Below are 144,179 nucleotides of genomic sequence, written 5' to 3' on the forward strand. Positions count from 1 at the left end.
CCCAGCTCTTCAATTGCTGAAATCGTAGTTGCTGAGACACCTTGCATAGGTCACGTGCTTTACCACCAAACCTGGATTACACCTTGTAGACGGCCGCATCACCAGGTGCAGGTGGTCCAGCTTTGGTTGCCATTTATAGAGGGGAGGGTCCTCGAAAGGCAGCGGTAGAAGACGAAGTTTGTTAACCGCAAACTCCAAGTCCGGAAGGCAGCCGGACAACTAGCCATTTCCGGGGATGGACAGAGAGGGCGCCCTGCCACTGACGCGCGAACAGCCCTGACGTGGTGGTGGGACAAGCAGGTAGGAATACTGGGGGGTTACTCACGGCGAAGTCTAGTTCGACTTAAGGACACTGGACAATAAACGAGTGTCGAGGGAGCTGGAAGGGTGGATCGTCTGCGGGAGACTACAGAGCTGATCGCCAGGAAGCAATTGCTGCGGGCTTTAAGTTTCCCTGGAGTCCCTCCCGTCCCGACTCCCCTTCCCGAGTATCTCGTCCTGGGGGCTCCACACCCGGCCCCCCGCTCCACCCCCTCGGTCCCCGCTCGGAGCGAGCTCACCGCCCGGCCGTCCCGCAGCCCTGGCCCGCCCGCCCCGCAGCGCAGGCCCGCGGCGGCGAGAGGGCGCCGGGGGCGGAGGCGTGGCAGGGGCGGGATCTGCCGCCCCCCGCCCCCTCCCGGCCCCGCCGCCGGGGCCAGTGGCAGGAGCGCCGCGCACCGCCAGCCGCGGGGGGCGTGGGATGGGGGAGGCCGGGGAGGGGGGCGCCCGCACCGACTAGCGCCAACCGCACACTTCAAAAGGGTGTCGGGCTGCGCTCCCCTCCCGCGCCCCGGGAACTTCAAAGCGACCCGTGCTGCCCCGGCTGCCTCGCTGCGCTCGGGGGCCTCGCAGCCCCGGCGTGGCCGCCTGGTGGCCATGACCCGGGCGCTCCGCTCCGCGCTCCGCCAGGCTCTCCTGCTGCTCGCCGCGGCCGCCGAGCTCTCGGCAGGTACGGCGGGTGCTTTTCCCCGGCGCCCGCGAGGGTGGGGTTTGGGGGCGGCCTGTGGGTGGGCGCGGGGGCGCTCCGAGCAAACTGACCTTCTGCGGGGCGGAGGGGGAAGCGCCAGTCGGGTTGAGGGGGCGCGGGATAGGGCGCAGCGTGGGCACCTGACGTCTGGCAGCTGTAGGGGTAGACAGGTGTGTTGGGGACGAAGCCACCAGGAGGAGGGGAAAAGCGGCAGGGACGTGGGGGTATAAGTGGTGGGGGTGAGATGGGTGACTAATTTGTGGGCAGTTTGCAGCGGAGGGAGTAGGAGAGCGTTTGTGGGTGCGCGCCCAGCTGGGAGCTGGGTGGCACCGTGAGTTCACCCTGCAAGGACCGGGAGAGCTGCAGGTGCGCTTTGGGGACTCTCTTTGCTGAGCCCCTAAGAGCTGCGCAAGGATGGTGGCATGGTGCTGGTGGGAGGTGGCGATTTAGTCTGAGTTTTAGGAGACGAGGGATACCCCAAAAGCCGCTGGTGCCAAGATATGGAGGCGGGAGTGGGAGCTTAAATCTGTGTGGTTTGCAACACATTGGAAGCACATTGCTTTCGAGGTACGATCTTTACTCAGAGTTCCAGAAGAAAAAAAAATTCTGGCAAGCGCCCCAGCATTTATAACAGGCCTGTGCCTTGATAGGCTAAATAGAGCCCTCGACCTAAGCTGGAAACCAAATGTTTCTTTATGTTTACTAGAAACTGGGGCAAATGCACCTTTGGTAAAATCATAATGTGCTATGACTAAAAACCCTTTAACTCTAAAACTGTTTTCATTACATTGTCCTGGATTATGTAGAGGAGGAGCAGAATCCTTGCTAACTCATTCTTTAAACATTTCAACCAGACATTAAAGACATTTGCATATAAAAACCTGGTGTTTTTCTCTAGAGTTGTACTTTGTCCGAAGCTAATTTTGATGCATTTTTGTTTTCCAAGATGACAATCTGTTTGACATTATTAGCTCTACTCAGGGTGGGTAGTTTTCTTCTTCTTGACATGTGCAGGAGAATGTTTTGAATAGTATGATTGCTGTCATGTACAGATTTCAGTATTTCAGATGGCCTGAATTACTAAATCCATTATTCAAGCAAAAATTTGACTATTGGAAAGGAATAATTGATAAAATCTGAGGATTAAAGCATTCCAGTTATCTTTTAGGAAAGCAGTTACCCCAAGACTGTCAGAAAGATGATGGGATAAAGTGAAATATTTGCATTTAGAGTTAATAAATTCATCAATGGGAAGAAAGCCGACTATGGGAAAGTCTTTATAAAAAATAGTTGAGAATTCTGTTAACTTGGGATACTGAAAGTGCTCTTGACAATTTAACAGAATTTGCCAAAAAAAAAAAAAAAAAGGCTTCCAGATATCACGGTTTTGACTAGGCACCTATGATACTGCCTCTGCAGGCTGTTTGTACAACCCTTTTTATTTGGGGGAGCTTATAAGTTGGCTGAAGACATTTTAACAAACAGACTCAATTATTTTAAAATCTAACTTTGAAAGGTATATTTTGTTATATGACAGAATCTTTAGAAAATTTCAGGGATCCTGAGCGTAGCAACATAAGAAAGCATGCCTCATTATGTCCTTGAAAAGGCATGGAAACTTTTGACATTGAAATGTGCAAAAAAAAAAAAATCATACATTCAAATTTGATTGTTTCCTTAAATTTTGAAGTCTAAGAAAAATGTCTGAGTAATGTGTTGATATAGTAGAGATGTATTGATCCAAGTTTAACTTTTACAACAAACTTTTCTTTGTCAAATGCAAGCATTTTTAAATCTCCTTAAGAAACTTTAACCTCTCTTTGTGTCCCACATACACAATGTCTATTGCTATTTACATTACTTATTCTTAATTTTATGCAAATCTTTGGCTATTTAGTAGAGAGATTCAAGGTAGTTTTGTTTTTCATTTTTTTCATTGGTTTTCTCACGTGGTTACTCAACCATTTTTACAAAGTACATTGTCAATCACATCGGCCATTTATGAGCATGTATTTGCTGTTGTTGGAATGTTGTAAGAAAAGCTGTTCTTGACATGATGACATAGTCAGCAAAATTGCATGGCAGAAAAACACCACCTTCCAATTGGCCTAGGATCTTAAATATCTGAAAACATGATAAACCAATAAATGCTTTTTGCTTTGGTTGATTTTATCCAGCTTCTTTTTTGTCACCTTAGGGATGCCATACACTGACAGTCCAGAAGAGACCCTTGCTCCTTTTGGAGAATCCCAGACGATAACAGCTGGTGGCATCTTAGAAAAACTATTTTTTGGTCGGGACTGGATAAAAAAAAAAAATTAGACAGCTCTGAGTTTCTCTGATTGTCTAGGTTCTGGGTTCCTTGATGTTTAATAAGAAAGACCTAACATGGTCTTACAACAGTCACCATGCGTACTAAACAAATAATTGGCAGAAATTTCCTGGAGTTCTTCACTTGGAAGCTGTGATTTGGATATTATATAGATTTACACATTGTGCATTCTCTTCTAATTTCATGAAACTCCTTTGTCCTCTGGTCCAGAAAGGATTATTGAGAGTCTAGAAAGCTATATGCTTACTCTAAAAAGGGGAAAGAGAAGTGCTTCCTTTAATAACCAGGGTGGGAGTGAGAGCTTCAGGTAGTGTGAATTCCCCCCACCCCCCCAAACAACAGTTAGCAGTTCCCAATAAGAGTTTTCAGCAGTGCTTCTGGAAATGAAAGCAAAAGTCTGGGGCTGACTGAGTCTGTAAGTACAAAAGATTTTTGCCACCTTTGCCCTTCTTGAAGCACAGTCATTTATTTGTTGACTGACATGCCAAGAGGCTCCCTGCTTCCAAGGAAGAGACATCTCTGGCCCAAGAGAAAATGTAGAAGCCCTCAGGGGCTTATTGCTTCTGTGACTACACTGCTTAAACCTGTTAGCTAGTCTCAAACTTACAGAAATATAGAGATTTCCTCTGAATCACTAAACTCATACAAAAAATAAAGGATTTTGAGGAGTGAGATAAAAGTGAGGAGCTAAGGATGACACTACATTTTTTTTATCCAAGCAGTGGAAGAATGGACCCTTAACTTGGGTGGGGCAGGCTGGAGGAGAAACTGGTCTGGGGACAGGAAGGGAATGGTGGCAGATAACAGGAGCTCAGTTTGGGATATGTTGAGTTTAAAATGCCTATTAGACACTGAAAAGGAGATGTCAGTAAGCAATTAGTTTTATGTGTCTGGAGTTCAGGGGATAAGTTTGGGCTGAAGATAAAAAATTGAGAGCCAAGAGCATTTATAGATAATTTTTGAAAGACACATTAAATAGGGCTGCAGACTTAGTAAATAAAGCGCAGAACACCCAGTTAAATTGAATTTCAGATAAACAATATCTTTTTAGTATAAGTGTGTCACAAATATGACATGTGACACACATATATTAAAAATTAATTGCTGTTTAATTTCAATTTAACTGGGTGTTCTGTATTTTCATCTGGCAGACCAACATAAAAGAAATACTATTGTGGGAAGAACTGCTCCTGATGCAGATATTCCTTCATCTTTTATTAAAAAGAGAAGTGAAGACCTATTTTCTAGTCCTTGTCTCCTAAAATTTCTTCTGCTAGCTCTGCTGCTGTCCTCATGTGCATCTCTGAATGGGTCACTCCCAGCTCTGCACAGGATGACCCACTGCTCCCATGAGAACCAAAAGGGGTACCTAGTCTTTCCCAATCTTACATGAGCATCGAGACAAGAAAGTATGTGTGAAAAAGATAATAATTCTCTTGACTCCCTAGCAGTGATTGTTATATAAAACCAATCGGTTTTTCCCAAATTTAGCGTCTTTTGAAAGTGGTTGTTATTTTCAGATACATTTTTAGAGTATTTTTCTCTTGAATAAACTTTCATATGTTTCTTTTTTAGGGGAAATGCTTCCAGGCAGTAGTTGAGATCCAGTTTGTTGTATTTTTCTTGGCAGTATTTGGATCTCTTGCTGTAAATAAGACGGTTAAGAGGAGAGGAGATTGGATAAAGTGAGGGTTAGGGAGGCCATTGAATCATACAGGACCTGTTAATCTGACATAGTTTGAGGTCTTAGAGCTTGCTCCTGAGAGAGTGATGGCAAGTCCTTTGGGAAGGGGGCAAGGATACACAAATACCAGCCAGAGGCTGTTCAGTTCCTGCTCTAGCTTAGTCTTGACCTGCAAGGGTGGCTACCAAATGATTAGTGTTATCTTCATTTTGAGATTTGTAGTGGACAGTGTCCTATAAATGGACAGCTGTAGGTGTGGATCATGAAAAAGCTCAAACAGATACATTCACATGTATGTAAAGAGCTTATTTTAATAACAAAATGAGAGAATTAATTTTTGAATATAAATAGCAAACAGAAAAAATAAAGAAAAATTCTAAGCACAGAGTATACTATGTATCATACCTTATCACTTATATCTGTGAGGTTTCTTCTTGATTTTCCATTGCTTTGGCCTTCTAGTCTTAAATTTTTCATAGTCAATAGTCAAAACCTCAAAGTTTATCCTTACATAGTTTAAGAAATTGAGATAGGTTCTTAAGTGATATAGAAATGAAACTTTTGCTGAAGGAATCTAGGATTACCCAAATACTATCTTGGCTCAGCTGTGCCTTATCTCCAGTCAGTCAAGAGGGGATATCTAGAGAAAGGAGGGAGAAACAAGGCAAAGTAACTTTTTCTTGTTACCTGGGGCTTTCTTCCCAAATTGCATGGCATAAATCTAATATGCTCTTCTTTTCTAAACAACATGTAAGTAGCCTAAGGATAAAGAAAGGGGGCCTGTGATAAACCAGAGTCCTGGATGCTAACACCATGATACCATTGAAAGACCATCCAAAGCCTGGCAAAATGAAGCCAGAGAGGCCATGGAGCAGGGGGCTGCTATTTCCAATACCTCACATTAGTCCAGCTCTCTTGGAAACTCTGGCAAGAGTTCAGGCAATAATTCCAGAGGCAACTGCTAAGTGAGGAAAAGGTGGAGAGTCTGTGGAGAGGGGTGGCTGGATCTCTTCTATGAAGAAGCAGGTCACACCCTTCCCACACTTGCAATGGAAAAGAGGTAAAAGACAGAGCCATGACCTTGAACCCTGTGCCTTTCTTGTTCTTTGAAAACTGGATCCCAAAAGTGTGTGGGCCACTTGGTTCCCTGAAATTTGAACAGTACACATCACTACTGCTCCTACTTAGGGATCCAGTAAAAAATGAAAGGGAGGGGCAGAGATGAGTAGGAATGCGAAACAGACCAGGAAGACCTCATTTCCAGAGTCCAACACTTTGCCACTCCTCAGGCCATGCCCCCAACTGATCACGTGTCCCTTGAATTCACTGCTTTGATTGGCCAGCCAGGCTAAGGAGGTTCTGCTTTGTCCTGATGCTTCACTTTTTCTCCTCTAGAATAACTTTCCCTTTTTGTTGATCTCTTCTGTCTTTTAAGAGAGTAGGCATGTGAAGATACTATTTCTTTGGAACTGTTTTAAATTAATCTTCTCAAGAATTCATGGGTGAATCATTCAGTATGACTCAAGAACTTGATTTATTATTATTTTTTTAAACAATTTAAATTTGCCAAGGACTTAAACATCCCAAATTAGATCAATCTACTTTTTCATTAAACTTTTCACATTAGGAAAATCATTAGGATGCTCAGATTTTGAAAGTGAACAACACATTTTCTCCTAATCCATTTTGTCATTCTTTTCTGATGGTTAGTAAAAGGACAGGGATAGATGCCCCATCTCTGCCTTTATAAATATCTTATAAATTTTTTGTGCAACTCCATAATTGATTGAAATAAAGACTGTGTGGTCAAAAACATTATTAGAAAGAAATCTCATCTGTCAGGATCTGGACATCATCAAGTAGCTAGAAGAGCCGATTTTGAATGTTCTGAACACAAAGAAATGATAAGTGTTTGAGGTGATGGATATGCCAATTACGGTGATTTGATAATTGCACATTGCATACATGTATCAACACATCACATTGTACCCCATAAATATATACAATTATTTTATGTCAATTAAAAATAATAAGTAAAAACAACAAAATGTTTAGTTTTATAAATATGTGCTTATGCAAGAGATGCTAACTCAGAATGTGGTAATCCAGATCAACACAATTTTTAAAAAGCAGATTGTTTTAAAACAGAGCCAAAATATATTAAAAAGTATTAACTTATCACATCTTACAATTTTTTCTGATGACATTTTCCTGGCTTGCTCCCCTAGAAGTGTATATTTCCTTCTCCTCTAGCAGCCCCATTATTTCTCTCCAAGAGTAAAAATTCTACCATGTGAACATTTGCCTATTCTGGTAGTCATAGTGAGATTACATTCTCACTTAAGTTCCACTTACAATCTGTAGTTTGTATTTCTAGGAAATAGACAATACATAAAATTGGAAAGACTGAATAAAGAATAATTATATAATTAGCAGAGGATTCCTTATGGGATAATAAATGTGTAATTGATGAAATTATTTAAAAAAATCTTTCTTTCCTATTGCTGTTCTCTAGCTATATTATATTAAAAGACATTGCTTTTTTCAGAGAGAAGAAAGTTGACTTCATTAAAATGATTGGACTCCTTTAAAAGGCCTGAGAGTTACTGTGCCAAATCAAGTTGAAGATGCTCCTCTAGAATGGTTTTTACTCAGCTCTGAAGTTTTTCATCATATTTCTTTATTATCCTTTTAATATTTATAGGATTTGTAGTGATGTCCCCTTTGATATTTCTGACACTGGGAATTTGAATTTTCTCTCTTTTTACCTTGATCAGTATAGCTGGAGGTTTATCAATTTTATAGATTTCTTTCAAATAAATGGCTTTTGGTTTTACTAACTTTCTCTGTTTTTCAATTATTTTCTGCTCTTATCTTCACTATTTTCTTTCTGTACTTAACTTTGGGTTTAATTTATTATTTTTTATTCTAGCTTCATTAATGTGGTACCTTATATAAAGTGTTAGCAACATTGTCTTAAAGGGTCAGCTGGTATGTATGTTAGGCTTGTGAGCCATACAGCCTCTGTTGCAATTACTTAAGTTTGCATGTGTAGTATGAAAGCAGCTATAGACAATACATAAACAAATAGGCGTTGCTGCATTTTGGCATTTTGGCCCATTTTGGCCCATTTACAAATGGGCCAACCAGTTGGCCACAGTTTGCTGACTCTTTCTTAAATCATTCATTTCAGAGCTTTCTTCTTTTTTAATATAAGTATTTAACCTATAAGTTTCCCTCTTGGCAACTGCTTCAGCTCATCCATAAATTGTGATAGGTTTTCATTTATATTGAGTTCAAAATATTTTCTGGTATTTGCAGTTTTGTGGAGCCCGTGTGTTACTTGGATGTCTGTTGTTTGACTACCAAATATTTTAGTAATTTCCAGATTTTTTAAATTATTGGAAGGCAGCTATGCTCACCACTATACCACCAACGCCGCTCAAGATTTTTTAAATTATTGAATTCTGCTTTAAATCCATTGGGGATGAAATAACCTAATCTATGTGATTTCAGTACTTTGGAATTCATTTGCAGTGGTTTTATAGCCTGGCATGTGTCTGACCTAGTGAATATAGTTCATATGCACTTGAAAATGATATGTATTCCATTTTCAATGAGTAGAGTGTTGTATAAATGTCAATTAGATCAAATTGCTTGACGGTGTTATTGAAGTCTTTTATATCTTTTCTGTCTTCTCATTTTATCAATTATTTTGTCTTCTCATTTTATCAATTATTGAGAAATGATTATTGACATCTCTAATTTACTTGTGTATTTATCTATTTCCCTTTTTAGTTTTCCCAATTTTTGCTTTAAGTATTTGAAAATTTTGTTATTGGGTACATACACATTTAGGATCTTTATGTCCTCTTGTTGCACACTTATTACTGGAAACCTCCTTCTTTATCTGTGGTAATATTTGTTATTATGACATGCTTCTCTTTAACATTGGTAATATTCTTTGCCTTGAGATCTACTCTGTCAATATAACCAGCCCACCTTTCTGAAGCTTAAGACTTATATGTATCTTCATATTTAAATTGGGTTTCTTATAGAGAGTATATATTTGGGTCCTGCTTTTTAACCTGCTTTGTCTTTTAACTAGAACATTTAAAACATATATTTAATGTATTTATCGATATGGTTGTGTATAAATCTATCATCTTGTTATTTCTATATATCTCCTTTCATTTCCCTCTCTTGTCTTCATTTGGTTTAACTGACTAAATGTTAGCATTATATATTATTTTCACTATTAGTTTCTAAGCTTTACTTCTTTGTTTTATTTTTAGTGATTCATCCAAACTGTATAATATTCATCTTTAAGTTATCACCATTTATTTCAGAAACTTACCATCATATGCCTCCATTTACTTCTTTTTGTCCTTTGTGTTATTAATCTTACATGTTTACTTCTAAATATTTTATAAGCCTTGAAATATGTAGTTATTATTTTGGCTTTAAATATTTTTATCTTTAAATTAACTAAAAAATGAATGTAGTATTTTACATTTACCCACCTATTTATCATTTCCTGTGCTCAGTGCTCTTCATTACTTTGTAAAAATCTGAGTTTACTTCTGGTGTCATTTTCTCTCAGCCTGAAAAACTTCCTTCATTATTACTTGTAGTTCAGCCCTGATGGCAATGAATTCTAATTCATTGTTGTTTTCCAAAAGTGTTATTTCACTTTCATTTTTCTACAAAATTTTATTTTTACAATCTTCAAGCATACAAAGAAAGAATTTTAGTTACCACTCATATACCCACCAACTAGATTATAGCATCATGATTTTGTTTGCCTTATGACATATATATCCATTTCTCCATCCTTCTATTAACACACATCATTTATGATGCATTTCTAAATAAATTACAGATAGCAGTATACTTCCTTTTAAATACTTCAGCATGCATATTATTAGAATTCAACATTCTTCTCTTTTGATGAAACATTTATATATTATGACATTCACAAGTCTTACATGTGTATTCAAGGAATTTTGAGAAATGCATTCACTTAGTCTTTTTCAAGCTATTAAATATAAATATCACCATAGTGAGCCTCCTCATGTCCCTACCCAGTCATTCCTCAGTACCTTACTCCCAAAGGCATCTGCTCTTCTTTATTCCAGCATAGATCAGTTTTGGTTATTGGATATGTTGTTTTCCAAATGCCATTTAGGTGAAGTTTATTGTTAGTGTTGTTCTGATCATCTATATGTTTACTGACAGAAATATGCAACTGTACTTGTGAATTTGTCTATTTCTCCCTTTAGTTCTATCAGTTTTTATTTTACACATTTTGAAACTCTCTTATTAGGCATATATACACTTACAGTTGTCATGTCTTCCTGATGTAATGACTATTTTATTAATATAAGATACCCCTCTTTATCTCAGTAATACTCTTTGTATTAAAGTCTGGTCCATCTAGTATTATAGTAATTTAACCATGCCAATTTTCTTATGTTTAGTGTTTGCATGTATGTGTTTCCCACTCTCTTGTTTACAACCTATCTGTGGGTTATATTGGAAGTACATCCTTTGTACACAGCATATAGTTGGTTCTTCATTTTTACCTTTTAACAATATAACAATATCTGCCTTTAATTCAAGTGTTTAGCCCATTAAGATTTAGTGTAATAATTGGAGTGGTTTTAAGCCTACTGTCTTGCGATTTATTTTTCTTTTTATTGTTCCTCTGTTTCCCTGTTTTGTTTTGTTTTTCCCCTCCTTTTTGGCTAGTCACTTTTGTTGAGAATTCCACTTTATTTTCCTTAGTGATTTCTTAACTCTTTCTCTCTCTCTTAATTATTTTTAAGTGGTTGCACTGAGCCCTAATTGCACGCTTTCTCAACTTAACATTCAAGTCAGTGCTGTGCCATTCCATACTTTAGTCTTTACACCTGACTCTTCAATCTTCCTACTTCATACTTCCCTCTTTTTCCCAACACCTCCAACTTTAATGTAAAGACCTTATAGTATATTATTAAGTTTACCAATAGTATATTATTGGTATACTTATGTAACCAAGTTATATTTCCATCAACCAAAAATTATGAGACCCATAAATAATCAAAGGGAAAACCTTACTCTCAATAGACAGGGCACTCAGTAGAACCTGATTAGGTATGATGCATGTGTTAGAACTATCATGCAATTAATTTAAAATATCTATGCTTAAAGGCTGTAGTAGAAAAGGTGGAAAATATGCATGAACAGATGTATCATTTCAGCAGAATGATAGAGAATGTAAGAAAATGTCAAATGGAAATAATAGATGTGAAAAACATGAGATGAAGAATGCCTTTGATTTGCTTATCAGTAGACTTGACACAGCCAAAGAAAGAATCATGAATTTGAAGATGGATCACTAGAAATTATCTTATAATAGTGTAATTATACTATTTTAAAGCCATTACACTAACGGGGGAAGTGTCAGGAGGTAAAGAGGAAAGAGCAAAGAGACCCAAACAGAGCATCCAAGAGGCATGGGACAATATCGATTCCATTTGCACAAATGGAATCCTAGATGACAAAGAGAGAGAATGGGACAGAAGAAACAATTGAAGAGCTCTTGGTTAATAATTTTCCACATATAATGAAAGACATCAAATCACAAATCACAGAAGCTCAGAGAGCCCAAACAGGATAAACACCTCTCCTCCCAAACCCTACACCATTACACCACGTCCATAATATTCTAATTGATGAGATTCAAAAATAAATAGAAAATCTTGAAGGCAGCTTGAATAGAATAGACTTCTTACACAAAGAGGAACAAAGTTAAGAATTGTAGCAGACTTCTTATCATCAGAAACTACGCAAAACAGAAACCATCAAAGTGACAACATTAAAGTGTAGCAAGTAAATAACTATCAAGCCAATATTCCATAGCACGTGAAGTTATCATTTAAAACAAAGGAAAAATAGATTTTTTCCGATGAAAAGATAATTTTTTCTCTAAACAAAAATAAAAAAATTATAGAAAGCTCTGTAAATTTATAGCATTTATAGGTAAAATATATGACAGCCTTAGCACAAAGCATGGGAAGGAGAAATTGGGAGTATATAAGTTTCTTATATTACATGTGAAGTATTATAGTATTATTTGAAGGCTCTTGGTTATACTGTGATTCATTAAATATGTATATTATATACCCAAGGGTAACTTTTAAAAATATTTTTTAAAAAGTATAAATGATAAGCTAATAATGTAAATAAAATACAATAAAAATATTCAGTTAATCCAAAAGTGTGATGATAAAATGTCAAAGGGAGCAAAAACAGATGGAACAAATAGAAAAAAACTAACAATATGGTAGATTTTAATTCCATCAAGTCAATAATTACATAAAATGTAAATGGTTTAAATATAGCAATTAAAAGACTGAGATTGTCAGACTGGGTAAAAAAAGCAAGATCTAACTATATGCTATCATAAGAAATCCACTTGAAATAAAAGGGACCAACAGGTTAGAAGTAAACCTGTGAAAAAAAGTTATACCATGCAAACACTAATCATAAAAAAGCTAGAGTAGCTATATTAATAACAAACAAAGTAAACTTCAGAAAATGAGATATTGCAAGGGATAGTCCATAATGATAAAGGGATCACTTCACCAAGAAGATATAATAATCTGAAATGTGTGTGCCTCTGACCACAGAGCTTCAAAATGGATGAAATAACAATTGACAGAACTGAAAGGGAAATAGACAAATCCATAATTATATTTTGAGTCTTCAAACTCCTCTTGTGTAACTGATAGAATAAATAGACCAAAATTTAGTAAGGATATATAAAATCTGACCTAATTGACATTTATATAACATTCCAACTAACAATAACAGAATACACATAGAATGTTAACCACAATAGACCATATTGTGGGCATAGAACAAACCTAACAAATTTTTAAAAATTTAAAGTATACTGAGTGTGTACTCTGAACATAATGGAAATAAACCAGAAATCAATAACAGGAACTTATCTCAAAAATCCTCAAATATTTGCAAATTAAGCAACAAACTTCTAAATACTCATGGGTCAAAGTGAAAGTCAAAAGAAAAATTTGAAAATATTTTGAATTGAATGAAAATAAAAACACAGATTATCAAAAATTGTGGGATGCACCTAAACTTGTACTTGAAGTGAAATTTATATGAACAGCAAATAAACTCAAATGGAAGGAAGGAAATAATAATGGTAAAAAGAGAAATCAATGAAATTGAAAATAGAAAAACATTAAAGGCAATCAAGAAAGCCAGAAACTGGTTTTTTTTAAAGATCAATCAAATTGATTCACCTTTAGCTAGGTTTACCAAGGAAAATGAGGGAATCCACAAATTACCAATGGCAGCAATGAAAGGGGGGGCATCACTATACACCCTACAGACATAAAGCTAAATATAAGAGAATATTGCAAACATTTTTGTCCAAAATTCAAAAATTTAGGTAAAATGACAAATCCCTTGAAAAGTACAAATTATAAAGACCAATCAAGAAGTAATAGATAACTTGAATAGTCCTATAGAGATTAAAGACATTCATTTTATAACTCAATACTTGAAAACTTCTAACAAAGAAGGCTCCAGTATCAGATGGCTTTACTGGTGAATTGTATCAAAAATTTTAGGAAGAAATTGTGTCTATTTTGCACAAACTCTTCCAGAATGTGCAAGTGAAGGGAACATCTTTCAGCTCAATTTTTAAGACCACCATTACATTGAAACCCAAACTAGGTAAAGACATCACAGTGAAAGAAAACTTCAGGCCAGTGTTTTTTGTAGAGATGCAAAATCCTCAACAAAATGTTATCAAATTGAACAGCAATATAATAACAGGATAATATATCATGTTCATGTAGAGTTTATCCTGGGAATGCAAGGCTGGTTCAACATTCAAAAATCAAATCTTCAGTTTGCCATTTCATTAGGCTAAAGAAGAAAAGCCATTCAACCATATCGATAGATACATAAAAATCAGATGACAGCACTCAACTAGAAAACACAGTTGAAAGAATTTAAAGTAAACCTAAATGAATGGAATCATATAGAATGGGCTTTCCATATCTGCAGGTTCTGCATCTGTAGATTCAACCAACTGCAGATTGAAAATATTTGGGAAAAAAAGCAACAACAAAAATATGACAATAAAAATAATACAAACAAAAAAAAACCAACATAATATAGCAATTGTTTATATTGTATTATGTGTTAGAAGTAATCTAAAGATAATTTAAAGTATAGGGGAGTCAAGATGGCTGACTAGAGACATCAGACACTTGCCCTCCCCAGAAAGAAGAATAAAATTGTGAATAGATACTCATGCCTCAAATAGAATATCCAGGAGAGATCACTGGAGATCAAGAGAGAAGTCACAGGAAACACCTGAAGCACAGAACTAAGCGGCCAGCTCAGGGAGATCAGCTGGGAGCCCCAAGAGCCTCCCTATTGTGGGGTAAGTGAGAGATTCTTAGTAGTCCACATCCCCACAGTTCTGGACTATTACAATCCTAACCATGGGGGAACATCACACAAACCCTGAGACTAGCACGGGTGGTAATCTAGAGACCCTGCAAGACTATTGCCCTAGACAGGGAACTTGTACTGGGTCACACACACCCCTGAGACCTGAGTGGCTGCTGCAGGGTGCCATTGTGAAAGCCCAGCCGTCACTGCCCTATATCCTGCCCTGGGAACCACAGCCCCCATATGTCCACATCCTGGGAACCTCCACTGACATACCCCAGTGTCCCTGTGGAGAAGGACAGTGCACAGTGCTGGCAGGACCCAAAGGTGCAAAGGTGGGGTCCCCAGTACTCTGGCTTGCACAGAGGAGTGCTCTCTGGGGAAAGGATAGTGTGGCACACCAAGGCGGCAGCCTCTGGGACAAAGAAAACCAAAGCATGCACTTTCCAGAGCCTGAGAGCTCCCTATCCGGAGCTGTGAGAAGTGATCCTGCCCCCAGCTGAGGCAAAATTCTGTGCTTGGGCTCACAATTGGAGAGTGGGATTCCTCACCCACACCCAACACACTAGACAAGCTGTTGCTGCCAGTAGGAGCCAAGGTGGGTGAGCCTGAGAGCTGATTGTCTGGAGCTGGGAAAAGCAACCCCATTCCCACCAGTGGAGTGAACCCTGTGCTCAGGCTAGCATGTAGACAGCAGGATCCTCCCCACCCCATGCATACCACTGTGTCTGTAGCTGCTGCCGCTGCTACCAGAGGCTGGAGTAGACAAGCCTGAGGGCTGCCTGTCTGGAGCTGGGAGTGGTGACCAAACCCCCATTGGTGGTATGGCTTTTGTGTTCAGGCTACACGCAGAGGGCAGGATCCTTCCCCAGCCTCTCCACAATGCTGCAATCACTGCTACATCTATGAGCTGAAGCAAGTGCTACCCAGAACGTGAGAGCTGCCTGTTTGGGACTGCAGGTGCCAACCCTGCCCACACCAGGAGCCTATGCTCTAGTGCATGTCCCAAATACAGGCTCCCAAGCACACTGTTGTAACCACTGTTGCTGCCAAAGATGAAATATGCACTCCACAGACCCTGAGGACTGCCTGAAAGGACTGCTGAAAGCAGCCCCACCAACCCCAACAGCAGAAATGCATGAGTCTGGGAAACAGGCTCTCCACACCCGCCACCACAGATCATCCTATCCACTCTACTACAGTATACACTGCTGCACACCACTAGGGGCTGGGGGTCAGACCTCCCACCCTGGTACCAATACCCCAGAGCCTTAGCATGCCACCCAAGAATCTGGGGCTCACTCCACCCATTCCCCATTCTACCACTTCTGCCATCTGTACATTCCCCTGAGGAACTTGAAGACTAGCCCACCCAGCCTGCCACCAATACCACCAACAGCTCACCACCAACATAGGAACCTGGGGACTGACCTGCCCAGCCCATTGCAGCCATCTCCAATACCAACATGCACCACTTGGGACCCAGAGAGTCATCCTGCCACTGCTACTGCCATTGCCCATGCCATGCCAGCTGCCCAGGGGCCAAGGACCCACTGAGCCACCTAGCCTACTGCTGCCATTATGAACATCCAAGAAAGCCACCTCGTGGCCCAAGAATTGGCCCACCTGGACCCACTAACACTGGTGTTAGCATATGGCACCCTGGGGCCCAAGGACAGGCACACTCAGCCCACCACTGCCATGACTGGGGCCTGAAGACTGACCCACCAGGCATCCCTGTTCCCAGCATAACTTCACCAGAGCCTTCATTAATAACTGCACCCTAACCCATTGAGGAAATCACAGGTACCACTGATGCTGTTTACAGCCAAAGAAATCATACAGGGCCTGCAATATTCCATGCATCCAGAATCAAGCCAAAGGGCCTACGCAATCAACACCATAGATACATCTTCAGTAGAAAGTCCTCCCCAATGAAAGCAAATTCAAAAAACAGGAAGAAACACCTGTTACACCATACGTGCAGATATCAACAAAGACACAGGAAACATGGAAAAGTTAGGAAATGCAACACCTTTAAAGAAACACAGTAATTCTCCAGCAACAGATTTGAATGAACAAGAAATTCTCAAAATCCCAGATAAAGAATTCAAATTATTGAGTTTAAAGAAGTTCAGTGAGATACAAGGGAACTCTGAAAAACAATGCAAATAAATAAGAAAAACAATTCAGAGTATGAATGAAAAATTTACCAAAGAGGTAGATATCATAAAAGAGAACCAAACAGGAATTCTGGAACTGAAGAATTCATTGAATGAATTACAAAATACATTCAAAAGCTTCAACAAAAAGCTAGATCAAGTAGAAGAAGAAATCTCAGAACTTGAAGACAGCTCTTTTGAAATAACCTAGTCAGACTAAAATAAAGAAAAAAGAATTAAGAAGAATGAACAAAGACTTTGTGCTATATGGGACACCATAAAGAGACCAAATGTCTGAATTATTGGTATCTCAGAAAGTGAAGAGAGAATGAAAGCATTCAAAAACCTATTCAACAAAATAATAGACGAAAACTTCCCAAGTATATAAAGAGATTTAGACATCCAGATATAGGAGGCAGTGATCCCTAAAGAGATACAATGCAAAAAGGTCTTCTATATGGTACATTATGGTCAAGTTGTCTAAAGTCAAAAACAAAAAGAAAATTCTATAACCAGCAAGATACAAGTATCTAGTCACTAATAAAGGATCCTCCAACAGTCTAACAGTGGACTTCTCAGCCAGGAGAGAATGGGATGATATATTCAAAGTGCTAAAAAAAAAAAAAAAAAAAAAAAAAAAAAACTGCTACCCAAGAATACTATGTCCAGCAAAATTATACTTCATAAATGAATAAGAAACAAAGTCTTTCCTAGATAAGCAAATGCTGAAGGAATTCATCACCACTAGCCTAGCCCTACAAGAAAGGCTCATGGGAGTCCTAATCTGGAAGCAAAAAGAAGAACTGCTACTATCATGAAAACACACAAAAGTATAAAACTCGGTGGTAAAGCAAACACACAAATGAGGAAGAGAAAGGACTCAAATGGTCCCACTACAGAAAACCACCAAATCACAAGGACAAACAAGAAGAGAAAAAGAAAGGAACAAAAATATACAAAGCAATTAGAAAACAATAAACAATATGACAGGAACAAAACCTCATGGATCAATAATAACATTGAATGTAAAAACATTAAATTCTCCACTTAAAAGATATAGGCTGGCTGAATGGATTAAAATAACATGATCCAATCATATGCTGCCTTCCAAGAAATACACTTTACCTGTAAAGACACATCTACACTGAAAGTAAAGGGATTGAAAAAATATGTTACAAAAATAGAAACCAAAAGTGAGCAGGAATAGCTATACTTACATCAGATAAATAGATTTTAAATCAAGTACAGTAAAAAGGGACAAATAAGGTCATTGTATAATGATAAAGGGATCCATCCAGCAAGAAGATATAACAATTCTAAATATATGGGCACCCAACACTGGAGCACCCAGATTCACAAAGCAAATAATTACTAGATCTAAAGAGAGAGCTAGATTACAATACAATAATAGTGGAGAACTTCAACACCTCATTCTCAGCATTATACAGATTATCAATATAAAAAAAATCAATGAACAAACACTGAATTTAAACTGGACTTTAGACCAAATAGATCTAACAGACATTTACAGAGCATTCTATCCAACAACTGCAGAATATACATTTTTTTCATCAGCATATGGAACATTCTCCAGGATAGACCATACGTTAGGTCACAAAACAAGTCTCCAGAAATTTAAAAAAAAAAATGATATCAAATATCTTCTCAGACCACAATGGAATAAAACTATAAATCAATACCAAGAGGGACTTTGGAAACTATACAAATATATGGGAATTAAATTACATGCTCCAGAATGACCATTAAGTCAATGAAGAAATTAAGATGGAAATCAAAAAATGTCTTGAAACAAATGAAAATGAAAATGAAATGTTCCAAAACCTGTGGGGTAAAGCAAAAGCAGTGCTAAGAAAGGTTTATAGCAGTAAACACCTACATAAAAAAAAACACAGAATGATTTCAAATAAACAATCTAGTGAAGCACCACAAGGAACTAGAAAAGAAGAAACCAAAGCCAAAGTAAGCAGAAAGAAAGAAATAATAAAGATCAGAGTAGAACTAAAAAAAAAATAGAGATTAAAAAATCTGAAGAATCAAGAAAATAAAAAGTTGGTTCTTTGAAAAGATAAACAAAATTTATAAACCATGAGCTAGACTAACCAAGGAGAGAGAAGACCACAATAAACAAAATCAGAAATGAAAAGGGAGACATTACAACTAAGACTACAGAAATACAAAAAATCATCAGAGACTGTTATGAACAACTATATACTCACAGGCACATACAGCCTACCAAGATTGAATCAGGAAGAAATAGAAAACATAAACAGTCCAATTACAAGTAATGAGATTGAATCAGTAGTAAAAAGTCTCCCAAAAAAGAAAGGGCTAGGACTGTACGGCTTCACCGTGGAATGCTACCAAAATTTCATAGAAGAATTAACATCAATTCTCCTTAAACTATTCCAGAAAATTAATAAGGAGAGAATTCTCCCCAACTTATTCTACTAGTCCAGCATTACCCTGATACCAAAATCAGACCAGAACACAAGAAAACTAAGGCTAATACTCCTAATGAACAGAAATGAAAAAAAAACTTCAACAAAATACTAATAAACCAAATTCACCAGTACATCAAAAACATAATAAACCATGATCAAGTGGGATTTATCCCATGGATGCAAGGATGGTTCAATATATGCAAACAATAAGTGTGATGTATCACATCAACAGAATGAAGGCCAAAAACCATATGTTCATCTTAATAGACACTGAAAAAGCATTTGATAAAATTTAACATCCCTTCATGATAAAAACTCTTGACAAATTAGGCATAGAAGGAACATACCTCAAAATAAAGGCCATATATGACAGATGCATACCTAACATCCTGAATTGGGAGAAGTTGAAAGCCTTTCCTGTAAGAACTAGAACAAGACAAGGATTCCCATTTTCATCACTCCTATTCAACATAGGACTGGAAGTCCTAGCCAGAACAATCAGGCAAGAGAAAGAAATAAAAGGCATCCAAATTGGAAAGGAGGAAGTCAAATTTTCCCTCTTTACAGATAACATGGAGGTTTAGAAAAACCTAAAGACTCCACAAAAATAGATTAGAATTGAAAAACAAATTCAGTAAAGTTGTAGAATACAAAATCAACATATAAAAATCAGTAGCATTTCTGTACACCAATAATAGCCAAAAAAGTAGTCATGAAGACAACACCATCTGCAATAGCTAGCTACAAAAAAAAAAAAAAAAAAAAAAAAAAAAAAAAAACACCAAACCTAAGAATAAATTTAACCAAGGAGGTGAAAAAATCTCTACAAGAAAAATTACAAAACACTGATGAAAGAAATTGAAGAGGGCATAAACAAATGGAAAGACACCCCATGCTCATGGATTGGAAGAATTAATATCAATAAGATGATCATACTACCTAAAGCAATCTACAGATTCAATGCAGTCTCTATCAAAATACCAATGCCATTTTTCAGATAAATAGAAAAAAAATCCTAAAATTCATATGGCAATAAAAGAGAACCTGAATAGCCAAAGTGATCCTGAGCAAAAAGAACAAAGCTGGAGGCATCACACTAACTGACTTCAAAATATATTATAAGGCTATAGTAACCAAAACAGCATGACATTGGTATAAAAATAGACACATAGACCAATGGGACAGAATAGATAACCCAGAAATAAATCTACTTATTTACAGCCAACTGACCTTTGACAAAGCCACCAAGAATAGATACTGGGGAAATGATGTCCTCTTCAATAAATGGTTTGGGGAAAACTGGCTAACCATATTTCAGAAGACCCCTGTTCCTTAGCACATACAAAAATCAACTCAAGATTTAAATGTAAGACTGGAAACTGTAAAACTACTAGACAAAAACACAGAAAAAACTCTTGAGAACATTGATCTAAATTAGCGGGGCATGATGGCGCATGTCTGTAGTCCCAGCTACTTGGGAGGCTGAGGCAGTAGGATCGCTTAAGCCCAGGAGTTGGAGGTTGCTGTGAGCTAGGCTGACGCCACGGCACTCACTCTAGCCTGGGCAACAGAGTGAGACTCTGTCTCAAAAAAAAAAAAAAAAGAACATTGATCTAGGCAAAGATTTTATGACTATGACCTCAAAAGCAGAGATAACAAAAACAAAAATAGACAAATGGAACTATATTAAACTAAAAAGCTTCTATACACCAAAGTAAACAATCAACAGAGTGAAGAGACAACCTCTTGATGGGAGAAAATATTTATAAACTACTCATCTGACATCAGACTAATATCCAGAATATACAAGGAACTCAAAGTAAAAAAGCCAAATAATCTAATTAAAAATGGGGCAAAGGACTTGAATAGATATATCTTAAAAGAAGACATAGAAATGGGCAACAAGTATATGAAAAAATGCTCAACATCACTAATTATCAAGGAAATGCAAATCAAAACCAAAACAAGATATCATCTCACCCCAGTTAGAATGGCTATTAGTAAAAAGACAAAAAATAACAGTTGCTGGTGAGGATATGGAAAAGGGAACTCATATACACTGTTACTGGGAATGTAAATTAGTACACCCACTGTGGAAAACAGTATAGAGATTTCTGAAAGCTAAAGATAGAACTACCATACAATCTATTATTAGCAATCCCACTACTGGGTATTTATCCAAAGGAAAAGAAATCACTATATCAATGGGATACCTGCACTCACATATTTATCGTAGCGCTATTCACAATAGCAAAGATATGGAATCCATGTAACTTTCCATCAATGGATGAATGGGTAGGAAAATATGATATATACACACAATGGAATCCTATTCAGCCATAAAAAAGAATGATGTCATGTCATTTGCACAAACATGGATGGACCTGGAGGTCATTATATTAAGTGAAATAAGCCAGTCACAGAAAGGCAAATATTACATCTTCTCACTCATATGTGGGAGCTAAAAAGCTTGATCTCCACAGACATAGGGAATAGAGTGATGATACCAGAGACTGGGAAGAGTGGTGGGTGGGAGGGAGGGTGAAGAGAAGTTTGTCAATGGGTACAAACATACAATTAGATAGAACTAAGTTCTAATGCTTGATATCAGACTAGGGTGACAATTCTTAGCAACAATATTTTGTATATTTCAAAGTAACTAGAAAAGAGGACTTGAAATGTTACCAATATATAGAAATGGCAAATACTCAAGGTGATGGACACCCTTAATACCCTGACTTGATCATTACACATTCTATACATGTAACAAACATTCACATGTACCCCACAAATATGTAAAATATTATGTACCAATAAAACATTTAAATAAAAATAAAATGTAGGGGAGGATATGTGTAGGTTATATGGAAATACTATGCCATTTTATGTAAGGAACTAGAGCATCCATGGATTTTGGTATTCTGGAGATCCCAGAACCAACCCCTGTGGATACTGAGGGAGTACTGTACTATATTCACAGAACTGAAGTCTCAGTATTGTTAATATATTAATTGACTCCAACTTGGTCTATAGATTTAATATAATCCTAATCAAATTTTGAGTCAAAATTCCAAGAGGAACTTTTGCGGAATTCACCAAGCTGATTCTAAAATTTATATGGAAAGGCAAAGGAAGTAGAATAACCAAATTGATTTTGAAAAACAAGAGCAAAGTTGGAATACTCTTTTTTCAAAATGTATTATAAATCTACAGTAATTAAGACAGTGTGGAATTGGCCAAAGGAGAGGCACATTGATCAATGGAATAGAATAGAGAACCCAGAAACAGACCCACATATATGTTACTTGATTTTCTGACAAAGGGTTAAAGCCAATTTAATAGAGAAAGGATAGTCTTTTCAAAAAATGATGGTGGATACATTCATTAGCAAAAATAAATGAATAAGAAATAAATAAGAACTTTGAAACGCCTTCCATATCTACATGTATTAACTAGAATGGATCATGCATCTAAGAATAAAATCTAAAACTATAAAAATTTCTAAAAGAAAACATAGAAGGAAATCTTTTGATCTTAGGTTAGGCAACATTTCTTAGATGAGAACACCAAAAACATGATCCATAAAAGAAAAATATTTAATAAATTAGACTTCATCAAAATTAAAAATGTCTGTTCCTTGAAAGATGCTGCTAAGAGAATTAAAAGACAAGACACAGCCTGTCTCATTACTGGTGGTAATGTAAAATGATACAACCACTTTAGAAAACACTTTGGCAACTTTATGTAAAGTTAAATATAGTCTTTCTATACAACATAGTAATCCCACTCCTAGTTATTTAGAAAAGGGAAATAAAACTGATTTCACATAAAAATCAGTATATTAATCTTTATTACAAATTTATTTCTAATCAGTAAACCTGGGGAAAAAACGAAAGTCCTTTACCCAGTGAACACATAGACTGTTGTACATTCATTCAAAAAAATGACTGATGTATGCAACAACATGAATGAATCTCAAATGCCTTAAGCTAAGTGAAAAAAGCCAGACTCAAAAGGCTACATTCGTTTGACATTCTGAAGAAGGCAAAAGTATAGTAACTGAAAACATCACTGCTTGCCGGTAATGGGGTGGGGAGAAGAATTGTCTAAAAGTTAGTCTGAGTTTGTCAGGAGGGATGATGAAATTGCTGTTGTCAACATTCATAAAACTACACTGAAAGGCTTACAATAATAATTACTATATGTAAATTACATATCAATAAACCTGACTTGCCTCCCCAAATCAGAGAGCCTGTATGTAAACTAAGAAGTCATATAAATCAGGAAGTCAGCAGATAATGTTTCAAGTTGGTTAATCAAGAACAGCAGCATATTTTCACAAATTAATGTCCTAACATAATGTCCTAAAGAATAACAACAAAAATAGTTAAAAGTTAGTGCCTCTGGCAAGTGAGACTGGGAAGATATATGTAATCGGACAGATGTTTTTCCTTTTAATTCTTCCTATATTATTTTTTTACCGTGTGCATTTATAACATTAACTAACCAAATAAAAATATTTTTAAAATTACAAATAATTGACTTACTTTTGTTATATAACTTCTTTGTAAGTAAGGAATTTCTGGATATATTAAAATGATTTCTTGTCTGTATCATCTTCATTCTGTAAAATGGCATAAAGCAGATAGAAATGAAATCACATTAGGACAAATTAGGTTATGTTTAATTTGTTAACATGGAATAGTGATTTCTTCTCTTAGCAATGGAAATTGCAACTCAGGGACGTCATCCATACATAGATAAAGCTCATTGTAAATGCAATATTGCTCACCTGCTCTTTTAGGTGAAAGCATTTAGTTGGTCTTGAAAGGTCATTTATCACCTACAAGGGAACACTTATGGTCTACTTGGGCTCCTTGTCTGGGTTTACCATAGAATTAAGCTTGCTTATGGAGAATTTTGCTTACGTCTACGTCTCTACACAGGCTCATTAATGCGTTCACAAACCTCATTTTGCTGAGTCAGATTAGAGGTACCCCTTGTTGAGTACAGTATCATGCACACAGTGGGCAGTCAGCATTTTCTTGATTGTTTTCTTCAGTCAGGGAAAGTCACTATGTCTGTTCTAACCCTTTCTCAACAATTAAAAGGTGAGAGGAAAAGTTATGGAAAGATTAACAGGCTGGGCTAGTTTTAATCCATGTCCCAGAGATCAGGTAAGTTTCCATGGAGAGTGAGAATCATTTTGTGATGATTATGTATCTGAATTTTCAGGGACAGTCCTGCTTTCAAAATGTTAGCCTATTTTTGGACCACAAATTCCAATTTTGGGACTTGAAAACAGAGTTTCTGGAGCTGTGGCATAGCATGGCAGCAGGGCCCGTGGGTGTTCACCTAGACCCCAGTGTTATTTTAGAGGACTTTGCGGAAAAGCTGACTGATGATATCCCTGTGATATTGTCAGCCACTCCCTGTGAACTAAATGCTTTGACAGAACAAGAAACGACTTTAATAAAGTAATGGTCATTCCTCATTATAGCATTAATATGTATTCATTATAGAAAATTAGGAAAAGTGTTGACAAATGTAAAAATCATCTTTAGTCCCATACCTCAGAGATAACCACTATTAATATTTTGATGTATTTCTTTCTAATCTTTATTCCAGTGCATATTATAAAAACTGAGATCATACCCTATGTGTTTTATAATTCTACTTTTCAATTTAATATTTATAACGAGCAAGTTGTACTCTAAGTAAATATTACTAAAAAGGAGGATATTACAAAATCATATTTAATGTCAACATTTATTTAAGTATTTTGATTTGGGAATATTTAGCCTATTTTCATTTTTCACTTTTGTGGAATAGTAACTGTATAATGGAAGTTTTAAAGAAATTTTTGTGATTATTTCATCTAGAGGAAATGGAAGTACAATCATAAATACCACAAATATTTTTAGGACTCTGGAGACAAATATTTTCAGATTATACATTTAAAAGTTTGCACCAATTGATACTCTGCCAACTGTGTATGAAGAATAGAGGTTATTGACTGCTCCCTCACCCACTATTTCTGGGTGTTATAATTTATAAAATGATTTCTAATGTGGCAAATGAAAGTATGGCTTTGTATTAATTTTCTGTTTTGATTATTAATGAGATTAAACCTTTTCATGTTTATTAACAGTTTTTCTTTCTCTTTCATCTACTTTGTTCATTTTTCTATTGAAATATTTGTCAGACCCAAGAAATAACTTAGTGAAAAGGGAAAAATATTAGTATAGTAACTAAGATGAGAGTTAATGTTCCAGATACATACCCTTTGATTATGCTCTGATGCCAATTTTTTTTTTTTATTTAAACAAAAATGTTTATCTTGTTTTGGAGCTGCTGATCCTATCACCTTAGTGTGGCAGTGTCATTACCAAGGAGAAAGTTAACCCAAACCAGGAAGAGTTGTGAGAAACACTTGAAGTTATGTTTGTAGAGTGTGATTTGTGCCTTAAATGTTGAGCTCTGAATAGCTCATAACTTGGGATAGTAGAAGCTTAATTTTCAGATTTCTTTTAACATCTGTGGTAGTCAAATGTGTTATCTAGAATTTCTCTTTTTTAATTTTCATAATACCTCTGTGAGATAGGAATTATTATCCCTGCTTCACCAGTGGGTAGACAGATGTAGAGAAGTGTAGTAACCTCCCAGCTACATGGCTGGGCCTAGGAGTGGCTCAAAACTTTAACTACAGATAAACATTTTCCAAAGCTCAAGATCTTTTTAAACTACACCTTGCTGAATTCCAACAATGTTAAACTCAAATAAACACAGCTACAAAGAAAGGATTTCCTATGTTTCTCTGTTATAGTTTTTGTTTTGCTTTGTTTTATATTGACTTATCACAAGAGAAGCAGCAAAACTCAAGACAACCTACCTTAGACTCCTTTTGTTCTGGCTAATATGAATCCTTTGAGACTTCTTGAAGATCCTATAATTTCTTACTTATATTTCCTCACTTTTATATCTGGAAATATATTTGTGTAGCTGCAAAAAAAGAAAAAGGCAGTTATTCTGTTTAATAATACTTTGATAGACAAAAGGAGCCAGGAGAAGCCAAGTAACTCGCTTTTTAAAGCAACTGGGATAATTCCTACAAGTCTGGGAATTGTATTTTTAAAAAATTATGGATTTAAAAAAATTTGCCTCCCACTCATCAGCTCCTGCTCCCACCCATCTTCTTTGAAGAGAGGGGCAGGAGATGCTGCCCTTTTTATGCATGTGCAATGAGTTCTTCATATTATCCAAGCTAAACTTTCAAGCCTAGGGGTCAATGTTGGAAAGAGGCCCAGTTGGGATCAGCCTTCAGAAAAAAGTTCCTTCCAAATCACCTGCCCTCTTCTTCCCCTTTCAATTCCTCACTTGCCACTCTATTTTTAGCTAGATCATCTTCTTACTTTGGATAGTTTCCTTTTATTTCTAGATTGAGATTTACCATATCTTATAAATGTATAACTGTGGATTGTGACAAAAATTTCTGATAAGTGAGCCCTTGAGAACTCTTGAGGACTCTAACTTTTCAATTTTTTTTGCTACTTTTATTATAAACTTGGAGCAGTCTATCTTTTTCTTCTCTGTATTCTTTTAGCCCTGTAGTTTGATTGCCTATTAATTATTGATTATTTACTTTTTTCTTCACTGGCTATTTTAATTGCTTCCTTTAAATAAGTCAGAGCTTTCTTAGCTTTTAAAACCTTGATATTTCTGTCATTAAGGTTTGTGTATTTTGTGCCATTTTTCTCAAATAGATTGACTATGTCACGTGCTCCTGTTCTTCTTTCATCACTAAACTGTGATCCTCTCCCATTTGGTTTCTGTCTTCTTTACTTCAATGGAAATTAAAACCATAAAACTAGACTTTGTGACTTAACCTCCAAAGTATAAACTATGATTGTTCACTTCAGTCTTTATCAGAGTAAATTATTCTGAATAGTTTTCTTCCTGAACTGTGGTTCTGGGACAGCAACTTCTTGGTTCTCTGGGTAGCAGTCACTCCCAGTTCTTTCTGGTACTGCATGGTGGCCATTGATGCATTCAGCCCTTAGCGCTATAGAACTTTAGAACTAGAAGGGATATCAGCGATCATTTCTTTCCTGGTTGGTAATTATAATGCCCTTTCTTTTTACGTGAGCCCTTTTATTTTTTATTCTTTTAATTACTATTAACTTAATTGACAAGTCATAATTGTATACATTTATGGGGTACAATGTGATGTTTTGATATGTATAGAATGTGGAATGACTTAAGCTAATTAACTTCTTTTGTGAAACGATGGTAATAAAGGGTAATAAAAGCTTCTCCCCCACCCTGCCCCCGCCATGTTCTTCCTTGGCAAAGCAAAAATTTGGTGCAACCCTTGGTTGATACTTTTGAAATTTTACTGGTCAGTGAAATCCCCAAATTTGGTAACCACTATTATCAGGTATGATTTTATGTGAACATAATAAATATACAACAGCTATAGGACCTATAGGACCTAAATGAATATGCAAATTGAAGTACATATTAAGGACTTACCGGTTTTTCATTTCTTCTTATAATTTAGAAAGACTTCACTAGCAATATTTTGGTAGCTGGAATCTCTTGATGCAAACAAGAGATTTCTCATAATAAATACCGGTCTAGCAAATCTCCCAGGCGAGAGTGCTTCAAGGGCGCTAGAGAGTGGAGGGCCACTTTTCCAAATGAAAAAGCGCCATCAAAGCAACACTGCATCGATTTGTTTCTAGACAAGGCATTTTATTCTGAAATTTCAAATAACAGAAAAGCGAGGGTGTTAGATTTTTCTGTTTATTTGAAGGAGACATGGGTTTTAAAAATGCTTGAGAAATGCTAACTCGCAGTGGAGGTCACTCCGTGAAAACAGCCTGCGTCCTGTCTCTGCTGCCGCTAGATGGTAGCCGGGAGCGCCGGGAAACCGTCCCGGGAGTCCGTCCCCCCGCGGGTTGCGCTGCCCGGGGCAGGAGGCGAGGCCCGGCGGGGAGACGTGGGGTCTGGAAATCCCTCCCGCCAAAGCCCGGCGGGAAGCCTGGGCGTCCCGGTGACCCCGGGGAGGGGGGGCCCGCGAACCGATCCAGCGAAGAGGAAGCCCCGGCCGCGGCTCTGGGGGGGCAGGGGGGGCTCCGAGCCCCAGCCTGCAAGTCCCGGCGAGGCGGTCGGACGTTCCCGGCACAGTCCAGGGAGCCCCGGGGGCCGGCCGGGCGCCCCGCTGCCTGGTGCGCGGGGAGCGGGCTGGGGACCCGGCGTTGCAAGCGGGGACTGAGGGTGACAGACCCGTTGCCCAAGTGGGGGCAGGGTAGTACGTCCACACTGCCGGGTGCGGAGGACTGCCCGATCCCCCCGGCTGGATGGTCTGGGAGGACCGCCGGAGGGGGGCGGGACGGCTTCTCTGAGTGGGCAGGGAGGGTGGAGAACAGGTGTGCGCTGCTCTAGCCTCACCTGCGTGAAGCCTGCCCGCCCCGCCCCGCCCTGCCCCGCCGGATTCCGTCGCGCCCGCCTGTGCGTCCCACTCGGCCTGGGGCCCGGTTTACCACACTGTCCTCACGTCCCTTAGCCCACTGGGCCAGGATCCTTTAGTCTCTGCTCTCTCCGCCCTCCTCCTCTCCCTTCCTTACCAACTGTGGTAGGGCATATAGTAATATACTCTTTAAATAACGATTTTAAAAACTTTTTGACATCTCAGTACTTACCATAAAGTAAGTCACTTACCACCTGTTAAAGAGATTATTACCTATGATGTCCATGCTCTATACCCAAATTCCACATAAATTTGAGAGTTAGGTGTATAAAAACAATCAAATCATAAACTGGAAGAAAATATTGACATTTAGAAAATACATGGATGAGAGATTTGCTAAGCTTTAAGGCAAAGGAAGAAATTTCAGAGTAAAAGATTGATACAGTTTACATCTGTCATATTATTAGGATTTTAATGAGCACATCACTATGGATGTCTATATGTAAAACTCCATGGAGGGATATTTGGAGGGGCTGTTAACAGTAGTCATTTTTGGGATATCGGATTAGAAGTAATTTATCTTATTTTATTTCCTTCTTTATATTATGTGTATTACATGAATTTTTTTTGACAAGGGGCAAGTATCATTTTTTTTTCAAAAACAGTGAAGGTAATGTGTTAGGGAAAAGCAAACAAATATGAAAGTGGAAAAAGTTATATGTAACACATATGACAAAGAATTTGTCTTTAATTTATATAAACTTCTTTCAAATTGAGAAAAATTTTAAGATGCATCCTAGAGATAAATAGCATGAACAAAAAAATTTACCCAAAAAGAAATTCAGAACAAATATTTGAAAAAAAAAGTTACAATGCTATTAGTAAGGAAATAGAAATTAAAATACAATACTACTTTTATCTGACATATCCTTAAGATTTTAGTGAGAATAGATAGTGCTGTGAAATGGGTACTTCCATGCAGGGCCTGTGGAAATATTAATTGGTACAACTTTTCTGGAAAGCTATTTGGCAGTGTCTATCAAGAATGTTTGATGTGTAATTCCACATCTAGGACTCTATTATAGGAAATGAAATTTAGATAAAGGTTAACCCATAAATATATTCAATGCAGTGTTAATTGCAAAAATTGGAAACAGCTGAGATGCCTAAGAATAAGGCAATGCTGTATGCTGTCCACTTACATTGATGACAGGCCTATGCATTCCATTAAATGTTTTTAAAGAAGACATTATAAAGCTCATGATATAATGCTGAAAGAATAAAAGAGTAGCACTTAGGATTGTATTTACAGGTTGAATTCAACTATGAAAAACCCACATAGAAAAAAAAAATGGAAGAAAATATGCCACAATAAGAACAGTTGTAGAGTTGTACATCTTTTAGGTGTTTTGTCTATTTTGGATTCTTCAGTACTTTGCAGTCTTCTACAGTTCTTAATTCAATACTTTTTTTTTTCTTTTTGGAGGCAGATTGTCGCTCTGTCTCCCCAGGTAGAGTGCAGTGGCGTGATCATAGCTTGCTGCAACCTCAAACTCCTGGAATTAAGCGATCCTACTACCTCAGCCTCCCAAATAGCTGGGACTGCAGATGTGAGGCACCACACCTGGCTAATTTTTTCTACTTTTTGTAGAGATGCGGTGTTGCTCTTGTTCAGGCTGTTCTTGAACTTCTGACCTCAAGGGATCTTCAAGCCTTGGCCTCCCAGAGTGCTAGGATTACAGCCATGAGCCACTGTGCTCAGCCAAGGGTTTTTGTTTGTTTGTTTGTTTGTTTTAATTTATTGTTTTCTGCTTAGGAGAATAACAATGCTCAATGGATTCTGACTACATTTAGAAGAAAGCAAAATCCCCAGTCATTATTATGACCTGTTCAAGACCAACTTGGGCAATAGCTAGACTATGTCTCTACAAAAAAATAAAAAATTAGCCATGTCATCCCAGCTACTTGGGAGGCTCAGGCAGGAGGATCACTTGAGCCCAGGAGTTGGAGGCTGCAGTGAAAATATGATGATACCACTGTACTCTAGCCTAGGCAACAGAGCGAGACCCTGTCTCAACAAACAAACAAACAAACAACAACAACAACAAAAAAGCCAAGCAAACAAATAAAAAACAAAATAAAAAGAAACCCAAAACTGAGGGAACAGTTTGACGAGGAACCATTTAGGCTGCCAAGTGTAAGAAAATAACTTTTCAAATTAAGTAAGAATTATATGGGAAAGTGGCAGAGGAAATCTGTCCTATGATTAGAAATAACTCTTTTCTTTGACATGATGCTTTCAGATGGGAGACCTCAGATAGGGTCCTTTTCTTCCTTACATGGCTACAAAGTCTAAATTTGACCAGGGCACTCCAGGCAGTCTCTGTCCTCCCTAAGGCAACAAAGATTTAGACTAGGAGATGCTGCACTGTACCCAAAGCAGTTATCACACAACCACCATCCCTGCTAGCCTACTGTTCACTGATACTTTGACTTCCAAAGACAGGAAGGAGAAGGCTGTCATTTTGCTATCTAAGAATTCTTCTGCATTTTCATCCTTTCAAGGGGATATTTTAAGAGAATCCACACAAATAATTTTGCCATCAACCATTTTAGATTAAGTCATATCCCTTTATGGTTGATTTATATTTGTCCCATACTATAGGAGCTTAGGAGCTAAGGTTATCAATAGTATTTTTGGAAAAGACCTTCTTTGAAAAGTGAATCTTTCAGTTAATAAATATGCTGTTAAGCAAAAATGTTAAACTGATAATATTTCTCAGTTAAAATATTTTTGAATTGCAGTAAAAGCTTTATGCCATCATACATATCCTTTCTGTATTTATTCACAATCTTGAAGCTATATGTAAACAAATAACATAATTTTAGCCAGTTTCAAACTCTAATGTTTTGTCAGCCATTTAAACATTAATGGGAAACACTTTCATTTCTACTTAGTAATGAATGGCATTGCTAAAGTATAGAGCTCTTCTGAGTCATTTTTGGTCTTGTGTGCCATTTCTGAGATCCTGTGTCTACTGTGTTTGAGGGATTAGGCAACAGTCTCTGAGTGTCTCATGTAACTCAGAGAGGCTGAGAACATTTTCAGGCTTCCGTCACTTTCCCTCCATTTGCCCCAAATTTCATGCTGATATTGATATTTCATGCTCATATGATAAACATAGGACAAGATAAATGATCTTTAACATTGACTGGAGAAGTTATGCTGGTTTATAAGTCAGTAGGATCCTTTCACCCCCTGAAATATCAGTGTGTGAAACTGGGGGTACAGACATATCCTGTGGGTGCTCATATTTCCAACTCCAGCATTCTTTTTATCTATCATAGATAATCCTTAGATTATTTGTACTGAAAATTGTGATACAAGCTCAGAGCAGCAGAGGGCTATAAAACTGGAGGAGTCCTTAGACATCTTCTGATCTACTTTCTGACCTCATCATTTTTCAGAGGAGGAGTCTAAGATTTGAAGAGATCGAGGAACACATCTAAAAGTCTTAGGTGATTTGTGGTGGAGCTGAGATTTTCAGTTTCAGTCAGTGCTGTCTTTGGACTGAGGAAATTCCCAATGGTTAGTACAGTAATTTAAAATGTGCTGGACTCTTCCTAAATTGATGTCTACAGCTGAAGTTCAAGAGCAGTTTTCCTGGATGGAATTCCTGCTGGTAGGGAGGATCCATTCCTTCTCAGCTGTAAGGATGAGGCCTTCTTGAGCAGAGAATGTAATTGCCACCGCACACAAAGGAACAATTTTCCTTTGTGCTGGGTGTATTCCCATACTTTTGGAGTTCTCAGTTTTCTTGGATACAGCCTGGCAAATAGTATTTCTACAAGTTGAATCTTTCTTGAAAGCTCAATTGTCTGAAAAGCTTGCATTTATATTGCCCATATTTTTATTAATGTTATTTTCTTCCTCTCTTCTATTTTCCTTTACCATTAAGAAGGGCAAATGCTTTGAAATGACCACATGACAAGAAAATGAAATTTTGACAAGGAATAGAAAGGGAAGACAGATCTTTGCCTGGTCGTCTTTGACCCTGTCTGGCTTTCCCTCAGATTCACTAGTGCTCGTTTTCCTGGCTTCTTTCCTGTTGCCATACTTTTCATATTCAGCCCCCTGAAAAGCTTGAATTGTTTTCTTTGTTAACTCAGAAGCCTGCAAATGCTGAAAAGATTACATATTCAGCAGGTCAAATCTGAGACAGTTTTCTGAATTAAGAAAAACTTTTTGTGTTTCATAGCCTGGTCTAAAATTAGAGAAATTGCATAGAGTGAACTAATATCTGAAAAAGAAAAAAGGGCATAGGTCAGATGTTTATGTTAAGCACTGGCCAATTTTAGCATATGGACCCAAAATATGAGAAAGCTAGGTAATATCTAACCAACCTACTGAAAGTAGTATCTAATTCAAAACAACTAATATTTGCCAAAACAAGCAAATATTTGGCTGTTAAATAAGAATAGCACATTAATGCAAATCTGTAAATTTGGTTCTTTTGTTTTTTTGTAGTCTGATGGTTTTTACATTTGTGGACACCAGGGTGTGCTAGCCATCACATGTAGATATGGATAGAAATTTATTTTCTGGTTGGTTAGGAATGTGCACATCCTTTGGTGGATGTAGGTAACAGATGTCTTGTGGGTAACAGATGTCTTGCCTTTTACAGACTAATTGGCAAAGGTGGGGAAAGGGGATAATTAAAGAGGTGGGAGGGGATGGAAGAAAAGTGCAATCTTCTTTGTGTGGAAAAACCTAATAGACCTTCTTATTATGGGTAATTGCCTCCCTCTTCAACCTCATTTGCTGTCCCTTTCCATATGACTCAAGTACATTGTAACGGGGAAGTATAAAATAAAGAAACATAAGGCAGGACTACTGTCTGCTAACAACCAGATTTATCCTGTCATGGAATATTCTAGTATATTCTAGTATAATTGACTCAATTAACATCAGGTTTCTTTTTTAAAACCCAAAATATAAAAGCATAAGTCTAATCACCAATGGCAACTTATATTTTAATTGGCAGCACAAAGGTTCCCTGTTGAGGATGGTTGATATAAATACAGTTTAATTATATGTCAAATGCGATGATATAGTGGACTGGTGGGAAATGAAAAATGAGAGACTGAATATGTCATATGTTACTTATACATCTTAGGTCCTGTTTAGATTGGTGTTTGTTCTCTGTCAGTGCTATAGTACTGCCAGTTGACCTGGAATAAGTGGGCACATTTAGCAGATGTTGCAAGCCATTATCATTAACAAATCCTCAACTTTGTCAGTGTTTTCCATCGTGCAGGATTTAAAATAAGGTGTCATTTTCTATCTTAACTATATCAACGAGATCTATATTTTTCTTCTGATTGGCACCTTTTACTTTAAACTGAAGGAAATTTTTATAGCTTGTTAAACATTAGGTGAGTATCCACATTATTCCTTGATAAGAGCTATTACGTAATCATTTTTATAAGGAGCCAGAGTGCTTCAAAGGCAAAGTATCAGGTTAGGTACTTAGAGGCTTACTTAATACAGAATTTAGATAAGCTGAAAGGGAACACTATTTATTCTAGATGCAAGGCACGTGGTATTGACTTTTATTTGACCACCTGTCTCCTTAGAATATAGGTAGATAGAATTTGTTTAAAAAATAGCAACTGTGTTTTAAAGCTTATTAGGACAATACAGATCTAAATCTCAATTGTTAATTATTAATTTCTTTCTGCTGTATTAGAATTATATTTTATTCACAATTGCTATAAATTAGTGGGGTGGAAGAATGGTTTCTGTACCCATCTTTTTTTTTTTTTTTTTTTAATGGCAGCTTTGGTGGGATAGAAATAATGTTGCATGAGTAGTCCAGAGACTGTTACATTAAATGAATCACTTGATCTTTTTGAGCCTCATTTTGTTATCTATAAAATAAATTTAGTTTCAACTAACTTTTACTGTTGCACTGGGAGTTATATGTGATGATGAATGCACACGAAATTAACATATGTTTGATTGTTGAGTACTTTATGGTTGCCTTCACTCAGTGAATCCGTATTCCTTAGTTGCCTTGATTTCCTGGCTAAGCTTCCCTTGGAAATAGAACATTTGAAGAGATTCTGATGAGAAGTCTAGTGACAAATGGTTTGAGACTTTTTGTCAGGAAAGTTACTCTTCTTCTCACCTTTATCCTCTTAAAATATGCAGGTGAAGAATAGCCACAGTGGGGCAAGTTTTTTATTAAATAATTGTTAAGTGAGTTTTCCATATTTTGTAATTGTAGATATCCGTAAGTCATAAATTCATAGAGTTGTAAAATGTTGGTGGCATATGAGACTAAGATTTCTGGACCCATGACCACTATGCCAGTTCATTTTCCATTTTCAGAGGAAGACAGTGAAGGTCTGTAAGGTTAAATGTCTCCTCTGAAGTCAAGCAGCAAGTTAGTGACAGAGCGAGGGCTGGGATCATCATCTTTCCCTGAATTCTTTGTCTGGACCATTGCCAGACACCACCTGCTATGTGACTGTCTAGGATCTAGCCTGGACCATTAAAATAATGTGGGCATTCAAATCACTCTTGACAGAGCACAAAGAGGTGCATTTCTTTGTTATGTCTTTTAAATGGTTTCTACACTCTAGTTCATTTAGCTATTCCTCTATGGGTTACAAATGTATTTCGATTGTTTGCATAAGGCAACTAGCCTTACCTCCTCCGCTAGTAAGAGAGATATTCCCTAATGTTTATATAGTACTTCCTGTGTGCCAGATATTGGTCTAAGCCCTTACACTCTAAGGGCTTGACATAAATTAACTAGTTAATTCTCCATTACACTATGAGGAGGTATATTATTAATATTCTCACCTTTTATATAAGAAAATGGAGGCACAGAGGGCCCAAGTAGTACTAAGATCAAAACTAGTATAACCAGGATTTAAAGGCTTTGTCAGATGGACTTGGAAAATGCAAGAGAGATTCCATTGTGAGAAGACACTTGGGTGAATGGATGCTTGCTGTATGAGCTCTCTTTTATGCAAAGAAAGTGTCCTAAAACGTTTTCTAAATCCTTAGATTTTATATATCTAGCTCTATGGAATCCCAATCAACTTAGAATATATGGTTCTACTGTAGCACATAATTATTGATGAAAGAGTATGTTTATTTATGTTGATCACCACTGGAATAAATAGGAAGGTGAGCTATAATGTATGTCCAATGTTGATAACAAAATTATATTTTATTTTAGGATTGCATTTCCCTTAGATCAGATTACTGAAATGTTTATAGGAATGGTATTTCACCAGTCAAGAAAAACTATCAAAAGAAGAGAATAATTTCTATCTCACTGATATGTAATTTGTGCTTTCTTACTATCCAGCAATATAGGAATATTACCCATTTTTGATCCTATAATGGTATTTAAATTGAGCAACAATTGCCATTTTTGTAGCAAATACTTTATGGGTATAAAATGAGCCCCAATTTTAGTGATTACCAATTTAAAGACTTTAATTTTAGTAGCAGTGATTGTATGGTAAGATTTGGGACATTCAGATAACTATGGGGGAGCAGTTATGATTTAATGAAAATTTTGTTAAAGTAATAGTACAAAAAGCTTATTTAGTATTGTACTATTTAGAAACAATGTAATTAAATGAAATCTGAATAAATTGCTCACAACCATTGGATTCTTAGTGCTGACAAATATTTCACATCAAAACAGAGAAACACTGCCCTACTTTGAAGATATGAGTTAGTGTGCAGTGTTGTGTGAGTGTGTGTGTGTGTGTTTGTGTGTAGTAAGTGAGGAATGTTGGGGAGATGTTGGAGAGAATAGATTAATTAAGCAAAGTATAATTTTTCAAAGTTTATTGGTATAGATATATTAAATTCTATTATTGGTGTGCTTTGCTTTATGGAATAGATGTGTGCTTTAAAGAAAATTGCCTGAAGGTCATGGTCCATCTTCCAATGGCTCTCATTCTATGTTCCTTAGTGAAGAGGGGGAGGTATAATGGCTCTGGAATGCCTTAAAGGAACTATAACAATAGCAATAATGTTATAATATCACAGAAAATAAAGACTCACAACTATTTTTTTAGAGACATATATACCTATGATTAGTTTTGTGTTTAGCTCATTCACTTAAAAGTTCAGAGGAAGAAGGGTGCACGAACAGAACACACCAGGTTGGTTACACAGCTGCCATAACCTCACTTTAATGTTCTACAAGTGATGTTGGACAGCTCCCCTTGGTTGCTGTGATACTCTTTCCTAGCATTTCATACGAGCTGTTGAATTAGAAATGAGCTAATTGAGCTTAAGAAGGAGGGATTTGGAGTATGGATGAGGGAAATATTTTAAAACATAGGTAGCAACTGAATAAATTTGCAAAAATACTAGCAATAGTAAATGATAATTGTGCAGGCTATTTAGTGAAACACATGACTGAGAGGGAGTAAGAGGATTAGCATATGTTTATCAAGTGCTGATTATTTAAAGCCTTTTCCAATTTTCATTAAGATTGAATGTCTGGTCTCAAGTATTATGAAATAAGTTTGCATGATATCTTTTGTATTTTAAAGCTTTTCGCCTTACTCTTTCCAGGACTGAAGTGTGTATGTCTTTTGTGTGATTCTTCAAACTTTACCTGCCAAACAGAAGGAGCATGTTGGGCATCAGTTATGCTAACCAATGGAAAAGAACAGGTGATCAAATCCTGTGTCTCCCTCCCAGAATTAAATGCTCAAGTCTTCTGTCATAGTTCCAATAATGTTACCAAAACTGAATGCTGTTTCACAGATTTTTGCAACAACATTACACTGCACCTTCCAACAGGTAAGAGGTTTATCTTTGCTCATTCCAAATTTAATTTTACTCTTGGGAAACTATAAGCACAGTAGAAATCAAACTGTCTTATATTTCTTTAAACAAGAAAATCTGTTTTACAGTTCTGTTTTTCATTTTGATGGGTAAAATTCTCTAGAGTGTAGCTGAGGTTGATTTTTTTAAAAAATTGCACAGCACTGTCAAAACATTGACAATAGCACAACAATTTTAAAGAAATTTGTCCATGTGAATTGTATTTTCTGAAGTGATTAATGGACCTAAAGTGAAATGTAAATTTTCATGGATTCTTTTAAAGGAAAGAAAGTAGGATGGATACCAAGAAAAAAAGAGCAAAACAAAAAATAGGAGATTGCCAGCTTTTATGGGGACACAATGTTGTTTTTTTTTTCAGAATCTTTTTTTCGTGGATACCTTCTGCATATCTTCTTCATATACTCACATTCAAGTGAAAGCACTAATCAGAGAGATAGAAGTGGAATGAAATTGGACCCTTCATTATTTTTCAGATATTTTTCTGCCATTAGCTCAATTTTATAGTGCTTTATCCCAATTTATAAGATGCTAAATATCCTAATCTGGCCTTTTATCAGCATTTGGCATCTGAAAGTTTGGGAGACATTCAGGGTCATGTAATTCTGAATTAAAAACTAGTTTATGATATGGAAATTATCCTGCTAGTAAGTTCTATTTAATATTTCTAATACAGTGATAATTTAATGTTTAGTGATACAATCATATTTATATATAGATACATACTCTTCCTTGCAAGTTAACCTTCCTTTTTTTTTTTTTGATAAAACCCTTGTATGTGTATGAAGTTAACCTTTTAAGGCACTGTTATCCAATCTTAGGTATTCATATACCACCATATCAATATGTCACTATAGAACTTTTTTACTTATTATTTTAATAAACTACCTTTTTAACTGAAAAACATTTATTTTATAGAAACAGCATCATTACCACAAATTTAAAAGCAGGTTTACTTGCCATAAATTGAAAATAACGATGTGAACAAACAAAAAAGCAATATTACTGCACTCCAGTTAGGCATTTTGCATTTTCTCTTTGTTTAGAAGAGAAAAAAAGAAGTGTTAAAGACATAGTAGCAGGAAATGAGACTTTTTGATACAAAATCAGAAAAACTAAGAGAATTAGAGAAGGAATCATTATATGATTCAATGTTATGTAGTATCATGTTAGTTTACCACCCCAATTCATCTCAAAAACCCTTCAAATCATTTCATGTACCATGACTAATACTTGTCCTACTCTTTGGAAAACATTATTCTAAGACATTATCTCATATAGCGCAACCTCAAAAGCTATACTTGGCTTATTTCATTCCCTAAAGCTACTTACAGTCTTGATTTTTAGACCACTTAGTCTATCCTAAATTCAATTGCCTTCCTTGCTTTGGTGGTAAACTGGGATCTATTATGGACACCTTTCTTTCCCTACGTTTTCACTCCAAGTTTGTCCGTGCACCAGAGACACTTTAAAGTGAAGGCTCCTTATATTTGATGCTGGTCTTACTTAACCATGGCCAAATACAAAAGATTAATGAGGTGAAGAGGGACATCTCCTCATTGGCTGTAGCAGGGGCCTCTATAATGTATCTTCTCAATAGGGAATTATCTACAAGACCACATTCTTTGACTATAACAAAAGGTCTTGGAGGACAAGATGCTTCATATACAATGGGCAAATTAAAGGTCCTTATTGCAGCTAGAATGCAGGTCCTTCCCGCCCAACTATAAACTCTGCCTAAGTACTGAGAAGCCTATGTTCTATCCTCAAGTTCAATCAGGAACCAATTTTTCTTTTTCAGAAAATTAACTTTATTGAGGCACAATTTAGATATAATAAAATGCACACATTTTATTTTATTTTTATTTATTTATTTTTTACAAGAAACTAGTAGCTTTATTGGGAATAGTTGTGATATGCAGTGGGAGCACAGCTGCTGAAACCCTAGTTAGGAAGACGGAACACAATGCAGGGAGCTGGCATTGGACCTGAGGGACTGAGCTTCTGTCCTGAGCTTCTACAGTAAATTTCCAGGAACACGGGGCTCTTTCATTTCTTCCAGCTCCCCCACTACAGTCTGACTTGGCAGGTTTTCTCTATACCCCATAACGCGCACTGTATACCACAAAGCCTGGAAGACTATGCAGTGGTTTTCAACAGGGGGGGATTTTTTCCCCCCATGGACATTTGGTAATGTCTAAAGACATTTTGTTTTCACACATAATAATTGACACATAATAATAATACATATTTATGGGATACATAGTGATGTTTCGAGACATGCGATGTATAATATTCTGATCAGATTATTTCATTTATTATTTCAAAATGCACACATTGTAAGTATACAGTTTTAATGATGAGTTTCAATACATACATATGCCCACTTAACCACAACCACATTTCTGTTATCTCAAAATGTTTTCAGTCAATCTCCACTTCCCCTAGAGCTAGACAACAGATCTATTTTCTATCACTGTAGATTAGATTTATTTTTGTAGAGTTTCACATAAAAAAGTCATGATGGAGCACATTTTTGGGGAGGTTTGGCTTCCTTAACTCAGCATTCATTCATTCATTCATGTTGTTGGCTATATCAGTAATTTACTCCTTTTTATTGCTGAATGATATCCCATTGTGTAGGTATACTATAATTTTTAAAAATCTATTCATTCCTTGATATGTATTCAGTTTGTTTCCATTTGGAGACTACCCTTCAAAGCTGCTATGAACATTCATGTACATGTCTTTGGATATGTGTTTTTATTTCTTTTGGAAAATACCCATAAGTGGATTTGCAGTGTCATATAAGAAGTGTATGTTTAACTTTATAAATATAATCTCCCAAATTGTTTTCAGATTGCTTGTATCATTTTACATCCCCGGCAGAAATGTATGATAGTTTCAGTTAGTCTGTATTCTTGCTAACTCTTGGTATAATCAGTCCTTTGAAGTTTAGCCATTCAAGTGGTTGTGTAATGGTATTTTATTGTGATTTTCATTTGTCAGTGACTAATGATATTAAATTATTTTTTCAAGTGCTTATTTTATTTGTTTATGTACCTTTGTAAACTGTTTTTTCACGTGTCTATTAAAAATTGGGTTACTTAACTTCTTATGGTTGAATTTTAAGAGTTCTTCATCTATTCTAAATGTAAGTCTGTTATCAGATATAGGTATTATGACTATTTTCCTATTCTGTGCATTGTCATTTCGTTCTCTTTAAGGTGTTTTTCACAGAGCAGGAGCTTAAAAACTTGATTTATGAAATTTTTGTCTGATTTATCTTTTGTTATTATTGTTATTAGGTTTACTAGTTTCATGTCCTGAGAAATTTTTATCTACCCAAAGGTTATCCATATTTTCTTTTATGTTTTCTTCTAGAAGTTTTAACATTTCAGTTTTAACATTTACATCATCTTCAGTTTCAACTTAATTTGTGTTATTATGTGAGGTCAAGATGGAGTTTTATTTTTCCATATAGATATGAAATTGCTTCAACCTCATTTGTTGAAAAGTCTATCCTTTCCCCATTTGAATTACTTTGGTTGAAAATAAAGTGACCATATATATGTGGGTATATTCCTGGCCTCTTTATTCTGTTCACTTGTTCTATATGTCTTATGCCACTATCAGACTATCTTGATTATTGTAGCTTTATAGTAAGTATTGCAAACAGGTCTGTGATCCCTCCAACTTTGTTCCTTTTCAGAATTTATTTACCTATTATAAGTCCTTTGTATTTTCACTGAAGTTTTAGAATCAGCTTGACAATTCCTACAAAAACACATGTTGAGATTTTCATTAGATTGAGTTGAATATATAGAATAATTTGGGGAGAATAGTCATCTTAACGATATTGAACTTTTAATCCATAAACATGGTATGTTTTTCCACTTATTTAGTTATTCTTCAGTTACTCTTACCAGTATTTTGTAGTTATCAGAGAGCAGGTCTTATACATAGTTTGTTGACTTTATCTCTGAGTATTGCATGGTTGTGTATGCTATTGTGAATAGTAATTTCAGTATCTGAATTTTTAAATGTTAATTGCTAGTATGTGAAAATAAAATTAATTTTGTATGTTGACCTTTCATCCTACAAGCTTGTAAAAATAACTTACATTAGTTCTAGTAGCTTTAAAAAAATATTGTTTGGCATTTTCTACATACACAATCATCTTATCTGTGAATACAGAAAATTTTATATCTTCCATGCTGATCTGCATGCATTTTATTTCTTATTCTTGCCTTTTGCACTGTCTGGCACCTCCAATATAATGGTAAATAGGATTGGGGAGAGTGAAGATCCTTGCCTATTTCCTGGTTCTAGGGGGAATGCATTCATTCTTTTACCATTAAGTATGATGTTAACTGTAGATTTTTTTGCAGATGCCTGTGATTAGTTGAGGAAATTTATTTTTATTCCTAGTTTGGTGAAAGTTCTAGTTTTAATCATGAATGAATAATAAATTTTTAAGTACTTTTGTGAATTTATTAAAATTATCATGTAGGTTTTCTTCTTTAGTCTGTTGATAGGATGGATTACATTAATTAGTTTTTAAATATTACCTATGATAAGGAATATATGTGTTGTCTGGCCACTAATTAATATATCTATAAGAAATTCTATGTTGACATTTCATTGAATTCGAACTTCTTTATTTAAACGAAGAATTTCTTTCTTTTAATGACATTGTATAGTAAATGGCCATTAAATTGAATAGGAATGTACATGTAGTCATCTTGTGTGGGGTTGTTCTCTCTGTGAGGCAGCACTAAATGATTATTATCCATATTTGAAAGAGCAGCTGTTTGGAGAAGAGTTGGGGACCTGCAGGCTGAGTGCTGTCACAGCCAGTGCCAAAACCTCCACTGTTTCTCTGTCACCAGTGAGTGTCATTGATATCTCCTGCTCTGCTTATTAGGGATTTGTCAATTTCAAATGTGATCACAAACTATGAAATATATAAAGACACTCTGAAAAGCAGACAGTGCAACCTTTCTACAGTATTTAATAGTCTGCATCATGTTCATGGGCAAAACAGTAGAAGAAGGGTCAGGAGGTGACCAGAAGAGGTTGAACAAAATCTGAGACTTCCCTTCATAGTTCCAGCTGAAAGCCAAGTGGATCTTTGCCTCTCTGGCTCTTTCATCTGTCACCGCAGATGATAGGTCCATTTCTGTATAGCTGATTTGAATTAAGTGCAGTAATTTAGTCTTATCATGTTTTAGCTGGCTGCCTTCTGTCTTCATGTCCTGTTTGTAAAGATTGGGCACTTGCTTTGTTTCTTTGTGACAAAATTTATGTCTTGAATAGAGCTCATGACTCCCCCCTCCAGTAGGTGTGCGCCCTTAAAATGGATCTGTCTGTGGAGCCCTCTAGTCAGTTCCCATCAATTTTTTCATAGTTCCTGAACCGATTTAGTGTAAATGTGACCTTCTGTCTCTATGCAATATGTCTTCTTAAGCTCCCTTTTCTATATTTTCTAATCTTTGAATCTTTGATAATTTCAATATCTGTAGCTACTGTGGGCTTGAGTCTGCTGTTTTTGATTCTGCTGACTCATTATCTTGGTGGCTTCTTTTCTTATGTATTTTGTGAATTTTGATTGTGAGCTCATGTTTTTGGGAACCTATCTGGAGGAAACTTTTGAAGCCTGTATTTAAAAGTCATTCCTCCAAAGATTTACATTAGCTTCTACCAAGTATCTGGGAGGTACTACCAACCCAAACCCATTCATTTGATTAGGTTTTGGGGGGCAACATATACAGTGAATTTTTATTCTAAGCTTGCTTATAAGGGTACACAGTTGTGGTCAGGAACTCTCAGATTTTTTTTCCTTCTTTTCTCTGCTCTAACCAAAGTCAAAGTTGAGACAAATCAGCTATACACCCTGTCTGTCTCTGTGAAACATTTTTTTGTTTTGTTTTGTGTTGTTTTGATTTCACGGTAATGCCATTCATAGTTGCCTCATTTATGCAAAGATCTCTGATCTGACCTTTCACTGGTTTCCCAACCACGTTTCATTTTCTGACCTTGTGTCTGGTAAACTCAGCACTTCGCCACCAAGAATGGCAGATGCCTCCAGGGTCAAAGCAGCCCCAGTGCTCAAGCACCTCTCTGGATATGCACTTTATTTTTGTCTGCTGAACAATTAATTTATTTTCCAATCAGCTTAATCATAAAATAGAAAAATAAGTTTTTCAATTTATATTTTATTCAGCATTTTTATGTGTACTGTACCAGGAAGGGTTTCTGTGGACATCTAAAGTGTAACTTGGCAAAAATGGAAATTCTGGGAGGGTTTATTTTTGAAATGATGCTGGCATAATTATCTATCCATCTGGAAGAAAACAAGGCTGTACCACAGTGTCATATCATATACAAAAATAAATTACAGCTTGATTAAATATCTAATTGTGAAATATAAAACAATTTAAATGTCAGAGGAAAATTTAGAAAAAAAGATTTTTATGACTTTATAGTATGGAAGCTGTTCTTAAATAAGACAGGAAACCCAGCTGCTATAAAAAGAAAAGACAAATATAATTGACTACATGAAATCTAAAATAAAAATGAATGATAAAAGATAACATAAATAAAACCAAAAGAAAAATTAAACACTGGGTAGAAATAATTGTTGCACATATGACTGGAAAAAGGTAACTAAGAGATAAAGAGCTCCTGTGTGTGTGAGTGTGTGTGCATGGCAAGAGAGGGTTTGGGAGAGAGAGAGATTAAAGAAGAGAGAGAGAGCGAGAAGAAAAGCAGAGGTGCTAAATGAAAAATGCGCAAAAGACACACAAATTATACAGAAGAGAAAATCCAAAGTGGTCAAATATTGAAAAGATGTTCAACCTCACTAATACCTAGCATGCCATTTTTTTCCCCCACCCACTGGTGAAAGTTAAAAAGAGTGATGTATCAGTCAGGATGTTTTCAAATAAAAGTATGAGAATCTTCAATAATAATGTCTTAAACAATAAGGCAATTCACTGACTCACACGAAAAGAAATCTGGAAGTAGTCAGGTTCTATTGTTTGCTATTAAAGGAACTCAACAATGTCACCAGTCTACTTCCATATTTCTTGTTTGTGAGTATTGTTTAAGACATTATTATTTAACTTTCTGATAGTTTTTATTGGATACATTTTTCCTCATGTTTGTCTGTTTTTACTAATGAGGCAAATATTGAGTTTTGTTCTTATGGGGCTCAAGTTTCAAGGGAGATAAAAGTCAAGAAACAACAGGTTCCTCAAATTAGGTCCTCTAATAGAAACCCCCATGTTTAACTGAGATACCAAAGATCTCTTTCCTTATTGCAAGTTTAAACCAGATATAAACCCGTGTTCTTCTAACCTCAGATATGAGGTTAGGGCTTATTACCAAGCAGAGCAGGAAAAAAAGAACAAAAAACAATAATAAACAAACAAACAACTGCAACAACTTGTTCCTGAGAAGCTGTGAATGTGACCTAGTTGTCATGCAAGTGTTAGGATTGAGTTTCCGCCTCTTGAGTGGTTCAGGACTCTCCAGATAAAAACTTTCTTTAATGTAAGGTAGTCCCAAACTATTAGTGACCCCAGATGCCTGGCAGAAAAAAGTATAGACTCTCTCTGGAGGAAGGCACTTTAATTTTGGGTCTTAAATAGACACAACAAACACTTTTTGAAGGACATGATAAGTTCATAGTAAGGAATAACCAAGCACACAAAGATGCAAGACAGCATGAATAAGAACAACAGAAAAGAGCACAGGCCAGAAACAGATAGTTTCATATATTAGATTTATCAGACAGAAAAAATAAAAGGTAAGTTTGAAAATATTTTCAGAGAATAGGAAATCATAAAAAAGTGACCTAGCAGATTTGGACAATAACAAAAGAACTTTTTATAATTAAAAATACAATAACTAAATTGAAAAAAGTTAAGGTTTAAGAATAATTGGTATAAAAACAATAGAAGAGAGAATTAAGGATCTTAAATACAGATCAGAAGAAATAATTTTGTATGCAGTACATAGAGAATACAAATGGAAAATATGAAAGAGAGGACAGCAAATAGATAAAAATATAAGAGGTTTTAACACGTACTTTTATATAGTGTTCCAAAAGAGAAAAGAGAAAAAAATCAGGCTAAAGTAGTATCTGCAGAGATAACAACTCAGGATTTTCCAGAATTGAGGAAGGATACCAGTCCACAAATCTAAGAAATTTGATGAATATCAAGAAGACAAATGAAAAAAAGCCAAACCTTGACACATCATCATAAAACTACAGAACACCAAAAACAAAGGGAAATCCTAATAGTTGACAGAGAAAAAAGGTAAATTAAATTCAAAGGAGCTATAGTAGGATTGATGTTGTCTTCTCAAGAGCAAAACAATGAAAAGAGAAAAAGTGGAATTATATCTTCAATATTCTGAATGAAAATAATTGGTAACACAGAATTCTATATCCAGCAAAAAACATCTTTAAAGAATGGGGGTGAAGAAAAGGCATTTTCAAAGTAACAGAAATAGAGTGAGTTTGCCATTAGTGACCACTTGATAGTAGAAATTCTAAAGGATGTACTTTGAGCAGAAAGAAAGTAACACCAATGTTCTGACATGTAAGAAGGAATGAAAAGCAAGGAAAGTGATAAATATGTGACTAATTCTACAGATCATTAATCCACAATAATGACAGTCATCCTGTAGGGCTTTTGACTCAGGTGGGGCAAAGGCAATATATGTAATCTAAACATTTGTACCCCTGTAACATGCTGAAATTTAAAAAATTAAAATAATAATAAAGGCAAAGATGTATTTGAGACATAAAACATTAAAAAAATTAAATTACTTTTGGTGCATTAAAAAAACCAACATCAAATGAGCGTTCAGTGTAAGAATAGTATACTATATATGTAATGAAAGGGGTGAATGAAGTTAAAATGTTCTAAGGGTCTTATTCTGTCTAGGAAAAGGGTAAAGATATTGGTAAGCATTACATTTTAAAATGTGTCTGTTGTCTTTTTTATGTTAGTTCAAAAAGAATGGAAAGTGAGTATATTCTATCTAATCTCCAACAGGGAAACATAGAATAATAAAAACAATCCAAAAGAAGTCAAGAAACAAGAGAAAAGGAAGCCCTCAATAGATTTAACAAAAAGAAAGCATCCAAACATATCAGTAATTATTTAATGTCAATAATTTAATGTAAATAGACTAAGCATTCCAGTTAAAAACAAAGATTATCAAATAGGAGAAAACAAATCTGATTAAATGTTTAAAAACATATCTAAAATGAAAGTTTATAGAATTGTTGAAATTATTGTGAGGGAAAAGATATACCATGACTATATTAAACAAAAGTGTTAGTATACTTAAAATAATAGAAAACAAAATAAAATTTAATCCAAAAATATTACTGGAATTTAAAAAGGTCACTTTATAATGATTGAAGTTTTAATTTACCAGGGATTCTTAATAAATTTAAATTTCTGTGTGCTTCAGAACATGGTCTCAAAAATGAAGAAAATATTTACAGATCTATAAGGATAAATAGAGAAGTCCACATTCTCAGAGGAAGATTTTAATATACCACTGTCTTGGTAATTTATAGAACAGTAGATTAAAAAATTATAATATACAAGATTGAAACAATATGATTTATGAACAACCTAATTTCTAGGAAATTACAGTTTACCAAACCCGAAGAGTCTTGTGGCATTAAAGAACTTGAATCAGTAGTTCTAAAATGGGCAGTAAAAAATACTCCCATAAAGAAAATTTCAAAGCCCAAGTGGTTCTACCAGAAAATTCTGCTAAACTTCCAGGAACAGATAATTCTTACACAAACTCTTCCAAAGGATAGCTAAGGAAGAAACTCATTTTATGAATAACCTTGATATCAAAATCCAAATAAAAGACAGTATAAAAAAGGAAAATGACAAGCCAATCTCAGCCATGAGCATGTATGTAATCATCCCACCTTTGACCTGGAACCATGTAGGAAGTGAGATTCTGGGAATGACAGTTCAAGTTTACCCAAGTTGAGAAAATGATCAAGCATGATGATAAAACTATTTCTTAAAAGGCAAAGAAATGATTATTTCTCAAATCAGCATAATGGTTTCCCTGAGGGAAGGGATAAAATTGTGATCACGTGGGGGTTTCTTAGAGCGGGGGAAAATATTGAGAGGAGCCTTCCTGGATGAGATCAATGCCCTTATTTAAAAAAGCACAAGGAAGCTCATTTGCTCCACCATGTGAGGACATGACAAAAAGGAGCCATGTAGGGACAGGAAAGCAGGCCCTCAGCAGACGTGGCTTCTGCTGGCACCTTAATCTTGGACTTTCTAGACTTCAGAACTGTGAGAAATAAATTTCTGTTGTTTATAAGCTACCCAGTTTGTTTTTTTGTTGTTGTTATGGCAGCCTGAATGGATAAGATAGAATCTCAATATGAAAATCACGATTCCTGCCCTTTCTTGAAAATTCAGAAGATTTAGCATTCCTGAGGTCTCCCTCTTCCTGCCAGTCGGCTGAAGCTGAATAGTGACTGATTCTTCTGTTTTGGGCATAGACTTTTCTTATTCATGTCATTCATTCCATATGGATTGAGCTTGTATCCACTAGCCTAGAGTTCACACTATCCTTACCTCAATATGTTTTCTATTTTAACATAGTTGAGTTCGGTTGAATATGATTTTATATCTTAATTTTCTTCCTTAATATTAAAACATATATTTTTTTCCCATGGGAAGGAATCACATTTTGTTGCTTGGTTCATTCAAGGCTGAGTTGCATTTCAGTTTGTGACAGAAATGATTTCTGGTGACTCTAGGTGACATTAGAGACATGCTCAGAGAAATCACTGTGATTTCAAATAGCATTAGGAGTACTTTAAAATTGTCCATGAAAATTCATCCAGGATAACATCAGGAAATCTGGGCTAGAAAAGTTGGTTATTTATAGGGCTAATTTTGATAAGAATTGCTATTTGGTTCATGCTTGCACTAATTACAACCCTTCATATGGAAATAGACTGTTCAACAAAAAACCTTCAAGTTCCAGGTATCTTTATTCCCATTTTGCTACCAAAACATACAGTTCTTAAAAGAGTAAGTATAGTAAGAATTTATGATTTTTCCTTCCAGATTTCAATATACTATTTTGATAATGCTATTATGTTTTTCACTAATTCAAATAATTAGTTTTAATTAAGAAAATACAGGTGCAACATTAAAATGTGGGTGCTTTATTAACTTTAGTGCAATTTCTGCCTCCTTGTTTGGTTCTCAATTGTGTAAAGAGTAAAAGGGAAATTCATTATTAATACCAGTTGTGGTAGGTATATAATGCATATTGGTTAGGTACACCTCTAAATTAGACTTTAAACCAAACCAAGGTTTGTATATGAAGGAAGATAAACTGCCAAAACATTAGAATCAAATTAATCATTTTAAAACATACTATAATTATAAAAAATATACATTCATGGTGTGAATGTATTCTTTTAGGACTTTAAAAGCCTTGTTATCTTCAGTCCTTTAAAAAAGTCCATTGTTATTTCTTAATTTTCTTGTGGTTTTCCCTCTGAGACATAAATTCATTGCTATCATGAGGACATAAGGTGACATGTACATGCTGAGAAATACTCACGGGTCCTCTTGTGGAATTGTTCTGCCATCACAAGAACAAATCCATTTATAGCTCACTCTCTGAGGATTCAGAGGCCACCTGACAGGTGTGCCAGACAGGCTTTTTTTCCCCCGCATAAAGGGAAAGGTGCTATGATTTTTATTTTTTGCAAAGTGCTATGAAATATAAGCATCTACAAAGTAAGAATTATGCTTTAATAGTTTAATATAGGAAGCATTTCTTGTCTCCAGAAACAAGTACACTAAATTAATTATGAAATTCTGTTCATAAGGATATAATAGCAAATTGAAAGCAAAATTTATAACCAATTTGAAATTGAGGATTCTACATTGTATAAGCTCCACTGTCTCAGTTATGTAAATACTATTACCTTTTTACTCAAATAATTTCTGGATGTAATTATGTGTGGTACATTGAGCTAGGGCAAAATGTGATTGTCCCACATCAGTCTTTTCCAAGTGAAGAGGCTGCTTTGTATGAATATATTAGCTGTGGGAGAGGTTACACTAGCATAGACTTTAGGACAAGGAAGTATTTTTCCCTTCTCATCAATATTTTAAGTTCCTTCTCTGAACAAGACTCTCTGCTATGTGTTAGGGAAACAGAGAGATAAGATTTGGGGGCTGCTTCCAAGAAACTTTCATTTTTTACCATGTAAAGAGTTAACTTAGGAAAAAAGTCCTAAAATATTCCTTGAATAATTACTATCTAATTTCTTTACAAACATGTATCATTTGAAAATATGTGTTTTGGTGACAGAGATTAAGAGATTATCATTTTTGCTGGGTACATGTCCTGAAATTAAGGAAAAATAATTGTGGAACCCATTTAAGTTCTCCTTCCTACATTTTATTAATCTCACTTCTGCTTAAGTGAAAGTTCTTCATGCCCTTTATGTGCATGATTATATTCTTGAATCCAAGATTCCTATTTTCTTGAAGCATAAAAAATGTTATTATTCTTAAATTCAAATGCTAATGGATAAAAGATTTGCAGTCTTTTGATGTTCCTCACATACTCCCAGAAAACCAGCAGCACAAGAACCATCCAGAAATTATTTTGTGTGTGCTTGCTGTTTGCTATAAAATCATGAAGTTTGGCCAGATGAAGATAGTGTATGCAAATAGCCATTTATAGATTAAGCACCAAACAATGGAATGGCCAGTCAATGGCTTGTCTGATTTCGTTAAAAGGCAGAAATAATTGTCATGTTATTTCTGCCCCTGTTTACAGCTTGGTTGAATATCTAGATTAGAAATCTTCTCCCTTTGTTCAGTACCCAAGGTTCATCATGATCACAAATAATCCTTTCTGACATGACTGTTGTCACTGTGTGCAGAAGGGAGGCCATTTGCTGCAACCTCTAGTGGAGCATGTTGGAAAGATCTCAGCAAATTAACTTGTAATTGCTTTATTCCTGATGAAACTTATAACGGTCACTGTGAAGAAATAGTAGGCTAGAATAAGCTCCAGGGAGGGGTCAGGGAGCCAGAGGGTGGAGGGGGTATCTGCCTGCAGCCAGTGAGTACAGAGTTCCATGGGAATGCTAAATAAAATAGGTGTTTGTGACTTAGCTCCTTAACCTGTTCTACTTCACATTCCTGCCAAAGTGCACTTACATATTCTTTTATATTGGACTGATTCATCATGAACGGAGTATCTCACAATCTTTTTCTTATCTCCCTCCTGCCCCACTCTTATATAAAGTTTTCTTCATATTTTTACTTATGAAGTTGCTTTGAAATTGTCTTCTAGATGGGTCGAGTATGACTTAGTGGATCTTAAATTCCACAACAATGTGGCCCTGTTCCTCAGGCATCCCTGATAGAGAGCTGTTCTCAGTCAACGCTATGCAAAGCAATCCATTTGGATCTTGTCTTTGAACCAATTTGGTAAAGCAATAAGAAATCAATTAGAAATATGTCTTCGTTACCATCCAGCAAATGTTTGAAACGGTGGTACCCACATTTAAGGATGCTGTGAAGTGGTGGGTTAAGGGAGGTTCATCATGATGATTTGAGAAATTTCTCATTGCTTAGCATGTCACTCTGTTTGACAAAAGAAATCATTCCTATTGAGCTAATTAACAAGCTAGCTTTGAATGTCATAGCGGTAATGTATTCTCTCTTCTGTTTCAGCTATACATATTATTTCCATTTTCCCCCCTCAGAAACCTGTGAACTAAACACAGACCCTTTAATTGAAGTCACAGGCCTATGTCATAGAAGATTTATAGGGTAGGTGGATGGACAGAAGAACATCATCATGTCATTCAATCGACTGTGGTGGCATTTCTCCCAGGTGCCAGTACAGTGACAGACTCATCAGAAAGTATTTTCTCTAGGAATATTGTCTTTTGATTGGTTGATTACCTGAGACCATTTCAAAGACACAAACCAGAGAAAGAAATGTTTTCTTTTTTGTGGGTAAGGTGGGGTGAAAAAGCCATTGAAGACTTGATATTTATACATTCATGAGTTAAACCTTACAAAATGGTATCTTTTCATGTGAAAAAAAAAAACTTAATAAAAGAACAAGGAATGGTTTTAATGCTGAATTAGCTTATGGTTTTTTAGGGGTGTTTGGGGCCCTTTTGAATTTCTGTAGCTACTTGCTACAGTGACTTTGGGAAGGAAGCACTAACCTTGAAAAGTTTCACAAAAATGCACTTTGTCTGGATGAAAACCTCTGTTTTCTTTGCCTGAATTTGTTTCTAAACAATTGTCTAGCCAGTTTTCAGTTTCTGTATATCATTCCATTGTAATGTCTTTGTTTTTAGTCTTTCCCCATATATACTGGGGAAATGTGCCTATAAATCGAATGTAGATATTATACTACAAGATTGTTATGCCAATGGTCAATATGAAGCAATTGATCAAGTACACACCTCTTCTAATAGCATAAGCTAAAGAACGTAAATCAGTTAATTTTAAGGTCATATAAATCTTATAAACATCAATACTTCTTCGTACTTTTGATAAAGAAGGAACAGGGGAGGAAGTGTGGAGACCATGCCCACATTGTCTCATCTTTTTCTTTTCATCTTAAGGGTTTGCCTTCCTAAAGCAAGAAATAGGAAGTGGTGAGGAGGTAATGGGAGTAGTAAAGTGTCCTGGGAGGAGCGATGCATCTAAACTAGTTCTGAACTTAAGTCGGGCAATTGCAACCACCAGTGACTTTCACCATCCTCAATTCCACCCAGATCTCTAGGGAAAGTTGCAAAATTCACAAGGATAAATTAAAATTTTTTCCCCTTCCTTTCTTCCTTCTCTCCTTCCTTCCTCGCCTCCTCCCTTCTTTCCTTCATCCTTTCCTTCTCTATTTTGCTAGTTTTTTCTTTGTGTTTCCTCAGTTTAACATATTGTAGAGCTTATATAGGGGAGATATTTGTGAGCTAGGCTCTCACCCATCTGGGCTAACGCTTTTCTCTCATTTTCCTCATCCTCTTTATTTAATTTGCTAGAGAGTGAAATAACTTAAATTAGCAATGTAGCACTCTCCACACCTCACTTTTGAGATTTAACATATACCCCCATGGAGCTGCTTATTCCGCGGAAAATACATCTCAGTTGGCACTGAAAATCCCCCAAATTGCCCGAATTGCAAATTATCAAATAATAAGAGTTCTCCTGTGATCAAGAATATAAAACCTGATAGAAAAATTAATATGTTCATCAAAGGTAACTATTATTAAGATGTATTCTTAGCTGCAATATTGTCTTCTACCATGATTCATTGGGTACAGACTACAATTTTCTTCATTTATCTTCTAGAGATTACAATCAACATTTGGTTTAAAGCATAGTTTTACAAATGTTTGCTTTCGAAATTGCTCAGTGTTTTAGGGAGTTCTTTCTGAATGGCGTTGCTAGCCTTTTTCTAGCTGAGTAATCTTTTTTTTTCTTACTAACTTGTATTAGTAAATTTGTTCACAAAAGTAGAAACATTGCCCATCTGTAATAAACATCCTGAGAGCAGTAGCCGTCTCTAGCGCAGTGCACTTTTATGGAGATTATTCTATTTTCAGGGTTGCTGACCTTTTGTCTCTTTATTAGTTGCTATAGTGATGATCTCAGCTTTGCTTAATAGAACTTTACTAAAATGAAGACAATAAGCTCTTTAATGCTAATGCTTATATTGATAGTTCCAAATAATACATATCAAAATAAAATTTAGTCCTATAAATATATTCAATAGTGGAATTTTATTTTTTAAAACATGTTTAAGTAGATGTTTACATAAGTTGCAGGAGATTAAATGCATTCTGTGGCTTTTTTAGAAAACCTAGAATACCTTCGTGAGGACATAAAAATAGAGATATAGTTTGAAAGATCATTGTAACATAGATGATAAATTTCTTTTACAACAGCAAACTTTAGAAGTAGCAAGTACTTCATGGTTAATAATTTCTAAAGCAAAGTCAAGTTAGAGAATTATTTTAGCACCTGTCATAAAAACACTCCAGGCCAACCTCTCCTTATATGCACCTATACAACCTTTATGATTTTGGAGGAATCCTGAAACACTCAGGGGAAGGAAGGCTGGGAATTGGTTAAAATTCCTTAGGCAGAGTAATAGAATAGCATGGATTATGTTGGTTTCTGAAGTTCACTTAACAGATTTAAATTTTCTACTTAGTGATAGTATGTAGACTACTATTTTTAGGATTATAGTGGAACTGCTATGAACACATTTTTGAAAAATTTGATTCTTTTCCCTTTGGAATTAAATATTTGTTTTCAAATGATGTTCATGTACTTTTGGCACATTGTAAGTAAAATGCAAGTACATTTAAGTGATTAAATTTTCTACCATCATCAACGCAAAGAAGGAAGTCTGAGGAATGGCGTAATTTACAAGGCTCGTCCATCATTGTCATTTGTTTTGACTCTAACGTGCAGGTATCAGCCTATTGCTTTCCAAGCGTGGTCTCTAACCCTCTCTTTGGCCTATGCTGAGTCAGCCAGTGGTTAGTTTGCTCAGAGTTAAGGGTGAGAAGGTAGCAGCCCACAGCTGGACCTCGGCTTCTCTCTCTCCAGAACCTGATTCTTCTACTTCTTGATGTTTGAGAACCTGTCTCCTCAATTCTATTCCTATATTCTATCAAATACACCTCAAGATTTATTAAAAACAAAAATCAACATCCTGGATGGAAGGACATGGGGATAAAATTGATGCTGAGGCTGTCTTTAGTGAACTTGAAAAGGAAAGGAACAATGTGTCAGCTTCAAGTGTCAAAATACCTTATTTGAAAAACAGGAAAAATCTATCACTTTTTTTCTGAATTAGAAAAAGACTTCTTAAATTTAAGATGAAGTTAAAGTAAAAAATATTGGCTATATGTGATTTTAAAATTAAAATTGCAGAGTTAATTATATCCTTATTTGTTTTAATGATCACATTTATTTCTTTAAACAAAAAGTCTCATCCCTTACTAATTAGGAACAGACCTAGTAGAACTCATAGAGATTCTGCCATTTAAGAGCTATCTACTGATGATCTACTAAGTGTCAGACACCGTTGTAAACAGTGGGGATATGGTTGGGAAAAAACCAGATAAACTACTTTCTCTCATGAAGCTTATGTTCTTTGGAGGGAATCAGACAATAAATAAATGAGTATATGTTGGGTCAGGTGGTGATAAGAGCCAGGAATTAAAATCAAGTGGAACAAGGGTCCAGAGAGTGATGGGGAATAGTAAGGAAGTGCTATTTTAGGTAGGGTTGTCAGCCAACATCATCATCTCCCACCTGGCTTCTTGCATTAGGTTTCTAATTGATCTTCTTGCTTCCCTAGCTACTATTCACACAGCAGCCACTCAGAATAAAAGTCAGATCAAATTTTTCACCTGCCAAAATCCTGCAACAACTTCTACTTAGAATAAAATTCATAGTCCTCTTGGCTTGCAAGACCCCACATGATCTTTCCCTTTTTGCCTCTCTGACCTTATTTTCTTTCTTTCCCACATTTACTGCACTCTAGGCACTTTTCCTGAATATGACATGGAGGCCCCCGCCTCAGGGCATCTTACGCTGGCTTTGCTGTGCCAGATACACGCTTCCCTGCAGTACCTTCAGTTGCTGCTCCCTTGCTGCCTTTGGTCTGCTTCTCACCTCCTGAGAGCGGCCTTCTATGACCATTTTATCTAAATCCCACCCTCACCCTCCCTCTCTTCCCTGCTCCATTTTTCCTCATAGCACTTATTCTCTCTTGTCGTTGTGTTAAAAATTCTGTTTAGTGGATGTATGAGAACATACATGCCCCTAGAGCAGGGCTTTGGGCTCTGTACTCACCATTGTATCTCTAGCACCTAGAATCATGGCAACCTGTTGCAAGAGCCCAACAATTATTTGTGGCGTGAATGAATGAATGCATATGCTCTAAAAATGAACTGCTGAATTAAGGGGTGGGGAATAGTAGACAGAAAAGTGTCAAATGCTTTGGAGGTTTGAAAAATGATCCTATGTGCTAGTGCTTTTCCATGATCCTAATCCTGTCTCCCATGATCACCTGGTAGAACCATTCCCAGCTACAACCTAATCTCAACTCCTTTCCCCCATCTTTGCTTATGCCATAGCTTTTACCAATGAACATAAGTGCATACTGTGTAGCTGAGTATTCTAGATGTGAAATTTTGGTGATTGCATTTCTAATTTCTAAAATATTAATATTTAAAATGGGTTGGTTTATGACCATGTTCTTTCTTTTTTAAACTGCAGCATCACCAAATGCTCCAAAACTTGGACCCATGGAACTGGCTGTTGTTATCACTGTGCCTGTTTGCCTCCTGTCCATAGCTGCCATGCTGACAATATGGGTGTGCCAAGGTCGATGGTGCACCTACAGGAAGAAAAAGAGACCAAATGTGGAGGAGCCACTCTCTGAGTGCAATCTGGTAAACGCTGGAAAAACCCTTAAAGACCTGATTTATGATGTGACTGCCTCTGGTTCTGGCTCTGGTATGTGCCCATAATCCATTTTTCAGTATGAAAATTCTTATTTAAAAGTAAATAGTCTGGGCATGATGGCTCACTCCTGTAATCCCAGCACCTTGGGAGGCTGAGGTGGGAGGATCACTTGAGCCCAGGAGTTTGAGACCAGCCAGGGCAACATAGTGAGACCCCATCTCTAAAAAAAAAAATTAAAATATAGCCAGGTGTGGTGATGCATGCCTGTAGTCCCGGCTACTCAGGAGGCTGAGGCAGGAGGATCATTTGAGCCCAGGAGTGGGAGGATGCTTGAGCTATGATGAAGCCACTGTACTCTAGCCTGGGCAACAGAGTGAGACCCTGTAGCATAAATAAATAAATAATAAATAAATAAAAACATTTTTAACAAAAAAGGGCCCCAAATTATGAATTCCATTGTTTAGAGTGCTTGATAGGGTACATGGTAAGCTCCAGCATAGAAACTTCTTTTAGGATTTGATGCAGAGAAAAAACTGTCATGGCTTAAAGAATTAAGTCTTCTCAATTACCTTTTGTAGCATTAGGTGTTCAAAGCCTAATTTTCACATTCCTTCAGAACTTATTTCTGAAGCAAGAAAGCAGTTTCTCTTCTCTCCTCCCTACCTTCCCCCATTATGGTTAGTAACAATCACTGTTGCTTTCCTGGTAATGTTTTATGGATACAAAGTACTTAGGGTTATTATATTTAAGGTGTTGAGTTCTGGGGGAAAGATGTTAATTACACAAAGAAGTGTTCTTTGAGCACTTTTGCTCATGGTTATGAAGGTCTTCAGAATGCTTGCACCCCCTGGGAAGTCTGTGTGAAGTTAACAGGGGAGCTGACTTGAAATTAAATCAAGAATATGTTCTTAATGCATAGAAATAGAAGAATAAAAGGAGCAGCACAGCCTTCCTGTGCTGGCTTTTGGTGCTTGAGGTTATATAACTCTCTTCCTCTTCAGTGGAACTCCAGAACCCCTGGTGAAGCAATTCAAAGTACCAGGCTGTATTATGGCCCAAATGAGCCTTTCTTATAGCCCAAAGCATTTGAAGGGCTTTTTTTTTTTTTTGAGGGAGGGTGGGTTAGGTGACAGCCAAGTATCCCCCTAAGAACAAATTCCCTAAAATGGTAAGGGATTCCCTGCTTTTTTATATATTTTCAGAAATCTTGCCAGCACTTGGTTTGCAGAAATAGGAGCAAGGGTAAGCCTAGAGGAGCCACCTCAGAAGCCCCTACATCCCTTCCCATTTTGGGAGCATCATTAAGGTTGTAACCCAACACTCTGAAGAACTTCCTTGCTGCTGGCCCTTGGCAGGCATAACTAATGGAGGCAGCAACACAGGGGCGACACCATCTATAGGAGCATCCATATTTAACATGAGGTAGCTTTGGATTCATCAGAAAAGAGAAGCATAATTATGGCATCCAGAGGGCCCAGATATTTTGCTGCTTCTGGGGCAGATCATTTGCCCTCTCACTGACCAAAGTCTAAATGTTTACACCATCACTGTATAAATTAAGTGGCATATTTTTCAGAGGAGGAATGCTGGAAAGAAAATCTCCAAACTGCAAAGTTTATAAAACTGGAATCCAAATTAAATTATTGGCCAGAAGACTGGCATTCTTTCTTTAAAAATAAAACTTGTTAGGATTCACTACTCTTCCCTTCTTTGAATATTACATTTGGAGCCCACTATGTCCTAAGTTCTCCCACACTGGCAACATTCTAGGCACAGAGAGCTCTGATCTGTACCATTTCTTGAAATCTTATATGACTTCCTGATGAGGTTTAAGCAATTAAATAACCATCTACTTAATCCCCTCCAAAACACTTTAGTTCATCTGAAGATGTCAGGCAGAAATATGTATTTTGGAGCTACTCCTTAAATATATCTAAGATGACCAAGGGTTTTCCTTTCAAATAGAATAATAAGTATTTAAAAACTGAAGATTGGATATTTAGTTTAAGAAAGTAGTCATGAGCCAGGACATAAAATCAAAATTTAATGTTAAGTTTTGTGGTGTTTTTGTGCATCTTTAAACCTAAGTCTGGATTTACTGACTCCCGGACTCTCTCCTTTTTCATATTATTCTAAGATCTCTCATAAAAAGAAAGCAGTAAATGTACCTACTCACAGATGATTTCTTTAAAGAACAATTTGAAAGACTTTTAAGAATTTTTTTCCCAAAGTCAGTTGCATATGTTTGTCAGTGACCGCTAGCTATTCACTAGGGAGGGAATCGGGCGGTTCTGCTTCCCTCTGCTTTTCTTAACTGGCCAATGACCTTAAATGTGAAGCACCTTTGTCAGATGTTGAGAAACAAAAATGGTGAAGCTTATTCTTGACCTGGTCAGAGGAAAATTTCAAAGACTTATAATACCTGCAAAAGAGGAAAATGGACTGATGTTTTATTGGACAATCTTGAGAGTGGACTGTGTCTCAGGTGGCTTCCAAGAGACTGGGTAGATTGCTGCTTTCCTCTCCTGGTATAACAATTCTGACCGATAGTGACAATACTGAAAGGTACCTTTTCATAAGACAGGCATCAGCTTCTACAACTCCTGGTAAAAAGATTAAAATGAACCTACAGGGAGAGGCAAAGTCCCTGTATCTTGAAATGAAATCACTTAGGCATGTAACACAAAAACTAAATTCATTTTGGTGGTTGTTTGAAAGGTATTGAAGCAACTTTCGTTGAGTTTTACTTTCAGTTTAATTGCTGTATTGACTAACTTATACGTTGTTGTCTTTCTTTGTCCCTGATCTGTGCCTTTGATCATGTGCTTGATCAATTCGCACTTTGAAAACATTGGCTTATCTAGTTCTCTATCCATTTGTTGTTGTGTTGTTGGTAGTGCCAGTTGATGTTTGTGTGTGTGCACGTGTGTGTATGTGTGTGTGTGTAAGATCGTAGGGTAGCAGGAGAAGGGGAGAGACTGAGATTGAGATTTGGCCTACTAATTGTTAGTATAACATTTAGTTGTAGTCAAATAGTAAAACTGTAGCCTACAAAAACAGTCCTTATAATTTGCTGCTAGAAGTCTTTCCCACAGGGGAGAACTGCAATCATATTCATTGAATGGTGAGAAAGCAAGAGTTTTGACTGAAGACTGGTGTTTTAGTTCTAAGTTTGCCTCTCACCTAGCAGGATAATCCCGGGCAAGTCTTTGATTTCTAAGGGGTCTCACAGTTTTCCCATCTCTAAAAGGATTGAATTGAACCAGAAAATTTGAAAAGAACTTTCTGGCTCTGGGGCTTTGTGATTAATTGTTGAAACCCTTAACAACAAATTTATAGTCTGTGCTTATTTAGCTATAGTGGGTGGTTCTCATGAACATGAGAACATCCAAATAAACACTGGCTTGTTTTAGGAGCAGGGGCCAAAGCCTTCAAGAGCTGTAGGGTTGTTTCTCCGAAGGTTTCCTGGCCATCTGAGTATACTAACAATAACTAAGCATGACTTTCCAGAATAAATTTATGCTGCAACCTCTTTAATTATTTTTCCTCTGATTATAAGAGTAATAAATACTCATTGTGGAAATTAAGAAAATGTAGCAAATTAGGAAGAATATCACAACTCACCCCAATTGCACCAAATAGAAATAGCCATCATGGCATTTAGCATATTTCCTTTTCAGTGGTTTTTTTCTGTGCATATTTTAAATAACTAGGTACACTTATTTATATGGATAAAATATACTATGCTGTTTTCACTTAACAGGATAGCAAAAGTATTTTCCCATGTCATTAAGAAATACCTCTTTATAAGTAGCATTATCATTATTGGCTCTAAATAATCCATTGTAAGATTAAAATGATATTAACCATTATTGAGCATGTAATATGCCAGTTCCTATGCTGGGTGCTTAACATGCCTGGTAATTCTCATATCATCCCTATGAGATAGGTAATATTTATTATGCCCTGTTCTTTAGATGAGGAAGATGAAGCTCAGAGAGTTTAAATAACTGGTTGCCAGGTGGTACAGCTCAAATTTGAACCCAGGTCTTTTTTATTTGTGATCTTAATATCTGTACTATATTTCACAATTTTTCTATTACCCAACACTTTTCCTTATTTTTTTCCTATACATAAAAATAATAATGCATATTAAACATTTTGATTTAATGTATAAACTTTTCTGCATTTTGCATTAAATCTTTAGGACAGAATTCTAGAGGTGGACTTACTGGTTCAAAGAATATAAATATTATACATACACTCAGTATATATTTTCATTGAAATTTTTTTGTTCCACAGAAAATATCCATTCGATATATTCTATGCCTGTATCTTGGTTTTGGTGTAACATCATTACTTCATTTGATCATTGAATTTGATTCTTCACACTTTCCAATTTTAACTTGGTTTTGAAAAAATTCACAAAGGATTCTTTTACTTTCCCAGTTGAACCAGGAACCATACATTTTATTTTAGAGGCTAACAATTTTTTTTTTCTTTTACTCTTATGTCCTTAGTAACTTGACTGGCTTTGATGGGCAAATGAAGGAAATTTGCAGCAATTCTTGGAAATCAGATATCTGCAGCAGCAGGCTCTGTTCAAAAAATTTTTACTTGTGAATATGAAAAGAGAAATTTGTATTCATAATTTGAAGTAGTTTTTGAGCATGCTTTGATATTAAAGTTTGGTATAATGGGGCTTATTTCTTCACAATCAATAAAATTATTTAAGTGCTTAAATGTTTGCTTTCTCATGTGAAAATAGTCATCAGCGTGACAATTCTTTTCTGGCATTTGTTTTTACTCATCAATTCTTTCTCTTCTTTGGTTAGGTCTACCTCTGTTGGTTCAAAGAACAATTGCAAGGACGATCATACTTCAGGAAATAGTAGGCAAAGGTAGATTTGGTGAGGTGTGGCATGGAAGATGGTGTGGGGAAGACGTGGCTGTGAAAATATTCTCCTCCAGAGACGAAAGATCGTGGTTTCGCGAGGCAGAGATTTATCAGACGGTCATGCTGCGACATGAAAACATCCTTGGTTTCATTGCCGCTGACAACAAAGGTATTTTCAACCTACTTGGGTTTGGCAAGTAAAAATGTTGTTTATTGTCAGATGCGAATAAATAAATTCATCTCTTTGTTTTAATAAAATCTACATAAACATCTAATTTCTTTATTGAGGAAAGAAAATTATTTCCTCTTTTCCATAGATAAATGTACATAACCATACCATAAAGCAGGGCAATGAGTGATAGGAAAACATGATGTCCCGATAGCCAGGTCAGGGTTTAAAATGTTTGCTGACTGGTGTGGCTCAGGAATCAACCAATTAGAAGAGAAGTTCTAGCTGGAGCAGAGTCCTGGACAACCTGCTGCCATGCTAGGTCTTAACTCTAGTTGCTTCTGGGTCATAGAAAGATCTGGAAGCACTTGAGGGCAGGGACATTAGGGTGTCTAGGGCAAAGAAGTGCCATTGGGAGTATTGAATAGCAGCTGTTTACCAACCAGGATATACACATTTCAATATTTCCATAACTGGTACAGACATACCAGTGAATGCTAGCTGAATGTTGACCTTTGTTGGGACTGGATTTTTCATATTTATAACAGGCTTTGTCTTCAGGACTCAAGTTTTTTATGAACATTATCTCTTTAGATTGTGTCAGAATGGTGACAAGCAAGACAGCTTTAGTGAAATTTTCTATTAATGTTACTTTGAGCATGATTTATATCTTGGTGTTTAACATTAACAATGCCAAACAGTGTTACTTTTGAGTTACATGGAGGAAGACAGAGCATCTACTTTCTGGTACTTAAAATAAATACTCATAAAATATTGTTATTTATACTTGTGTAATCAGAGGCTGGATATAAAATTTATGGATTGCCTATGTTCTCCTTCTTTTTACAAAGTGTTTATTCACTTAACTGTTATTTATTGCCCCTAAAAAAGAGAAATGAGGAACAAAAGTGAAGAAAACTTGATCCAGTCAATTTTTAAATTTTAACTCTAGTCAGTAATACTTACGAAGAACTTTGGTGGAGTCAAAGTTGTAAACTCTATCTCAAAATAAGTTAAAACAGATTATCTGTGGATGTCAGGGATTCATCACTGCCTGTGAAAATTAAAAATCTATGGTTATTTTGATCTAAATATAAACTTGATCATAAAAGTATTTGTTATTAATTAGATGGAGAAGAGAGGCTTAGCATTTATTGTACATTTTGGCCATAATTGTATTTATTGATGCTTTGTCATTTTGATTTGCTAATGAGAAACTAAGTAAAAGCAAGATGAGCTAAAACAAAGGATCTTTCCAAATTCATAACTACATATACTTTGAGGCATATATCAAAGCTATTGAAAATGAGACATTTCTCATCCAGCTGTTAAGAACATTTTCTTTTCCCTCCTAATCTTGAGGTGAACTACCTACTGGTTAGATTAATTACCAGTGCAGTCAAAGAAGTAATGATTACATGGATCATCTTGATGGGGCTAATTTAATCATGATGTTTATTGGATTATAAAGCAATATACACAAGAGAGATTATCCTTGGTTTTCTCTTCTTCAGTTTGACTGGTCTACCTCTGCCATATCCTTACTTGTCAATGTTTTTTTGCATGATTCCAAATGATCTCTAACGTCACTTTTATCTTCATGAATTTCTTTATCTGTTGCAACGTTTACAGTTTTACTTTTTAGTCCCATTTCTTTGTCAACTATCTGACAAAGACATTGATGTGAGAGGGCAAGGACAGCCACTGGTGTCAGTCAGGAGAGAGGTGGGAGGAAGGTTAGTTTTATATGTGCTCAGTTCATTAATGAACTTTATTATATTATGTTGACTTTTGCATTCCTAGGGAATTTTATCACTACCCGGATTTGGAAATTAAATATTTGGATAACAAAGAGCTCTTGCATATAAGCACCTAGCAGGACATTATAGATCCTTTCCTGGAGTATCAGAACCAGTCAGGACCTCCCAGGGTCATTGTAGACATTTTATTCCAAAAGCTAAAGTTAAACTCTAGGAAGTCTAATACCTAGAGAAGTTTTAGGCTAATATCTCTTCCGCCAGAAGTCTTTTATAAGCCTGGAGTAGCTTTTGGCTGAATTAAGTAAATTATTTGAAAATGTCTAACAGGGGAGACGATCCTGCAGCCTTGGGGCTACATGTGGCTTTCTGGATCCTTGAGTGTGGCCTTTTGACTGAATCCAAATTTTACAGAACAATTCTTTATAATAAAGGGATTTGTTCTGCAAAGTTTGGATTCAGTTGAGGGGATGCACTTGGGGATCTGGAGAGCCACATGTGGCCTTGAGGCCACAGGTTCCCAGTAATTGCGTTTGGCTCTTACTATCAGCTTTTGGGGAAAATCAACTTCATATTTTGAAAGACAAATAACATGAACATATTTTGAACATCAGAGCTTTTATGATAGTAATAATACTTTGTGTAAATGTGTTGTATTTATGATCTTTATTGGTACAATCTTTCTTAAAGGTTCAGAGTAATTTATAACACAACACTGAGCCTAAGTGCATCTCTCAGTAGTTGCTCCTGTAATGTGGTTGCTATTGCCAGAAGGTATTGACATAGAGGGAATAAGAAAGGAGTTGTTCAGTTGTTAGAATCATAGCCTCACAACTTCTTCCTTCTATGGTGGATGTGTATAACAGGTTCGTTCTAACATCTTTAGGAATTCATTGAGACTTTTTCCTTTATTAACTTGACTGTAAGCATTTCCACTGAACTAACTAACTTTGCTTGGTTAGCAATACAGATTAACTTTAAACACTGACATGTGTTAAAAGCTTTTGGCTTCTTTCTCAATATATATTTACAGCAACAAATTTATGTTTTCCTGTCAGATAATGGAACTTGGACTCAACTTTGGCTTGTATCTGAGTATCATGAACAGGGCTCCTTATATGACTATTTGAACAGAAATATAGTGACAGTGGCTGGAATGGTCAAACTGGCACTTTCAATAGCTAGTGGTCTAGCTCACCTTCATATGGAGATTGTTGGTACACAAGGTATGTATATCCTTTTAATATTTTTTCTCTTTGATTAAGAGGATAGAAACACTTAGTTATATTTTAGTGTTTAGTTGTATTTTAGTTTATTACAAATAATTATGAACTGTAAAAAAACACTACAGATACTTTATAAAGCTGAAGTTTTGGCATTATATAGCCAACTCTCATCTATATACTCACCATTTTGTATATTATGCATGTTAAATAACATTTTAAATATTTTATTACCCAGTGGTTCTGTCTTCGCAATTTAGCATATATACTGGGAGATCTTGTTTTGGTGGCAAATGGTCTATATTCAGAGAATACAAATAATTTAAATGTTTACCTTTGATAATTAAAGAATAATTGGAAAGAGTATTGTGATTTTGAAAAAATATTTGTATATAATTTATTTGCAGGCCAGATAATACCCACTGCCTTTTCTATTTATTGTGGTAATAGAGAGTTGGCTCTAGAGTCGTTAGTCTAGACGGGGTGATATTTGTCAAATTTGGACTCATGATCCCTTTGCATTCTTAAAAATTATTGAAGACCCCAAACGTTTTTGTGTATGTGGGTTATATCTATTACTATTTACCATATTAGAAGTTAAAATTGAGAAATTTAAAAAATATTTATTAGTTTACTTAAATGATAATCAATTAAATGTTAATATAAATAACACAGCTTTAAAACATTGCATCTTTTTTTAATACAAAAACCAATCTAGTGAAAATAATGGTTTTGTTTTACATTGTTGCAAATCTCTTCAGTGTCTGGTTTAATGTCTGGATTTTCATACCTGTTCTTTATTCAGTCTGTCCCTCTATGTTGTTTAGGTTGAAATATGTGAAGAAAAAGTGGCATCAGACAGATAAATAGTTGGAAAAGTCTCAAGGACCCCAGGGATTTGGGGGCCATATTTCAGAATTGTGTGTCAGTAGACGTTTTGAGACTTTTTATAAGAGAGTATTTGCCATGTTCTTGTATGGACATAGCAATGCTATTTTTTCCACACCTATTAAAAATATTTATTGGTGGGTACTAAATGTCACCTACTGTTCTAAGCATTAGAGGCATGGTGAGGAACAAGACAGAGTCACTGCCCTCCTTCAGCTTATAGTTTAGTTGGGGAGGCAGGTGATTAAACATACATGAATAAACAAGTTAATTTAGATAGTGACAGAGTTATGAAGAAAGCAAATGAGCTCATTTTGACCTAAGTCTTCAAAATGTTTTCTCTTGGAGAGACTCAGTCTTCAGTAAGGAAGAAAATGAATATGATCTTCTTATGTTTCATAGGCAAACCTGCTATTGCTCATCGAGATATAAAATCAAAGAATATTTTAGTGAAAAAATGTGAAACTTGTGCCATAGCAGATTTGGGGTTGGCTGTGAAGCACGATTCAATACTGAACACTATCGACATACCTCAGAATCCTAAAGTGGGAACCAAGAGGTAAGACGACTGACTTTGGTAGCAAACTAAGACTTAAGTTGGCCCAATAAATATGAATGCCTGGGATGTGGGGGAAGGGGAGCAGTTCTGGACCAAATGGGAAATTATTAGGCATAAGAAAGCAAAATATCTTCTCCGGGTCACTGAGAAGTCAGTGGGCACAATGGTTATAAAGCAAGGAGTGTTGGCATTTTGGGCTATATGGACAGCAGACATTTAGGTGCAGAGTCCAGTGGAGAGGACTGGTGGAAGAGATAGTGATGTCTTACTTTTAGTGCCACATTCTGAGGATGCATTTTCCTACAGATAAGAAAAAACTGTCAGCAGTGTATAGTTCCCCCAAAGCCTTTATATCTCATAAATGAACTGAAACTCAGGGCTAGTTCTACATGTGCAAGTCCTAAACGGCAGATATGGAAACAATATATTAGAATAGATCAGTTAGGATCTCTATATAATAAAGACACGTGCTATTATATTCTCTTAATATTTAAAGATATTATGTAACAATTTATGTATTACCTATAGTTGTACTCATCCTTAAGTCTCCTAAATTGCTATGTATAAAAACAATATGAGTTTGGATACAATTCCCACTTCCAAGGAACAGACTCTCTGACAGTTAAGAACAAGCATGATATAAACAGGGCATACCACACGTTTCAGGGCAGGCCTATTAGTAATGGGATTTCTGGTGTTTTTCATATTGTGGCCAGCCTACTTCTAATTCCTTTTATTTGAGTTTCAGGCCTAATTCCAGGGTTCTTGACCGTGAAATCAGGAACAGACAAAATATTTTCCTGGAGCTATTAAAGGCCCTTGAGGGTAGAGAATTTCTAAGCTGGTAGAGCTAGGCTCCAAGTAGTGTTTGAGATTCCAGGACAGTGTCTGTGAGTCCCTCACTTGGCTCCCTAGGAGACCTTAATGAGGCCCCCAGGAATACTTCAAGGCAGTTTATTCAGACTGGGCAGCCCTAGGGGACTTTTCTTCTATTCCCCATAAAAGAAAACCTTAACTTGCTCATCTGCCCCGCATCCGAAACCCTCAAGGAAGCTTCAGATGCTGGATTCCTTAAGAGGATCTAACACTTTTTAAAAAGCCTGGGAGGACGTTGCATTCTCACTTCAATTCTGGGAAATCTCCAGAATCTCCCTAGAACAGCTGGGCTCAGTCAGGTTCCATGGACTGTAGATTTCTTCCAATTAGTCCGGATCAAAAAAGGCTATAATTTTCTTGGAACCAATGTGCAATATAGTTGTTCATTCAGAGGTGGTATCTGTGGAATGCAGCTAAGCCCTGGAAGAGGCTTGGGCCACCATAGTGAATAAAACACACTCTGCCCTCAAGGAGCTTCCCATGGCAACAAACTACTGGGGGAAACGGAGTTCCATCTCTCTTATTGAGTGCTTTGCTCATTAAATTTCCCTCCATCTTGTACTTTCTAAGTACTGGGGCGGCTCCTGACACGCCTGCTTTAACACTGAGTGAAATGACCTCTAGTTCTACTTCAAGTGTTTGACTCAGTAACTGTATTATTTAATTTTATTCCATTATAGTGCATCAGATCTACCTTTACAATTGATATAAGCTATCTTAATATATTTTACTTCTGGATTTGTTAAGGTTGTGTTTTACTGAGCTGCTATAAAATCATACACAGAATCTGAAATGTGCATGTTTTTGAAGGTATATGGCTCCTGAAATACTTGATGACACAATGAATGTGAATATCTTTGACTCCTTCAAACGAGCTGACATCTATTCTGTTGGTCTGGTTTACTGGGAAATAGCCCGTAGGTGTTCAGTTGGAGGTAAGATTTTGAAAATTTTCTTTGTGCCTGCCTTTCCTTGGTACTCTGAATTCAGGATGTGATTTTCTATCTTTCTTTACTAAGCACCATATTGAATCATTTCCAAATATTTAAGAGAATACCTTTTGGTGTTATCTTTCCAGTGGTAAAAGTGGGACATCCTGCATATAATGGAGATTTTATATTGTGATTATTGCTTAGATGGGGGTGACAGCTCTTCTGGTAATTCTGACTTCCATAATAATATTTTGCAAAACACTTGAAAATTATCTTACTCAAGTTTGTAAGCAGTTAGCCAGTATCCCTACTGTTTAACCCAATGTAGTTAAATGACTTGCCATGGCCAAGGGACTTGAAGTCTTCCATTTCTTAGGCTTTTCTTGTCCATCTTTTCTCCCTTATGATATTAATGTGAGAGAAGAGGGAGGTGGGAGAAGATGAGCAAGACAAACTTCCCACCTCTACTACTCCCAGAAGTTTAGAACTTAAAAATGAGAGGAAGAATTTGGGAGAATGAAACCCTAAAAATACAGTCTAATGAAATTGTCATATCAGTGGAGAAAAAGTCCAGTGCTGTAGAAATTGGTTTAGAGTTTTCACCTTCAAGCAAGGCAGAGTTAGAACTAAGCCTTAGTTTAGCAACTCCTTGAATGTTAGACGTTAGGCAAGTTACTTATTCTCACTTTCCTCAACTGTAAAATGAAGATAATAATAAAACTGACCCCCTGGGCTTTGAGGATTTAATGAATTAATTCATAGGAAGCTTTTAGTACAGAGCCTGTTCATAGTAAACATTCCATTAAAGAGCTGTCATTACTAAACATTAATAATTTTTATTATTAAACATTATATTAAAATATTTTATATTAAAAAATCTTGCATTTTTTGTTGTCATTTTGCATTACATTAATTTTGTTTTTAAAAACACCTTGCAAATTTTATAAAAAGCTTGTAAGGTTAAATTATGTTTGAATGAGAAAATATACTTTTTTATTCAAAGATGATATAGAAAAACTTTCAGGAATCTGAAACTATTCCTAGTAGCAATAGAAGTACAGTGGTGCACTAGAATCCCTGAGCCTAGGTTTGAATTCCAGATCTTCCACTTACTAGCTGTGTGTTCTTGAGCAAATTCAAACCACTCTGTGCTTCAGTTTCCTTGTCTGTAAAATAGAAATAATATGGTACCTTCTTTAGTCAGTGGTTTTGAGGAATAATTACTTAAAACATACAAAGGACTTAGGACAATGCTTAATAAATAGCAAGATTTCAAACGTTCATTATTTTTTGTAAAAATTCCATATTCATATTAAGTTTTTTTGGTCCTTAAATTTTCTTCAACTGTAAAAATAGTAATTTAGTTAACATGATTTATAGTTAGCTTTTTAATATTATGGCGTGTCTTAAATATTTTAAAGGGCTGCAGTTAATAAAAAAATTTTTGCGAGGAATTTCTTGGAATTCAAGTAATATTCTGATAACTAAGGTCATCCTTGTCTTTGTACTTGCGGCTCTTTAAACATTAACCTACATGTTGAACTGTCCATCTTCAACTCCCTTCAGCTGCTTCTCCAGAACATTCTCAGCTGTAGTATTTCTAAAATCTAAATGTAAGAAACCCAACTTTTAAAAAATTGCCTAAATTTTTTCAAAGAGAGAAAGTTGTTTTATTTTGAAAAAATTGTCTGATAGGGAATTATACATACTTTATTTGCAAAGCAATGAGGCTGTGCTGTAAATTTTATACTTAGGAGAAATTAGGCATTACTTTTAAATTGCATAAATGGCATTTTAATCAAATAAAAACATATGTAATTTTCATAATAGAAAAAATATAAATTTTATTTCATGTGGCTATAAAATTATATGAATTTTATATGATATATATTTTAGAATTCATATAATTATATATTACATAAATATCATAACATTTTCATAATATAAATTTTTATAACTTTATATAACTATTCAACTGAGTGCTTTAAACTTATATCCTTGGTTTTATAGGGTTACATCATTTTAATAAAACTGACTTTTCAGCTTTCTGGGGTGTCACTTGTGCCTAGGAGATGTAACTGGCATTATTTTAAAATAGACATCTTTGTTCATTATTTACACAGGGAAATTTATTATGCATATTTCTTATAGGAATTGTTGAGGAGTACCAGTTGCCTTATTATGACATGGTGCCTTCAGATCCCTCAATAGAGGAAATGAGGAAGGTTGTTTGTGACCAGAAGTTCCGACCAAGTATCCCAAACCAGTGGCAAAGCTGTGAAGTAAGGCTATGTTCTTGTATATTTTTTTCTTATTATATTTTTGAGGTGAGTATCGGGGAGGATTTTCAGAGATTATATAGTTTTCTTTCTTAATGTAGGCATCCAATTCATTCTGCATAATTAGGTATATGTCTTTTTATAAGTCTGCAGATGGATTTTTATTCCCTTTAGCAGTATGTATGCACAGTGTTAGGTTATTTGACAGTAATAGATCCTGTAATCTCAGTTACTTTATACAACAAGACTTTATTTCTTGCTTGTCCAAAGTCCTCTACAGGTTAGGCAACTCTCCATGGCATCTGTTCTCACCATGGTGAGTCAGTAATCTGGGTGACTTTGATCCTTGGATGCCACCATCTCAACACATAGTTTCCAGGTGTCTAGGTCAGGAGAAGAGAGAAGACGGAGGATCACACAACTGGCCCTTTAATGCTTTGGCACCATGTGGCACACACTACTTCCACTCATGGCTCATACCAGAACCTGTCATGTTGTCCCTAAACTGCAAGCAGGCTGGGAACTCTGGGGAACACAGGCACACTAAGTGGGTAGTTACTGTCTCTGCCACACTCAATATTACAATTCCCATCATCCTTATATTCAATAAAGTATTCCTAATCTCTAACCTGCAGAAGTTTGAATTTACTCTTCCTCATCAGAAAGCTCCCTCATGGCAGAAACCATTGTTATGTGTCTTGTCAGCCTCAGCAATCCAATATTTTATCCATAACACAGTAGACACACAATAAATGGTTTCTGCAGTGCTTGTTCTACCTTATATGAAGATATATCTTTCTCCAGCTCCCTCAAGGAAAAAGAAGGGAAGGTGGGGGAAAGACTATAAACCATCTAACTAATTCCAGAACTATTCTGATGCTTTAATTGCCCCCATTCCAGTTATTGCCATTTATTTTCTGCCATATTTAAATGTAACAAATCAGGTCTGTTTTAGGTGACATCTTTTATCTTGGCCTTGTTATAGGGATTATTTTATATAATTGTCTTTTTGTCTTATCTTTTCTCCTTCATGTTTCTCAACTCTTTTTCTGTTTAAGGCAAGAGTAGAGTCTTGGTATTTCTGTATTTTGTGTAGATATCTTACCTACATTCTTATTTGAAAGCAGATTTTGAGGAATTTATAACCTAATTGAAATTAAATTAAAATTTTTAATATTGACAATTTTATGCACATGAAAGGCTATAAATCTGTAAAGTTTAAAATATATAATAAAATGAAAAACAGTGAATCCACTACCAAGTTTGAAATATAGAACATTTTCAGTACCTTTGAAGATTCTTCACCCCTCTGAAAGATTACTACTATAACTTTTTTATTATTGCCTTGCTTTTTTTAGAATTTTACTCTATATATGCACATATATAGTCATTAAATATGAAATGTCTGATTACGAATCAAAAGTGTAGTTTATTATATCTCAAACAAGAAGCAGTATGATTAATCAAAGTATGTGGCTAAACTATTGACAACAGTTTTGCCATCTTAACAGTAGCTTGTTTATGCCACCAGCAAAGAAGCCTGGAGAGTAAATGCCGATGAAATTGCAAAAGGCATTTTCCACAGCTTATTGAGAATTGAATATTTTTCTTTGCAAGAAGTGGTCCAAAGCCTGCAAGAAGTGGTAGTCAGTTGGTTAAAGGTCTGGTGAATATCGTGGATGACAGAGAGTTTCCAAGTGGAGCTTCTATAGTTTGAGCAGTGGTTTTTGTGCCACATGTGGTTGAGTGTTGTCTTGCAAGAGGGTTGACCTGTCTCTGTTGACCAATCTCGGCTGCTTAATCGCAAGCATTCTCATCATTTGGTCCACTTGGTTGCAGTAGACATTCCCTGTAATCAATTGATCAGGTTTCATGAAGCTGTAGTGGATAATACCAGCACTAGACCACCAAACAGACACCATTAGCTTTTTTTGATGAATATTCGGTTTTGGCCTGTGTTTTGGCATTTTTATCTAACCATTGTGCTAAACACTTGTGATTGTCAAAAAGAATCCATTTTTCATCACATGTAACAATATGGTGTAGAAATGGTTTGCCTTTATGTCGTGACAGCAAAGAAAGGCAAGCTTCAAGATGATTTCTTTTCTGATGCTTATTTGATTCATGTGGTACCCATCTATCCAGCTTCTTTACCTTGCCCATTTGCTTCAAATGGTCCAATGTTGTTGGAATAGTAATATCAAACCTTGCTGCTAATTCACACATAGGTTGAGATGGATTCACTTCTACTACAGCTTTCAGCTCATCATTATCCACCTTAGTCTCAGGTCACCCATATGGCACACTTTCAAGATTAAAATCACCAGAACAGAACTTCTCAAACCATCAACATACTGTGTGTTCATTAGGCACGTCCTTCTCAAACAGTTCGTTGATATTTCAAGCTGTCTGTGCTGCATTGGTTCCATGGCAGAACTCACATTTGAAAATAACATGAATTTTTTAGTTATCCATGGTTTCACAAAAATTGTTCCAAAAAATATTTAGAAGATAATCACAAGCCAAAATGTACATTTGAGAGACTGAGGCTGTACCTTCTCAATAAAAATCAAACAAGAATTGTCAAAGTTAAATGTCAGAGATATCACTGTCAGACTTAGTACTTAAGGAAATTGGACGTTTCATACTTAATGAACCTCTGTATATTTTAGGATATATACATATATTCTGAAAAAAATGTTTACTTTTGCATATTTGTAAAACTTCTATGATTGAAACTTACTATATAGATATTCTTTTCAACATTTTTTCACTCTTCATTATATATATGGAGCTATAATCTGTCCATTTTCATTACTGTGTAGTATTCCATTGTATGGATATAGCACAATTCCTTTATCCACTCTGTTGCTTATCATATGTGTAATTTTTAGTTAATTTTTTCAAACAATGTTGGTATATTAATATACATATAGAAAAGTTTCTTTAGGGTATAAATCTAGAAATTCTTTTGAGAAGTCCACATAGATAATCATATTTCTAAATGATGAGGGTTCTGAGTGCCTTATCTGTCTTTCTTATTGCACCTTTTAGGACTTCTAGTATAATGCTGCACAAAAGTGGTGATAGTGGGTATCCTTGTTTTGTTCCTTAAAACTTTTTACGTTTTACCTTTGAGTATGATATCTGCTATAGTTTTCTTGTCAAAAACTTAAGTTAAATAAAAACAGACTTTCGTTTTAATAAAAGCTTACTGTCTATAAGGTGATGATATGGCATTTCTGCTCTAGTCTTTTAATGCAATGAATCACATTTATAGATTTTCCACTGTTAAACCAATCATACGTTCCTAGAATCGACTCAGTGTAGTCAGTTTAAATGTGATCAATTTTGTACATTACTGATATAAGCAATTTTTATTCAATACTTTACTTATTTCTTATGTCTTATTTTATAATAATCCCATTTATTAATATTAGATATTGGCCTGATTTTATACCATGATTGTTTATTTATACTTATTCACATGTTTATCAAATTCTTTGGTCAACATTTCTTGCCTCTCAGAGCTTCCTTCTCAGATTATTTTCTGACTTCTTGATTTACATTCTTTAAAAGTATTTTTGCCCTTTTTCTTTTCTTTTTTATTTTAGTGAGGTTGTAAGTTCTTTCAGTTTTAGGGTGTCTGAAAATGTCTTTACTTTGTCCTCAATCTTGAACAGTTTGTCTAAGCACACAAATTTACGTTAACAGTTATTTTCTCTAAACACCATAAAGTTATTATTCCATTGTCATCTGGCCTCAATTATTGATATTGTGAAATCAGGAAGTATTCAAAATTTTGTTTCTTTTTAGTTAATTTAGTTTCTCTTAATGACTACTTTTATGAACTTCTCCATGATTTTAGCATTCTACAGTTTCTCTATGATGTACTTTATGTAGATGCCTCTTGGTTAACCTTGCTTGGAATTTTTTGACTTTATAATTCTAATGGTTTGTGCCTTTCCTCAGTTCTGGAAAATTCTGAAACAGTTTTTCAAATAGTTCCTCCTCCCATTGTCTCTATTACCCATTATTGGAGAGCTCATCAGATGTATTTTAGACCTCTTTTTCTACTTTACTTGTGTTTTGTTCACACATATTTTCTATATTTGTGTCTTAATGCTGTATCTCCCAGATTTATCTTTTAGTTCTTTAATTCTGTCTTCAGATGTGTCTAATCTGCCATCATTTAACTAACCCATTGAGTTCCTTATTTTAACTGTTACATTTCTCATACCAAGACACTTTATTGCTACTTTTTTATTTTAAAATACTTTTTATTCATATTTTGAATTTTAATTTTCTTTTAAAATCATATTTTATATACTTATTTTAAAATAAGTATAAAATATCATTTGATTCTAGCATCTAATGTTTTTAGGGGTCTGATTCTATTGTTTATTGTTTCAATTGACTCTTGCTATGGTACCTTGTTTCCTTAAGTTTTTGTGGATTTTCATTATGAACTCAGATTTACTGCAGTATTTAAAGGAGTGGGCTTGATTTTTTTTCTTTGTCAAGAGCCAACACATAGGAAATTGGTCCCTTATGAGTTTCCTTTCTGGAACAGATTCATCGTTAAATTCAGGGCTTTGCAAGTATCTTGTTCTGACGCTTTGTGCTGTATTTCCTGTTTTTTAAATGTGTCCCATCAATTCTGAAGTTCTAGACCATGAGCTCAAACAGATGCCACCACAGCAGCCACCTGCTTCAGTGATTTTTTATATTTTTCTGGTTTCATGCATTCTCATTGTTTTCTCCTCTGAGTATTTATCTTATTTCTCTGCCAGTTCATTTGTGCTAATTTTTTTAATTCAGAATTTTTGAAATTTATACTTGGATTATTATTTTTATTGTGGTAACTTTACATATGGTAAATGCAGAAGTCTTAGAAAACAGTTTGGTAAAGTTTTTTGCATGTGTATACATGTGTGTACTCATCACCCAGATGAAGATACAGGTAATTTCCAACCCTTCCCATGGCCCTTCATGTCTTTCATGCTCTTTCTTAGAGGATTTTAAAAGGCAGCCATTCTACCATGTTCCCAGAAGCCAATGGATTGAATTTTCAATTGAGTTAGTCTCTATAAGGTTAATATTTGTGTTTTGATAGGATTTCTGAAGGGGTTTGACCCTAATCTCTTTCTCATATTGTTTTAAGTTTACTATTTCTTCATCAAAGCTTAGCATCAATACCAGGCACAGTGGGACGTGCTAAAGTCCCAGCTATTCAGAAGGCTGAGGCAGGAGGATCACTTGAGCCCAGGAGTTGGAGCCTGAAGTATGCTATGATCATGCATATGAATAGCCACTGCACTCCAGCATAGAAAGATCATATATATATATATATTTAATCTTAGTACCAGTTCCTGGGTTTGTGGTTTTGCTTCTTTTTCACTCTGTTTTATGTGAGTAGCTAAAGTCTTTGATATTTTTCTCTCTCTTAAAGGCACTCCGCATCATGGGGCGAGTAATGCGTGAGTGTTGGTATGCCAACGGGGCAGCCCGCCTGACTGCCCTTCGTGTTAAGAAGACTATTTCTCAACTTTGTGTCAAAGAAGACTGCAAAGCCTGATGATGACGATTCTGTTAAAAAGAAATCTCTCACAGTTTTCTCTCCCATTCCCCTCTTTATGTGAATGTTTTGCCGTTTTTTTGTTGTTGTTCTACCTCAAAGATAATGCAGTACAGTATTTAAGTGCCCATAGGCAGCATGAAAAGATAACTCTAAAGTTAAGCATGAGCAGGAGTTGACTTCATCCAGTCTCCATGTTGTGTTTAATTTTATTTTGAAAAGCAACACATTAACTCATCTTTTTATTTAATAAGAAAGAACGATATTATGAAAGTGTAAAATAAGCTGTGTAAAAATAATAAAGTCGCTAAGGTTTTATTTTACTTGAACCAAGAGCACATGAATGAATAAAAAAATGTAAAAACCTTCTTTTTTCTGAGATGAGAACATATTCATGAATGTGAACCAGAGCATGTTATATCAAAACAGAACTTTAGGTCATGCAATCTATGGTTTTCCCTTTTTAAATTAGCAGGACCTTTTTTAAAAAATAAATATTGTTCTGAATTCTAATATATAAAACATGTGAAAGGGGAACTGCTCGGTGGAAGATGGGAGGTCAGAGTCCCACTTGCTTGGTCCCACCTCCCCCTACTGTTCATAATTCACTGCTCCAGCAGTCCCTGAGGCAGATAGTTTGAAAGCCACTAACCTTAACTTCCTCCTATTTACAAAAGAGACACTTGATATGCTGGGACACTGGGAAATGTCCCAAAGTCATACAGCTAATGGCAGAGCCGGTACTAGGTCCAAATCTTAGGATAATCAACACTGTAGAGTTAGCTAGCCTCCTACTTTCCCTTGAATTCCTGTAGTACTTTCTCCTTATGAAGAAACATCTTTTGTTATGATATTTGTAGTTTAGTCATTCAGAAGTCACACTGAGTTATTTTGCAGAATGACAATGGACCTGTATGAGATCTCAGACTCATATCTATTGACATTTTTCTCATAGAAATATCAGTTACTCCACTTGTTAATGAGTGTTAATGTTTTCTAAACACCTCCACAGACATCCATTATCTGAAGATGTCTTTAAGATGTAATTCGAGGTCCCTATTACTTTTGCACATACACATTTAGAAAGAAAAGGACAGAAAAGGAACAGGAAGCAAGGAAATATTTTGAGGAAAATGAAAACTCTTCAATGAACTGTAACACCAAACCCTACAAAGGGTATTAGCAACAGTAAACAGATATTTCTCTACCCTTTCAAAAAGAGCAAGTTGGTGCAGAAGGATGTTCATGATGGTTTTGCCTTCATTCTACTTTCTGTGGAGACAGAGTGATGAATATTTAATGGGACATTAAATATGTCCATCAAATCTATAATACTGCTTTGGTGAAAGAGATTTAACCAAATCTTTTATTGTTCTAAAACATTTTTTCCCAAACTCTGTTCCTTAGAACATTCTCCTGCTGAGATGATCCAAGACCAAAAGTATTCTTTGATAGCTTCTTAGAAAGTAATACTGCACATTAGCTTATAACGTACTTTGAGGAGTAAAGTAAATGTTAAAAGTAAAAAAATGTTACTTGATTTTTTAAAACAGGATTTCTCAAATTATCTGACCATGATGGAACCCTTTTATTAGGAGGAGGGGAAACTTTTTTATTATCCTACATTTAAATGTTCTATAAAGTGCAACTTGAGTAACAGCGTTCTGCAGGATATACCCATGTATTTTCACATAGAGAATAATTTAGTGATTATATTTCAGTTCACTATGGAAATATGTTACTGAATCCATCTTCATTTGACTAAGTTGAAAATAAAGAAGGCAAAAAACTGACAGCTATGGGGTTTTGCATGTACTTCCATTCTCATTCATGCATTCATCCATTTATTAAATAATCACAGGGCACCTCATACTTGCTTGCCACAATATTGGATGCAAGAGGGAATAAAAAAGAGAGAGGTCCTGCCCTCAGGGATTTTAAAGTCTAATTTGGGAGTAGGAACAGGGATGTGAGTGTGTGGGGGAAGAAAGTAAATTGACAGATAAAATACAAAGTGGGATGTCTTGAGTTCTGTGTGACAGTGGGTTTCTAGAATAGGTTGAAAATCACTTTCAACCTGCAACACATTTAGAAAGTATCTTTATTTGGATATTAGAGATAATCTAAATATATCATCAGTTTTAAGAAGTGCCTATTGAAGGGATTTTTTAAAAGAGCTTATTTAAAAAGGGTAACCTTGCTTGTGCTTGCTACCTTGATTTCTCATAGATTGTTTCTGCATATACAAGAATGAAATTATTTATTTAATATTTACTATGGTTGTACTCTAGTCTCAAATAAACAAAAATAATATTTTCTGTTTTATTCCCTTAAATACTTATTCACTTTATACTTACTGAATTTTTCAGAGAGGCATTTTAACATCTCCATTTTCCTTGTCATTATGTTTTATAGTTTACTGGGAGTGTCTAAATATAATTTCACATTTTATCAGTTCAACTTTCACTCTGGAGAAATCTGTATAGTTGTACATTTCGAGGTATTTTTCTTGTTCTTGTGTTGGTTAACTATAACTCCTAACTGAATAGTCTTATATTTCAGTTATAAAATATGTTTTTTAAGAAAGGGGGTAGAGCAACAAAAATGATAAGGAAAATGTTAAAAGCTGTAACTTTTCCCTAAACTCTCAACAGGATTATGCATAGAAGATGCTCACTTATAAAAATAGGATAAAGTTGAGAGCATAAGGCAGATTTACTGTATATACCTATGCTGTTAAGTTTTATATTATTTGTTTTTAATGGAGTCCCATTGTGCAATATTTACTCTTAAATTTTGTTATGAGCAAATAGTATTCTTCTTGGGTTAGCCTCAAAGTATCAGTGTTCTTTGCTCCTTTCAGATATTTTGGTGTTTGGTCATAATGCAAGACTGGGGAAAATGCTATTACGAATTTCCAGTACTGTATGAACTGGTGATGGGGTTTATATGCAGCCTCACTTTCTGAAAACAAGAGAAACATTATTTGTTGTCAATGTCTCAGCATGAACTTGTTGCCTTGTAAGTTATGCGTTTAAGTTTGTAATTGGTACAGATTCTGTTGTATGCTTTCTTCTATGTCTAAAATATTTGGCATGTCACATCTAGAATTCTTAATTTATGTTCTGACTTGAGAGTTAAGTGAAACATGACTGTCGTGCACTATTTTAAGCATAGCACTTGCTTTTCATCTTTATACTTTCAATTAACTTTGCATTTTAAATTTCCATGATTGTATGAAAATAGTAACCTGGTTGCAAGTGTCTGAAAAATTCAAAATCAGCTTTTATTTAAAAACGAAAATCTACAATAGATTCATTAGGTTCAAAGTTCTACAATAACTTATTATTTTAATACTTCTATTGTACAATTACTAAACAAAAGAAAAAAACAAAACTACTCCTACTATCCTACAGTTTTGCTTCCATGTGAGTTACTGGGGCAGAGAAAACTCAGGGCTGTCTTGGAGTCTAAGCAAAAGTACCAGGGAACCTACTTGGCAAATAACCTGAAAGCAGGGACCTGACTTTTGCCATTGTATACAAAGTTTGAGTGAACAACTTAAAATTGCTTGTTAGGGGATAGTTTTTGACTGATTAAAATAAATATGACAATGTGTTTGATTAAATAAATTTATTTAAAAGGTAGAGATTTTATTTTCCATCAGGAAATTAAGTAATAGTAGCAAATGAATAAAAGTTGGCAGTTGATGTCTTCAATAATCATTCCTTTGAATACATTCACAAATACAACATTATAAGCTACTTAGAAATGTTTAGTATTAGTATCTTAAAATGGTGCCATTGTGGTTTTCCAAGATATGCTAAACCTCTTTTCTTTTGGGAAACGTACCACTTCTGTGTTTGGCAATGCTTTGTTCTAGCTCCATATGGTAATGGCTACCTGGACTTTATTCACTATTTTAGTGACAACAGTAATCTTGAGAGCTTCTTGTAAACAACAAAAAAAGTAGGTTGGAGTGTAAAATTTTCATAAAAATTTTAATATTAAGTAGAATTTTTATAATATAAGCGTTTAACAAAAGCGTTTTAATGCAAATATTCAGATATCTGATTTTCTTTTTTCCATCTAGCCTTTCTTTATGTTTCATTGTTTTTCTCACCTTTCTTTTTTATTTTTTAATATTCCCTCACTGTGTCCAAAACTATCATTAGTATCTAATTTTAAAAACTAACTATTACTTAACTTAATCATTCTGGATTGCAGCCTTCTGGTGAAAGGGAACCCCTTCATGGTCTAAATTATTTCCGATGTGTCACAGCCAAAAACGAAAATCAGATTTGGGAATTAGAAAGAACCCAAGACATTTTATAACTTGATTCCAATATTTTATAGATAAAGAAACCAAGGATCATAGATTAAATGGCTACCCTGTATTAACAGAACTGATATGACAACCCAGTGGTGACATCCGGCACTGTGCCCTCCCATATCCCCAACTCTTACTAATTAAAAAATTAATCAGCATGCATCTAAACCTACCTTGAATGTACACTAACATATTGTGTCACATGATGATGACAAAATCCCCTTTCTCTTTGTATTTCTACTAAAATTATTTGCTCACTCAGGGTGAGGTCAGTGAGAAAAATTTAAATAGGCTAAGAGAGAGGTGGAACACAGTTGTCAAACTAGGTCGGCAACCATTGGAGTGCTGATGATGAGTAAACTTTATGAACTGTGCGAGTATAGAATTTCTTGGTGTAAGCAGTGATTAAAGAAGCTTCGTGACAGCCTCCCTTTCTGTAAGAATTGCTCTTTCTCTTTATCCGTTGGAATGGGGAATGAAAGATGATTCGGTAGTTGAACCTGGGACTATGTCTAGTGGCATATTATCTGATTTTTTTTCTTTTCTTAGTTTCTCATTAGTTTATCTTCAGCTTTCATCTTCTTTCACTGAATTAAAAATATATGTTTTTCTGATTTCCTCAATCCCAAATCACTCTATGATTCCTGTCTTTCTTTAGTTATATGCTAGCCCTGTCCAGATTGATTTCCCCACCTATGTATAAGAGGTCTCACCTCATGACATCTCCAGGAATTCTTCACTTGACATCATAAAAAGGATATTTGTAATGGCAGAGATGACTTTCTTTTAAACTTTAAAAAGACTAGCTGTCTAGTTATAGCCTAGCTTTTAGCTAACATAGAAAGAATGTCTACTTTTGCTTTAATGCAAGCTTCCACTTGAGAGACAGTGACTTGGAAAGACAATGTGAAATATATGTCCCATAACGTAATCACTAAATTTATTTTTGCTGTTTCATACCATTGCTTTGTTTTACTTTTGCCTTCTTTTTAAACTAAGCCATTATGCCATACGGTTTGGAATGTAATGTTATATTGAAATTAGGTAATAATCCCCATTTTAAAATTCCTTTATTAAGAACTGTCAGGATATTATTCTATTTCAGTTGTAGATGAATACACCATTTGGGAGAATATGCTCTCCATCTCATCTTAGATTTTAATATTTTCAGATGTGACTGTATTTTCTGATCATTGGTCCATGTTATCTTATAAGAAGTTTTCTCTCCAGACCTAACAATTTTAACTGCAAGATTTTTACTATGGGTTACATAAATCTGAATGTTAATAGGGCCACTATGAATCTGGATGCATTAGGAAATTAACTTCATATCCACTGTCACCACATCCAGTTGGGCATGTTGTGCTCTACACAAATATTCCCAGGGAAGGGCAGGTTGGGGCTAAAATCCAAACTGCAATTGGCTCCTCAACCTGACTTAATTTTATATTTTGCAGAAAAGCACCTTATGTGCTTATATATCTTCCAATGATGGCCATGCTTATATATCATCAGAAAGAAAAAATTCAAAATTCAAAATAGTTTTAGACATCTGCAAATTGAACAGAGAGCTTAGAAGAAAAAAATGTTTTGGCTTTTCATCCTGGCGTTTCCAAAAGGAGAGAGGTTGTATGTTTATCCTGTTGATTTAATTTTTCTAACCCAGACAATCTGCAACAAAGCGCATGGACCCCGACTTTGATATCTCCATAGAGTTTTCATTCCATGCATGCGGCTATTTATTGACTTTGCTTGTGAAGAGAGGAGTACTTGCCTAAATTCTGTCTAACAAATGCAAGAATAGAATGAGATTTACCAATATCTCCATTTCCTCCATAGGCTAAATAACAGTAATGAAGTATTTTTAAAGATCCAGCTCTTTTTTCTCTTTATATAAAGTAAGGGTATTCTAGTTTGTTTTCACAATGACTAGTGTCAAATTCGTGTACTCTTCTGATCCTAGACTGGTGAAGATTATTCAAACTTGATCTGTGTTTCAGGTTTTAAAATGCCCTAAAAACAGAAAATCAGATTCACATCTCAAAAGAGGAATTTTGGATTGACTTTCAAAGTACTAATACTAATTATACTTTTCTTTTGGTAGCGTGACTCTTCTTATACCTAAGAACATATTACAAATGTCAAAACCATTGCATTTTGACATTGCAAAACATGCCTTGAACTCTTGAACTACTGTGAAAAGAATCACTGTTGTAAAGACTTTTGTAAGCTAGCTAATATTCTTAAGTATGTTAAAAAGATATTGCCTTTCAACAGTCAGGCCCAAATGAATGTACATAAGGAATATGAAAAAGTAAATTAGGCTTTAAAATGAGAATTGGACAATAAATTATATCAAAAATATGCAGATGGGGATTTTAGTAGTTGCATTTTAATGGTGGAGGTGAAGAGAATTCCAAATTCCAAAGAGAAATGAATGATATTCAGATGTTTCATTAATTTCTAGTTTGTGAAAATATGCATTTTATAGTAATATATAAAAACTTATTTTATTTAAAAATAATAGTATTTTAGAATTTAGTAAAAACTCAGTGATAGCCTTTATACTGAAATGTTTAACTTTACCAACAGCAAGTCATAAAACTTATTTATTTTAAAGCTTTTTAATATTATTGCATAACTTTCATCTGTCTTCAGATGTAAATATTTATCTGCCTAAATGTTATATTTTTATGTATGCATTTTCTGAAAATGTATTGTTTTGTAAAGTGGCAAAGATAATAAATTAAGCACTTCTTGCACTTGTTTTTTGTGAAGCATATAGAGCTCTATTTTAAATAAAAGAGGATGTGTCATATTTTGGTTTCTATACAATTATGTTCTATTATTTTTAAATCGTGTTTATATTTATATGCAGTGTATGGGGAGGGTGTTGAAACTTAATTCATGGCTCCAATGGGCATGGGAATTTTGCTTCCTTCCTTACTACCAGGGAGTTGTAGAATTCTAAAATTTCAGAGCTGGAAGAAACATTTCTTCAACGGCCATTTCTCTGCATGCTACTTAGGACAATGGTTTTTGTTTTATTTTTCCAGTTAGGCAACTCTTTGTTGCACTTATTTAAGCATTTATTGAAAGACCACTGGATTGACCTGCTCTCAAGCCTAAAATAGCGTATATTTCACTTAAAATAAAATCATAAACACTCACATGGCTATAGCCATTTCAGGATATGGAATCTGACATCTCTCTGCCTTCATTTCTGGTATCCCCAACTTTCATCTCCAGCTGTTCTCCAGACCCTGACTTCTTGCTGTTTCTTGAACTTGCCAAACACATGCCTGTCCCAGGGCCTTTGCCCTGGCTGTTCTCTCTGCCTGGAATGTTAGTCCTTCAGGTATTTATTAATATATAATGTAGTTCTCTGTTAGAAGGCCATCGTACCAAATGAGCCTTTCTTGCCACCATTTCTAAAATAGCACTCTTTGTCATTCACTGCCCACTTAGCCTGTTTTATTTTTCTTTACTCACTTAGCATTAGTTGGCATTACGTATAATAATATATTGTGTCATAATGAGTAAATTGTTGAGCACAGGAATTAGGTGTCATTTCACTTAACATTTAAAGATATAGCTTTAAAACATTAAAAGTAATATGTTGCTTTTGATAGTGAAAAATACTGTATGAAACTCATTACCCACTGCCCCTCCCCCCAATATTTGTAATAAACCTTAAGATTGGGTTTATAACTCAATCAAGAATAGTTTAGCTTAATTCGTTGCTAAACATTACGAGAAGATGAGTTGCTTGGTTAACCCCATACAGTTGATGTTTTCCAGGACTTACCTAAGAGAGGCAGAACATTGCATTGGTTTTACTTTTGGTATAGATTCTTAAGTTCCTTGGCTTCTTTATTATTTTTTTCCATTCACGGGACAGTTTTGTTAATCAGTGCCCTGATTACCCTGTATTAAGTTGGGACTAACCAGATTCACAAGCCGAACATTCTTAATCATTAAGTCAGGTTCTCAAGTGGCTTCATCATTACCTTCTTGGAGTTGAAAGAAAGGCAAAATATTTATTTTACATAAGTGTAGACTGTGAAACCTATGCATGAAATAAAATGAATGTTTTAGTTTCAGCAACAGTAGCATAGCTTTTTCTTTCTTCAGTTGTAATTTTGCAATTTCAGCATTTTAATTTTTAAACACTAATGTGTGCGAATTTTGGTGAATATTCACATTGATGAAATAGTGTACCTAAAGTGTGAACTTAAAATTGGATAGTTAATTTTCTTTCATCAGGATAAATTCTTGGAGATTGGGGAATCACTAAATCCAAGCTGTTTTATGGAGTGTTCTGGAAGTGAGATTTTTCAAGAAATGCTCCATGACTTTTACAGGAAATAGTCATATGTTGAAATTAAGGAGTTATTAAAACTTTGATTTGAATAGTTTTTTTTTTAAGTCTGTTTACTAGAAACATTTTCCTGTGGAGAGTTTTGGGGTCTTCAATGCTATATCTAACAAAATTATAATTACAATCACTTTTATAATTAAAATAGGTTAATATTCTTTTCCCTTCAAATATTAGTTAACAAGTTTTTATCAAGCATTGCTACTAAGTATTAATACATAGTATCACAACAGTCATTGTAAGTGTTAAAACAATAAGTTTCTGGATTAAGAAAATAATCTATTTAGGAAGACAAGGCATGCACATGGAAAGCTATCTGACCTTAGAAGATCGCAATACAAAAGATGCCATAAGGAAGAAAATTATTAAGGCCTAGTGTGGATACAGGTATATGTTAATGTAAGACAATGAAATCAAGTATCAATTAAGTTGGAAGAGTCAAGAAAATTGGTGTGTTGAGGCTTATAGAATGGGAAAGATTTGTATGAGTGAAATATAAGGAAGAGGTTCCTGGTAGGAAAAAAGGTCCAAAGCAAAGGCAGGAATGCTCTTGGCAGTAACCCACAGAGCTGGGCGGGAGGGTTTGTATAAGCATCAGACCACAGCGTTGAAACTTGATCCTGTCATTGAAGGAGACTCTGAAGGTTTTAAAGCAGCAGTGATCCTGTGAAGTTGGTATTTAATACAGGCAATGAAAGAATTACCTTCGTAAGAGATTTATCAAAGTGATCTGAGGATTCCACCATACCTTTCTCCCCTAATTGATAAATATTTAAAGATAGCAGACAGGTGATGAATTTTAAGATGAGCTATACAATTAGTGTGATGTATGTAGATGTCTTTATATGGTGCTTTCCCCCCTACTTTTTAATGTGTCTTAAAAGTAAAGCAAAATGTTGTCACAAGGAATAGAAAAAAAAATGAAAGATTTTATCTTAATAAGTTAATTTTATCACATGTGACCCAGGGGGTTAAAAAAATACACACAGACACAGAAAGAAACAATCATTTATAAAGGTCTACCTTGTAATTCCATCTTTGCACAAAGAAATTTCTAGGTGCCCCTGAATTGTGTGCATTAAATTTCAAATACAATCAAATCAGGTTTAGAAACACTAATGGTGATTTCATAGAAGAACCCTTGCTTCAGCAACTTAGGAAATTACACTTGATTTTCTTTTGAGTGTTACTCAATTGTGCTTGAAATTGTTCATTTGAACCCTTCTAAACAAGAAGCAGGTGGTTAAATGTGGGCACTGTTTAACATTTACACAAAATGTTCCAAGCACAATGCACTTTTGCCCTTTGAATGTCAACTGACTTTCTCTTCTCCCTCATAGCCTGTACTTCCCTAGCTATTTGATTTGACCTTGCTGTGTCCCTGAAAAGAGAATTGGCTCAAATGTAGTTACTTGCTAGGGAGCATTAGACTATTTTTATAGTCTTGCAGCTAAAGCTTTTAATGTGGCAACTGCTGGTTACTGAAGCAGCTTAAGAAAAAGAAACTGCTGAGTTTGCCTTTTATTTTTAAAATGGAGAAACACAAGGTGACACAATCATATAAGATACAAGTGAACCGGAACCGGGAGGAAATACAGCCTAGGTTTTCTGCACAGAGAAAAAGGCAAGAATTTGCAAAACACATTTCAATCCTATACGGCAATCTGAATCTTTGCTTTTATATAACACAGGAACTAGTTCATAAAATGCACTTTTCTTTATGTCTGCTTTTCCTTTGTTAGAAATATATGGGTGATATTATAAACATCTTACTGAGAATCTAATTGTTGTGAGTATATATGAAATACCAAAAATTTACAACCCAGGGAAGATGCCATTCAGAATATATAGACTTTGTAGTTCTTCTTTCTCTTCCAAAGCAAACTTTGGTAGGCGTAGGGTACATTCTCTGTCCCCATCTCCTCTCTGCCCATTCACTCTTCAACCCACTGCAATAGAATGTTTGCTCTCTATTCTTTCTCGAAAACTGCCTTCTCTGTGCTCCCTAATGACTTTATAGTAGTTTAGTGCAAAGAATATTTACCCTTTTCTTCCTTGGTCCCTTTAGGGCCTTTGCAACAGAACGTCCTCTCCCAGAATTGTTTTCCTTTGTTTCTGAAATATCACTTTCTTCTGACTCTCCTCCCACTACCTCTCCTCTTTCTCTGTGTTCCTCATGTATTTTCCTTTCTCTGTGTGTCCCTAAAATGCTAATATTTACCCAGGATCTGGCTTTGGCTCTCCTAAATGCTTCTAATCACTCCTCCTTGGTGATCTCATCTACTCTTATCTTTAACAGGGTTGGTGACTTCCAAACCTGCGTATTTGTTCCAGATTTCTCGATTAATAAAATCCAGGCCCTAATGTCCAGCTGCTTTCTGATATATTCACTTGGATTTAACACAGTTACTTCAGACTCAAATGTCAAGATGTAATTTTTTTGTGTCTGACTTCTTTTGCTTAGCATACTGTTTTTGACATTCAACCATGTTGTTAGAAGTGTGAGCAGCTTGTTCTTTTATATTTCTGGGTACAATTCTATTCTATTAACATACCACAATTTGTTCATCCATTCACTTGTTGAACATTTGGGTGGTTTCCAGTTTGGGGATATTATGAATAAACCTGCTGTGAACATTCATGGATAGGCCTTTTTGTGGATATATGTTTGCATTTCTCTTGGGTAAATAACCTAGGAGTATGACTAGGTAAATACATAGGAGTATAAATGGAAACTACTATCCAAAGTGTTTGTGCCATTTTATACTCACTATCAATGTGTGAAAGTAATAGTTGCTTCAGACTTTTTCATTTTAGCTTTTATAGTGAAATGCAGTAGTGTCTCGTAATTTTAAATTGCACTTCTGTGATCACATGATACGTAGCTTCTTTTCCTTCAAATATTGACTTTGTATGTTGTAAAGTACATCAAAATATTTTGCCCACTTTTTTATTGGTTGTTTATTTTCTCATTACTGAGTTGTCAGTATACTTTGTATATTCTGGCTATAAATATTTTGTAAAAGATGAACTAATGTTCTTTCATGACAAACCTGTTCCCCTGGCTATGAAACTTCTTGTTTAACCCAACAACCAAGTACTACTCTCCCTCCCTCCTTGACATACCTGTCCCTCCTCTCCGTTTGTATGTCCCTACTCTTCATGCCACCACTACTGTCTTATTTGGGGCCCCTAGCAGTTCTTACTCTGGTGTCTGCCATGGACTTTTCTCATATTGTGTCTCCATTTCCACTCCTATAAATTTATTCCCTTACAGACAACTATTAGTGATTGGTCTAAGTAGTGAGGATGATGGTTCTAAATAATAAGTGTGATCACATTATTTTCCTATTTAAAATCTTTTTAAAAGTCTTATTTAAAAGCTCTCCATTTACTTCTAGGCAAAAGTAGGAATTTAATGGCAACTCAATTCCTTTCTTTTTTCCCTCCCTAGGCTCATCTCTCATGTCTTTCTGTAATACATTTGTCAACCAAAACTACTGGCAGGGATATAAACACTGCATGCTTATCTACGATTCTGGGATTTCACATAATTATTTTTCCATCTTTCTGGAATTTCTCTGTCTCTAACTCACACGATTGACTTCTATTTTTCCAATAAGACTCAGTTTAAGTCTCATCTTCATTTGGATATTCTCTCACTCATACATTCTTGATGTAGGTATCTGTCTTAATTTGGGTTTTCTAGAAAAGAGAGCCAGAGGAAGGGGATAGGTGTTGATGGTTTACTTGGTAGGTGCAAAGCTAGTGCAGCCAGCAGCCAAAATGGGGACCCCCAACTGTGGTTATTTCCCTTAAACACAGATGAATAATTGGGATAAATAAATGTGTGTGTATATATTTGAATCCTCACATTGCTTTCTGTAAATCACAGCAAATCTAAGAAAAAACTACAGCTGTCATACTTAATGGTTAAAGATGGAATGCTTTTCCCCTAAGATCAGGAATAAATTGCATATTCATTCTCACAATCTCTATTGAACATTGCAGTAGAGATCTAGCCTATGAAATAGGGTAAGAGAAAGAAATAAAAGACATACAGATCAGAAACAAGAAGGAAATAGTCACGTGACATGATCGTGTGGATAAAAAATCCTAACAAATCTAAAAAGCTACTAGAACTAAAACTTTAATTTAGCAAGGTCACAAAATACAAGATGGATGTGCAAAAATCAATTTAATATGAATGGAATTATATAGTATGTACACTTTTATCAAGTATCTGCTTTGCAAATATTTTTCTTCCAGTTGGTGATTTGCCTTTTATTTTTTGGTTAATGATGTTTTTCAAAGAGCAGAAGTTTTAAAATTTGATGAAGGCCAATTTACTAAATTTTTCTGTGGTTTTGCTTTTGTGTTCTATCTAAAAATCTTTGTCTAATCTAAGATAATGAAGAATTCTATCCTGTATTTTCTTCTACAAGTTTTACTGTTTTAGCTTTAAATTTTTGTCTATGATACATTTTGATTTAATTTTTGTGTAGGGTGTGAGGTAAACATGGTCATAACCGTATAGATGTCCAGTTGCTCTAGCATCTTTTGTTAAAAAGAATATTTTTTCACACTTAAATATTTTGGCAATTTTGTCAAAGTTTGATTTGCCATAAGTTTGTGGGTCTGTTTCTATATTATCTATATGTCTGTGCTTATGTCAGTTGCATACTATCTGGATTAATTTCACTTTATCGTAAGTTTGAAATGACACAGTGTAAGTTCTCCAACTTTGTTGTTCTGTTTTGAAATTGTTTTGTGCTATTCTAAATCCTTCAATTTTTATATAAATTTTAAAACCAGATTGTCATTTTCTACAAAAAAAGTCTACTGAGATTTGGACTGGGATTGCATTGATGTCCTAGATCAATTTGGAGAGAATGGTTTCCTTAAAAAATATTGAGCCTTCCAATCCATGAACATTATATATTTCTCCATTTGTTTATGTCTTCTTTAATTACTTTCAGAAATGTTTTGGAGTTTTGCTCCCCATCTATTTGTACTGTACTTATTTTGTTTAATTTATCCATAAGGATTGCATGCTTTTAAGATAATAATATAAAACATGTTTCTAAAATTTTCATTTTTTAGTTTTTCCACTGTGTTAATATTTAGAAATACAATTGCTGTTACTGGATCAGCTCCTCCAGGACTTATGCTTTACCTTAACTACCTTTCATGTACCCATAGTACTGAGAACAGTGGCTTAGAAATATTAAGCACTTGGTAAACATCTGTTGAATTTAATGAATTTATGTTTGAGAATTTTTTTTAGCTCAAAGTCTAAATTTAAGTAGTGAAGCATTAAAGTTTTAATCCCCAGAAAACTAGGGATGCCATATATTCTTTACAAACTTTTAAAATCTTGAAGTAGCTTTTTGGACAAGTGATGAAATAATGAAATCAACAGCAGTCTTTCATTTACAAGTGAGAGAACTGAGGCATAGATATTAAGTAACTTGCCATGTATGGTAATAGTGATAGCTGTGAGCAGAGAAATCTGAATAGAATGGAGAAAAGTGACATGCTATGATTTGGATTTCACAGTTGGCTGTTTGCTCTAGATTGCCGAGGACCCCAGGGATGAAGTTTAAAATTGGAGAAGCTATTCTATGTGGAAAACTTCAGTGGGCAAAAATAGGGTGTGGGGGGGGAGTAAAATCCATTTTCCTTTTTTTACTTATCAAATAGGGATGAGTTATTTCTGCATGTTTGAATTCTTCTGCATATATACTTTGACCAATAAATCCCTGGGGAAAAAAAATATCTTCCTGGAAATTGGCAGAATTACCCCTTTGCAAATAGCATGTTAAAGCGGTTCTGGCTACTGGAATCAGTCTTCTGAGCCAATATCTAGTTCTCCTACTTACTAATAGTTTTGTCCTGAGTCTTCTATCCTCTGAATGGCTCCTATCCTCTTCAATTTACTGAGATTTATTTTATGGTCCAGAATGTGGTTTATCTTGGTGTGTATTTTCCATGCACTTGAAAAGAATATGCATTCTATAGTTTTGTGTATATTATTCTAAAAATATAAAGTCAATTTGTTTGAAACTGTTGTTCAAATATTTTTCTTTTTATCCTGATTCCTGTGTGATTATTCTATCAATTACTGAAAGAAAGATGTTGAAATCTCCAACTGTAGTTGTGGATTTGTTCATTTCTCCTTGCACTTTATCAGTTTTCCTTTCTGGTATTTTGAAACTCAGTTTTTAGGTGAATATACATGTAGATTATTATGTCTTCTTGATGAATGAATCCCTTTATTCTTATGAGATATCCTTTTTTATTTCTGATAATATTCCTTTTTCTAAAGTCTACTTTGTCTGATATTAATGTAGCCACTGAAGCTTACTTATGGTTAGTACTTTGATGGTATATATTTTTCCATACTTTTACTATATCTGTGTCTTTATATTTAAAGTAGATTTCCTGTAGACAGCATATAGTTAGGTTTTACATTTTTATCCAGTCTGACAACCTCTCACTTTTACAAATTGGAGTGTGTAGAACATTTATATTTACTGTAATTGTCAACAAGGTTGATTTTAATTTTATTACATTGCTATTTTTTTCATTTTTTCTCATCTACTGTTTTTTTTTTTTACTCTTTCCCTTCTTATTTTGGATTAGCATATTATTTTCAGTATTACAAATTTATTTTTTCTATAGCTTATTAGTGACATCTCTTTCATTTTGGGGGTTATAGAATTTACAATAATTTACATCTTTAACTTATCTTAATCTACCTTCAAATACTGTTACACCAGTTTACATATAATGTAAGAATCTTACAAAGTATTTTTAATATTCTCTGTCCTGTCCTTTTTGTTTTGGTTGTTATACCTTTTACTTTTATATCTATTATAAATTTCTCAATATATTGATGTAAATTTTGCTTTAAACAGTCAATTATATTTTAAACAATTAAATTAAAGTGATAAATTTTTAAATGAGAACTAGTTTTTCCTCATATTTACTATATCTGATGTTCATTATTTCTTTGTGTAGATTTGAGGTTTGATCTGATATTATTTTCTTCAATTACAAGAATTTTCTTAACATTCCTTATAGAGCACTGAATTCTCTTGGCTTTGGTTAATCTGAAAATGTCATCATTTTTAAAGGATATTTTCAGTGAACATATAATTCTAAGTTAGAAGTTTTGGGGTTTTGTTTTGTTTTGTCAGCACTTTAAAGACTGTTTTATCTTCTAGTTGGCATTATTTCTGACAAGGTCAGTAGTAATTATCTTTCTCTGTTTTGTGCCCCCTTTTTGCCATTTTAAGATTTCACTATGTTCACAGGTTTTTAACAATGTGATTATGATGGTTTAGGTGTGTTGTTTGTTTTTATCCTACTTTTGTTTCATTGAACTTCTTGGATCTGTATGTTTATAGTTTGTATCAAATCTGGAAAATTTCTGGGCTCTATCCATAGTTTCGATCACCTACTATATCTTCATATTTTTTTCTATTCCATTCACTATCTTCTGTCTTCTCAGGTGCTTCAAATACACGTATGTTGCACAACTCAATATTGTTCCATAGGTAACCGAGGTTCTACTCATTTTTCTGCAACTTGTTTTCCATCTGTGTTTTAATTTGATTCATTTCTATTCCTAATTTCTTCAAGTTTGCTACTCTTTTATTTTGCATTTTCTAATCTCCTGATATATCCTTCCAGTGAAGTGTTCATTTCAGATATTGTATTTTTCAACTCTAGAAGTATCATTTGACTCTTTCTTATACCTTCCATTTGTTTTCTCATTATTTTTGTATTTACTTTAGTGTTCAGCATTTTTTATAATAGCTGTTTTAAAAATCTTTGTCTTCCTCTGAATTGTTTTTTTTAAACTGCTCTTTCTTTTATTTATGGATCATATTTTCCTTCTTCTTGGCATGTCCAGTAATGTGTTATTAGATACCGGACATTTTAAAGGTTACCTTGTTGAATGCCTAGATTTTACTGTCATCCTTTCAAGACAGTTGAAGTTTGATATGGAAGGCATTTGAGGGGCTTAAAGAGTTGTTTGATTCTTTCAAGTCTTGTTTTTAAGTTTTGTTAGGGAAGGTCTAGGGTAGCCTTAACTCTAGGGCTAGTTTAATCCTACTATAAAGGTGTGACCCTCCTGGGATTTCAACTGAATGACCCATGTTTCTCAACACTCTGCCTGGTCAGTACTCAAAGGTCTTCCAGCCCTTTGTAAACGTGGAAATTGTTCTCTTTATAGCTTCTCAAAAATTGTTCTTTGCTTTGTCTCATGAAAATTCACCTAAGTATGTACTATACAGTATTCAGAAAAGACTCAAGGTTACTTCAATGCAGACTTTTGAAGCTATTTCTTTGTGAAGCTCCCTCCTGTTCTGCAAATACCAGTTATCTTAGCCTTCTCAAACTTCAATATCTGTCTCTTTGACTCAGCTAGACTGCCATGCCTAGCTTGGTTCTGCCTCTCTCCTCAGGATCCTTCAGAAAGTGCCTCCAGGAAAAGAAAAATCCTGGGTAATGGGGAATAGTGGGGCTTGTTTCATGTGTTCCCCTTATTTTAGGGATTATAATCCTATGCTGCCACCTGTTGTTGAATGCCTGAGTTTTATTTTTTATATATGTAGTTATATATATATATTTCACACATATATTTCACACATATATTTCACACATATGTTGCACATATATATATATGTTTCATTCATATGTATATATCTTTCTTCCCCCCTGATTTTAGGCTGTTTATGGCAGGAGGGCAATTTTAGTACCAGATAGTCTGTCACAAATGGAAGCAGAAGTCCCTGTTTTAATTTTTAAGGTTTTTAATGTGTTATATTTGTCTCTTCAGCTATTTATTTAAAAGCTTGTTTATTCTGTGGACTAGGTCTTTCAAGACTGAATCAAGTCAAGTGCAACAGAATAATAAATGCCTGAAATAAAATTTCGGGCATATCCAATTCATTAAAATGTGTTTCTATTACAGAGAGAGAGAGAGAGAGAGAGAGAGAGAGAGAGAGAGATTACTAGAGCTTCATAATTATTTGTGCATATTGAGGGGGTGGAATAGACAGATAGTAATAGGTGGTGAATGATAATAACTTTTAAGGTACAGACTACTTGTAAGCAGGGCACCCATTTCAAAAATTATCCTTGCAATGTTCAATCTTATTGTAGGCCTCGCTTGAACATAATATTTAGTATGATGCCTATATTACTTGGATCTTTAGTATTAGTTCTCTGTGAAATTTGCAATTTTTACAGAACTCTGGAACAAAACCATTGATTATTATTCTAAATGAATGTAGGTAATTATATATACTTTTGACATTTCTATCTTATTTCTGACAGTTACAAATTTTCCCCCTCTGGAATGTTAGGGTTTGGAGTGGCAGATGCCTGACATGCCCCCTAATATGACATTTAGGCTCCCCTTTCTTTTCCTCCCACTTTTTCTTCTTTTCCTTTGTGATTTTGTGTATTCTTCCATGTCCCAGTCTTTGTTACTCAAGAAGCAGTAGATAATGAGGAAGTAGTGGTTGGGATGGGCCTAGAAGGGGGAAAGTGTTTTGCTTCATTATTTCCTCCTTCATATGGCTTGGTCATCTCTGACTTATGACCCATATAAATCTAGCGTAAAGCTAAATTTGGGCTCTTTTGAGCCTAGCTTCATGAAACTGGAGCTTGTATATTGAAATTTGAGAAAGAAAAACTCTAGGGGCAGGTTGACACAATCACCAGTGTCTTCCAGTTTTTATCATAATGTTCCTTCTTTGATGCCTACTCTAATGAAATAAGAATGCTGAATTACTGCAAATTGATTTCTGTTTCAGTTAAGAGCTTATTTAAGGGCAGGGTGGAGCAAAGAGACAATATGTGTTTGCTTAAGTATATACAATGTGTATCTACTGGATTATTATTAAAAGATATTAAATTTAACTTTTTTGGCCGGGCGCGGTGGCTCACGCCTGTAATCCTAGCACTCTGGGAGGCCAAGGCGGGTGGATCGCTTGAGGTCAGGAGTTCGAGACCAGCCTGAGCGAGACCCGGTCTCTACTAAAAATGGAAAGAAATTATCCCGGGAGGCTGAGGCAGTAGGATCGCTTAAGCCCAGGAGTTCGAGGTTGCTGTGAGCTAGGCTGACGCCATGGCACTCACTCTAGCCCGGGCAACAAAGTGAGACTCTGTCTCAAAAAAATAAAAAAATAATAAATAAATAAATAAATTTAACTTTTTTGTGTTGATGGCCCTTTTTCCTTCTGCTAATTTTTCTAAAGCAAACATCTGTAAAGTTGACTTTCAGCATTACAGAAAATAGGTCCCTTTTCCAAAAATATATTTTAAAAATATTGTTCTCAATGTTAAAGATCAGACTAATAACTTTTTTTTCTTGGTCACTAATATTTTAAGAATCCGACAGGTTCTCTCAACATTAAAAAAAATTATACACATATACACTCATGATATTTTACTTTCAATCTAAGGCATCTTTAAAGACCATTCATACACCTCATGTTAAGGCAATATTTTGGATTAAGGTGGAAGAGAAATGTATATTTTGATGGAGGCATGAAACTGACATGTTGAGTATTTACTTTTTAATGTAAATTATTTCATTTAACCCTTTTGAGGTGGATTGTGTTTTCCAAATATGGCAGCAGTAATATTTTTGGTCCTGCATGCTCTTCTGGAACCGTACCACATTACCACTACCCCACTTGTGGGATCTGTTTCCCCTCTACTTGAATTTACAGGGCCCGTGTGACTGTCTCAATGAAAAGAATATATTGGAAGTGGCATACATGGCTTTTGAGGCTAAGTCATGAAAGGCAGTGCATCTTCTTCCTGGCTCACTATTTCTCTCAAAATGTTCCCTCTTGGAACCCAGCCACCATGTTGTTTGGAAGCCCAGAACACATAGAAATATTACATGTAGGCATTCAAGCCAACAGCCCCAGTAAAGATCTCAGCCAAAATCCAGTATCGACCTTTAGACATGAGAGTAAACAAGCATTCAGATGATTTCAGGCTCCAGCTTACAAGTTATCCATAGATGTCGTCTACCAGCTGAGGTCTTAAACATCATGGAGCAGTCCTCAGCTTTTGAGCTGCCCCCGCTAAGACTGAGGTGGGTAGACATGAGCAATCCCCACAGAATCCTTCTCACATTGCAGCCTTCTGAGGAAAATAGATGCCATTCTTTCAAGTCATTAAGTTTTAGGGTGGTTTTATAGGCAACAGTAGATAGCTGGAACACATTTTTGTTCCAAAAAGTGAAGTATAGCCAAAAGTAAACCCAATACGTGTGACAATGGCATCAGGATCAGAGGCAGGTAGGAATGGGAAGTGTCTTTAGGAGAGTGTTAGTGAAAGCCTAAAGGAGTTCAAGGAAACTATTAGAGGAATCCTGGTGGCCCTCGGAAAGGCTATTGGTGAAGACTGGAAGGAAAGAGAGGAAAATATTATTGGAAGCTGGAGAAAAGGGGACTCTTGTTAGGTAGAGGCAGAAAGCTTAGCAACAATGTCTCCTGCAGTAAGGTGGAAAATAGGAAATATACCTATTTCCTAGCTAAGGAGTTTTGCAGAAAGAGGGTTGAAAGTGCTTTGCCTTCTGTCTGCTTCTAGCTGCCTATAGTAAAATGCAAGGAAGAGAGATGAGCTAAAGAAAGCACTGTTAAATATAAAGTCTCCAGGACTTGCTGGGTTGGAAAAGAAAACTGTTTCTCATTCCCAGCCTCTCCAGATGGCAAATGATGCTAAAATTAAGATGTGGCTTCTGAGCAGAGATCAAATCCAGGGTGCTGTCAGGAAAACATGGTCTAAAGATAAAACCTTTTGTTAAGGCCTCATAAAGTTTTGAGATAGTGCCTTATAGACCATTTTAAACAGACAAAGGGCCCTCTAAGGATCCTAAGGCATGCCTCATAGATTCTCTCCGTAAAACAATGGGGTTTCTAAGAATACTAAGGGAGATATTCTTAAATAGAGTCCAAGTTAGAAAAAGGCTTATCTCTGTGAGACTTGGGCATGTGGCTTTTGTCTAATGGAGTGGATTATAAATTGATTCATAAGCAACCCACAAAGTGTTTAAAGGAATTTTATCACCTTGTACTGAAAGAGACAGAGACAACACAAAACAAAAGAGGCCTTTCAATGCCCAAATTTCTAAGAGCAGTATACTCAGCTGCAAAGATGACCTACATTTTATGGAATAGAAAAGGTAAGTAAGTTGAATGAACCCAAAAGGCAAAGAAACAGCCATGGAGAATTCTTAGGTGGTAGGACTGATCCCTAATCAAGGAACTATATAAGGTACCTGGCTGCATTTCAGAATTGTTATGGACCAGTAACTGCTATGCTTCCTCTGCTTTCCCCTTTTGGAATGTGCGTACATTTAATGGTTTACCTCTATCCATCACATCACTGTATGTCAATGCAGTGTGGAGTAGATGAGTTATCTCTTTAGTTCACAGATCTCCAGATCAAGAGGAATGGTGCTCAAAGTGCTAAACCTAAGGAACCACACTCAAGGAATTTCATCTGATTTAGATAATGATATCCTGGACCTCAGGTCTGAGCCTGATGAGCTAAGGAGAGGCATCTTTGGGAGAAGGTTGAACATATTTTGCATGTGGAAGAGATGTGAATTGTTGTGGCCTGAAAGTAGACTGTGGCAGATTTTAGTTTCCAATAACAACCTCCACAATATTTCTTTGTCCCAAATGCTCTTCCAGAACCTTGCCACTTCCCTTTAATGGAATATATGTCCCACCCTGTGAAACCTGAATAGGTCTTTGTGACTGTCTCAAAGAATAGAATGCTGCAAAAGTGATGCTGTGTGACTCCTGAGGCTAGATCATAAAAGGAAATAGAGTTTCCACCTAACTGCTCTTTCTCTTGGAATGCTTGCCTTTGGAATCCAGGCCCCACGTTGGGAGAAAGTACAAGTTACAGGGAGAGGCCACACGTAGATGTTCTGGCTGACAGCACTAGCTAAGATCTCACACAACAGCTGGAATCAATTGGCTGACTTGTAACCGAGCCTTCAGATCCTGCTGCTTCAAGCTGCCCCAGACACTGAGTGGAGCAGAGATGAGCCATCCCTAACAGACCTTGATCACATTACAAAATTATGAGCAAAATAAATGCTACTTTTTAAGCCGCTGAATTATGAGATGGTTTTTTATGTAGCAATAAATAACCCACAGAGAATACTGTAAGTATGATAATCTATTTCACAAATGAGGAAATACGCTGACAGCCACAAAGCATGTAAGGGGCAGAGCTGAACTGCGAACTCAGTGTGTCTGAATCCAGAGTTTGAGTTCTTTCTACTCTTTGACACACTCCTGTAAGAGGGCATAGGTTCACCGGAAGACATTGAATTAAACTAGAAAGTACATTCGGCTGTAGCCTGAGAAGACTGAGTCCGATATAACAAAAGACGGGATTTGTAGCCTATGAAATGTAGAGGTCTTCCTTGAAAACAGGGCATGTTTTGTGGTCCAAAAAATTTTGTGGTCAAATTTTGCCCGTATATTTATAAGCCTTCGTGGGACCTTGAGCAAGCTACATAATTTCTCTGTAAGTTTCCTCCATGAAATGAAGTGAAATGAAGCTATACTATCTTTCAAGATTGTTGTAAGGATTATAATTTTTGCATAGAAATAAGAGAAACTATTATTATGTCTGAATATCTTACCGTAGTCATCTGAAAGTCATGTTGGAATATGCGTGGCACACACTCATTGCTCTCTGACCTCTGAAACAATGTCAACACTGAGCTTGGCCATCACCCTTTTTCCCCTTTTCAAATCCTGCTGCCTCCTGCCGTGTCTTCCCCTGCCTTCAGATACTCCCTGCCACAGAGCCTCTGGCTGTCGGCTGCTTCCTCTGCACCTCAGAAAGGCTCTGCACATCTCCTTTTCCAGCCACAAACTTTTCTGCCTAGAAATTTAACTAACCCTGATTATTTGTTTAATGGCATTCAGGTGCAAACAAGGCGTAACCCTAGGAGACCTTTACACTTTGAAAGAACAGCTCATTAACGACTTTGAGTCTCTAATTGATAGAATTAGTGGGAGAGACAATTTTGTTCCTAGAGTTCTTTGCCTACTCTCTCTCTCTCTCTCTCCTCCCACAATAAGCAAAAAATATTCATGAAAGTTACTTTGTAACCCCTCTGTACCTGTTTCGGGAAATACTCTGTACCCTGACAGGACAGAGTAGTAATGAATTTTTTGCCTGTGGCAAGAACTGAGGTGGGCAGAAAAATGCAAATGAACTGTATTTTAAGATAGTGACAACATTTTTTCTACATCTCATCCTCAAACGGTGGATGACGTTCGAGGAGAGGCTTCCGTTTATTGGCCACCTTGACATGACAAGGACTTGATATAATTCTTTTTTTTTTTAAGTAAGAAAATACCAAGGCTTTATTTTTTTTCTTATAAAGATAGCCCTGCTTATTGGCTAAGCGGAAAAGATGCATATAGTTTGCATGAGTAAATAAGATTTACCTGCTTCAGGCTGCAAATCATAATGCCAAGGAAGTGATACGAAGGGGATAAAGGTATAATGATTTCATCTTCACAGCAATAACATGCAAAGTAAAGTAAAAATGAAATGGGCTTAATTAAAGCTGGGCATTCCCACAGGGAAAGGCAAAAGGACTTTGACTTGATCAGTAGTAGTATTGCACACAATAAAAAATTTCTTTAGGTTGAGCCAAGCTTGCTCGTTTCTCTGGCTGTCCCCCACCTGAGGTATACCAGGCTGGGACGGACAAAACTGGCAGTCAGAAGCTTTTGCTTTAGAGTCCACTGAGATAAGAAGGGGGCAAAGTCTTGGAAGACCAGATAACCTGGCTTTGTGAGGCACCTATGTGCAGCAGTGTCGCATATGGAAGTTGGCAACATACTTACTCAGCATTAGTCCTCTGCACGGAAATAGCAAAAGGCTCAAAAGGGTGAAAGGCGAAGGCAACAAGGTCGGACTGTGCGGTTGATGGGGCGGCCCAGTAAACCTGCCTGGATCTCAAACCTGAGCAGGCCGGAGTCCCGGGCGTAGAACCTGACAGGGTGATCTCCACGAGCCTTGGGCCGCTCCATGAGGGACACCCACTTGTCGTCGTAGCTGAAGAGAGACAGATCCAGGCAGGGGCCGCCGCTGCAGGACTGAGCACCGATGGAGGCCGACCCGGCGGCCGGCGCGCGGCCTCCGTACTCGGCGTTTGTGACAGTCTCTGAACCCGCGCTGGATCCGCCTTGCAAAATCGTTGCTAGAAGCTGAGCAGGGACACTGGACTTCACTGTGCAGGGTAGCGTTACGGAAGAGGTCACAGAAGTTCTCAGAGAGCTCCAAAAGCTCATCTGATGTATTCTCAAACACAGCAATCACCTCTGTTGTCACCATATTTACTGTACACCCCCGAGAAAGATGCCTCGCCTGAACTGACCCGCCGGCGTTCCAAGCGGTCAATCACATTTTGGTTTGGGATTCTTCGAGGCTTGATGATAGAAACATGATGATCCATGATCACATCTCTGTCTGGTCCGGGCTCAAACAGCCGGGGCGAGGGATGCCCCAACCTGCCCCGTGCACGCCCGCCCCTCCCGCCACGCCCCCGGCATAATTCTTATGTAATGCCATCATCTGACTATGCATTTACTCTGTGGATTAGCCAAATTTTATCTTTTTAAAAGTGTATTCTCTGTTGGTGATTATTTGAATTCTCTCTGAGAGGGAGGAGGGAAAGAAAAAGATAATTATGTTCTTCCTTTGACGATGGCAGAGAGACTTCGCTCCAGTGTGTTTGACACTGAAGCACAAAGCATTTCTCTACGCATTGCTGTGGAGGATCACGAGATAGAAATTGCATAGAATGAAGTATTTAACTGGAAGGTCTTTTGAACAGACATTTGATTCACTCTAAGAAATACGCATGGGAGATTTTCACAGCTCAGCATAATGAGGGAGATGAAGAAAGGGAACAGGATTAGGTAGAGCTTGTGTTGTATCATGTATTTTTATACATTCATACTGTCCCCAAAATACATGAAATGAAACTTAAAATGCATTATAATTTAATAAATATGTAAACATTTTTTTACTAAACCATATTGAATGACCGCCATCCAAATCTCTGGCCTATCTCCAGTCAATATAGAGTTGTCCAAGTCATTACACTTCCTCTGGATTTATTACATTGAATTTTCATTTTGTTCAGCTGCTCTGTCTTATAATAATTAAACCTACAGTTTATCATAGTAACCTCCCATTTTCTTTAGCCTCAGTCTGGTTCCCTTTGACCCCTGATATAGTTTGGAAATTTGTCCCCTTCAAATCTCAAATTGAAACTTGATCCCCAATGTTGGTGGTGGAGCCTAGTGGGAGGCCTCTGGGTCATGGGGGTGGATCCCTCATGAATGGTTTGGTGCCATCCTGATGGTAACAGGTGAGTTCTCACTCCTAGTTCTCGCGAGAACTGCTTGTTTAAAAGAGTCTGGCACCTCCTTCCCCTCTCTTTTGCATCTTTTAGTGTCATCTAATATGTGCATGCCCCTCCCCTTCCCCTTCCGCCATAAGGGGAAACTCACTGAAGCCCTTACTAGACGCAGATGCTGTCACTGTGCTTCTTGTATAGCCTGCGGGACCGTGAACCAAATAAACCTCTTCTCTTTATAAATTACCCAGCCTCAGGTATTTTTTATAGCAATGAAAACAGACTAAGACAGCCACTAATCTCTCTGTCCCTGGGTCATGTCTCCATTATGGAGCCAATACTTCTCTTATCTCAAAAAGTTTCCACGTCTGGCTGTGCATCAGAATTTTCTGGGCAGTTTTTGAAAATTACAGAGTCTAAGGCCCACCCAGAGTTACTGTACCATAATGCTTGCCATATCTGTCCCTTCCTTTTCATTCTCATTACCACCACCCAAGTCTACTTGGTGTCTCCAAGTAGTTTCTCATCTCCCCAAGAATGTCTCTGTCAGATTAATCTTTCTAAAACAATACATCACACAAGTCTCAGTGTTCAATAACTGTAAATGTATCCCTACTGTCCTCAGGAATATAGTCAATTAGCCCTTAGTTTGGCATTTAAGACTTCTGCAATTTAGCCTCAACATACTTTTTGAATTATACTTCAGTTCTTATCTGATTTGACTTCTTACCAGCACATAAGTCTGACGAACCCTTCTGTCTTAGTCAGGGCTGCTATAACAAAAGATCACAGACTGGGTAGCTTGGACAACAAACATTTATTTTTCATAGTTGTGCAGCCTGGGAAGTCTAAGATTAAGGTACCAGATGATTCAGTGTCTGATGAAGGCCCTTTCTGGTTTGCAGACAGCTGCCTTCTTGATGAACCCTCACATGGCAGAGGAGGAAGCTCTCGTGTCTCTTCATCTTCTTCTAAGGGGACTAATCTTATCATGGGGGCTCTACCCTCATGATCTCATCTAAACTTAATTACCTTTCAAAATCCCTACTTCCTAATACCATCACATTCAGGGTTAGGGCTTCGACCTATAAATTTGGGAGGGGCACAAACATTTAGTCCATAAGAATTTCCTCCTGATTAATGTGCCTTCTCTCCATATTTTTTTTAATATTATACATTCTTTTTTTAAAAAAAAAAACTTTATGTTGAAATAATTTCAGACTTATAGAAAAGTTGCTAGTATAAAGAATTCCTAATTACCCTTCACTCAGATTCCCCATATGTTAACATTTTACCACATTTGCTATATCATTCTCTCTCTCTCCCCATATATATGTATGTATGTATATATGTATGTATATATGTATATATATATTATATATATCAGACATTATGCTTCTTTACTTTCCCCCTACTTCAGTATGTATCTTCTAAATATAAGGACATTCTCCTAGATAACCACAATACAATGATCAAGTAAGAAATTAACACTGATACAATATAATTTGATCCACAGAACATGGAAAGGCAAGGCACCAAAAGGAAGAAAATACTGGCAAAATATACATCTGCAAATATATATATATTGAACATAACAGTACTCTTATAATTCAATTCTGTGGAGATAAACGCCCTCCTCCCCATTGGGCCAAAGACTGGATCACCTCATGAAAGAAGACTGACAAATTGTCCCTAAGCACACGAGAACATACTCAATAGTAGAACTGCAAGTTAAAACCACAATGAGATACTACTACACACTCTAAAATTATAAAGACAATATAGCAACCCCAAATGTTGGCAAAATTATGAAGCAATGGGAACTATCATGCCTTACTTATAGAATATAAAATTACTCGACCACTTTGAAAAACTGTTTTGCAGTTTCTTGCAAAGATAAATGTACATTTTCTTTATAATCCATCCATTCCATTCCTCTCTAATTATCCAAAAAATGAAAATATATGCCTACAAAAAGATTGTACAAGAATATTTATAACATCTTTATATATAAAAACCGGTAACTAGAAACCACCCAAATGTCCATGAGTAGGAGAACAGATAAACTGTAGTATACTCATATAATGGGATAGTACTGTAAAAGGAGACGTACTACTGATAGAACTATATCATGAATCTGATAGATATGATGTTGAGAGCAAAAAGCAAGATGCAAAAGAATAAAAACTATATGGTTCAATTTGTAGAAGTTCAAAACAGGCAAAAGTATTTTGTGGTGACAGAAATCAGAATAGTGCTTGCCTTGGTAGAGAGTGTACTAATTGGAAAGGAACATGAGAAAAGTTTCTGGTCTGATAGAAATGTTGTATATCTTGATTGGAATGTGGCATTTCCAGGTACATACATTTGTTAAAGTTAATAGGCTCACATGCATTTCACTATATCAATTATACCTTAATAATAAATGTAAAACGAAAGTTGTGGGTAGCGGGAAAATGCAGTAACCCAGGTCTACCAACAGTGGAGATGCTAACATCTCTAGAAGGGCCTGGGTGGGAGAAGAGATTTCCAAAATTCTGAAGGAGAGTGAGTCTGCCTCATCAGGCCAGTGAACTGACTTCAGTTAGGGACACAGACAATTGTTGATGAACTTGTAAGAGTGGAATCAATGAAAATTATTTCAGTGGAACCAATAAAATAAAGGAGCATGGAGAAAGTTTCTGGTCTGATGGAAATGTTGTATATCTTGATTGGAATTTTCCTCTATCCTCTTGTTTCCTGCTATGGTTCTCCATTGGTTGAACCATTGAAAGCCAGAAGGGATGGGGGCTCTGTTAATGTAGTCCTTATAAGTCAGCTTCCCAGGGCATAGAGTTTGGGGAGAAGGAAGGAGAGTGGATCTTAAGGGGAAAACAAAAGACATTTGGCATACAACTTATTTTTACACAACTTCAAATTGGGGCACCATTTAATTGTAATAATGGTGGGCTGGCCAAGAGATTCTACAAATTGGGAGATGCCTAGGTGAGTTGAGGATATATGAAAGAGTGATTGCAATGATTGATTCTGTAATTTAAGCTGTCTGGTAACAAAAATGAAGATATGATAGAATGAGGGACCTTGAAATTGTGTAGAATCGATGGAATTTAGCACCTGGTAGGGTCAAAGGATTGTTGGAATTGGGGTACTAGAAGAGGTGTTTGCAGTGAGATTATGGAGGGATTTCAGTTAACGATAATGAAAGATCAAGGGTATGTCTGTGGGAGTCAGTGGCTAACGTAACAGAATGCACAATGATTGAAGGAGAGGAAACCAAGGAACTGAGCAACTAGGATAACGGAAGAATATATTTATGTATATGGCATATATATAGAAATAATCAAGAATAATGGCAGGGTGGAGAGAATGACAGAGGGCCAAGAGCTAAAAGCTCCAAAAGAATGAGAAGGAGTAGAGAGGAGAGGGCCTCGGATGACTGCAGGGAGGAGAAGTGGGTGGTTTAGTCTGTTAACTTGAGTCATCCTGGATAGCTTTCTCTCTCTCAGCCCCCAGAGTCAAGCAGTCATTAAGTCCTGGCAGGCTATTGCTTTTCTTGATATTAGCACCACTCCAGTCACCAGTAGGATTTTTTAAAAAATCATGTTTCTCTGTTTCAGCATATTGGTTTTCTAATTGGTCTTCCAGTAGCCATTCTTGCCAGTCTATTTTGTTTGCTGCAGCCTCAGTGAACTTTTCTCAATAGATCTGATCATGTCATACAAGCCTGCTTATCTAATTCAGCACTTAAAAGTTTTCAGTGGGTTTCCAGTGCTTTCAAAATTTGGACCAAAGTTCTTCAGGCCTAAAAGGACTTGCATGGTCTGGTCTCAGGTCTGCCTTTCTAGTCTATCTAGCAACATGTCCCACCATCACCTGTATGTGCACCAGGCACACCAGCCTTCCTGTCCTACTCTCCTTCAGGGTCTTGGCCTATGCTGCTTGCTTTACCTGGATCGTGCTGTCCTCTACCTCTCTGTTTTTCACCAGGTTAATTCACAGCCATCAGTGAAAGCTCAGTTCAAGTATCACCTGCCTAAGGAGCAACATCCCCAACATTTCCCAGACTGGGTCCATGCTAGACCATTTATAGATGGAACAGTCTGAGTGTTTCTTAAGGGAGTCATTCAAAAGACTATCTCCTCCAGGAGATATTTAAAATTTATGTTGGCTTCTCCTTTTCTAGGATTATGCTCAGGTGGGTTTGGGGACAGAAGAGATGAACTGACATGAATAAGAGAATACCCTTAAAGAGGCCACACAGGAAGACCGGTTAAATGACGTGATTTCAGCACAAGGGGCTGGCGGAGGAGAGCGGCGCTGGCCGAGCGGTATCCTGCGCTGGGCGCCCCGTCACACGCAGCCTTAGGAGCCCGTGATTCTGATGTGACTTTAAAGAATGAAGACAGATTTTGAGCTGCATGCTTTGGTTCAATGTGAAACAGGTTCCACTGGCTCTGAACGCTGCAACGTAAGAAAAACCCTGTGCCTCCAAGTAGCAGAATAGTGACACCATATGGTAGCAAAAAGCATCAACAATAGTGGACCAGTTTAGTCATTCTAAAGTCTTAACTGTCGACAGAATCACTTAGAGAGTTTTGAAAAGATAACAATACTGGCGATGTCTGCATAGCCACATAAATGTACTTTAAAATTATTGAATTGTACACTTAGAATGTGTGAATTTATAGTATGTAAATTGTACCTCAATAAAGAGATAAAAATTTAAAAAATGCTGCTCATGCTCGGTCCTCACTTTTTGCCAATTATATTGGAACCTCTGGAGTGGGGCTTGGACATCGGCAGGTATTAAAACTCCCTAGGAAAATTTAGCAGTATCTAATAAAGGTACATATGCGTTGACCTTTTGACCCAGTAATCCTATTTCTAGGAAGTTATTCTGAAGTCACATCTCCAGCAATGCAAATACATGTGCACACAATGTCATTCACTGGAGCACTGTTTATAAATGAAAAATACAAGCATATTTAATTTATATATGTATAATGTATGTGTACATGTATATGTATATTTAGAGAGGTAGTTATAGAAATATATAGAGAGATGTGCATGTATATGTGTGTGTATACAGTTGTCCTTTGGTATCTGTAGGTGACTGGTTTTAGGACCCTCCACCAAAGTTCAAGTCCCTTATATAAAATAGCATAGTATTTATCACATACTTCAAATCATCTCTAGGTTACATATAACACCTAATACAATATAATGCTATGTAAATAGTTATTATGCTATGCTGTTTTTTAATTTGTATTATTTTTTATTGTTTTTAAAAATTATTTTCATTTCTCAGTTGATTGAATCTGGGGATGTGGAACCCACAGATAGGGAACTCATGGAAATGGAGGCTGACTGCATATACATATATTTCCTAGCTTTGTTCACTTAGAATAACTAGAAGCAATGACACCCCGGCAGCAATGAGTATACTGACTACCCAGAACTTGGTTTCTAAGCACCATTTGCTGGGATGCAGAAAGTACAAGATAAACCTGGATCATCCTATGGTGTCAGAAAGTAAATGTTCAAGAATGATCGGAGCATATTGAAAGGACTGGACACCAATCTAAAGGAGCTCCTAAAGGCCAAAGCTGGGACAATTTGGGCAACAAAATAAATAATGATAATATTGGATTATAACCCATGGAATAAATTAAATATCTGTGAGTTCATACTGATAAAAACTAATAATTGAATAAATAAATAAATAAGAGAGAAAGGACAGGTCTTCTTTACAGCAGAATTCCAAAGAGTAGATGTAGAAAGAATGGCAAGAATATAAAGTCACCATTTGGTAAATGCCACAGTAATAATTGTTTTAGGGACCGCTCAACTGATACTAAAACTAGTGTGCAAAATATAATTAGAAACAAGGTATTTGCATAATCTCAGACTATCTCACCTCACCAATTACAAGGGGAAAGCATTGTCTTTGCTGTGGAGAAACACGGAGGACACTAACTTCACCAAGTGATCAAAGTTAACATCATCAAAACTGTGACACATTGATATCATGGAATTCCTGATATGATGTGCTAAGAAGGGTATAGCATCGTTTCTGTGGTATTCTTGCCAAAAAATACGTAAGTTTCATTTAATCATTAGGAAATACCAGACCAATAGAAATTGAAGAACATTCAACAAAACAACTGATCATACTCTTCAAAAGTGTCAAGGTCACGTAAAAGAAAAAGTAAAACCGAGGAACTGTTCCAGATTGCAGGAGACTAAGGAGACATGACGACTAAATGTAATGAGAGTTCCAGGATCAGATCCTGCCCTGGCGATGTGGGAGGAGGGCCTGGGGAGAACCAGGCTAGACTTCACGCTATGGGGACAACGAATTGTTTGAATAATTAATTAGACATGGCCAAATGAATAATCTGGGAGGTGGTCCTGATCATAGAGTTTAAGAACTTTCTCAGAGTACCCTGCACTTCTCCAGTGTAGCATTTATCAAATTATGATTACATGTCTGTTTCCCCTTCTAGAATGTAAGCTCCATGAACACAGAGAGGTGTCACATCCATCTTAGTCACCACTCTGGCCCTTTCTTTAAAGGACATCTTTATACGAGGTCTGTCCAAAAAGTATCCAGCCATTGTTAATACAAGGAGACTGGTTTGCGCAACATAGATGTAACCTGGCAAGCCAAGGAGAGTAGACAGGAATGCACATGTGTGAATAATGATGACGTCACTATACTAATCAGTGGGGTGCTAGACTCTACTGAGTATATGTGTACTGTGTGTGGCCATCACATTCAAAATGACCGAGCAAGTAGAGCAATGAATTTGCATCAAATTTTGCGGTAAGCTTGAACATTTCCTCGGCAGAAACTATTCAGACAATTCAGAAGGCTTTTAGGGATGATGCAATGAGTGCAGCACAAATAAATGTTTGGCAAAAACACTTCAAAGATGGTTGAGAATCTTTTGAAAGGGATCTACGTTCTGGAAGGCCTGCAACAAGCAGAACACCTGAGAATGTTGAAAGTGTTCGGGTCAAGAGATGCTGGAAGAACTTTGTGAGGTTCCAAGGTGCCTCCTTTGAAGGAGACTGAGGTGTCATTGTCCTGTGTACAATGTTTCTTGTAGCTTCTTCAATAAAGTCTCTATTTTTCATATTGCATGGTTGGATACATTCCAGACAGACCTCATATGATACCTAGAGGTGTATGCAAATAATACACGTTAAAATGGCATTGCCGTCATCTGGTTGGGAGGAAGTGAGGGCGGGGGGAGTTAGTTGGGGCTAGGGCAAAGCCTGCTCAACCATCCATCCTTCCCTCTACTTCCACCCCACTTTGGGAGCCTTTGAGGTACGGATGAAAAACTTCTAGCCCATAGTTTGAAAACTCTAGGATAGAAGATTGTCACAATTATTCTTCTACCTTCCGAAGCACTGGTCTGTCCTGTGAACTGTGGCATTTATCCTTGTTCTCTTCCATTTTGCATTTCCCATGCTACTGTCTTGAATACAAGGAATGGGACATATCTTTTTAGACTCAAGATCTGGTACAAAACCTTCATCTAGTAGTTCATTTGGTGTGAAAGTTAATTACCAAATTGGGTTATTCTTGTCACATCCAACTAAATTAGAGTCAAGGGGTCAGGGAAAAGCAATAAGTACCCATAACACCTGCTCCAAGAATTATCTGGAAGCCCAGTTGCTGAATGACCTGCTGTGACTCTTAAGATTAATTTTATCTACCACTGTCATTCACCAATCAGAGCTAGCCAGCTACCAAAAACTTTGGTAGTGCCAGTGAGTTTCCTTTCAGAAAAATACATTACATTTCTCTTTCAAATAAAACTCACAACCTGGGGTCCAGGCATCGTGGCTCACATTTGTTATTCTAGCACTTGGAGAGGCCAACGTGGGAAGATACCTTGAGGCCAGGTGTTCAAGACCCCATCTCTAAAAAAAAAAAATTAAAGAAAAACTGGCCAGGTGTGGTGGCTTGTGCCTGTAGTCCCAAGGAGTTCACGGCTGCAGTGAGCTGTGATTGCAGCCCGGGCAACAGAGCGAGACCCTGTCTCCCGGAAAAACAAAAAAAATAAAAAAACTGCCAAACTTCTCTGTTCTTCAGACCACCCCAATGTGTATGTATGCCCCGAATTGCAATTCTGTGATTCTCAAATAAAACATGAATTTAGAGATTCATCTCTATATTTTATTTGACTTTGATCCTTGGTGAATGTTTCTTGATGATGACCAGTGGGGCCAGGATCTCCAGAAACTTCCCAGAGGAAGAGGCCACTGAGTTGGGCTTGGGGAGAATTTGAATTAGTGGGCACGAGGTCATTGTCCCCTACTAGTGGGGGCTGTGCGGTGATGATAGACAGAGGAGGCCATGCAATAGGGAGCTATTAAGAGTTTTTAAGGACGCAGAGAGATAGCAGGTGTGGGTTGAGGTATGGGGCCCAACAGTGGAGTAGCCCAGCTGGGACCGGAGATGCCCCAAAGCTAGAAATAGAAATTATCGTAGTCTATCTTAAGTTATAACAATTTGCTAGTGTACTTTCCTCAGCAAGATATTCCAGGAAGATAATTGGAACTGGCTAGTTTCCAGGTATCTTAAAGATCAAATCCCAAACAAAATGTGGGCAGCCTCTAAAGCAAAACTTTTTCTGAAAGTTCCATGGCCACGTCCCATAGCCACTATTCTCAGCTCAAGCCTATATACTCCTTTTCAGATCCAGGAGAGACAGCGACGATTGCTCTAATGGCAGAACACTCTCCACCAGGTTACTGCCCCGGCTAGCCCGGAGCACCAGCCAGCTGGCCGTTGGTGGGAGCATCCTGCCCTCTGCTGGATTTGCCGGGAAACATGAATTTGCATTGCCTGCTAAAGAATTAATTAAAGTTGAAAGTTTTCAGTTTTATCTGAAAATAAATATTGTTTGCATACTGATGAAGTTTAATTAACCAGAGAATACATTCCTTAAGTGACATGTGGATTCTCAAGGGATTTCCAGGTATTCAGGAAAAAAATCATTGCGTATCATACGCATACCTCTTCCTCAGTAAACTGGGGTGCAAAATATATAGTGCCAGCATTTTTTAAAAGTAAAGAATCAAAACTGCATCTAAAATAATTTTTAAAGTATTCAAATAATATTGTGATGTGACAGAAATAACCCCAGGGTACCATTAGATGGCTTGGGTTTACATATTAATTCTGCAACATCCTAAACCTGTCTGAGACTCAGTCTCTCTATTCGTAAAATGATGCCACGCCAACATTCAAAGATGGCTGTGACGATCAAGTGAACTAACAATGTGTGTGAGAGCACTTTACTGTGCCCATTAAACGTGTGGGGTTTTACATGCACATGCTATGCACTGATTCACACAGGAGTACAAAGTGGTTTACATTAGCAACATTGTTAAATTATTGATTTCCTGAAATTTATGTTGGGTAAAACTGGAAAACAGACTTCAATTTTTCAAATCTCGATAAGGAAAGAAATCTTCCTAAACATATTGAAAGAAAGCAGGATGCCCTAAAAATAATTTTTTGCCAGAGCCTCTAGAGACAGGACAAATTTCTTACTAAGTAGTATTTATCTTCAACTGCCTATCATTATGTTCTGTACAACTTAATACAAATGTCTCTATTTCTCACTTTCATCAGGAGGAAAACGGCAAAAATTAATTCTAAGGATAATCTTTTACAGCAGCCAATCCCTCTCTTTCCTTTCCTCCTTGCCTCTTTTTTCTGAGTCCTTCCCTATGCCTTCCTTCTGTTCCCTTCCTATTTAATTTGAAACCAGAGATCATCTATAGCAATCCCACAAGTACGTTTTCTCTCCAGTGCTGCTATTATAGCTGCACTTGATAGAACACGGTCCCAGCTCTTAAGTTCTTGGCCATCTTAACGGTGAGTGACAATGGTGTTGGTATTAATGTAGCAGCTCTTTAATCAGAAATAACAGAGCTGTTTTTAACTTAATAATTTATTTAATTGATTTCATTCTCTTCATTAGCAGCTCTGCTTAATAAAAGATTTTTTTTTAAAAAATTCCATTTGTGCAACCAGCTGAAGAGTAAACCCAAGTCTAATTGATCACCTTCCCAGCCTCTGTAAGTGCGGAATTGATGTGTTCTAGAAAATTCACATTCAACAAAGATTTAACTCTTAGGTGTTAAAGATATAAAGAAATAAGATGTGGTCTTATACATGAGATAGTTAAGCTTTAGTTAGATACCTATATAAATAAATTAATTAATATGTGATAAGCTGGTGGTATAGGAGTTGGGGAAGAAATAACCAGATGATGTCATCTGATTTAAAAAAAATTTTTTTTTACTTTTATTATTATGGGTACATAATAGTTTTATATCTTTATAGGGAACATGTGATGTTTTGATACAGGCATGCAATGTGAATTAATCAAATCAGGGTAATTGGGGTATCCATTATCTCTGGCATTTATCATTTCTTTGTGTTAGGAACATTCCAATTCCACTCTTTTAGTTATTTTAAAGTATACCTTAACTTATTGTTGATTATAGTTACTTTGCTGTGCTATCAAATATTGTTCATTCTATCTAACCATATTTTGGTATCCATTAACCATATCCATTTTATCTTCCCTCCCTCTGTGCTTCCCAGCCTCTAATAACCATTACTGTACTCTCTGTCTCTGTGAGATGAATTGTTTTTAATATTTAGCTCCCACATATGAGTGAGAACATGTAAAATTTGGCTTTCTGTGCTTGGCTTATTTCACTTAACACAATGTTCTCCAGTTCCATCCATGTTGTTGCAAATGGCAGGATTTCATTCTTTTTGTGGCTATATAATATTCCATTGTGTATATATATGTACTACAATATCTGTATTTGTTCATCCATTGATAGATACTTAGGTTGATTCCATATCTTGGCTATTGTGAATAGTGCTGCAATAAATAGGAGAGTACAGATATCTTTTTGATATACTAAATTCTCCTCTTTTGGATATATACCCAGCAGTGGGATTGCAGGGTTATATGGTAGTTCTATTTTAACTTTTTGAGGAACTCTCATACTGTTTTCCATAGTGGTTGCACTAATTTACATTCCCACCAACAGCATACAAAGGTTCCCCTTTCTTCACATCCTCGCCAGCATTCGTTATTGCCTGTCTTTTTGATAAAAGCCATTTTAACTGGGGTGAGATGATATCTCATTGTAGTTTTAATTTGCATTTCTCTGTGTCATCTTATCTTGAAGAATAAAATTTTCCAGGTAGACAAAGTGTGGGAGTGTGTGTGTGTGAATGTGTCTATTGGAGCTGGGCAGGGGCAAGATTCAAGACAGAGGGCACTAGATAAGCATGATATACTATTAATACTATGAAAATCTATGCTGTGGCTAGAGTGATAAGAAGGATGAGGCTGAGGCTGGAAAGGTACTTTGAGGCCAAATGAAGATGCTATTTAACTGCTAAGATGTGGGGTTTGAATTTCATTTGGTATGTGTATTAACCAATACATCTGAGTGGTGGATCAATATTATATCTCCATTATATTCTGTTTAGTCAAGGAAGTGTTTATTAGGATGGAAAGTTGGGTTTTAAGTGGTGTTATAATTTCCAATGAATTTTAAAATATGTGCAAGTTTCTGAGTACTGCCATAGCTTGCAATATTCAGTCTAAACTGGGTTGGATTAGTGACTCCCTGAACAAACTAGAATCCTCAGTTTGCATCTTTAAAAGACAACAGCTTGAGTCCTTTTGCTTCATCAGAAAGTCATGCATTTTTAAAAAGCAGCCACCAGCCTCTTTTGTCCAGTTATTCTTAGATAACCATATACTCTGAAATATCTGGAGTTCTTTGCCTAAGGAGAAGGTTTTAGAAATGGCATCAATCACTTTCTATATCTGACCTGCCATTTTGTCAAATAAAATAAAAAGGAGATCATAAAAAGACCCATGGATAAAGACTCTTTGCTTCACCGAACATGCTTGCTCATCCGATTAATGATTTAAAAAATGCAGATTATTTATATAAACTTCTTGGCATAACATTGCCAATCTTAACCATCCTTGTTCACTACAGCAATTCCACCAACATTGAAAGAGACAAGTATTGCTCACATTATAGCTTTGTTTATGGCATCTTAAAAGAAAGCACTTTGAATTGATATCCCCCAGTTCCTATAATTGTAATGAGATTTATAGGTAACTTAAAATTTTTTTCTTTTCTGTGTTTGCTCAGCACTTAGCACTTTATGGGCATTCTGAAGAATGCAGCACATTCCATTAAACAATCTGGGCAAAAATAAAGTGTAAATAAGTGTAATAAGTAGTGTAGCAAGGTGCTTAATGCCCTGACTGGGTAAGCAAAAGAGCATGAAATAATGTGACAGCCTCATAAGAGCTTCTCTACTTCTGGTGCCCAGCACATAGTAGGTGCTCAGTAGATAATTGAGAAATAATGAAACAAGGAATAGACTCCCTTTTCTCGTGACTTTGCTTGCAGTGGTTATCTTAAGGGTGTAGTAGAGTAATAATTGCTCCATAACTACTTGGGCTCACGAGTTAATGTTTGCAAAGCGCTTTGAACTTCTTGGGAAAACGAATGGTGTTTTTGTTGGCACGGTGTATTGTTTGCAGTGGCTCACACGAATTCCTCCTCCTCCTCCTCCTCTTCCTCCAGCTGCCAGCACTGTGCCCTCTCCCAGCTCCGGCAGGGCCAGGATCTCCCACGGGGCAGCCACACAGCGGCCTCTGCTGCCTTTCTCCAGTCAGCTCCAGCACGGCAGGACAGGTAGGGACACAGCAAACGCGGCAAGATTTCTGTAAGGCCTCTGAGGAGACTCTGGGGAAATGAAATTATGGTTGGTAAGAATGACTCTTAGAGACATTGTATACGGAGGGATGCAGGTGCTTGGCCAGCCGTGGAAGAAGCTGTTGGACAGACAGACTCATCCGTGAGGACACATCGAGCTAGATCCTGAAGGGGAGACAGAGGTGTCATGTAGGCCATTGGGGATATGTGCAAAGCAGCTGCTTTCTCAATTTTATGTGGCTTAGACATATAATACAAAACCTCGCAGCCAACTGGCAGCAAAATATTACCGTTCCGTTAGAAGGACCCTGTAAGACAAGACAGATTTCTTTACATGGGTAAAACTTTCAACTATTATGATTTCTTTCTCCATGAGCGTTTTTATATTTGATGATAGCAAATAAAGCGGTGCTATCTCACCTGTGATTGGCCAAGGCTGCAATGTATTTCCATGTATTTGCTACTATTTTAACAACTGCCTTTATTTTAGGAACTCCATAACTAAGCAGTTAATATGTGATTCGGAGAACAAAAGCTATGTTTTCCAATAAGAATGAATGTATGTCCTTTATGAACAAATTCAAGTAAAAGAGTTGTTTTTCTTTTTGAGGTTATGACACATTAACTTTCAACTGATCACACACAATAAATATCTCAAAGTAATGCAGGGAGAGCCAGCCGGTTAGAGGTTCAGAATAACTAGAATGACTATCGGTGGCAGATCTTGCCTTAAAGGCAGGAACACCTTCCTCTTTCCCACAGCTTGAAAGTGACTTGTTTTCTGAACCACACCATGAGGTTTTCTGTGTGTGTGGAAAATTTTCCACGATACATATTTATAAGCTAGTTGTTGTACATGTGGCAAATTTGCTCTCTCTACAAATTGTTTCTAGGGACTGGAAATGAATGTCATGTGGAAAAAAGCCAGCATGGTATTCTGTTGAAAAGATAGACTGTGTAAATGATGTCTGTTCCGCCTCAAAGAAAAAACACAGGTAAGTCCAGCTTTAGTTGAACAGCATGAAGTTAACCAAAAGTAAGGCTTAGGTTTTGTTTAAAAAAATTATAGATGGAAACTGCCTCCCAACTAAAATGTACTCATTATGTCTCTGAAAATAAAAGCAAGTGGGGTAAAATTTGTAGTGAGATTATATTAATAGTAAGTAGCATTTGAAACTCCGAAAGCTTAGAGTTCGCATAAAAGGTATGTGTAAAACTTTTATTTGGGAATGACTCCAGATAAGAAATGGTTTCTTTTTCTACTTGATTCATTATAGAATGAATTTTCCATTTGTACGGGGCTTGAGAATCACATAGACATCACTGAATTTTTATTTTTCCTCTCTCTGTTTGTGAGTATTTCACATTAGACAGTTTGTCCACGTCCTGAAATAAATACATGGGAGCTTGCTTCAGCAAAGACACGATGGGCCATATGAATTAAGGTGAGACCACGTTTCCTTTTCAGTATGTTAGTGACCTGTTGCATTGCAGGGGGCTGGACATTCATTTAAAGCAGAGTAGACAAAACCTCGTACGCTCCGGCTTGGAAACCAGGAGGAATCACTGACTGAGGTTTGCCAATTAAAGTCCTATGGTAAGTTTGACTTTGAAATGTGTGAGTTGATTCTCATTGTGCATTATTTTCTTTGATCTGGGGGAGGGGAGGAAGTGAACAAATTTTAATGAGGTGTTATATATCAAGAGAAATAAAATTTGAGGGATTATTGCTGGAAAGTCTTTATTCAAGTGTTTAATCAATAAGCTGGGTTGACTCTTAGGGGTTTTGTTTCCTAAGTATTTTGGACTTCCACTGTTGATACTAGATCTCTTCTATTTTTTCTTAGTTTATATGGTCAGTGGATTTGTTGTGGGGATGTCTTCTGTCAAGGCAGTTGTTGAGTTTATGACATCTAGATAATTTTTGATAACAGAAAGTCCAATAAATACAAGAGTATGACATCATTGCAAGGAGAAAAGAAAAGACAAGAGATTTGTCTAGAAAGCTGAAGAACTCAAACATGATATTCTAGAACTCAAACATGATATTCTAATTATGAAGACAGGGTAAGGCGGCTCATGGAAATTTTCTGTGTGTGTGTGTGTGTGTGTGTGTGTGTGTGTGTATGTGAGAAAGAGAGAGAGAATTGATTCTTTTCTTATCTGTATCCACTATTCACTCTAGTCTTTCTAAGAACAAGAACCCTGTATCTCTGCAAAGAATGGACAAGCAATAAACATTCTGATAGAACAGGGTATTTCTTTTTGTGGCTGCCAAAAAAAAAGATCAGCAAACTAGTTGCTTTTGCATGCTTTCTGTAAGATAGGCCTCAGAGCTCAGCCAGAGGCAGCTGAAACTTAATCAGATAAGTTGCCAGCCATGAGATGAGCTCTGAATGTATCATAAAGTATTCCCTCAAATCCCCATCATGTTTGAGCTATACTGTGGGCTAGACCACCAGGGGTCAGGGCACTGTCTCTGGGAAGCCTTTGCTAAGTACACTATTGGTGTCTAATAAGAAAGACACAGGGCAGGAGACCTGAAGCTTTTAAGGATGTAAACCCCCCTGGAGAGCATTCAAGTATGGGTTCCTCAGTTTTACTTCTGGTGATTCTGATTCAGTAAGTCCAATGTCGTGGGATGCGTGTCTCTGGGAATCTTTATTTTGTAGAAGATGCTGGTGTCGGAGGACCTTACTTTTTCTTTTCTTTTCTTTTCTTTACTTTTTTTTTTTTTTTTTTTGAGACAGAGTCTCACTCTGTTGCCTGGGCTAGAGTGAGTGCCGTGGTGTCAGCCTAGCTCACAGCAACCTCAAACTCCTGGGCTCAAGCGATCCTCCTGCCTCAGCCTCCCCAGTAGCTGGGACTACAGGCATGCGCCACCATGCCCGGCTAATTTTTTCTGTATATATTTTTAGTTGTCCATATAATTGCTTTCTATATTTTTTAGTAGAGACAGGGTCTCACTTTTGCTCAGGCTAGTCTCGAACTCCCGAGCTCAAACTCCACCCACCTCGGCCTCCCAGAGTGCTAGGATTACAGGCGTGAGCCACCTCGTCTGGCCGGAGGACCTTTTGAGAAAAATTTCTGGGTTTTCTCAACCTTGTTTATCTTATTAGAAGCCTGTGAGTACAGAATGTACCAGGAATCTGGCTCTGTGAGAGACGCAGAGCAGCTTAGATGAAGAGGTTATGTCACAGAGACCTGGGTTTGATCACTACGTGGCTTTGGGCAAGGTGATTTTTTTTTTTCTTTTCTCTCTCTCTTTTTTTTTTTTTAGAGACGGAGTCTTGCTCTGTTGCCAAGACTGAAGTGTTGTGGGGTGCTATTATAGCTCACTGCAGCCTTAAACTCCTGGGCTCAAGTCATCCTCCTGCCTCAGCCTCCCAAGTAGCTGGGACTACAGGAGTGCACCAGGACGCCCTGCTAATTTTTTTTTTTCTTCATTTTTTTTAGAAATGAGGTCTCACTATGTTGCTCAGGCTGGTCTTGAACTCCTGGGCTCAAGTGATCCTCCAGCCTCAGCCTCCAGAAGATGCTTTCTTCTTTTCAGAAGCGTCTGTTCACGTCTTTGTCCACTTTTTAATAGGGTTGTTTGTTTTTTTCTTGTTGATTTGCTTGAATTCTTTGTAAATTCTGTTTATTAGTCCTTTATTGGATGGGTAGCGTGTGAATATTTTCTCTCATTCTGTAGGCTATTTGTTCTGTTGATTGTTTCCTTAACTGTGCAGAAGCTTTTTAGTTTAATCAAATTCCATTTATTAATGTTTGTTGTTTCCAGGATTGCTATTGGGAGCTTTTTCACAAATTCTTTGCCTGATAGCTAGAAGAATTCTTATGTTTTCATGCCTTAGATCTAAGTCTATTAACCACCTTGAATTAATTTTTGTGAGTGATGAGAGGTAGTTTTCCTGTTTCATTCTTCTGCATGTGGCTATCCAATTTTCCCAGCACCATTTATTGAATAGGGCTTTTGTTCCCCAGTGTACCTTGTTTTCTGCTTTGTCGAAGATCAATTGGTTGTAGGTAGATGGCTTTATATCTGGGTTCTCTGTTCTGTTTCATTGGTCTATGTCTGTATTTTTGTACCAATACCACGAGGTTTTCGTTACTATAGACTTGTAGTATAGTTTGAAGTCTGGTAACGTGATGCCTCCAGATTTGTTCTTTTTGCTTGAGATTGCTTTGGCTATTTGGGCTCTTTTCTGGTTCCAAACAAAGCATAGAATTATATTTTCTAGCTCTGTGAAGTATGACTTTGGTAACTTGATGGGGATTGCACTGAATTTGTAAATCTCTTTTACATTTCACTTGTAACAACTTTAGTGGAGCACTTCTTTTCCTAATGGAAATATTTTATTTTTTTGTTTACTTTGAGTAATGAATTTGTCGAATAGTCGGAACTTGCCTGGGGCATACACATAAAAGTAACAACTTTTTTTCTCCAATTACTTAAGGTCTATCAAATTGCCCTTTTCCTCGGGCAGATACCATTATCTTTTGGTCAGTTTTATTTACTTATTTGTTTTTTAAAACAAAAACACAACAATTTTCACTATTATATCTTCAGTCTCAATCCTATTTAAAGGTATCCCCTCCAACATTATATGTCAGATATGAGGTTTCGGGAATGGAAGCTAGGGGTGTGGTCTGCCTCTGGGATACCATCTCCCTTTCCCTCTTCTAGGCCTCCATGGTTTGGAATGATTTGGAGGAGGAAAACAGGCCAAGTTTCTTACATTTAATAGTGCAGTTGTATTCTGTCCTCTGTAAGGTTTTGACTGTTTCTCTAGTGAATGTGGACTGTCAGCCTCTGGCACTCCACATGAGAGTTTTCAGAAGGCCTTTGTGGGGCCCCCAGTGCACAGTCATTGATATGGCAGATCCAGCTCTAGTAAGATCTCATTCATGTAAACAACCCTCAGCCTCCTGCTGCTGGGGTCCACTTGCTCAGCGGCCAGCCCTCATGGTTGGAATATGTTAAGATAACACGAACCGAGCTACTCTCCCCAAGTTCACTTGGCCCATGGACATACACATATGGTTGCCCCAAGGCTATGTTTTTATTCTTTTCCATGTATTGATTCCCTCTGCCCTCAGTTCAAATAGGTACAGGGAGTGGATTAGCAAGGCCACTGCAGGTATAGATGTCAAACCTAGAAATAAAATGCTGGCTTTACCCTCTTATAGGCAAATGGTTCTTTTGGCAGCCCCTGAACTTGGCTCAGTGGTGAGACGAGTGTCCTTGGGAGAGTGGATGGAAAACTGCAGCATTACTCCCTTCCCACCCCCATCAAGGCCTTTGATGATTTCCTGCTTCTCTTTTCCCACCTCAGTCCCCCTTTCAGACTTGACTGGAGAGGAAGAAGGTGCAGTTTGGGGTGACAGTTGAAAGTGACAGAGCCATTTGCCTGTTTCTTGGTAAGCCTTGAAGAAAGGGGCTGGTTCCAGTTGTTATCAGTTCTCCAGCTTCTTATCCCCATATTGGGGACCTAATGGCCAATTCTAGAGTAACAAGAAGACTTGCACTTAATAGCCAATTAGATTTGTGCACTTTGAAGGGCAAAAATAGATATCAGATTGAAAACTGGTCTGTGAGAGACACTGTCAAGAGACTGAGAAAACAAGTCATAGACTGGGAGAAAGTATTTGAAAAAGATACATCTGACATAGTACCGTTATTCAAAATGTAGAAAGAACTTGTAAAAGTCACCAAGAATAAAAACAACTCAGTTAATAAATGTGCAAAAGATATGAGCAGACTTCTCACTAAAGTAGATTGAAAGATGGTAAATAGGATATCAAAAAATGCTCCACATCATATGTCATCAGGGAAATGCAAATTAAAACAATGAGATATCAAAACCCACCTATTAGAATGGACAAGATCCAAAACAATGACAACAACAAATGTTGGCAAGGATGTAGAGCAACAGGAACTCTCATTCATTGCTGGTGGGAATGCAAAATGGTATAGCCACTTTGGAAGATAGTTTGGCAGTTTTATACAAAATTAACATACTCCTACCATAGGATATAGCAATCACTATGCTGGGTATTTTCCCAAATAAGTTGAAATCATGTCTGCACAAAAACTTGCACATGGATATATATAACACCTTTTTAAATAATTACCAAAATTTGGAAGCAACCAAGATGTCCTTCAATAGGTGAATGGATAAAGAAACTGTGGTACATTTGTACAATAAAATATTATTCAGTGTTAAAAAGAAATGCTCTATCAAGCTATGAAAAGAATAAATGAATCTTAAATGCATATTATTAAGTGAAAGAAGTCAATCTGAAGAGGCCACATACTATATATTTCAACTATATGACACTCTGGTAAAGGTAAAACTATGGAGACAGTGAAAAGTTCAGCAGTTAAGCTGGAGGAGGAGATGAACACGTGGAGCACGGGGGATTTTTAGGGCAACAAAACTACCTTGTATGATACTATAATGTTGGCTCCACGTCATCGTACATTTGTCAAAACCCCTAGAGTATATCACACCAAGAGTGAATTCTGATGTAAACTGTGGACTTTGGGTAATAATGATGTGTCAATGTGGCTTCACCAATTGTACCGTCTCACTCTGGTAGTGAACGTTCGGGGAGGCTGTGCACATGTGGGCCAGGAGGCATATGAGAACTCTCTGCACTTTGGACTTAATTTTACTGTGAAGCTAGAACTGCTCTAAAAATAAAATATTATTATATTAAACATATTATTCTAAAGAATCACAGATAACCAAAGCAGAGAGAAATCTGGTTTCTAAATAAATAACAGATTTCTCCACTTTTATACAGAACAGATTCATATTTTGTTATATGATTTCATTCCTTTGACGAGAATATCTAGCAAATCATAAATGCAGTTCAGTCTACTACCTTCTCTCTGTATTTTATACTCATGGATACTGATCCTGAGATGACTAGGGAGCAGCACGGGTGGGTGAGAAGAGGCCACCCGTTCCTGAAAGCCTTATCCTTCGTAGTGAAGCTACTTCCAGTGCTGCGCAGAACTATGCATCACAGTTATTGCTCAGAATGATGTAACTCTACGGTGACTATTAACTAGAAAAACAGCAATCCCTGAAAGTCGGGATTCTGTTTTCTTGGAACACTCTTTTCTGTGTTCACAACTTTAGTTGGTCTTTAAACCAGGGTATGAGAAACCAAGAAAGATAAAATTGAAGTGGCAAGTTGGACATGGTATAGTTCTGAGATATTTAGCCACTTCAGCAAAACTGGTATTTGGCAATTATGTTATTCTTTAGCTACGGACACCCATTTTGTGCCTTGGTCTTTTAGAATTTTCTCTATAAAAATAAGAGATTTTAGACAACTAATTTAATCTTCATAACAACCTCATGAAGGAAGTAATATTGGTATGCCCATTTTACAGAGAAGGAAACTGAGTCACAGAGAGGCCATAACTAGCCCACTGTTACACAGCTAAGGGGTAGAGCTGAGATGTGAGTACAAGCACCCTGGTTTCACAGTAGAATTCTTAATCACTCTACTGGGTTATAAAAAGCCACAATAGTAAAAGCAACATTGCACTGGTTTTATTATTTTAATGTAATAAAAATAAACGGGTTGGAAATAGAAATTGGAATATAGGAAAGTTTAATACCTGTCCCCTGTCTCAACCATAAATCAGAGAGACAGGCAGGAGGCAGGTATTTTTATAATGCTACTTGGGGAAATAGGTTATTCGAATTAACAAATTCAGTTTAGCCCCCTTCCAAAAATAATTACCCATTTTATTCAAAATGGATAGCAATTAAATAAAACTAGTTAAACCAAAAAACTTGGAAGAAATATAGATGACTATCTGATCTCTGGATAGAAAAGTATTTTCTAAATTTGAAAGCAATTAAGGAAATCACATCTGTCAGTGAGGAAAAGACTGATGATAAAATGAAAAATTTGTGTATGTTATAAACAAAAAGACAAATAACAACTAACACATGTAAGAAATAGTGATTTTCATACATACCTGCAAGAAAATCACAAAAGAGGAAGCAGTAATAATTTAAAAAATGTGAACAAAATATGAAAAATACTTTCTTTGGGAATACAAGAAAGGCAAATTTGCAAAAATTCAAATTAAAGCAAAACTTAGGTAGCATTTTCTACAGAGCACATTTTAGTAAATATTTTTATCCGGTAATAATCAAGGTTGTCAGGAGTTCTGCAAGATGGGTGATTTCATGTACAATCTTTCTGCCAACAATTTAGCAATATCCATCAAGAGTCTTAAAAACAGCTATATTTTCAAATTGATACTGTTTCATGTAAGGATTTATCCTAAGAAAATAGTTATCTGGACAAAGATTTATGTTCAAATTTTATCACACCATTATTTCTAACAGTGAAATGTTAGAAATAACTTAATATTTAATAAAACTAGATTAGTTGGTAATACTTCGGAAATTATGGAATAGCTGGGATGGGCTATCATACCACAATTAAAATCATTTTGTGGGTAGTTCTTAATGGCAAAAGAAAATGATAGTGGATAATGCTGTTGTTTAAGTATGGCAAAATAATGTTTTAAGATATTGTGTTAAATGTCACAAAATAGGATACATAATTATGCATAATTTTCTCATCTAGTTAAAATTAATAATAGTAAGAAAGGACTAAAGGGCTTATGACAAATGTCCATAATGGCTTTTGATGATGGTGGGATCCTCTATATTTTACAAATTGCCTACAGCAAACAGAGTTAATGGAGAAAAAACTTCCTTTAGATAAGAAAAAGAAAGAGTCAGTGGAGAATACAGAGACAATGAAATATGGGCACCTTATTTTCCAAGAAAACACCAGATGACGGATGACGCTGGTGCAGCAGACCCGGAGGCCCCGGGGGCCCTGGAATGCGAGGCCGTGGCGACTTCGGCTTTCTGGGTCGCAGCCGTGGTCGGGGCCGGCCCGGGCAGAGGCAAGGCCGAGGACAAGGAGTGGATGCCGTCACCAAGCGGGGCCACCTGGTCAAGGACATGAAGATCAAATCCCTAGAAGAGCTCTAGCTCTTCTCCTTGCCCACTGGGGAGTCTGATGAGATCATTGACTTCTTCCCGGGGGGCCTCTCTCAAGGATGAGGCTTTGAAGATTATGCAAAAGCAGAACCGCTCTGGCCAGTGGACCAGGTTCAAGGCTTTTTTTGTCATCTCGGACTAAAATGGCCACGTCTGTCTGGGTGTTCAGTGCTCCAAAGAGGTAGCCACTGCCATCCGGGGGGCCATCATCCTGGCCAAGCTCTCCATTGTCCCCATGTGGAGAGGCTACTGGGGGAACAAGATGGGCAAATGCCACACCATTCCTTGCAAGGGGACAGGCCGCTGCGGCTCTGTGCTGGTAAGACTCATCCCTGCCCCTAGAGGAACTGGCATCGTCTCAGCCCCTGTGCCCAAGAAGCTCCTGCTGATGGCTGGTATCCGTGACTGCTACACCTCAGCCAGGGGTTGCACTGCCACCCTGTGCAACTTTGCCAAGGCTGCTTTTGATGCCATCTCCAAGACCTATAGCTATCTGACTCTTGACCTCTGGAAAGATACACTATTCACCAAGTCCCCCTACCAGGCATTCACTGGCCATGTTGTTAAGACCCACACCAGAGTCTCTGTGCAGAGCACCCAGGCTCCACCTGTGGCTACAACACAGCATTTTTATACAAGAAAAATAAAGTGAATTAAACCTGTTAAAAAAGAAAAGGAAAATGGGCAAATCATTGGAAATGGTGAGAAGCACATGGATGTCATCTCAAACCTGAAGTGATAGTAGAGTTGGGATGGAGGTTAGAGCAAATAAAAATATTCTAACAATTAATGCTCTTGGCGAGCTCCTTCAAAGCACTGGAGTATATAGAACAACTGCAAGGAAAAACCTGTGCTTCTCTCTCTTGAAATATGTTGACAAAAGCCAGCGTTTTTCTTTAAAAAAACCAGTTCTGTGTCCAAACTTACATTTTTATAGATATCACATAACTTTTCAAATTTATTTCTAAAATGTTTTGGTTAAGATGTTTTCAAAAGAATAAGTCTTGGAATTCAGTCTCTAAAACTTTATTTTGTTTAAGTCCACGACCTTTCCAATTCATGCTATATTATAAATTTTGCGGGAGAGGGCAGCAAAGGTAGATGTAATTTGTCTATTAGCTCTTGTTTTAATTTTCTATAGTTTAACTATATGAAAGTTTCCAGATTTCCTTACCCTCATTTCAGCTGGGGTTTCCAAAATGTCTTAGAAGTGTTTGAAGGTCTAATTATTTTCTTCAAATACTTTCTCCTCCAGGAAGGTGGATGTAATTTACCTCTTGCCTGTAGGTAGGATCTGCTTCATGGCTAGGAGGATTTATGTCCATTGTTTTTAATTCTCACCTGAGCTTCTTGGTTCTAAGCAAACCCTCCCAAGTCAGGCCTTTACATACTTGTTCTCAGCATAATGCATCCTTGGTCTACACACTCAAGTTCATTCTTTGAGTTTCTCCCTGTCCCCCCAATTTCCCTAGGTTCTCAATCCTGTTGTCCCTTGCACTAGCCTGCCTACCACTATCTAATCCCATATTCCAAAAGTGAGTCACCACTATGTAGGCCTAGTGGAAAATAATGTTGTTTTCTTACTTTTCAGGAGGTATCAATATATTTTGGTTAAACACAAACATAACTCTTTATGCTTAATAAACTTTTACAGAAACAAAATATATTTAAAACTGTATCTTCCACTGAGTTATCGCTGAATTGTTTTTATCAAGAGAGGAGAATTTCTTTCTACCCTGTCTCAGTAGGATTAGATTAGGTTCTCCAACAGCCCAGGCTGAGACGGCAGTTGTTGGATCTCCAAAGCACGGTGTCACTGAATCCCAGGGCATTAATCATCATGACATATGTATTCTTTTGCTGCTTTGCTTTGCTGAGCCAAGGAGATGATACATACGAATTCACACTCCTCCACTCTCACCTTCTTTCTTCTTCCACCTCCACTTTGTCTCTGAAGGCGGTTTTGGCTGCCACCAAATACTTTACCCAAAGTGCCAAACTGTCGAATGCAAATGGTGTTGTGCCTATTTAGAGGAACATCTTGTCACCTGGGCCAGTTCATCCCTCAGTGAGTACATACCTAATGGTAGTATAGGTATGCTTTTGGTGGCTGCTTTGTAAGTATAAAAGTCACAGGCAGAATGGTAAAATGCTAATATGAAAGTAGAATGTCCACAGGTAGGCTCACATGCCTCTGGAATCTCTTCGAAGGCATGGAGCTGTATCAGCCTAGGATTTTATTCCATGTCACATAAGCCTCTCTGTTCCCTCTTGGAGTCCTTGTTGCCATTAAGCTCTGCCACCACTGCCACTAGCTCCAACATTCATCCATTCATTTAGGAAATACAGAGAGAACACCAACTATTGACAGGCACTCTTGTAGGTGCTAGAGATATGGAGAGACAAAGAAGGAAGAGACTCTACCCTCTAAGAGCTTATAGTCTAGTGGAAATAGAGACAAGAGAGCTAATTACAATACGGTGTGGTAAAAAAATCCCCTATGCTGTGGCAGAACGTAATACACAAGAAGGACCTCAGATTGGCCTCTGGAGGAGGAGGTCAGGGAAAGTTTCCTAGAGAAGTAATCTCGAACCTGAAGGAGAAAGGCTTAAAGCTGGGTGGGTCTTATGCTTCTAAGTCCTCCTCCATGGGATGCACTGTGATTCCAGAAACACCAGGAGGACAGAGCAGTAAATCATCCAAACCCAGCTTGGCCAGGGGAAATATAATCTTTAGTCTTTATTCTCTGTTTGTTCTTAGTGATAATGGCATCACTGGAATTTGGGGGGGTGTTTTGTCAGTGTTATTTAATACATGTTAAAAAAAAATATATAGACTGGGTGTGATGGCTTGCCTGTATTCCTAGCACTTTAGGAGGCTGAGGCAGGAGGATTGCTTGAGGCCAGGAGTTCAAGGCTAGCCTGAGCAAGAGCGAGACCCCATCCCTACAAAAAAATAGAAAGATTAGCTGGGCATGGTGGCATGCACTTGTAGTCCCAGTTACTCGGGAGGCTGAGACAAGAGAATTGCTTGAGTCCAGGAGTTTGAGGTTGCAGTGAGCTAGGATGATGCCATGGCACTCTGGCCTGGGTGCCAGAGAAAGACCCAGTCTCGGGGAAAAAAATATAAACAGTGATTTCTTTTCATGAACAAAATTCTTGAATGTGGCTCACTGGATCTAAGGACTCTTCTGGGGTCAGACCTCAAGTTTAACTTCTCTGGAGGTTGGTTTGAGGCCAGTAGAGTGACCTCTTAGAACAGATCCAGCTTGTGAACATCCTCATTAGAGAGCGTCTGTGTGGACAAGGCTGAAGTGACACTGTCATTTCTCCGGGACGCCTTCTGTAGGTTCATCTCTGCTCTGCTTGGAAACAGACTTCACTCACTCAAATCTCTTGAACTTTAGCATCCTAATGCTGTGGCGGTTGTTCTTTAGCTTGGCCAATCTGCAGTGTCCCCATCTCAGCTTGTTTCCTTCTTCTCATCATTGTTCTAATAGCATTACAAATATCCCTATCAATGCTCCTGCTACAGCTGCTTGTGCTACCATTACTATGACTACTACTACTAAGGCTTTTTTTTTTTTTTTTTTTGAGTGACTACATGGTAGGCCCTGTCCTAGGCCTTTTTTCATATCTTCAGAACAGCCCTGCAAAAATAAATATTATTATATTCATTTTGTGGTTGAAGTTACTGAGGCTCAAAGAATTTAAGAAACTTGGTTCATTGAATAGTGTACTCAGCATATGGAAAACATTTAAAAATTAATGTACCATCTTTAAACCAAATTGCCACTGTGCACTGTTTACAGTTCCCTTGGTTCAGACAGCCAGTGCCAGCTGTGCTTCCTGGTGTGGAAACCGTTGCCAGCAACACGACTGCAACAGCCAAATGGGCCTGGTGGCTTTGACGGTTATCACAGGTTTCAAGGCAAGCAAAGGGTGTCCTTGAGGGCAAGCAGGCCCCACTGGAGTGGAAACACAGTGTGTCAGACTCCAGAGTCAGCAAGCAGCAGGGAGGCCTGACCACATGCCATGCCATTGCTCAGGCATCTCAGAGCAGAAGAGTCACTAGGTACTGGTTTTCTGTTTTGTTTTATTTTTATTTGTACTGCCTGCCGGGTGTTGGTTGTTATGGGCTTAGGGCTGTTAATTCTTGGCAAAACATGATCTGGAGTCCTGTAGTGGAAACCACCTCTCTCAGAGACAGGGCGAAAAGTGCTTGTATTATCAGATCAAAATTCACATCAATGATCCCTATATAACCCGGCAAATACACTGACCCTTTGGCATACTCTAGAAGTTCTATTATCAAAAAAAATTTTTTATTGTTTCTCTCTCTGCACCAAAATTAGAATTGCTTATTCTAGTGTTTCAATTGTTTAGATCCAGAGTAAGTCGGGTTTTTGTGTACTAATAACTTACATTGTGTGGGCAGATAGCATTATTGAAAGTAAGTTAGAGACCTCTCAAGTTCTCCATTGCATTGTAGGCTCTAGACATTACATGGAATTGATAAGCATACATGACCTATACAGATGACTAAGAAATAACACGTAAGAAACAACTTTAAATTTTTACTCTACATTAGGTAAGAGCCTATTTGGTGGTGGGTGTGCTTTGGCTAATGGGTAAGAGAGTGTAGAACCTTACCTAGAGAGGATGAAGTTAGAGCAGGTATCCTGTTGTTCCTGGTCAGAGCATTAAAAGCACTTTAAGTGGTAGAGAAGGAGAAAGCGCCTTGGAGGCTAAGTATTGAAGGCGTGTTTAGCCACAGGCTCTGGCTTAGTGGAGCTGTCTGTCTTGTTGTCTTGAAGTAACGTGAACCTCAGTGGCCTTCTGGTTGAAGCAGCCCTTGTGCTAATGACTTATGATAAAAGGGTACTGGGAAGGTATCAAAGAGAGTCCTTGGCTCATTGCTTTCTGAAGATGGCTTCCTTTTCCAAAATGAGGGGGAAATTGTCTAACAGACCTGGGGCTGATTATGTTTTGTCAAAATAAGTTGACAGTGCTGTATCATATAAATCCTGTGTATAAAGTTTGCTTCTGCTGGTGATTTGAACCAGCTTTCAAAAGTCCCAGCTAAGTGTTGTCACAAAATGCTTGCGGGTAATTTTTCCCTTTTCAAGGACTTCATATAGAGCTAACTAATTAGGGACTCTTCATGCCCCTGTGTAATTCAATCCAATGTATCAGAGAATTTTGAGTGTGCAATTTGTGTAGCTCATTCTTCATATTCATTACAATTCACATGTACATTTGTTATAATAATATTCACTGCACAGTGATGGAATCAGAGAGATTTTGTTATTTAGTCAATGTCTTGGTTTATTTAATCTCACCCCAGTTTATACCAAGAGGAATTTAAAGTGGCTAAATTAATAATATTCAACAAGATGTCCCTTGACCACTCTTAGCATAATTTCCCTTTTTACCTTTTTCAAAAAATTCATTGTGAGGATAAAGTGTTCTCTTGTATGTTGAGTACCTCATATCATCTCTAAGTTAAAGACAGGAAAACCGGTTTAAAATTTTTCCTGAAATGCCAGAAATTTGCATGAGGTGAAACACCTGGTTCATACACACACAAAAATCAAGCCCAGACATGTTTAAGGAGCTGAAATAATATTTCATCTGTTTCTAAGATACTTGGGTAAGTTAAACCAAACAGGAAACTACAGCAGAAGTCCCTGAGTCAGAGAGGAACCGTTCATTACCTATTTGACTTTGCAAGCCAAATGATGATGCCATTATCCTGAAATCTACAAAACTTAAGATAACTCATTGTCAATTATGAAAATACTATGGTTATGCTCTCCTATCATGTCATCTTCGGGCAATTCCACCTTCTCCATTTCCATTAGACTACTCCAACTCTTTATACCTCTGGAACTAGATTATGTTTTTGCAAACTTTTTAGAACATGGGGCACTTTGGGGGAGAAGATAAATCACCCTACTCAATCTTTTGAGTGACCTGTGCCACCCTATATAATGAAAATGGAAAAACTACATATGAAAACAAATGAAAGATTGATGTACCTTTGACATAATTGAGACAATGCCCAGTTTCTTAAAATACAGGGAGGAGCTAAACATTAGATGAGAAACTATTGTAAACATGATCTCCTCGGTCACGCATGGATGGTGGTCATTTGTAATATGCAGACAGCTGTCACACCCAGTGAAAACCTTGAAGAAGGGGAAGCAGAATGGGGAAGTGGGATGGAAGGTTTTAGGTTAGTGGTCTTTTAGCATTTTGGAAAATGTAAGTCAATGTGGCATTTGCAGAAGTTATCACACTCTTATCAAAGCCATCATATACCCTCCCTTGAAATTACACTTAAAGTGCTGATTCCTTTAAATCCTTTGCTATAAGGAGGAGTAAGAATATTTTTCTCCCTAATGTAATGGTCTAATTTTGTCACTCAGGATTCTACGTCCACAAGCCATGCCGTTGCTCAGCATCTCAGGGTTTCTTAGATATTTTTACTAATATTTATTGAGTGTTTACTATTGTGTCAGGTGGTTCTACAGCATTTTAATGTTCACCCAAACCCTATGAGGTTGGGACTGCTTTTATGTAGATTTGAAAACTGAGGAATAGAGAGAAAGCAACCAGCAGTTTGGTTGCATACTGCCCTAAAACGGTACCTAAAATATAGTCTTCCTGTGCTACCTATAGTATTTGTTTAAGCCTTTCCTTCTTTTTTTTTTTATTACCATTATTTAAAAAATGTAAACGTTTTGGAATTACAGAAGTCAGTACATGTATAAAGTAAGGATTAAAACATATAAGGAGATAGACAACCAAGAAGTTATCCTTTCCTCACACCCCAGGGCTACTTCACAGAAGTAACTATTATTAATTTTCCAATGTATTTAGAAATTTCCTGTGCCTAAATTAGGATATACACACACATGCATACACATTCTTTTTTGTTTGTGGGTCTCTTAAGGTACTTGTGTTATACCTTAACATATTATAATCATCTGTGGACATGCTTGTTTCTCTGAATTGACTGTAAATTCTTGGAAGTCATACTATGTATATTGTTCTGGTTACCTACTGTTAAGTAACAAATAATTCCAAGACTAGTGGCCTAAACCAACAAAGACATTTATTTTGTCCACACATCTGCAATTTGGGCATGCCTTAGCAAGAACACCTTGTCTTTGCTCCACTCAGGATTAGCTGCGGTGGCTCAGCGATTGGGGGCTGGAATCAATATGGCATCTCATTTGCTCACATGTGCAATGTTTGATGCTGGCTCTCAGCTGGGACCTTGGGTGAGACTGTGGCTGGAACACTTTCCATGGAACTCAGTCTTCCCATGGAACTGCCTGGCTTTCTCAGAGCATGGTAGCTGGGTACCGAGCATCCCAAGAGAACTGGGCAGAAGCTGTACTGCCTTTTATGACTTACACTTGGACATTGTATAGTATTATTGTTTCTGCAGTGAACATAGGTGTACCCAGAATGAAGGAAAGAGAATGTATATCCCACTTTGAAAAATTCACATTGTGAGGAGACCAACTGGGATGGGATATATTGATGAGGACATCTTTGGAAAAGATGATCTGCCACAAGTATCTTTTCATCTCAGGCTCATCTGTCTACTATCCAGACATTTACCTTACAGTTTTGTGTATAGTAGGTGCTCAATTAATGTCCAGGAAACTGAGTTGCTGAATCAGGGTTGAGAGAAGGCAGCTTTCTGCACTGAGCTCACCTAACAGCAGAGGGGAATAAAATCTCACCAGGGACAGTTGCTAGAGGTTGCTAGAAAAGGTGCTTATAAGAGGATTCTTCTAGGGTAACTAGTGGATGTTTTTGAGCTGTTTTCTTTATCCAGGGTGCTTCTGGGAAGTGCCGTTTTGATTGTAAACAGGAGGCAAGGGCTGGTGCTAGGCTGAGCTTCCTGTGAGCAGGTAGGTAAGACTGTGTATCCTTTTGGGAGCCGCAGTCAATGTGTGAAGCCCTGCTCACTTCTAATGAAGCTCTCCAGAGTGGCTCAGTAGCCATGCATGTTTGATAGTTGTTAAATTAGTATGAAGGTGAAACTCTGGGTAGAAAAAATGAGGGCTGAGTGCGAAGGTTGCATCATGTTTGCTCTTATATTCCATGTTAATAAGTATTTTAGGGCCTATCAGAGCAGGGCCTGAACAACTGATCATGACGTTGGCCCTCTGGTAGTGAGACTAGATCTGCACCACCAGCTGACGCTGGAGAACACATCTCCTGACCAAGCGGAGCAAAGGAGGCTACGCATGAGAGCGATGTGGAGACAGGATGGATGGCCATATCCACAGAATCTGTTTCAGAACTCATGTTATGTTTATTTTGTTGTTTTTATTCCTGTCTCTCCTCTGTGCTGTCCTTCATACTCTCACACTCGGTTTCCTGGCCAGCTCTCAACCTCCTCTGCTTTCTGGGCATTGGTACACTTGTCTCCTGCCACTGCATCACTTGAACTGAGAACCCCCCTGAATCAGACCAAGCTGGCCCCTGGGAATACACACCTCCACTCCCCCCTTTTCCTCATAGGTCTTCCCTCAGGGGGTCCCCATTTGGGCAGTCAAGCTCCAAGGGCTCTCCTTCCAGTTTGGTCCCCACAGCATCAGAGCAAACAATCATTAAGTTTCTGTAATGATGCATTTACAAGGGCTTAGAATCAGAGACACAATTGAAAAAGTGCTTGTTATGCTTATATTTAAGTTTACATGGAAAACATCTATCAGAGGGACAAGACCAATATCTTTTGCTAAATATTTTTGGCTACTTGTAGGAGCTGTCATGCTGCCTTTTCTCCACTCAAGGGTATCTCTAGTATTGACTAACTCCACTTCCCTTTTAATATAGTTTGTGATTATTTATAAAAACCTAAACTATTTTAACCATTCCTTTAAAGAGGTCCTAAAAGGTCCATCTCCTGCTGCCTACCCGTCTCTGTCTGTGCACTGCCTCTTCTGATAAGATTCAGTGGTAGAGTTTGACTTCATGATGTTGGGACTCAGCAAAGAATACCCAAAATGAAGGCCTCAGAGGCAGCCTCCAAAGCAAAAGTTTTTCTCTGACATCCTCCTTCCCTTCTATCTCTCATTCCCTCTATGCCCTGAGGCTAGCCCATAGAAACTAGAATCCTTTACCCCAAGGCGGGTTATAGAAACAAGATCCCCTTTTCCTCAAAGCCAGACATAAAACTGAAAAATATTGCTCTAACTTTCCCTCTGCCTTTCTCTGTAAAAACTGGCCGTGGAAAAATTATCTGACCTACCGTGTTTGATTGTAGGTCATAAGACCCTCATTCTAGACATGGTCCTGCCCCATACCCAGAAGGAAAAAATACATGCACAGAGAGGCCAGGAAAAATCTAGACAGACAGGCCTTGCTGGGTTTCCCCATTCAGTTAGATTATTAACCTTTTTGTACAATCGTATTTGTACAGGGCTATCCATACTTTGTTAAACCTAAACATAAAAATGGACAATTTCCCCTGAATCTTTGGTTCTTCATCCTAAAGAATCCCATGTACACATTAAATATATTTGTATGCCTTTTGCCTATTAAATTTGCCTCTTGTCAGTGACAGTCAGTGAAACTTCTGAGGACACAGGAGAAGCTTTTCCTTGGCCCCTATGGTAGTGAGCACTGGAGGTTGCCTGACATCGGAAGAGGAAATACCTGAAATGTGAATTTCATGACAGCCTTCTGATGCTCAGATCAGGTTCCCTAATGGGACACTGGTCTGAAGGGATGGTTAGACCTTCAATTTTCTAGTTGAGTTCAAGGTTTATATTTAGTGTAGCTTTCAGGATTATTGTGTTTGGAGAGCTACAGAATCTTGGTATTTGCTGACCTCCTATTGCCAATGGCTTCTTTAGTGTGAGAGAAAATTAGATTTCCCAATGTGGCAAGGCTTTCATGACTTAATTTTTGGCGCCCAGAGGTTGAGCACTGTATGCTGGAGCTTGACTGCAGCGGTGGCAATGAAATTAGGGTCAGACAGCAGAGCAAATTTCTTAGATTCCCTCCCATCGCTGCGCATGATAACATCATCCTTCCTGTCCCCTAGCATGGTTCAGTGTCCTCAAGTCCCTCTCCCCTACAATTTGCTCATCCCTCTGCAGTGCTTCTTGCTTCTACTCTCTCCCTTTCTTCCCCATGAACCTGGCCCTGGTCCAAGCTTTTATTGCCTATTTCTAAGATGATAGCACTAGTTGAACTGCTCTTCAGTTCTCTCCCCTCCAATTATCTTATAAACCATTACCTAGTCAATTTTCCTAAAATTCCCGTTTAGTTAACTTATGCCTGTGCCCAAAAAATTGGTTCCTTTTTGACCATTGAATCAAGTTCAAAGTATTTATCATAGTAGATAAGGGGGCCCTTACCCATCCAGCCCCAGTAAGGTGCTTGGTAGTCATCTTTTACTAAGCCGCCCACACCTCTGGCACACCAGCCTCCTTAACTGATCTCTGAGAGTTTCCTCTCCGTGTTTTCTCCTCTTGATGGCTCTCTTTATCCTGTCATTCATGCGTAAAATGCTGGTTTTTCCCCTGACACCATTTCTAACTGTTGAAATTGTACTGATTCTCTAAACTTGTCTTTCATTTTCAAAGAAGAAATTCAAAGAAGAAATTAATCTTTCTGTTCTGTCCTTTGAAGTTCTTTGTGTTATTTTTTGTCTTATAGAGGCGAACATGTTGAGTTCTTTTACTAGGCTGGAGGCTCATGCAAGGCAGAGACTAGGCCAGGGGTGGAGAACCCATGGCTTTAATGCCACAAGTGGCCTTCTAAGTCCTTATTAAGTGTGGCCTTTTGACTGAATCCAAATTTTACAGAACAAATCCTTTTATTTTTATTAATACATTTTTTTGTCTTTTATATTTTTATTTTATTTTTAAAATGAACATATTTAAACTACCAAAGCATAAAATAAGTTCCAACAAAATAATCCTCCCAGATTGACCAGCACAATTGTAACATTAGTAAGCCATAAGGGCTGCTACGCCCATGATTCAGCTCTAATTCCCCTGCCTGACTGACACCACTGCTGCATGAGGCTGGTTGGCAAAAGTTTATGGGGTCAAGTATGCCAGTCTGTTATCAGCTTTTGAAAACAGTTCACTGTGTTTGTGTTTCAGTTGTAATTTGTGAATAGTTGCACAGCTAGACAGTGTTTTTTTGATTCTGTCTGCTTAACAGCCCATCATGTCAAAAGAGACCAAGAGAATGCTGAAGGAAGAAAACAGATTTTTTAGTGAGAACTGGGAGTGGCAATATTATCTTGTTTCTGCTAAAGATAAGATGATTTGCTTGCTTTGTGATGCTGCAATATCAACATTAAAGAAATTCAATGCTCATCAGCATTATAACACTCATAAGGAACACAAATATTTTAAATTAGAGGGAGAGTAGCAAAAGGTTGTATTGCAGAGATTAAAAGATGAAAAGCAAAAGCAAAGAAAATTCTTTCAAGCAGCAATAAGACCTGGAAATAATGCCACTGAAGCAACTTACAAGGTAGCTTATATAGTCAAGAAAGAAGAGAAGAATTTCAGTGATGCAGAAATTGTGAAAGAATGCATTGTTGAAGTTGTAGGATGCTTAGACCCTGATAACGTTTCAAAGTACAGACAATTGTCTCCTTCAAGGAGACCCATAACTGATCGGCAGAACGAATTAGCTTTCAACTTAACAGAACAACTTCATGCAATACTTCAAAAGAAAAATATATATTATTCAATCTCTTTGTATGAATCAACTGATACTACTGACTTGGCACAGGTTTTATACTTCATTCGGGTCATAATAGATTGCCTTTGCTATGAAGAGTTACTCACTTTGGGGACTCTTGTGAAGAGAACATGGGGGATAGATATCTTTGACAATGTTCAAGATAAATGTTGTGATGTTGGACTGAATTTGGTAAATTTAATGAGTGTATGTACAGATGGTGCACCTTCCATGACAGGAAAACATGAAGAGTTTATTGCACAGGTAAAAAGTATTAACAAATCCAGATGCTCTCATTTCTTTTCATTGTATCTTGCATCAGCAAAATCTCTGTGCTAAAGCTACTATTTTAATTGACACTTTGCAACAAAGTACAAGTATTGTTAACTATATTATGCAAATGCAGCATGGCATTGTCAGTTTCATAACATGCTAAAGTTTAATGATGAGGTATTCAGTGTGGATTTGCTGTATCATTCTAGCATGTGTTGTCTATCACAAGGACAGGTGTTATCCAGAATTTTATCTCTGAGAGAACAGATAGTTAAATTTTATGAAGAACAGGATCAGCAATGTGAATTATTGAAAAAAGATTTCTATAGGAATGCAGCATTTCTGTGTGATATCATGTCAAATCAAAACCAATTGAACATTTCTTTGTAAGGTAAAACTAACTCTATATATGATATGTGGTAAAAAAAAAAATCCAAGCGTTTTAGAAAAAAGCTATCTTTTTTAAAACACTTCTTCAAAAGGAAATTTGGATGAATATTTTCTCCAGTTAGTAAAGGTCATTGATGAGCAGGATGATATATGCGAATCATTTGAAGAATAAGTAGCTGTTATAGATCTATTATTAATAATTGTAGAATATGATGAAAGGTTCACTGACTTTGAAAACCATGACATCCCACTTAAATTAGCATTTCAGCCTCACCTAATTGATATCACCAATGCACCTAAAGAACCACAGAAGGAATTGATTGATCTTTCAGTAGATGACATTTTGAAGTCATTGTTTCATGCTAAGAAAGATCCAATTGACATATGGAAAAATGCAGTAGAATACCCATGCCTTCAGCAACATACCCGAAAAATGCTTTCTTGCTTTTCAATCACTTACTGCTGTGAATCTCCATTCTCCTACCTAACCCAAATCAAGACACCCTTAAGGTCACAAGCAACTGATACCCATCTAGAGGATCAACTGAAACTGCAGGCCTCCATGCTGCAACCAAATATTCGAATGCTTTACAACAAAAAGTAGACACAACAAAGTCATTAAAAGGTTAGTTAACTTTAAAAATTAACAAATAGTTTTCATTTTTTGAAATTATTAAGTACATAGCAGTAAGATTTTTACAAAATAATGTACATTTTTAACTGTATCTAATTGAAGTTTTGGCCAGGTGTGGTGGCTCACACCTGTAATCCTAGCATTCTGGGGGGCTGAGGTGGGAGGATTGGTTGAGGTCAGGAGTTCAAGACCAGCCTGAACAAGAGCCAGACCCCATCTCTACTAAAAATTGAAAAAAATGAGCCAGACATGGTGGCTGGTGCATGCCTGTAGTCCCAGATACTCAGGAGGCTGAGGCAGGAGGAACACACTTTAGCTGAGGAGACAGCAAGACTCTGTCTCAAAAAAAAAAGTAATTGAAGTTTCTTGAATGAGGTCTTATTTGATTACAGCTAAATTAATGCGGCCTTCCAACATGGAAAGGTTCCTCACCCATGATCTAGACCATCAACTCAAGTTTTTCTGCATATATTATATATACAATGTGTAAAGCAAATGTGGTAAAAATTTGGTGTCCAGTTACTCTGATCATATTTTCTAAATTAAAAAATCAAAACGTGATCTAACAAAGGATATAATTTTTAAAACATATAATTGTCAAAGGGCAATACGACAATTTGCTCAAAATCTGAATATATGAAATTTGATTCCCTTTATATGTTAGAGCTTAACTCTAATAATTTTTATAGACAAACCCCAAATACATAGCAATACCAGTGGTTGGTTACCCAATACACTGGCATAGAAAGTCTTTAAATATTTTGGTATATACATCTTCTTCCTTTATTTTCCTTGTCTCTTTTTAGAAGTGAGCTCTATAATGTGGTATGTTTATGAGAAAAGAAACTCTCACAGCCTTACTAGGTTCATTGCCTGCTCCTCAAGAGGAAGCCAATACCCTGAAACAGCAGGAGGGACAGCAGAGAAAGTTTAATACCACAGGCACCATGTGAGGAGATGGGAGCAAGCTCTCAAATCCGTCTCCCCAGGAATTTGGAAGAAAGGGTTTTTAAAGATAGTTTGGTGGACAAACGGCTATGCAATCTGATCTGCTAATTGACTGGGTCTCAGCAGAGCCATAGGGGCCTAGACATTGTCTTCTTTTGGTTCTTGGGTGGGGGTTGCAAAACCAGCTGAGTCAATTCCTCAGTCTGGGCCACTGGTCTGGGTGGGTCAGTTGTTCCACCAGAATGCAGGGCGTGGAGGATATCTCAAAAACTAGCCTTAGATTTCACAAGGGCAATCTTTTCTATGCGAGAAATGGAAAAAGCTATGAATCTTTATGACCATCAGCTATAGGACTCCTCAGTAGTAAGCAATTATAGGAAAGCAAGTTGGGGAACGATGGCTGATTATATATATATTTCCCCTACCACAGTTCCCACCTTGTGATCCTCTATTAATTTTATGAAAGGCAGTTTCAAAACCAACAATATTTCTTTCCATCTTCAACTATACTAACAAGATCCAACTGATGTGTAAGCTAGTCTGAGAATCAAGGCCACAGAAAATTGTATATTAAAGTCATAAAACTGGCATTATGACTTTTTAAAGAAAAGCTCTTTGTTATTGTTATTGCAACAAAAGCTCTTGCAATTTGTTATTCCAAACCTTTCTTCTCTTGTATTAAAGGTTATAGTGTTCAGAATTGTTCTCTTTGCACCTTGTAACCATATTTTAGTTGTCCTGTTTTCAGTTTTGAATAGTTTGTCGTTTTTCCATCAGTACTCTCAGGTAATATATATTTGTGTGTGTGTGTGTGTGTGTGTGTGTAATGCTATTCATAATGGGCCTACTATTCTATCCCCACCAAAACTTAGCTATTTCTTTTGGGCACATATCCTCCTTTGAAGCTGCTGGGAGCTTTGTGCACAGATGAAATGTGGCAGGAAGGGGATGTTTCCCACCTTCCTCTCTTGGACTTTTTCATCTCTGTGTGACAATATTTTCCACTCCCCCCGAGATAAGAATCTTTTTGTAAATTTTCTATATTTAACACCAAGTCTGAATGCTGTTAAGCAACATCAGCCGTTCTCACCACATCCACTCAGATTAAAAGTGAGTCAAAGATAATCAGGTTACTCTGGCAGAAACTGTGGCCCCACAAACTGATGATTTTTGATAGTGTGTTCCAGCATATTCTCTTCTACAAATGCTAGGAGACAGACTAAGGCAATTTCCTCTTTGCCTCGGTTTTTGTTTTTTTTTTTTTTTTAAGAGAATAGGCTGTATTTTCTTTTTTTACACAGTTTTGCTCCTTTGCTTAACTTGTTAGGGATAAATAGGTGCTTGACGCTACTGCTCAGTTCTTATGTGCAGCTGCTGGATTCCATGCAACTCCCTTTGACAGATGTCTTGCCCAACTTTGTTCAAGTTCAGAAGAAGACACTCCACAAATTTCCCCGACAATCCATGCTGATGTTGAATGGTCTTCCCATTCAGGGAAGTGCCACTCAAGTGGTCACATGAGGAATAATAAACAGTTTGTTCTTGTCTGGATGTTTGAGGATGCCAGGTGGGCATGTCCTGTCCTCCTTTAGGTGATCAATCCAAAGACTCATATGAGGACAGGCTTCATACCACCTGACCAGTCCAGATCCTGTATCAAGGTCTGCGCTTCCTCCAGACTTCCCTCTCTGAATTATCTTCCAGATCTCTACAATCTTGTGAAAGGCTAAAACCGGGGCTCTCTTTACCCTAAAATTATTGTTTATATTTAAGTTTCACCCACATGAAATAAACTGAGTGAGTGAAGCTTGCTTTACACCAACCAGTTCAGCTGTAGCTCTTCCAGTTACGAAATTCAAGGATCTGGAAAGGCTGCTTCTGCGACAGCTTTTAGCTAAAGTTTCCCACGTGCATGTTTTCCTATGCATGGGATTGAGCACTCAAGGACAAGAGATAAATGTCTTCTAAATATTCAAATACAAAATACAATTACTATTAAACTAATCTAAAGGACCACCCTCCCAAGAGTAATTTTGGTTTGGAATAAATTTATGTTTTCTATTATAATTTATTTAGGATAATTTTCCATGTGTTTTTGGGCAAATTGAATACCCTGTTGCTACCTGAGTTTCTTTGTCTGTAAAATGAAGCAGAGGCAGTTGGTTGTCCCAAGGATATTTTTAACACTAGTCTTATTTTTTGATTTTGTGATTCTAACTTCAATGTGGATAGAAAGGTGATTAGAATGGACAGTTGGACTGAAACTGAAATGCAAAGTTGGTCAGAAAGATCTGAATTATATAATTAATAGTAAATTGGGAGTCAAACTGGATCCTCCTTCTGCCTCTGAGGGAGTCTATGCCTCACTCAGGAAGACCTTCAAACTTTTCCTCCTCGTGCTGTTTTTCCTTCTTTCTTTTCTCCTTTTTCCTCTCTTCTTCCCTTTTATTTTCCTCTTTCTTCTTTGTTCTTTGGGGGGAGGCGGGAGGGAGAGGCATCATTTTCCTAAGCAACACACTTAGGAAGTTTTTGTAATGACTTTCCCAAATTCCTGCTCTTTTATAGACTCACGTTGAGCAAAGAGCCTGTCAATGTCCAAGTGTACTTTTTAAATTTTACTATTTTTGTATTAAATTAACTTTGCAGTTTCCTAGTTTTTCATCTTAGATAGCAATAGCTCAGGAGGAGAATATTTGTTAGGATGTGAGATCCCTTCCATATCCGTGTAATTACTACTTCTCTTGAAAAAAGGACGTGCTAATTCAAGTGTGCACATTTAGTACAATGAATTTTTATTGCTTTGATATATTTATCTTATTTTCTAATGAAAATTCAGCTACCATGATTAAGTCTGTATTCTATCTCCTTTCTTACCCCATCCCAAATGACTAAGCACGAAAATGTGTCTTAGATTTATTTAATTTCAAAGAACAGGAAAAAGGAAGCCAGTAATTCATTTAGTACTGTTTTCACTTGGATATTTTCCATGTACCTGAAGAAGGATTTTTCCATGTACGTGAAGAATAATGACCTATTTTTTTTCTTTCTTATGTTTCAGTATTGAGGGTTCTTTGTTTGTTTTTCTTTCAGAGTAGGTTTCCAGCAATTTGGTAAATGTTATAAAATCAATCAGTCTTTAAAAAATTTGTCCTACCAAGACTGTGAAATACATTCCTACATATTCATTTGTGAATTGATGGATAGATGACAGGCAGTAGGCAGCAGCAGGCTTGAGTATTAAAGGATTCTTGTGTTAGGCTTCAGAAATCTTAGCAATCTGATCTGTAGCACATGAAAAGAAGTAGGAAAAGAGTAAAAATGAAAATATGTATGAGAATTTGGTCTTAATTCAGAAAATAGCAGCAAAGAATTATTTTTATTGGAAAAATAAAAAATAGTAAAGCTAGAAAGCTGGAATATTTGATACCATTGTGAACAAATGAACTGATTATTTTGTTTTATTCAAAAGTTATCTCTTCTTTATCTCATGCCATGTGGAAATGTTAGAGATCAGTGGAAAGAGAATAGAAATGATGGAAAATTTGGAAGTTTGGATTTATGAGGAAAGATGAGAACAAGGCACAGTTCTAATGATGATCTTCCAGTAGAAGGCAGTGTGGTTGGGAGGGAAGGTTGATAGTGTGGGAAGAAGAAGGCCAGTGCTTAACCCCACAGCTACTCCCCATGATCCCTTGCGGTGAAGCTGGCTGCTTCACCACTTGTCTATATCAGTTAAATGAGGGCATCGTATTGGGTGATTTTTAAAGTCCCCAGCTCAAATTTTACAATGGCTTCTCATCTCCAGGGAATATAAAACAAGAAAAAATGTGCAGAGTGTATTGAGTTAGCTTCGTTAAGAAAAAAAGATACAGCATTTTTTAAAACTAGGAATGAAACACTCACAGAATTTGGAAAATTTTATTCCAAATTTTTTAATGTTGGTATTTGGGTTCAGTGCTTATCTTCTTTTCCTTGCCTTTGCAAAGCCCCCTGTGTCTTGTTTATTCTTAGCAGTGTTCAAATATCAACTCTAGAAACGAATGAATATAGAAAAATCAATGCAAGTACAGTGTCTTCTGGAGAGTCCACTGGTTTCCTCTAAGCCTGCCCTACTTTTTCTCAAACCTGGCTTGCATGCCAATTTGTTGTGTTTCTTTGCAAATCTTGTTATAGTTTTTGCAAAAAAAGTTAAAAAAAGAAAAGGGAAAGAATGAAAATTACAAAACTATATAAAAGGAACAGACTACCAGTACTTAAAAACAAAATAACAAAAAATGCTCCTCTGTGCCCAAGTCCTTCAGGAGCCCATGGAAACAGGTAAATAATTAACTAGTACTCACTTGGAGAATGACAAAGAGGGCCTCAGGGTTTGTTACGCAACCAGTGGATGATCTTCAACACCCCATGCAGTGCAAAGGTCCCACGACATGATTCTTGCCTTCAGGGAAATCACATTTCAAAAGTGGGGAAAAGGGAAGTTTAGACTAAGCCAAGGTGGTTCACTTGAAAAATGATAAAAGCCGTTTAACCTCCTAGTGTGTCTCTAAACACTCCCAATGTTCTACACAAATATATGCACATGTGAACTATTTACTATTTAAGGGAATTTTTACCCTTGGAAAAATTCAAAGGTCTACATATAATAAAATCATCAGTCAGCAGCAGTTGGAAAACAAATCAAAGTTAATTGTAGTGAACACTATCGATAATGTTACTCCTGCATTTTAGAAAGGATTTCAAAATAATCTGTTTTTAAAAATCTCTAAAAGCCACCTAGTAAACTGACTCTCTAAGCCAGGGAAAGATGCGAGTCGGTAAGTTGGCAGAAAAAAGTCGCTCTACAACCCCTGGTTCTGAGGGTAAAGCCTTGGGTCTGTTTTCCGGAGTGAGGAGGGAAAGAAACATTCCCTAAATGGTTATGCATTTGTGTGTAACCTATACAGAATTTTTTGCAAGGTGTTACGAGTGAAACAAAAAGGGCAAACACACTTTGCCCTTAGGATTACTATTATTTAGGGAGATAAAATACAGCAGCACGAGAAAGACTAGGAGATGTTAACAATTTTCTTGCCAGTGAGTGAAAGCAGTGTCCTACACACTGATTATGGAGTTGAATATATCATAGATAGGAGCAACAGATCGATAAAATTTGGCTTTTCCTTCATTCAGTTTCTTAGCTTGTGGCTGGAAGCCAGTGATGTATTTTGCTGTCTTTGTTCCTCACTCCACACGTGCTCTGGTAAGCAGCTGTTATGTTTTCCTTTCATGGCGTAGCCATGATCAGTGTACTTCTTTGAGGTCCTAGGAAGAATTTTAAACAGTCCTGGCCAGTAATCACTGTCTCTTTGCAGATGCATCACTTACACATACTTCATTTCTATTCTTCTCCAGTGTTACGGAGAAGGGTGGTGCTGAAATCCTCCCTGTTAGAGAGCTTGTCAGCTGACATTGTAACACCAGCAGGAAAGACATAAAATGCTTTCTTCTCTTCTCCTGTAAAATGGGTGAGGGCATTGTTTTCTGATACTGCTAATCTAAAGCACAGGTATTTGGGTGATTGGATATACTCTAGTTTTTCCTCTCTCTGACCCCCCAAAATATTTAACATGTTGTCATTTCCACTTTGTACTTGTTCTACTTGGCCTAAAGAAAATAATTTGTAGGGACAGTAGCTGTTTTATCTCTCAGTGCACCCCTAAACATGCCTGGCATTCCTCTACCAAGCTTCTGAGTGTTTCAGCAAATGAGCATGTGAAATAGTTTAAAATAAAAATTTAATGTCAGTCATTTTTATCTGCTCTGACCCCCTCCCTGTCATCTCAGAAACCTCCATGTGACATTCAATCAACTGAATTATCTGCGCCAAATACTTTGTCTATTCATTTAACATATTCATCCAATTTTTACTAAGCCAGGGCATTGTTTAAGCCTTTGGGGGTCAAATATATATATAAAATGAGATTGTTGTCCTAATAGAATGGCCATACAAACAAATGACTGGGCTGTGTGGTGATGTGTCAGGACACGAGAGTAGCACAGATGCTAACTCTTACAGGAGTTCAGGAGTGGCAACAAGACATTCTGGCTGCTGTCATCAGGGAATGCTCCACAGAGGAAGTGGCATTTGAGCTCAGATTCTAACAGTGTATAGAATGTCAATGAATACAGATGAGGGTTGGGATATATCGGTTAAAGGATACAAAATTTCAGTTAGACTGGAGGAATTAGTTCAAAAGACCTATTATACACCATGATGCCTGTAAGTAATAACAACATACTGGATACTTCAATAGTCCTAAGAGAGTGGATATTAAGTGTTTTCACCACAAAAAAAGGATAAGTATGTGAGGTAATGTACAGGTTAATTAGCTTGATGTAGCCCTTCCACAATGTATACATATTGTAAAACATCATGCTGTACACCATAAATATATACAATTTTTATTTATCAATTAAAATAAGTAAATAATACGGGAAATTAAAAAAATAGAGATGTGGAGAGGGTTTTTAGGAAGAGAGAACAGTTTAAACGACGAAATAGAGGTAGTTTGATGCTAGGTGAATGGTCAGGAGGAAGATTATTACATCTTAGAGCAGTGAGCTAGTCTGTTTAGGTTAAGATTAAAAGTTAAGACTGGAAAGTTAGCTATGAATTAGATTGTAGATGATTTTGAATGCAAAGCTAAGACGTTTAACCTTAATTCATAGTTATGGGGACGTGACACTGTTAGATAGAAATAGTTAGACTGGAGAGACTGCTTATAGGAGACCAGCTGTTGTCTATTGTGTTGGGTTGAGGACTGAACCTCAGGAAAGGAGGAGACGATGTCAGACATGCGAGAGGCAGAAGTGACAAAGCCTGAGGTCCAATCATATGAATAAAAGAGAAATCTGAGACAAATGAGATGGGAGCTGTGTTCTTCCCTATATGATTGTCCTGGCGAGTTTCATTCCTTCTTGTGCACATCTTGGGGCACAGAGGGGCACGGCTGTGTTGAGAGAGAAGACCCCAAACTGCATTCTTCAGTTCTGACGCATACCTTCTCCAGCTTCACATTTTGAAATCAGGATACTTCTTACCATCTGTGGGTATATTTAATGTGGAAAATTTTCTTGAAAAGCAGTTAGTAAACCAATGGTGCATATTTTAATTGATGGCACCTTATCATCAAAGAAATAAAGTAAAATGTATATTGTTGCTGTATTTGGGTTTTGCTTTCAAAACAAAATTATTGTTTCGGGTTTTGCTTTCAAAACAAAATTATTCCATACTCATTGCAATTAAGCCAAACAGCCCAGTGTGCATAAATTACATTTAAATATTAAAAACACAGTAAATATTATTCAACAAACACCTACATTGCCCAAAGTAAAGAATCACTGGGAAAATAAATCAACTGTCAGAGCTTTGGGGATTATGAATGTATTCATCAAATGCTTACTGAGTAGCTCTTATTAAAAAGTCACTCTTCTAAGTGCTAGAAGGATTCAAAATAAAATGAGAAAAGAACTCTGTCTTGGTGTGGGGGTGGGGAGGTGGAGCTCACAAGAAGAGACAGGTATACATAATTTTAACAAGGCAAAATGTGATTAATCATAAGAGAGATCTCCAAGGCATGCTTTGGATTATCTGAGGAGGAGATGCTTGGGAATCTCAGATGAGGCTTCAAGGAAAATGTGGCATTTAAATTGGGCCTGGGAGAGTGGGTAGAATTTCTACAGATAGAGGTAAAGGGGGTGAATCTAGGTGAGCAATGTGTTGTGAACAAAAGTAAGAGCCTAGAAAGAGCCATGGGGGTTCAGGGAACACAGCAGCCCCAAGTAGCTGGAGTACAGGCTGTGTGTAATATTAATAATGATTATAGGAAGCATTTGTTGAGCAATTAACTATGTGTTAGGCACTGTTGTGTTTTACTTGGTGGTGTGTAGCATGATTGGTCCTGTTTTTTTAGCTAAGGACACGGAAGCACAGATCAGTTAAATAACTTGTTTTAGGGCATAAAAG

The 144,179-nt window shown here is 36.8% G+C and overlaps 2 protein-coding genes and 2 pseudogenes across 5 annotated transcripts in view; 3 read left to right on the plus strand and 1 right to left on the minus strand.

Moving 5' to 3' along the window:
* The first annotated feature begins 695 nt into the window (after positions 1–695).
* On the plus strand, positions 696–76,712 carry ACVR1C (activin A receptor type 1C). 2 transcript variants are annotated; one of them, XM_045558606.1, is made up of 9 exons: positions 696–988; positions 37,210–37,440; positions 55,848–56,087; positions 60,872–61,102; positions 63,918–64,085; positions 65,373–65,529; positions 67,216–67,340; positions 69,489–69,619; positions 75,069–76,712. In XM_045558606.1, the coding sequence occupies exons 1-9, from the start codon at positions 916–918 to the stop codon at positions 75,192–75,194; spliced, it is 1,482 nt and encodes a 493-aa protein (XP_045414562.1). In that variant the 5' UTR covers positions 696–915; the 3' UTR covers positions 75,195–76,712. The 2 variants fall into 2 exon arrangements, with proteins under 2 accessions (XP_045414562.1, XP_045414563.1); XM_045558607.1 differs by lacking the exon at positions 55,848–56,087 and having other exon boundaries at positions 839–988; positions 75,069–75,414.
* A 22,070-nt stretch (positions 76,713–98,782) lies between these two features.
* On the minus strand, positions 98,783–99,437 carry LOC123644133 (annotated as a pseudogene).
* Positions 99,438–113,013: 13,576 nt separating this feature from the next.
* LOC123643808 (cytohesin 1 interacting protein) overlaps positions 113,014–144,179 on the plus strand; it is a 71,002-nt gene continuing 39,836 nt past the window's right edge. The window contains exons 1-3 of one of the 2 annotated variants that reach the window (XM_045559565.1): positions 113,014–113,123; positions 114,038–114,139; positions 114,639–114,741. The gene's annotated coding sequence lies outside the window, so the exon portion shown is untranslated. Of the gene's footprint in view, positions 113,124–114,037; positions 114,590–114,638; positions 114,742–144,179 lie in introns of both variants that reach the window. The other variant, XM_045559564.1, reaches the window with a different exon arrangement.
* On the plus strand, positions 121,983–122,856 carry LOC123643809 (annotated as a pseudogene). The gene has a single exon (XR_006736927.1). The product of XR_006736927.1 is annotated as a 40S ribosomal protein S2-like (transcript).

Source organism: Lemur catta, chromosome 8 (genome assembly GCF_020740605.2).
Source record: "Lemur catta isolate mLemCat1 chromosome 8, mLemCat1.pri, whole genome shotgun sequence".
Taxonomy (NCBI): Eukaryota; Metazoa; Chordata; class Mammalia; order Primates; family Lemuridae; genus Lemur; species Lemur catta.

Bases quoted from the DNA above. Each gene is read 5' to 3' on its own strand.
- ACVR1C (XM_045558606.1), top strand. From the start codon at position 916: ATGACCCGGGCGCTCCGCTCCGCGCTCCGCCAGGCTCTCCTGCTGCTC. The intron at 56,088-60,871 runs GTATGTGCCCAT...TTCTTTGGTTAG, and splicing joins TGCCTCTGGTTCTGGCTCTG to GTCTACCTCTGTTGGTTCAA. The intron at 61,103-63,917 runs GTATTTTCAACC...TTTTCCTGTCAG, and splicing joins CATTGCCGCTGACAACAAAG to ATAATGGAACTTGGACTCAA.